The sequence below is a fragment of the Nomascus leucogenys genome, chromosome 17 (genome assembly GCF_006542625.1).
Source record: "Nomascus leucogenys isolate Asia chromosome 17, Asia_NLE_v1, whole genome shotgun sequence".
NCBI classification, from domain to species: Eukaryota; Metazoa; Chordata; class Mammalia; order Primates; family Hylobatidae; genus Nomascus; species Nomascus leucogenys.
In genome coordinates, this window is record NC_044397.1 from 30492302 (window position 1) to 30611449 (window position 119148).

Genomic DNA, 119148 nt, shown 5'->3' on the forward strand with positions numbered 1-119148 from the left:
CGGCCCCAGGGTACGCAACCCGTGTGCACAGGTGGGTCCCTCCTGTGCCCCTGCCACAGCCCTGGGCAGGTGCCTCCTGGACCCCTCCCCTTCCCCCTCTTCTTCTCCTTCAGTGGCTTCAGCTCCACCCCTAGCTGGGCCCTCAGCAGCCTCAGACCCTGCCACCTCCACCTACAGCCCCACACCCAGCCCCGGGCGCTTCCTCTCTGCCTTTCAAGAACATTCCCCTGTCCTTCCCTCTGCCAAGCCTGTCATCTTCAGGGTTGGCTCGTGCCCCTCTTCCACATCCTGTCCCCTGGGGTGCTTCTCTCCAAAGGCCTGATGCATGCAGGCCCATCCTGGTTCCACTCTCAGCCCAGGCCTGAGGCCAGCGCCAGTGCCAGCCTTCTCAGAACAGTTCCTCTGGGTGGCAGTCATCTGTGTCCCCCTATCTGAGCATGCAGCATACACTTGCCACTCAGATGCTTCCCGGGTCCCTCCAGGCCTTTGGCCTGAATGGGATGGCTGGGGTGGGGATGGGGTCAGAGGTCTGCACAGAACAGGCCTGGGGACAGGGTGAGAGGGCTGCACGGAGTGGGCGTGGGGATGGGGTCAGAGGTCTGCCCAGAGCAGGCATGGACCCAGCTCTCTGGGCAGTGTGCTGAGTTCCCAGTTCCTGGCCCTGTGTACGCTGAAGCCCTCCCTGGTGGTGGAGCTGGCGAGAGACCTGCTGGAGTTCCTGGGCAGTGTGAACGGTCTCTGCAGCAGGGCGAGCCTCGTCACCAGCGTGGTAAGGCAGGTGTTGGCCTCCCCCAGCCGCTCCTGACCCAGGAGGCCTGGGTCGGGGCTGAATCTCTGTCCCCGGGCCTAGGTGTGGGCCGTCGGCGAGTACCTGTCGGTGACCTACGATCGGAGGTGCACTGTGGAGCAGATCAACAAGTTCTTCGAAGCCCTGGAGGCCCTGCTATTCGAGATCACCCAGTGCCGCCCCTCTGCTGCCCTGCCCAGGTGTCCCCCCCAGGTGGTCACCGTGCTGATGACCACGCTGACGAAGCTGGCCTCCCGGAGCCAAGACCTGATCCCCAGGTGCCTGGTCGGGGAGGGAGAGAAGCCTTCTGGCTTTCCCAGGGAAGAGATGTGGCTTCTGAGGTCTTCCCGTCCAGATATTGTGAAATGGTCGCAGCAGCGCAGGTCCTGGGTGGGCCCAGCTGGCTGGGCTGGGGTGGGCCCTGATAAGCTAAAGCCACTCTGCTGGGCGCTTCACAGCCTGGCCCCTCCACATGGACCCTGTCCTGGGAGGGGAGCATCTGCAGCTGATGGTAGGGACCTTCTTTCCCCAGGGCCTCTCTGTTGCTGTCAAAGATGAGGACCCTGGCTCAGAGTCCAGCTACCAGCTCCATGCACAGCGAGGAGGGCGCAGAAGCCATCCGTACCCGGGCCACAGAGCTGCTGACCCTGCTGAAGATGCCCAGCGTGGCCCAGTTTGTGCTCACACCCAGCACGGAGGTGTGCAGCCCCCGCTATCACCGTGATGCCAACACGGCCCTGCCCCTGGCCCTGCGCACGGTCAGCCGGCTGGTGGAGAGGGAGGCTGGCCTCCTGCCAGGGTGAAGGGACAGTGGCCAGGGACGCCGGTGCAGATTAAGAGCCTGGGGCCGCCAGCTTGCTACTGAGGCCAGGCTGACAGCTTTAGTGATAGAGACGAACTCAGGAGGGCGCGGGAGTCCTGGGAGAGGCTTGGCACCCTCAGAGACACGCAGGGCTGGTCCCCTGCTCAACACAGCTGAGCTGAGGGGAGCCATGGAGCAGCTCTGGAGGCTAAGGCCCTGTGGCTGGCCTGGGTGGAGGCTGCTGGGTCTGTTTCCTAGTCTTTGTTTTTGGACAGTTTAGGGGCAGGAAGAGCTGCAGTAAAAATAAATCTCCTTTAATAAGCGTCTGTGTGAAGACTGCGCGATCAGTTCCATTACCTGCCCTGCACCCTGGGGAGAAGGCCAGGGTTGGGAGCCCCTGCAGCTGCTGCCAGTCCTGGAGGCTCAGCCCGGCACGCCACTGCTGCTACAGAAACCAAGTCATTTGTGCACAGCCCAGAAGGCAGCGGCACGAGTTCCCGCAGGTGGTCACTGCGCTGGGTGGTGCGCTTGGTCAGTGCCCCTTTTGATGCCCTTGAATAGCCTGAAGATGAAGGAAGGAGGGAGGAAGGAGGGAGGGAGGAAGGAAGGAGGGAGGGAGGGAGGAAGGAGGGAGGGAGGAAGGAGGGAGGAGGAGGGAGGAAGGAAGGGAGGAGGAGGGAAGGAGGGAGGAGGAGGGAAGGAGGGAGGGGAGGAGGGAGGAGGGAGGAGGAGGAGGGGAGGAGGGAGGAGGGAGGGAGGAGGAAGGAGGGAGGGGAGGGAGGGAAGGAGGGAGGGAGGAAGGAGGGGAGGGAGGAGGAGGGAGGAAGGAGGGAGGAGAGGAGGGAGGAGGAGGAGGAGGGAAGGAGGGAGGGAGGAGGGAGGGAAGGAGGGAGGGAGGGAGGGAAGGAGGGAGGGAGGAGGAGGAGGGAAGGAGGGAGGAGGGAGGGGAGGGAGGAGGAGGGAGGAGGGAGGGAGGAGGGAGGGAAGGAGGGAGGGAGGGAGGGAGGGAGGGAGGAGGGAGGGAGGGAGGAGGGAGGGAGGAAGGAGGGAGGGGAGGAGGGAGGGAGGGAGGAAGGAGGAGGGAGGGAGGAGGGAGGGAGGGAGGAGGGAGGGAGGGGGAGGGAGGGGGAGGGGAGGGGGGAAGGAGGGAGGAGTCCGGGGGAGGGCTGCAAGCGCCATTGCCTGTGCAGGCTACGGCCTCTGGCCATTCGGAGGGAGGGCCCCAGGAAGCCACCTGTGCCACCTGAGTGGAGCTCAGAGCACTGGATTCACGCGAATGGGAGGTGTCTGGGTGTGCGGCCCCAGCCCCGCCACCTTCCTGGGCCCTGTGCTCCTTCCTGCCAGGCCACCGAGGCACAGCTGTGTCCCACGTTCCGCCCGGTGCCTGGGATGGGCGCTGCCGCCCTGCGAGCCTCGCGCCCCACCCCCAGGCTCTCCCCCCTCCCCCCCTGGCTCCGCCCCCAGTCCTCTCTTTTGTTCTGGCCCCGCGCCCAATCCCCCATGGCTCCGCGGCTAAGCAACCACACGCTGAAGGCAACTGCAGGGTCCTGCCCCTCGCCCAGCCTCAGAACTACGGAGGAGGCGAGTGACGCGCAAGGAGCGGAGCAGGGGACACCGTGTGGGCTCAGGAGCTCCCCAGACGCCCGAGCCAAACCGCCAGGTCCTCACCGCCAGGTTCCAGCCCAGGAAGCGCTCACCTGCCCCACAGCCTGGGCCTGGGGTCGCGTTCCGAGCTCCAGGGCAGGTGGTGTCCCCCGCAGCCTGCGAGGACAGCCCAGGGCCGCTGAGCCGGGGCCGCAGGAAAGGCTGGTGCTGGCAGGCGCTTCCGTCGGCAGCACTGTGTTTGTGTTTCCACGTGGAAACACAGCAGCACATGTGTAGAACTGTGCACACCAAGGCGTGCATGCACACGTGCATGCATGTGCGCGGGTCTTGGGATTGCTTCCCTGTGCAATGCACGACCCCGCCTGCAGCAGGGGGTGTGGGGGCGCTGCTGGGCTCATCCTGAAGCTCAGAGAGCTTGGGGCTGCCCCTAGCCTCGGAATGAGTCTCCCACTGAGTCCCCAGCTCCCCTCCTGCCCTGGGTCGGGGCTTCCCTGACCGGAAGGTGTCAGGGGTGTCATGGCTCCCAGCTCCCAGGCACTCGTGGGGCCACCGCTCAGGCCAGCTGGTGCTAAGTCCGCAGCCCTGCAGCTGCACCTGGCTTAGGACGGGGAGTGTGACTTGAAGGGCTGTCCCGCTCATCCAAGTGACAGGAAGGAGCTCATGGCCACAGGGCCTCGGAGGGCACGACCCAGCCCAGGGAGGATCGGCCTCCAGGTGGCCTCCAGGAGGCAGCTGGGAAAAGGGCAAAGCTCACCAGCTGTCAACTTTTTTTTAAAATAAACTTTGAAATTTTAGAATAGTTTCAGATTTACAGAAAAGATGATGAACCTTAGAAACATTATATGCTAAGTGAAAGTGAGAGGTGACAGCGTGCTGGCAGTCCTCACAACCCTCGCTTGCTCTCAGCGCCTCCCCTGCCTGAGCTCCCACTTTGGCGGCACTTTGAGGAGCCCTTCAGCCCGCTGCTGCACTGTGGGAGCCCCTTTCTGGGCTGGCCAAGGCCAGAGCCGGCTCCCTCAGCTTGCAGGGAGGTGTGGAGGGAGAGGCGCGGGCGGGAACCAGGGCTGCGTGCGGTGCTTGCGGGCCAGCGCGAGTTCCGGGTGGGCTTGGGCTCTGTGAGCCGCATACTGGGAGCAGCCGGCTGGCCCCACTGCCCGGGGCAGTGAGGGGCTTAGCACCTGGGCCAGCAGCTGCTGTGCTGGATTTGTCACCGGGCCTTAGTTGCCTTCCCACGGTGCAGGGCTCAGGACCTGCAGCCCGCCATGCCTAAGCCTCCCCTCCAACCCCTCCGTGGGCTCCTGTGCAGCCCTAGCCTCCCCAACGAGCGCTGCCCCCTGCTCCATGGCGCCCAGTCCCATCAACCACCCAAGGGCTGAGGACTGTGGGCACAGGGCACAGGACTGGCAGGCAGCTCCACCTGCGGCCAGTGCAGTATCCAGTGGGTGAAGCTAGCTGGGCTCCTGAGTCTGGTGGGGACTTGGAGAACCTTTATGTCTAGCTGAGGGATTGTAAATACACTAATCGGCACTCTGTATCTAGCTCAAGGTTTGTAAACACACTAATCAGCACCCTGTGTCTAGCTCAGGGTTTGTGAATGCACCAGTCGACACTGTATGTAGCTAATCTGGTGGGGACTTGGAGAACCTTTGTGTGGACACACTGCATCTAGCTAATCTAGTGGGGAGGTAGAGAACCTTTGTATCTAGCTCAGGGATTGTAAACGCACCAATCAGCACCCTGTTGAAACAGACCACTCAGCTCTCTGTAAAATGGACCAATCAGCAGGATGTGGGTGGGGCCAGATAAGAGAATAAAAGCAGGCTGCCCGAGCCAGCAGTGGCAACCTGCTCGGGTCCCCTTCCACACTGTGGAAACTTTGTTCTTTTGCTCTTTGCAATATATCTTGCTGCTGCTCACTCTCTGGGTCCACACTGCCTTTATGAGCTGTAACACTCACCGCAAAGGTCTGCAGCTTCACTCCTAAAGCCAGCGAGACCACAAACCCACCGGGAAGAACGAACAACTCCAGATGCGCTGCCTTAAGAGCTGTAACGCTCACCGCAAAGGTCCGCAGCTTCACTCCTAAGTCACCGAGACCACGAGCCCACCAGAAGGAAGAAACTCCGAACACATCCGAACATCAGAGAGAACAAACTCCGGACACGCCGCCTTTAAGAACTGTAACACTCACCACGAGGGTCCACGGCTTCATTCTTGAAGTCAGTGAGACCAAGAACCCACCAATTCCAGACACAAAAGAATCCAGACCCAAGGCCACATACTGCATGACTCATGTCAGAGGCGTGGGAGCCAGAGCAACTGCATCTTGAATAGGGGCTGGGTAAAAACAAGGCCAAGACCTGCGGGGCTGCATTCCCAGGAGGACAGGCATTCTTAGTCACGGGATGAGACAGGAGGTGAGCACAAGGTACAGGTTCAAGATACAGGTCCCAAAGAGACTCCTGATAAAATAGGATGCTGTAGAGAAGCTGGCCAAAACCAAGACAGCAACGACAGTTATCTAGTCATCCTCACTGCTCATTAGTTGCTAATTATAATGCATTAGCATGCTAAAAGACACTCCCACCAGCGCAGTGAGTTTCCAAATGCCACGGCAACGTCAGGAAGTTACCCTATGTAGTCTAAAAAGGGGAAGGACCCTCAGTTCCAGGAACTCTTCATCCCTTTCCTAGAAAACTCATGAATAATCACCCCTTGTTTAGCATATAATCAAGAAATAACTCTAAGTATACTCAGTCTAGCAGCTCATGCTGCTGCTCTGCCTTTGGAGTGAACTTTTTTTTTTTTTTTTTTTTTTTTTGAGACAGAGTCTTGCTCTGTGTTGCCCAGGCTGGAGTGCAATGATGCCCTCTCGGCTCACTGCACCCTCCACCTCCTGGATTCAAGCGATTCTCCTGCCTCAGCCTCCTGAGTAGCTGGGATTACAGGTGTGCGCCACCACCCCCAGCTAATTTATTATTTTTTTTTTTATTTTTGAGACAGTCTTTGTCTGTTACCTGGGCTGGATGGAGTACAATGGCGCAATCTCAGCTCACTGCAACCTCCGCCTCCCAGGTTCAAGTGATTCTCCTGCCTCAGCCTCCCGAGTAGCTGGGATTACAGGCGCTTGCCACCATGCCCAGCTATTTTTTGTATTTTTAGTAGAGACAAGGTTTCACCATGTTGGCCAGGCTGGTCTCAAACTCCTGACCTCGGGTGATCCACCCGCCTTGGCCTCCCAAAGTGCTGGGATTACAGGCGTGAGCCACCGCGCCTGGCCCACCCAGTTAATTTTTGTATTTTTAGTAGAGACGGGGTTTCACCATGTTGGTCAGGCTGGTCTCGAACTCCTGACTTCACGTGATCCACCCACCTCAGTCTCCCAATATGCTGGGATTATAGGCATGAACCGTTGCGCCTGGCCTTTACTTTTTTTTTTTTTTTTGAGACAGAGTCTTGCTCTATTGCCCAGGCTGGAGTGCAGTGGCACGATCTTGGCTCACTGCAAGCTCTCCCTCGCAGGTTCATGCCATTCTCCTGCCTCAGCCTCCCGAGTAGCTGGGTCCACAGGCGCCCGCCACCACGCCCGGCTACTTTTTTGCATTTTTAGTAGAGACGGGGTTTCACTGTGTTAGCCAGGATGGTCTCGATCTCCTGACCTCGTGATCCACCCGCCTCGGCCTCCCAAAGTGCTGGGATTACAGGCATGAGCCACCGTGCCTGGCCTGTTTCTTTACTTTCTTAATAAACTCGCTTTCACTTTATGGACTTGCCCTGAATTTTTCCTTGCTCGAGGTTCAAGAACCTTCTCTTGGGGTCTGGATCAGGACCCCTTTCTGATAACACTTACATGAAATATCCACAAGAGGTGTAGCCACAGAGGCAGAAAGTGGGTTTGTGGTTGCCAGGGCCTAGGGGCAGAAGGGAATGGGGAGGGCCTGCTTAGTGTCCATGTTTTCCCCTTTGGAGGTGACAAAACTAGACAGTGGCGATAGTTGCATAACACTGTGAATGTGCTACTTGCCATTGAATTATACACTTTAAATAGTTAACTGTATGTGAATTTCATTTTAAAAAGTGGTGACAACTGAATATGTACAAAGCGTAACTGGTATATTAATAGTAACAAGTCAATGTTGGTTTTCAGGTTTTGCTGCCGTGCGGCAGTGGGAGAAGCTGGTGGAGGTACACGGGACTCTGCTATTTTTGCAGCTTCCTTTGGATCTATAATTATGTCAAAATAAAATGCTTTTAAAACACAAAAACAGGCTGGGCGCGGTGGCTCACGCCTGTCATCCCAGCACTTTGGGAGGCCAAGGCGGGCAGATCACCTGAGGTCAGGAGTTCTGAGACTAGCCTGGCCACCATGGTGAAACCTGGTCTCTACGAAAAATACAAAAATCAGCTGGGTGTGGTGGCAGGTGCCTGTAATCCCAGTCAGGAGGCTGAGGCAGGAGAATCACTTGAACCTGGGAGGCGGAGATTGCAGTGAGCCGTATTGCACCACTGCACTTCAGCCTGAGTGACAAGAGTGAAACTCCATCAAACAAACAAACAAACAAACCAAAACACCCATAAGAAGTGTTACCTTTCACAGTGTTGTGGATTGTCTGGGGCCCAGCTGAGAAGTCGTTCTGTTCCACGTGGTGTCCCTGGGATCACTGGTGGGACTGCATTCGCCTAGATGCTCGGCAAGGCCAGAACAGCCACAGTGGCGGCCCTCACAAGTCCTGTACCTCAGCTGGGTGCTTCAGCAGCCAGGGGCTGGCTGGGCCCCCCCGACTCCACGGGGCCTCCCTTCCTTGGGTTGATGCCAAGAGCTTCTTTCCATGGATGTTGAGTTCCAGGAGCATGAAAATAGAAACCAAAGGTCCTTGAGTCTGGCTTGGAAGGTCCCAGAATATCACTTATGCTGCATCCTGTTGTTCGGAACAAGTCAGAAGGCCGGAGAATATTGCAGGGAAGAAGAGATAAGCCCCCTTTGTGGGAGGAACTGTTGGTGGCCACCTTTGGAAATACCTTGCCACTGTCTTTTCTCTGGCCACTACAGTCCACACCCCTCCCACATAAAAAATGCACTCAACCCCCTTCCACCATAAGGCATCAAATCAGAGTCCAGGCTCCTGGGATCTGCACCAGGTCCAGAAATGCAGATCGTCCAGAGCTGTGAGACATTCTCAGCAGTGCTAACAGACACGTTGTGAGAATTCTAGGAAAAGAAAGAGAACAAGGCCAGGCACAGCAATCCCATGCCTGTAATCCCTGCACCTTGGGAGGTCAAGGCGGGCAGATCACTTGATGTCAGTTTGAAATCAGCCTGGCCAACATGCTGAAACCCCGTCTCTACTAAAAGTCCTAAATTGGCCAAGCGTGGTAGCGGGTGCCTGTAATCCCAGCTACTCAGGAGACTGAGTCGAGAGAATTGCTTGAACCTGGGAGGTGGAGGGTGCAGTGAGCTGAGATCATGCCACTGCACTCCAGCCTGGGTGACAGAGCGAGACTCCGGCTCATAAAAAAAATTAAATATTTATATTTTATATAATATAAAAAAATTATAAAATATATTAATATATTAAATATAAATATATTCATATTATACATATAATATATATTCATATATTCATATATTATACATATAATATCTTAAATATATACACAAACACATTATATATATATATATATATTTTATCCAGTATTTTGGGAACCTGGCAGTGGTCGCCTTTTGGAGCCAGGCGCAATGCGGAGCCGCATGCAGAACTGCGGGTCGGCAGAGGGCGCGGGGCGGACGCGCTGCACCTCACCGTAGCGCACACCAGGGGGCAGCGTGGAGCTGCACGAGGCCCAGGGCCTGGGACGGACCCAGGACACCGAGCTGCGGACCCCGCGCGGACCTCTGTCCCCGTGAGGGGCGCATCTGCAACTGACTGGCCAGGACCCTCTTCCCCAGGGTTTCTCTGTTGCTATCAAAGATGACCCTGGGCCACCAGTTCCACCACAGCGAGGAGGGCGCGGAAGCCACCCGCACCCATTCCATGGAGCTGCTGACCCTGCTGAACATGCCCAGCGACCCGCACTGTCACTGCGAGGCCAGCAGGGCTCTGCCCTGGTCCTGCACACGGTCAGCTGGCTGGTGGAGAGGGATGCCAGCCTCCTGCCCGGGTTAGGGCCGGCGGCCAGGGGGATGCTGGTGAGGGTTAAGGGCCTGGGGCCGCCAGCTGGGTATCAAGGCCAAGCTGGTGGCTTTAGTAGGGGAGAGGAACTCCGGAGGGAGCAGGAGTCCTGGGAGAGGAGGCAGGGCCCAGGGTGGGCTCGGCGCTTCAGAGACCATCAGGCCCATCCACTTTCCAACCCCTGGGTGTCTAGACCTTTCTCTGGGGCCGTGCTGAGCGGCAGGATCAGAAGTCCAGCATCCTCTGCCAGGTCTGGTCCCTGCTTCAGCTGGGAGGGGCTGCTGGAGCTGCTTCCTGCAGTGCCCTGTGTCTGGGCGGGGTGGGGGCAGGGAGAGTCAGTTCAGATGATCCCGATGACAGCTGTCACTGCATTCTCCCGTGCCAGTGACAGGCAGAGGCCATGGGGAGCCCCTGCAGCCCCTCCGAGTGGCCCATGCCTGCTGCCCGAGATGAGACCCCAGCAGGTCACCCTCTAAGAACGGGAAAAATAGTTTATTGAACCGTACTTCTCCATTAAAGTCTTTAAACATAAAAGCTCTGTCACAAACATCACAACTTCACGTCATCTGCCATATAAATAAAACCTACACTGAGATGCATGTTATCAACAGGCGTGTACCCAGGGTGAGGCTCCCCACCCGGGACCCGACTTGGTCAGTTACAAAACAGGGATGAAGGCGGGAGGAAGCCCAGTGTCACCAGGTGGGACCGGGCGCCGGGCCTGTGGGGGTGTCCTCGCAGCCCCCCTAGAGAGGGGGCGTGCGGAAATGGATCTTCTTGGCTGTTTCCACATCAGACTTGGCGACCAGGAACCGCATCTTCTTCCCACCGTGACGGATCAGGTCCACGGCTCTGAAATCCATGCCAGAGGTGGGGGTGGGCAGGAGGGCACCAGGGGAGCCCCGCAGGGTGCAGCCGGGCCTCTCCTTTACCCCAGGTCCCCTCCCCTGAGCAGGGGCCGGGCATGCATGCGGTGGGGGTACCTCAGGTAGCCGAGGCCCAGGAGGCTGCTGCCGTTCACCTCCAGGATACGGTCCCCCAGCGACAGGCGCCCGTCGGCCGCTGCGGGGCTGCCTGGGAGCAAGGTCTGGATGTAGAGCCCGGGGGCGCCCAGGCGCGTGTGCTGAGGACAAGCAGAGGCCTCAGAGCTCCGCAGGCCCGACTCTCGCTGTCCCCAGCAAGGACCACCGCAGCCCCTCCCTTGGCACCTACAGGCCCCCGCCTGGCATCCAGCCAGGCCCACTCATGGTTTCATGTGTCCCTCCAGAAAAGCAGTGGACACCACTGTCCCCACTGGCCCAGGACAGACCCCAAAAGGCTTGAGGACAGAGGCAAGAGACAGCAGGCCCAGGGGGCATGGCCGTTGGACAGGCCAGGTCCTCCGTCCCAGCTGCAGGGGCCAACCCCTCTCTCTTCCCTGGAGGCCTTCCTGTAGCCACGTGGCCACACAAGCTGCGGCCAGGCTTGCATGAACAGGAGGGGCCAGGCAGCCTGCATGGGGGTGAGGCGGGGGTCCTGGGCCACTCACCATCCCGTCGATCAGGCCCATCCCCAGCCCGGAGGGGCCTCGTTCCAGCTCCACCATGAAGACGTAGCAGAAGTCCTCGGTGCTGGAGCTGCGGCTGGATGGGGCTGGAGGGGACTCGTCCGCAGGGGCTGCAGAGTCTCCTGGGTGGGGGCCAGGAAAGGTGGGTGGGAGTGAAGTGCCAGGAATCAGGACGAGGAATGGGATGTCCTGGCCTGGCTGCCTCTGTAGGGGGTCAGGGACGGGACGGCCTCCTGTGGCTCCCAGGAGACACTGTTCAGGCAGAACGTGACCGGCAACCTAGACATTAGGGTCGGGGTTCGCCTGTGGGCGACACCCCCATGTTCCCTGAAAGAGCACCTCAGTCCCCGCCCCCGGCAGCCCTGAAGGAGCACCTCAGTCCCTGCCTCTGGCAGTCCCAGGACACTCGCCCCTCTGGGGGTGGCTGTTTTCCGGCTCCAGGGCCCCACGCAGTTCTGTGTCGCCTCCTCAGCAATCTCTGCCCTTCTTCCTCCTCCTCCTCCCTCCACACCCAAATGTGACCATGTGCACCCTGAGGGTTCCCACCGCTGACCAGACCCAGGCTCCAGGCCCCAGCCCAGCCCAGCTCAAGCACCTGCCCTGAGGGACACCAGCTGGTGCCCTCTCCATAATGGCGATCCTGCCGTGGGGACACTTGGGTCAGAGATGAGCTGTGCACCTGAGCAGGTGGCCTGCCTGGGACCCAGCTCGGCCAGGTGGCCCCAAGCCACAGGGGACACTCTGACTCTGCACACACACCCAGGACACTTCGCTCCTGCAGGGCACACCCAAGCCCCTCACACGAGGCCAGGGCCGGCTGGTGCTGCCTCACCCTCAATGCCCTCCCCAGCCTAGGCCAGCTGCGCACACATACTCACACACACATATACTCACAGCCATGCACACACGTGCAAGCATGCCCATGCACACATGCACACACACCCATGCACAGAGATGCACACACACAAGCACATCCACACACACACCCATGCACACACGCACCAGCACACCCACGCACCTGTGAGCATACCTATCCACACACACAAGCACACAGGCACACACGGGCCCTTCCCCGGAGGGGTCCAGCTCCACCTCCTCCCTGAAGACCCCTGGGTTCCCCTCAGCACACCCTCTCCACTGGCTCAGCCATCCCTTCCTCCGCCCAGTGCAGGAGTGACTCTGAGCCACTTTCTAGACTCTCTCCCTCCCAGATCACAGTGAGTATCTGCCCAAGACGTGTCAGCGACTGAGTGACCGTGTGGGCCAGCTGCTGGGGGCTGAGCTGCCCCGAGTCCTCCATCTGGCCCCGTCTCAGGATGCAGGTGTCTGTGGGGCAGGTACTGAAACCCAGGACCCCAAGGGTGGAATGATCCCAGGGGACCGGCCATCAAGGTGATGTGCGGGGTCTGGGGTGGGTTCCCGCCTGAGCACCAGGCAGGCCTCACCTTCCAGAGCTGCACCCCGGAGGCCGCTGGGTCCGTTCCTCTGCCTCTCTGGGAGCGCTTTTCCACAGGGGCCGCCGGACTTTGGCCAGTCGGGGTCCCCAGGCTCAGGGCCGAGTGGAGTGCTGGGAGGTGTGAGCAAGCAGGACGAGTCCGTGTGCGGGGGGCCAGCCTGGGAGCCCCCACGGCCGGGTTGCCTTCCAGGGGGTGCCTGTGCCCAGGGAGCCCCCCTTAAGGGAAGAGTGCGCTCCGGGGCGGCTTCCCAGGCTGCTGGGCCAGGGTCCCTGGGAGCCAGGGGGCAGCTCGGGGCCTCCGGGTGCCCGTCAGGGACCATGTGGTGCATACCCTGGGGAGAGGAAGGGTAACAGCTCAGACAGAGGAGGGGTGGCCAGGTGGGCACAGCACTCGGGCAACTGGGCAGCCTGCAGGCAGAAGGGCCGCCAGGCTGCGGGGCCAGAGCTCAGAAAAGGACTCCTGCAGCCTGTGCAGCCTGAGATGCGCAAGAGGCAAAGGGGCTTCCCTACCACCCGGAAGCACGGCCTGCGGTGGGCCATGACTCCCGGGGTTCCCGGAGCTCCCGCCTGCTGTCCCCAGCCCAGCTTCCAGCCCTTCTCCTGTCCTCCCCGGGTACCTCGGAGCACACTGGCTGGGCCCCCTCCCCGGGCACCTCGGAGCACGCTGGCTGGGCCCCCTCCCCGGGCACCTCAGGGTACGCTGGCTGAGTCCCCTCCCCGGGCACCTCGGGGCATGTTGGCTGGGACCCCTCCCCGGGTACCTCGGGGCATGCTGGCTGGGGGGCCCCACTGCCAGGGCTGCCGGGGCTGGCTCTGTTCTGCAGGCCCCATAGAAAGTGGCGGATGTAGAGCAGGTGCTGGTAGATGCTGTCGTCCAGGCAGTCAGTTTCCAAGTCCACCTGGAAGCCCTCGCTGGGCAGGACGATGGGTGGGGGGTTTTCGTAGGACTCCAGGACATCCTCTGCAGGGGAGACAGGATGTCCGTGATGGCCACAGGATAAGCTGCCTCCCTCGCCAGGCCACCCCGCCCAACGGTGTGGGAACCCAGGGGCCAGCAGATTGAGCCCTGAGTCCCCTGCCCCGTGGACACAGGAGGCTGGGATCCTGGCCACCGTAACTGGCCCCACCCTAGGATTCATCCCTTCTGAATCCCCGCTGACCACCCAGTATGACGTCCGAGCAGCTCAGGACTGAGAACAAGGCCTTGTAGCCAGGAACCCTCCAGCTCCACTGAGCCGCTCTGCACTGGGCCTGTCTCTGCCCTGCTGGTCTCTGATGGTGTCTCCAGGTAACTGGAGCTCCCCCAGCCCCGCTGAGCTGGACGCAAGCTCCTCTCAGGTGCTCCCAGGGCCGGAGCCGACTGCCTCCCTGCAGGAATCGCGGGACCCAAACAGCCTGTGTGCGGGCTGGTCTCTGTCCCCAGGAACACGAGCGCCTTTCAGGCGGTGGAAGAGTGCATGCGTACTGAGCTCCTAGCTCCCAGCACAGAATTCAGGCCACAGAAATGAATCAATGCGGAGGGAGGACTTAGAAGGTGTCAAGTGGAGCCAGGGGTCCTGTTCAGAGATGTTCTCCACGGCTGCGGAAGGGCATCCAAGGCCCCATCGCCTCTGTGCCTCCCGCCATCCCATACTGTTTTGTTGAGGTGTTATACATAATGCGAATGAAAGGAGATGTGTGTATAATCTACACATTAAAATGCACCCCTGGCCAGGGGCGGTGGCTCACGCGTGTAATCCCAGCACTTTGGGAGGCCGAGGTGGGCGAATCACCTAGGTCAGGAGTTCGAGAGCAGCCTGGCCAACATGGTGAAACCCTGTCCTTACCAAAAATACAAAAATTAGCCAAGCATGGTGGCACGCATCTGTAATCCCAGCTACTTGGAAGACTGAGGCAGGAGAATCACTTGAACCTGGGAGACGGAGGTTGCAGTGAGCCGAGATTGCACCACTGTACTCCAGCCTGGATGGCAGAGCAAGACTCTGTCTCAAAAAATAAAATTAAAAATAATAAAATAAAATAAAACACACCCCTATGCATGCATGTACACATATATATGCAAACAGACCCCTCCGTATGGATGTGTGTGCATGTGTGTGAACATACATGGCTCAGGGATGCTTCCCCACGGCCGTGTACCACCATTGCTCCCTTCCTGGGTAGCCATACAACGGGGGAGGCCCCATCCTCTGGCTCCATGAGAGAACAAGGGGGCCTTGGACCTAAGCCTGGAGTTTGGAACTTGGGCATGGACTCTCAGCTCCTTGATTCCCCCACTGAGGAGGTCCCCGGATCCCCAGGTTGGGGACGGGGCGGGGGGTCCTCCGGGTGGAGGCTTCTCCCGGAAAGTCCCCAGGAGAGAGGTCCCCCACACCCCGCTTCAGATGGGATGAGAGCGTGCTGCCTCCAGCCTCGGGGCGAGTCTCCCACCGAGTCCCCAGCCCTCTCCTGCCCTGGGGCAGGGCTTACCTGACCTGAAGGCCTCGGGGCTGTCCTGGGCCCCTGGTTCCCAGGCGCTCATGGGGCCCATGGCCGAGGCCAGCTGGTAGTGAGTCAGCAGCCGGTGCAGCTGTGCTGGGCTCAGGGCAGGGAACGCGGCCCGCAGGGCTGTCCAGCTCATCTGGGTGGCAAGAAGGAGCTCATGGTCACAGGCCTCTGGGTGCAGACCCCAGCCCAAGGAGGGACGGCCTCCACAGGTGGCCTGGGGGTAGCCAGCTGAGGGGCCCTGTGGTCCTCACTCCCACCAGGGGCCATCTGTGAGGGGGACGGTGTCACAGCAGCAGTTCACCCCTGGCACTTCCTAGGGCAGCTGCTCCAGGGAGAGGCCGGCTGGTACCATCAGGAACCCCCTGCCCAGGGAACCCACCCCCATCTCAAGCAAGGGCCTGCCTCACACGGCGGCCGCCAACCAGAGAAACCACTACTGGGAAATGAACAGCGAAATCAGATTCCTGCCTCTAACGGCGTAAAAGAAGTCAATCAAGTCGGCTAAAAACCTGATGGGAAGGCAGGGACATTCATCATTTAGGTGACAGGAAGCAGGAAAAGCATTTGTTTTTTGAGACAGAGTCTCTTGATGTCACCCAGGTTGGGGTGCAGTGGCTCAATCATAGCTCACCGCAGCCTCGACCTCCCAGGATCAAGCCATGCTCCCACCTCAGCCTCCTGAGTAGCTGGGACCACAGGCTTGCACCATTATGTCCAGCTCATTCGTTTTTTTTTTTTTTTTTTTTTTTTTTTGTAGAGATGGCGGTCTCACTGTTGGTCTCAAACTCCTGGTCTCAAACTCCAGGCTGGTCTCAAATTCCTGGCCTCAAGCAATCCTCCTGCCTCAGCCTCCAAAAGTGTTGGGATTGCAGGTATGAGCCACTGCGCTCGGCCCGGGAAAACATTTTAGGCAAGACAAAAACCCTACACGGTAAGGAAAGGGTGGATTCCTCCAATAAAATTAAACAGCCTCTGCGGCCCGCCAGGACCTCCATCATTGTCCTTCTGGGGTTCCCTTCCCCGGCTCCCAGCCGGTTCTTATTTTCTGGAATTTATTTCTTCAGCTCTCTGGTTTGTCCTGTTTCTATGGAATAGATCTAGTAGCTTCCCGAAAGGGGCGCATTGCAGGAAAACCGCTGCCCTGCGTGCTGGAACTGTCTTCATCTCCACCCTGGACTGGTCATCTGGCTGGCACAGAACTCCAGGTCGGAGAGCGTCACCCTTTGGATTCTGCAGGTGCTGTTTTGTCCTGTGACTCCCGTGCTGCTCGTCCAAAGGCAACCTGAGTGCAAATCTTCAGGATCTGCCTTGTACTGATTCTTGTCTGTGGGTTCTCTGCAATCGTCGTCCTGAAGTCCTGGGATGCCGAGTTTTGGTGCAAGCCCACTCTTGGCAGCAGCTCCTCCGCCCCGATGCGGGCTCCAGAGACTGCCTGCACCTGCCTTCCCCGCGCCCTCCGCCTCTCTGCTGGCTCTTTCTGGACTCCCACCGTTTGGATGTTGGCCTCGCTGGTGGGTCCTCTCTGTTCTCACCTTTGCTTCCTCGCTCTGTTTCTCTCTCATGTGTTTTTCTGCCCACATCCAGGGGCCTGGGCTGTGGCTACCAGATGTCCACGCTGAAGGACAATCGGTGTCTCGGGCGTCGTGCAGGAGGGGTGAGGGCACAGCACGTCCTCCTCCAACACCACCAGCCCCCACCACCCTCACCCCTCACACACACTTCAAGAAAGCCTCTGGTTTGCCTGGGGGTGGTTCTGTTTGATTGTGAGTTCCTAGAACCTTCTTTACTCTCACTTCTGTGCTTGGTCCAGGGTTGGTGTCAGAGGGGGCCAGAGGTCGGGGCCAAGAGATCAGCTTCAAGGGAACAGAACTCTCTCCTCCTTCCTCCCTCTCCTTCTCCCCCTCCCTCTGTGTCTCCCCTCCCTCCTCCCTCTCCTTCTCTCTGTCTCCCCTCCCTCCTCCCTCTCCTTCTCTCTGTCTCCCCTCCCTCCTCCCTCTCCTTCTCTGTCTCCCCTCCCTCCTCCCTCTCCTTCTCTCTCTCCGTCTCTCTCCCCACTCCCTCTCCCCTCCCTCCTCCCCCTCCCTCCACCCTCTCCCCTCCCTCCTCCCCCCTCCCTCCACCCTCTCCCCTCCTTCCTCCCTCTCCCTCCCTCTCTCCCTTCCCTCCGCCCTCTCCCCTCCCTCCTCCCCCTCCCTCCCTCTCTCCCCTCCCTCCTCCCTCTCCTTCTCTCTCTTCCTCAGTCTGTCTCCCTCCTCCTTCTATCTTCTACCCATCTCCCTCTCTTCCCTCTCCTCTCCCTCCCTGTCTCTCTCCCCTTCTTCCTCCCTGTCTCTCTCCCCTTCTTCCTCCCTCTCCTCCTCCTCCGTCTCCCCTCCCTCCCCCCTCTCCTTCTCTCTCTCCGTCTTTCCCCTCCCTCCTCCCTCTCCTCTCCCTCCCTCTCTCCCCTCCTTCCTCCCTCTCCTTCTCTCTCCCCTCTCCCTCCGTCTCTCTCCTCCTTCCCTCTCCTTCTCTCTCTCCCTCCCTCCCCCCTCCCTCCTGCCTCTCTCTCTCCCTCCTGCCTCTCTCCCCTCCCCCTCCTCCCTCTTCTTCTCCCTGTCGCTCCCTCTCCTCTCCGTCTCTCTCCCCTCCTTCTTCGCTCTCCTTCTCTCCCCTCCCTCCTCCCTCTCCTCTCCCTCTGTCTCTCTCCCCTCCTTCTTCCCTCTCCCCTCCTTCTTCCCTCTCCTTCTCTTTCCTCCCTCCTCCCTCTCCCTCTTTTCCTCCCTTTTCCTCCTCTCCTTCCCCTCTTCCTCTCTCCCCTGTCCTTCTGTCTGTCCCCCTCTCTCCCTCTTTTTCTCCCTTCTTACTCCCCTCCCTACCCTCGCATCCCTCCGTCCCCTCTCTCTCCCCACTCCTCACCCTCCTCTCTGGTGGTCTCGGGAGCTTTTCTCCCACCCTCTGCACAGCTTTTTATTTCTGCTTCCACAGTTTTATTTTCCAAGACTCCTCTTGTTCTCTCATGGATAGAATCTTACTATTATTTTATGGATACTATATCTTCTCTTATTTTTATGAGGCTATAAGGGACTTTTTCACTGAGCTTCTCCCTGAATTGTCTGTTTCAAGGGTCATCAAACTAGGGCTAGCGAAGCCTATTTTTATAGGGCCCCCAAGCTAGAAATGGTTTTCACGTTTTTAAAGGGTTTGAGAAAAACAAAACAAAGGAGATGGGACAGAGACAAAAGCGGCCGCAAAGCCCGAAGTCCTCACAGCTTGGCCCTTTACAAGAAGCAGCCCGCGGCCCTGGTCTCTCCTTCCAACGCCACCGCCCCGCCGCGTCTCCTTTAGACCGCGCTCCTCCGTTCCAACACCTGCCCGCGGCGTCTCCATTAGACGTTCTGCTCAGGATGCGGGACGCAGCGGGGGCTCTGCCCGGCCTCAGCGTGGGGTGCCCCGGCCGCTTCTGGAAGACCCCAGCTCTGTCCCCCGCCTCCCCGGGCCGTCACTGCCAACTCGGGCCTCCCCATCTCCTGCAGGGGCGCTTGGGCCTGGCTGCCAAGCTGGGCGAGAGGCCGGGGCCCCCTTTCCAGCACGAGGTTCCTGCCCTCGGCTCGGCCTAGTTTCCCCAGCCAGGAGAACTCCTGTTTTCAACGTTCTAGAAATATCCCCGCCCAGCTGAGCAGGGGGAGGCGGAGATCCTGAGTGTCGCTGCTGCCTCCTTTCCGTGCACACAGAAAACCACACATCTGACATGCACAAACCAACAAATCTCCCCCGAGGAACACGCCTGTGTGCCCAGCCCCCAAAACAAGAACCAAAATGTGGGCGGCGGCTGCTCGGGAGCCCCCAGGCCCGCCCAGGCACCACGGCAGGTCTCGCCCCACTTCCAGCCCTGCAGACACACTCCTCGAACCCGACTCCTTCAGCTCAACCTGCCCTCTTAGGAGTATTTTATATCTTAGTTTATTAATTTAATTTAATTTACCTTATTTAGAGGCGGGGTCTCGCTCTGTCGCCCAGGCTGGAGTGCAGTGGTGTGATCTCGGCTCACTGCAAGCTCCATCTCCCAGGTTCCAGTGATTCATGTGTCTCAGCCTCCTGAATAGCTGCCTAATTTTTGTATTTTTACACCATGCCTGGCTAATTTTTCTATTTGTAGTAGAGATGGGGTTTCACTGTGGTGACCAGGCTGGTCTCGAACTCCTGACCTCAGGTGATCCACCCACCTCGGCCTCCCAAACTGCTGGGATTACAGGCGTCAGCCACCACGCCCGGCCTTATTTATTTTCTTTTATTATTTAATTTTATGATAGGGTCTTACTCTGTCACCCAGGCTGGAGTGCAGTGGCACGATCACAGCTCACTGCAGACCTCCCGTGCTTAAGCAATTCTCCTGCCTCAGCCTCCCGAGTAATTGGGAACACACATCACCATGCCTGGCTAATTTTAAAAAATTTATGTTTGAAAAGACGATGTGGGGGTGGTCTTACTGTGTTACCCAGGCTGGTCTGGAACTCTGGGGCTCAAGTGATCCTCCTGCCTCCGCCTCCCAAAGTGCCCAGCCGACGGTTCAGGTGTGTCCGTGGCTCCCCCGGAACGAGTTTGCTCAGTCACGTTGCTCTGCCGTATTTCACTGTACTGAAGAGACTGCTTTATTCATCCCTCATGTTGTTGATAAATAGAATATGGGTTTTTCCCAGTCTGGGGCGGTTAAGAGTGGTGCCACTGGAAGCATCCGTAAGTGGGCCGTGGCGAGGGACCCACAGAAGCATCTCCATCGGGGAAATTGCTCAATCGGAGCACATGCACTCGGTCAGCTTCGGCCGACGCTGCCAGACGGCTTTCCAAAGTGGCGAGCCTCATTTACAAGCTCACCAGGAACACCTGAGGGTTCAAACCACTGCACCTGCTCACCAGTGCCTGGCTTTCTTCCTTTCAACCATTCTCATGTGTTTGGTGTTTAAAACGCTGAGATTAGGCCGGGCGTGGTGGCTCACACCTGTAATCCCAGCACTTTGGGAATCTAAGGTGGGCGGATCACCTGAGGTCAGGAGTTTGTAGACCAGCCTGGTCAACATGGTGAGACTCTGTCTCTACAAAAAATACAAAAATGAGCTGGGTGCGGTGGCGCATGCCTGTAATCCCAGCTACTCAAGAGGCCGAGGCAGGAGAATTGCTTGAACTCAGGAGGTGGAGGTTGCAGTGAGCTGAGATCACACCACTGCACTCCATCCAGCCTGGATGACAGAGCGAGACTCCGTCTCAACAAACAAAAAAAAACTGCTGAGGTTTTTGCTTTTGTTTTTAAAGGCTAGTCAAGTGAAGCAATGACAGTGGAGAAGAAACAACAAAATCTGTAACTGGTTGTGATGAATTAGTTCTAAACACCAATACACTCGGACCAGCCTGAAATGTGGAGAGTTTGGGCTGCGTTTCTCTGATGACGTGAAGTTGTCCATCTTTCATGCATAATTCTCTTTCCTTACAGCCCCTTTTCGGGTTTTGCCATCAAGGTATTACTGGTGTTTTAAAGTGAGATAGGGTTTCCTCTTTTTCTACTTTCTGGTAAGAATTTGGGTATTATTTCTTTCTTTTTTTTTTTTTTTTTTTTTGAGACGGAGTCTCGCTCTGTCACCCAGGCTGGAGTGCAGCGGCGCGATCTCGGCTCACTGCAAGCTCTGCCTCCCGGGTTCACGCCATTCTCCTGCCTCAGCCTCCCAAGTAGCTAGGACTACAGGCACCTGCCACTGCACCCGGCTAATTTTTTTGTATTTTTAGTAGAGATGGGGTTTCACTTTGTTAGCCAGGATGGTCTCGATCTCCTGACCTTATGATCCGCCCGACTCGGCCTCCCCAAGTGTTGGGATTACAGGCGTGAGCCACCGCGCCTGGCCTATTTCTTCTTTAATGTTTAAAATAATTCACCAATGAAACCATCTGGACCTTGAATCTTCTTCAGGGGAAAGTGTTAGTCAATTTAATTTCTTTTTTTATTTGAGACAAGGTATCATTTCTGACGTCCAGGCTGGAGTGCAGTGGCACAACCACAGCTCACTGAAACCTCAATCTCCTGGGCTGGAGGAATCCTCCTGCCTCAGCCTTCTAAGTAGCTGGGACCACAGGCATGCATCACCATGCCTGGCTACTTTTTCTGTCTGTATTTTTTGTAGAGATAGGGGTTCCACCATGTTGCCCAGGCTGGTCTTGAACTCACAGTCTCAAGGGGTCCTCCTGCCTCAGCCTCCCAAACTGCTGGGATTACAGGTGGGAGCTACCGCACCTGGCCTTTCAGTTACTCTAAAGCATGCAGGACCATTCAGATTTTTAACTTCCTGTTGAATCAGTTTCAATAAGTATTCTTTTTCTTATTTGTCCATTTCATCTAAATTGTCAAATTTATCAGCAAAAAGTTGGTTATGATCTCCTCTTACCATTAATTTTTAATTTTTAATGTAGAATCTGAATGATGGCCTCCTTTTTTCAGATACTAGCAATTGTGTTTTCTCCCTTATTCAACTTTCTATTTTTATTTTATTATTATTATTTTTGGGACAGTCTTGCTCTATCACCCACGATGGAGTAGAGTGGCGTGATCCCGGCTCACTGCAGCCCCCGCCTCCCAAGTTCAAGGGATTCTCCTGCCTCAGCCTCCCAAGTAGCTGAGATTACAAGCATGTGCTACCACATCCAGCTAATTTTTGTATTTTTAGTAGAGACAGGGTGTTGCCATATTGGCCAGGCTGGTCTCAAACTCCTGACCTCAAATGATCCACCTGCCTCAGCCTCCCAAAGTGCTGGGATTACAGGTGTCAGCCACGGCGCCCAGCCTCTTATTCAACTTTTCAAAGAACCACCTCCTGGCTTTATTGCTTATCTCAACCCCGTATGCTTCCTAGTTCATTGATTTTTAGCTCTCATCCGTCATCTCCTCTGCTTTCCTTGGGTTTGATTTGTCGTTGTCTTTCTTGCCTCATGATTATTCATTCTCGGCCTTCCTTGTTTTCTAACATATACATATAAGGCTGTAACTTTTCCTCTTAAGACTGCTTTAACTGCAGCCCACAGGTTTGGATATTTTGTGTCTTCATTGTTGCCGATGAACTTAATGCTGAGTTGGGGTTGGCAAGCTTTTGGTGAGGCTCACACGGCCTCTGCTTGATCCTTACCCCAAGGTTCTTCTTTCTTTCTCTCTTTCTCTCTCTCTCTTTCATTCCTTTCTTTCTTTCTTTCCTTCCTTCTTTCTCTTTCTTTCTTTTCTCTCCCTTTCTTTCTTTCTTTCTTTCTTTCTTTCTTTCTTTCTTTCTTTCTTTCTTTCTTTCTTTTTCATAGTTGGGGTCTTCCTCTGTTGCCAAGGCTACAGTGTAGTGGTGTGATCATAGCTCACTGAAGCCTTTAATTCCTGGACTCAAATGATCCTCCTGCCTCAGCCTCCCAAGTAGCTGGTACTACAGGCGTTTGCCCCATGCCTGCCTCTCCAGTGTTTCCATTGGGGGCCTAGTGTTTACTTCCCAAGGGGTCCTGGACTCGTCATCTCTGTCTCCTCTGCACTGTGAAGCCACCACAGATTCCACTCTCCTTTTCAATGCTTTTGGTTCCGTTTTAAAGCCTCTCTCCATTGCACTCCCTGGAGATTCAGAATGTTGGCAAGTGTCTTAGGGAAAAGCCGGCCGTGCAATTCAGGCCCCTGAAGTCTCTGAGCTTGCCTCTCTCCTGTGAGATGGCCACTGCTGTGCTGTTCCGGTTTCTGTTTCCCCACCAGTGGCCCCTGCCTGGACAGAGCCTAGATTCTCAGCCTCACACCGTCACCTGCTCCCAGGACAGCAAATGTCCCCAGGGAAAAGCAACAGGAACTTCAGGTCAGCTCTTTGTGGAGGCTCACCCTCTCCTCATCCTTCAGGAGCTTGCTCGCTCCTTTCAACAGATGACTTTGTGTTTCTTTCCGGCTGTGAGGGCTGTCCTCAGTGGAACTGCAGGCTCAGCTGCTCCATCCAAGCCTCAGTGCTTGCCACAATGTCTATCAACTGTTCTTCTGTTTTAGCCCCATCTTGACATCGGTGTCCAGAGGTACCCGGTGCCACCAATTCCTGAGCCTTTTGGTGGCTTCCTATAAACTGGGTTGCTTCTCAGGAGTCAGACTGTTTCTTTTTTGTAGAGATGGGGTCTCACTGTGTTGCCCAGGCTGGTCTCAAACCAATGGCCTCAAGCGATCCTCTCACCTCAGCCTCCCAAAGCACTGGGAGGACAGGCATGAGCCACTGTGCCTGGCCGGGTCAGCTTTCTTCAATCTGCTAAGGCAGTTGCTCTTCACCCATCTGCTTTCTGCCTTCCAAAATCGCATTGCTTTTGCCTCCTCTACGACTTTGTCCTCATGGGTTTGTGGCATTAAAAAGCATTGCTTTACTTCTGTTTAGTGATACCATAGGAGAAGCAAACTAAATTCATGTGTTCAATCTGCCACACGTAGGATCCAGACAGCCTCATTTTACGAATTTTCTATAGTCAATAAAAATGCTTCACTTTTTTGTTGTTGTTTTTTTGAGACAGCGCCTCACTTTGTCGCTCAAGCTGGAGTGCAGTGGCGTGATCTCGGCTCACTGCAACCTCTGCCTCCCGGGTTCAAGCGATTCATTCGACCTGTGGCCACTCTCACCGTCACCCTACAGCATGTTCAGCATTTTCCAGGCAGGAGAGGAAACCATCGGTCTATTTCCATTAATTACCTGTGACAACTGTGTTGGGAAGGGGGTGCTCAGCGGCCGAGTGTGTTGGGAGCGGGGTGGTGAGCGGCGAGGGAGGCGGGGAGGGGCATGTCGATTTCCCATTGCCGTTGTGACAAATGCCCACATGCCTGGCAGTCATGGCCACACAGCACACACTCTCACAGCTCCGTGGCTCCGCAGCTCAGCAGGGTCTCATGGAGCTGACAGCAAGATGAAGGCTCCAGGGGAGGATCCGTCTCCCTGCTCTTCCGGTTGCTGCCAGAATTCAGTTCCTGTGGTTGTAGGACTGGGGTCCCGTTTCCAGACTGGCTGTCAGCTGGGGCCACTCCAGCTTCTAGAGGCCACCTCACTCCTGGGCTCCTGGCCCCTCCTCAGCCTCAGAGCCACATCCCCTCTTCTTCCATTTCTCTCTGACCCACCCTTCTGGACTTGTCTGAGTGGACTGGGCCACCCAGATACCCAGGTCATCTCCGAATCTCAAGGTCCTTAATCGTAGCCACACGTACAGAGGCTTCTTTGCCATGTGGGGTAATAAGGTCACGGGGTAACATGGTCACGGGTCTCAGACATCTTTGGGCCATTATCCTGCCTACCGCAGGTGGACACAGCCATGGAATGGAAGCAACTTTGCTAATTACCTACAGAAGCTTTGAGCTTTCCAGCCCAGAAGCCCTGTCTTGGCCCCCAGGCTTGGTTTGTGAGCCAGGGACCCACAGCATGTGGCCCCACCCCTCCCTGCACTCGCCGCCTCCCATGCGCACCCCTACCTGGATGAGCTGGGCCCTGGGCGTGGCCAGCAGGTTGAGGGTGCAGGAGAGCTTCCGGAAGAAGTGCTCTCCGGCCACCCCGAAGCCGGCGCTCCGCATCCACTCCAGGAGCTGCTGCAGGCGGGCGCAGGCCTGGACGCCTCTGGGCCAGTGGAAGCAGCTCAGGGAGGGGCCTGTGGAGGGAAGGAGGGAGGGTGATGACTGGGCTGCCCTCCCGGGGGGACACAGACATGGGCCTGTCCCCAGAGCCCGTCCTTCCCGGCTCTGGGCCACTGAGGACATCACAGCTCGATGACAGGCAGGAGACTTTCCCTTAGTTTTCAAGGCAACTGACCAGCCTTGAACCCCTCTCTGGAGCGGGGGAGCAGTGGGAGGTGAACGTAGCCGGGCAGGGTGGGCTGTGACTGCCACTGACTCCACAGTGCAGCCCCTGGCTGGGACCCTCTCCCACCCCCACACACATGTGCCAGGGGCCTGCCCCCACCTGGGTCTCCCCCTGCCCCCCAGTGACACTAGCTGGGAGTGACCAGTATTCCTGAGACTCGTGCCCCACAGTGGCCCTGGCTGGGACCCTCTCCCACTCCCATACAAATGTGCTGGGGGCCTGCCCCCCCCGGGTCTCCCCATGCCCCCCAGTGGCCCTGGCTGGGAGTGACCTGTATTCCTGAGCCTCGTGCCCCACAGTGGCCCTGGCTGGGACCCTCTCCCGCTCCCATACACATGTGCTGGGGGCCTGCCCCCACCTGGGTCTCCCCATGCCCCCCAGTGGCCCTGGCTGGGAGTGGCCAGTGCTCCTGAGCCCCGCAGGTGATGGGGGAAGTCGCTCCACAAGGCAGGGTCCAAGGCCAGAGTCTGCGGCTGCACAGACCTGGGTTCCATCCTGGCTCTGACATGTCCACCGGGCAGTTCTGGGACAGTCCGGTGATGCCCCGAGCCCGTTCCCTCCCTGTCACGGAGAAGGGGCCCAGTGCAGACCTCTCGGCCGTGGCTTCTCTGAAACGCTGATGGGACCCTGGCTCCTACGGGATGCGCTGTGGTGATCTGTCCCCACTCACTCTGGCCTCTCACCCCTCAGGGACACCAGATGCTCAGGGAGCAGGAGCCCGAAAAGGGCAGAGCCACGCCCAGGAGCTGGCGAGGGAGGCGCCAGCAGCCGTCACGTCCAGGAATGTGAGCCTCCCACCCCTCAACCCCGCACGAGGCCCTCACCCCTGTCGAGGAGCTGGTTGAGGAGCAGTGTCCCGGAGAAGAAGAAGAGGTAGGCGAGCATCTGCGAGGCCACCTCGGGGTGCACCTGCAGCTGCCGCAGGAGGTCCAGGGCTGCCTGGTACACGGACACCACGCGGCGCAGCTCCTCGGGCAGTTCAGGGGCCGAGGACCAGCTCTCACGGCGCTCTGTCTGGAACGGCAGGCACTCCAGGAGTGCTGGGAGGCAGATGTACAGGGACTGGCGGGGGCGAGAGGAGAACAGCAACCAGCATTTCCAGGAGCACTGGTGGCCGAACGGCGGGGCCTGACCCAGAGAGCTCCCCACCCACGCACTGCTCGCAGGGACCCGGCCTCGGAAGCTTCCTGCTGGACAGGCCATGGCTTTGCAAACGTCCAGTGTGGGGTGTGGGGCCACAGGAGCTGCCTCCCGGGGCTGCTGGGAGCAGAGGTGGGGTGCAGGGGGGTCGGGGGATCTGCTCCTGTCAGAGGCACAGATGAACTCAGAAGGAGCACAGAGGTGGCACCTGGGGGGATGGGCTCCAACAAAGGGGCTGGAGACACCCATGGGTAATGATAGGAGAGCCACCACTCCCCCAGAAAGTGGCTCACTGCACCCCCAATGTACCCCAAGCTGGCCAGGGCCACAGGGGTACCGACGGCAGCACCTCTGGCACCCGTGGGTCCAGGGTGACAACAGGGCCACGTCCCTTGTGCCCCGTGCTGGGGCCTCCCCCACCTCATCCCTGACCTTCGAAATACTGGCAGGAAGGGGGTGTTTCAAGGCGAGGGAAAGAGGGAGCTGGGATGGTTCTAGGGTTTCTGTGCGACCTGAGGAGGAGAGGGTGTGGGGGGTGCAGCTGGGCCTGTGCAGAACCTGCAGCCACTGCTCCCTGGTGAAGTGGAGCTTGTCACGGTCCCCTCCCTCAGCCCCCCAGAAGGCTCCTAGGAGAGCCACAGGCACAAGCTTGGGCTCCACTTGGTCCCAGGAGCTGCCTGAGTGCAGAAGCAGTGCCCGTCCGTGCACCTTGGAGACGTAGTAGACGCACTGCTGGAAGGCGTACAGCACCACCTCCTCCAGCACCGCCATGGCCTCCTCGCTGGCCGTCAGCGTGCAGGAGAACAGCGACTCCTTCGAGCCTGCGGGGAGACAGCCACACCGACCGTCACAACGGGCACAGCATTCAGGAACGCAGCAACTCAGCCAGCTGCCAGCCCCTTCCCTGCCGCAGGCACCGCCCACGCGCCCATCTGGGGTCCAGATGCGATAAACCAGCCGAGGGACTCTGGGCCCTGGCTGGGACGAGCGCAGCAAACCTGCTGCCGCCCTTACCTGGGGAGGGGAACGCTGGGGAGGGGCAGGAGGGGTCCAGACACCCAATGTCTCAACGCCCAGCCCAGCCCAAGCGCTCATTCACTCCCACGTTCTGGGTAAGTTTTCTGTTACAACCAACTGCACCCAACATAGCAGGTCCTAACTGCCTCCCCACAGGTCGCCTCTCACTCGTGACACGGGTCACAGGACTCTGGCAGCAGCCCCCGAGTGGCCGCCACTCTGTGGAATCATAACAGTCTTTTGGGAAGAAAAAGCCCAAATCACCTATTTCACCCCCACTCCCGGGTGTCAGCCGGGGCACCTGGAGCTGAGGCTGGGGGGAGCTGCCCACGGAGTGGTTCCTGCCCTCTGGGTGGGGACTCTTGTGAAGGTGAGAGGCCCCCGACAGGGTGGAGCCTTCCCCGGGGGCTTCCAGAAAGTGAGGGGGTATGTGGTGGTCTCAGTGACTGGGGGTCCCATCAGCACCCGGGGAAGGGGCCAGGACCCTGGGCGTCCCGCCTTTGGGCGCCTTCATTCTCTCCCGGGACTGCGGGTGGCCGACCATGGCGGTGTTCCCAGTGCAGCCGAGTAGGTGGCCACAGCTCCCCTCCTCTCCCTCCTGTGGGGCCTTCTTCCAGGAGGGGCAGAGGGGCCGCACCGTGGGGGCTGCCTGTCCAGGCCGCCTGCCAGGGCTGCGTGGGCGGCGCCTGGTGAGCCAGGCCAACACTCACCCCGACGCAGGCCTCCCAGGAGCACAGGCCCTGGGCTGCCCCTCTGCCAGGCAGACTGCACTGGAGGCCGGCCCACTCATGGCCAGGACAGTGCTGCGCCAAGCCCGTCACTTTCGCTCTGCAGCTCCTGGTGCTCCTCCTTCAGGGGCTTGGGGCTGCCTGGCCCCCACCCACCAAGCCTGCTCCCCAAGAACCTGTGAGACCCCCCAGTGCCTGCCCCACAGGGTCACATCTGGGACCCAGGCAGGGCAGCGGGAGGGACCCCGGGGTCCGGGGCAGTGAGGGGCTCTTGGGCTCTGCCAACCTCAACACTGCGCCCAGAAGCCTCCAGGCCTGTGGAGACACACAAGGTGGCCTGACAGCGCCCACAGCGAGTGCCAGCCAAGGATATTCACAGCCACGGCAGGCAGGTCAGGAGGCTGAGCTCTGTCCTGTCCACCTGTCCTGGTGCCCTGACCCTGGCTGCCTCAGGCTGCCAGGTCTGAGAACCCAGCCCCACATCACTCCCTGGGCAAGGGCAGGACGCTGGTGGGAAGAGGGAAACGGGGCATGGGAATGACAGGAGAAGGTGGCAGGGACTGTGCTGAACGAAACCACAGAGCAGCCTCCAGCCACCCGCCACGGGCCTGAGACTCCATTTCTTCTTTTATTTAATTTTTGGTAGAGATGGGATCTCACTATGTTGCCCAGGCTGGTCTGGAACTCCTGGGCTCAGGCAATCTACCTGCCTTGGCCTCCCAAAGTGCTGGGATTACAGGCACGCACCCCTGCACCCGGCCCTGAGACTCCATTTTTTTTCTTTTTTTTTTTTTTTTTTTTTAAGACAGAGTCTCACTCTGTCGCCCAGGCTGGAGTGCACTGACACAATCCTAGCTCACTGCAGCCTCAGCTTTCCAGGTTCAAGCGATTCTCCTGACTCAGCCTCCCAAGTAGCTGGGACTACAGGAGCATGCCACCACACCCGGCTAATTTTTGTATTTTTAGTAGAGATGGGGTTTCACCATGTTGGCCAGGCTGGTCTCAAACTCCTGACCTCAAGTGATCTGCCTGCCTCGGCCTCCCGAAGTGCGGGGAGGACAGGTGTGAGCCCGGCCCTGAGACTCCATTTCTAAACCCCCCGAGACGCCTCTCCCTGTGGTACCAGGGCTGGTGGGGATTTCTGAGGATTTCTGATGCCCACAAGCCATTAAGAAGACACACCAGCCGGCTGCCCCTGCCCTGCCCCGAAACTCCAGGACCCCTGAGGAAGCTGCTCTGTCCCTAAAGAAGAAGGTGCTGAGCCTCAGCCATGAAGAGAATCCGAGACACACGCGATGGTGTGAGGCGGCGCGGGAGGGGCCTGGGTCAGAGCTTTGGACAAAACAGTGTTTGGGGAATGACAACAGCCACGTGATCCGCTCTCGGGACGTGACAGCCCTGCTCTCCGAATTCTTTCCTGAAGAGGGTCGGGAGGCTGACAGGGCTCTCCCTCTCCAGCCCCTGCTAGGGGCTGTTTCCCACTCTGTTCCCTGGCGCCTGCCTGGCCCTCGACACCCGGAGCCTGCAGGCATCCCTGGGCCCCGACTCCCATCGCCGGGCCAAACACTACTCAGGCCCCTGACCAAAAATAACTTCCTCCCAAGACCAAAGGCAGCAGCTCCATCAGCCCGGAGCAATTTTTCCCATGAAGAGCAGCCAGCACGGGGACCACATGGGACCCAGCTGCCTGCGGCCACCAAACCCAGGCAGCCATGAAGCCAGGTGGAAAGTCAGCCGGGGACTCGCCAGGAACACGGAGCCCAAAAGTCACAGGTCCCTGAGCTGGCTCTTTCTGTGGGGGCTGGAACAAAAGAGGCTCCTAAGCTGGCCCGGTCCCCCTGTCACACGGAAGGACCAAGTGCACTGCAAGGTCAGCGAGGGTCACCCTTGGCCGGCCGCAACCCCGGAGTTGCCTCCATCCCAGGGCCACCTGCCGGCTGCAACTCCAGCCCTGGAGGATGGCAGAGTCAGGTCTGCAGGGAGAGGCAATGGGCGCTGCAGTCCCGGGAGCCCAGGATCCCCGGGTGAGGGCTGCAGCCAGGCAGCTGGAGGTGGGAAACTTGCGTGGAGACTTAGGGACCCACAGTCGTTTACGTCACTTTCCAGGAAAAAGCCAGAGGAAAGGTCTACCCTAGGCCCAGGCCCCATGGACAGGCAGGGGCTGCCCCATCACGTGGGGGGCAAGGGCACAGGCCAGAGGCCCAGATGCCCACCGAGGCCAGGAGGGGTTGACACTACCCCCACATATTCAAGGCAGCCCCGATTCCCAGACTGGGGAGCCCCTGGCAGGTCCCCACATCCCCTTCCCCGTGAAGGAGGGGAGAAGGAAACAATGGGAAGGAACTGTGGCCGGCAGGAAGGAACTCGGACAGATCCCAGACGGCTCTGCCTCCCCCAGGAGCGGGGGCCCCACCCCACAACCTCATGGCCAGGGCCAGCCGGGCCTCCTCCACGCACGCTCAGTCCAGCCTGGTCTCTGCAGCCCGGCCCCCGCCCAGAGGCTGAGGACTGGGCCCCAACGCACTGTGGGAGCCTGTCCCACCACAGGGTCACTGCACAGATGCCCCGCCACCTCCCTCTCACCACCGAGAGCCCCTCCTCTCAGGAAACCTGCCCCTAAGGCATGGGGGGGGACACAGCAGGGTCCCAGCGCCCCCAACACAGCCTGGCCAGGACCTCGCCTGGCCTTGTGTCCTCCGGGCTGTCTCAGATGCAGCCACAGCCACAGCCCCCTCCCGGGGATGGGGACACAGCTGAGTACACAGAGACCCCGCAGCATCTGGTAGACTGAGCCCGTGGGAACGCCCATCCCTGCACACCGGGCCTGGGCCTCCCTCGCAGCTCAGAGACACAGCCTGGGGCAGCTCCGAACGTGCCACTCACTGACCCGGGTCCTCCAGAGGCTGGAGCACCACGCCACGGCCACTCAGGACCCTCTGGCACTGGGCCCACCTGACAGCCCACCCCACAGATGTGAAGGCAGTGGGTGGACAGCAAGGCCGTGGAGGACAGAACCAAGGCTGCCCATGAGAGGATCTGGCCCCCAGTCCCCTGGGCCTGCTCCTCACTTCCACAGCACCGTGGCGCAGTCCTGCTGCCCCACCTGGCTCCATTCCAGGCCCCACACAGTCCTTAGCAGACACACTAGCTGAAATCCTACCCCAGCTTCCGGGCCCGGCCCCATGCCACCTTCCTCACGAAGCCCCCTAGACTGCCCCGCTGGAATCCCTCTCCGTTAGTATTTTCAGAACACTTCCTACTGCATTTCAGAAATACTGAAATGTTGGCCAGGCACGGTGGCTCACGCCTGTAATCCCAGCACTTTGGGAGGCTGAGGCTGGGCAGATCAGGAGTTCGAGACCAGCCTGGCAAACATGGTGAAACCCCATGTCTACCAAAAATACAAAAACTAGCCGGGCGAGGTGGCGTGCTCCTGTAATCCCAGGTACTCAGGAGGCTGAGGCACGAGAATCGCTTGAACCTGGGAGGCGGAGCTTGCAGTGAGCCAAGGTCGCACCATTGCACTCCAGCCTGGGTGACAGAGCGAGACTCCGTCTCAAAAAAAAGAAAAAGAAATCCTGAAATGTATATTTCCACATCTTAATCTGTGAAACCGACATAATCTACAATTTCACAACGATGACTGGCAACATCTTTCCTTCTGGAATAACAGTGCGTCTCAGAATGGGTGTCGGTCTCATGGCCGACGCTCTCTCTACCTCCCCTTACATTTGGTTCACGGTGGCATCTGTGTCTCCCCTACTGAGTGACCTGTGTACCCCCCGGGCCCTCCTGCAAGCAGAAGAGTGGGGCTGCGGTCAAGGGGACGCCACCGCACTGAGCACACGGGATGATGGGGACAGACTGAGCGCCAAGGCGCTGTGGGGGGAGGTGCCAGACTGGCCCATGCCACCAGCACCAGCCTTACAGGCCGTCCCTGAGCAGCTGAAACACGGCAGCCCAGGGGCTGAGGAAGCCCCCGGCATGAATCCATCCCTGCTATCATGGCCAACTCGGTCCCGAGGACGGCGAGGAGGTGCCACACTCCCCTGCCTGGGGCGGCAGCGAGGTGGAACGGGGGGCAGTGCCAGCCGTACCTGTGACGTCCAGCTGCTCCTCCATGCTCTGCATGTAGAGTGGGCATTTCTGCTGGATAAAGTACAGGAGCTCGATGGAGTTAGACATCCAGAAAAGAATGGGCTGCAAGTCTGGAACCAGATCAGCCATGGCGCAGCTGGCCAGCGAGATGGGCTCCTGGCTACCAAGACAGAAAGACTAAGAGTTACGCGGGGACCCGACACCCAGGAGGCTGAATCTACCACTCTTTCTACGTAAGGACGTGCGTTTTCACGGGACGCTGACAACAACTGCAACCGTCAACCTGACACTGCTGGGCGGGGACATTTAACAATACGTGTACCCGCCTGGCACCTGCCCACAACACCCGACAGCCAGAGGCCCCTACAAACCTAGCAGGGAGACAGTCGGGCGCCACAGCCATTGGTAACAAACCTTGGTAAATAAATGGCTTGCATGTCTTCTCTTTTGGAATGAGATCATAAAGTGGCTGTGAATGCTGAGAGAGAATGTGTGCCAATATGTGTGTGTGCACATGTATGTGTGCATGGGGGTGGGGGCTGGTCCATGGCTTTTAGAACAAGAAATGTCAGTTCCATTATATTATGGGAGGTGCACAAAGGCAAAATGAAATGCTACTTTATTTATTTATTTTTATTTATTTATTTATTTTTTGAGACGGAGTCTCGCTCTGTCACCCAGGCTGGAGTGCAGTGGCGCGATCTCGGCTCACTGCAAGCTCCACCTCCCGAGTTCACGCCATTCTCCTGCCTCAACCTCTCCGAGTAGCTGGGACTACAGGCGCCCGCAACTATGCCCGGCTAATTTTTTGTATTTTTAGTAGAGACGGGGTTTCACCATGGTCTCGATCTCCTGACCTCGTGATCCACCCGCCTCGGCCTCCCAAAGTGCTGGGATTACAAGCATGAGCCACCGCGCCTGGCCTGAAATGCTGCTTTATTAAAGCAGGAAGTCAGAAAATCACGTGTAAAGTCCATGAATCGCGGGGCAGCAGGCAAAGCATGTGATTTGAAGACTCAGAGGCAATCGTTAGAAACCCAAACTGAGGCTAGGCGTGGTGGCTCACGCCTGTAATCTCAGCACTTTGGAAGGCCGAGGCAGGTGGATCACCTGAGGTCAGGAGTTCGAGACCAGCATGGCCAACATGGTGAAACCCCATCTCTTCTAAAAATACAAACATTAGTCAGGCATGGTGGTGGGCATCTGTAATCCCAGCTACTCAGAATGCTGAGGCAGGAGAATCGCTTGAATCCAGGAGGCCTCCCAAGTAGCTGGGACTACAGGCATGCACTGCCATCCCTGGCTAATTATTTAAAAACATTTTTTTTTTTAGAGATGGGGTCTTGCTATGTTGCCCAGACTGCTCTTGAACTCCAAGCCTTAAGCAATCCTCTTGCTTTGGCCTCCTAAAATGCTGAGATTATGGGCATGAGCCACCATGCCTGGCCCTGATTCTGTATCCATGGGGTTCGTTGTTACTCTGAGTAACAAAAGCAGAAGTAGCTCAGGCCCCTCCCTGGCCAGCCCAATGCAGGTAGGGTTGGGGAGCGCCCTTCCCTCCCAGACCTGCTGCCTTCCGGCTCAGTGCTCCCTTTTCAGGGGATGACGGCAAAATCAGGGCTGCCTCCTCCCTCAGCAGCAGCCTCCACCGTCAGGTTGGCTTCCAAGCTCAGAGCTCCCAAACCCTTTCTCCTGCATCTCTGGCACCAGCTGCAGGATGCGTCTGTCTGGTGTGACTTGACACTGCCTTCTAATGTCCTCAGCCGGCCTCTTGGAATGTCTGAGGGGTGGATACGGCAAGGCTGTGCTGAGGTGCCTGGGTAATTCCTCATTTAAAATGCCAACCACACGTCTTTCTCACAGGTTCCTCATCTGGTCCATGCACCAGCTCAGCATTAAGTCCCCAGACAGGCTGCCTGGGACGCCCAGGGGTCCTAGCAGCTCAGAGGACGCATTCATCCCTAAGCCTCCATAATCGCACCTGGCGGACACAAATAGCCGTGTGCCCCTGAGCAGTGAGCAGAAGGGATCCTTTTGCAAACAGATCAAATCACGCAGATCTGACTTGGGTCGGCCTGGGGTGTGGAGGGTGGCCCTGCTGCCTGGCCCGTGGCTGGCCCAGGTACCCCTTGTCACCTGTCTCCCTTACTGGGGGGATTCTAAGGGGTGAGCCAGGCAGCTGCCACTCTGCTGGCCGCAGGGCATGGTGCCAGCCCAGTGCCTGACCCCAGGCCCGGGGCAGAGCCAGGCTCAAGCCTGGACGGCCGTCAGAGTGACCATCGCACGCACAGTCCCAGGTGTGTGGACCCGGCCTGGGGTCCTTTGAAAGGTGCCAAGCCCACAGGAAATGCCACCAGGACCTTAAGGCAGCCGGTTTGTGAGGGCATCTGGGAAGGGCTGAGGCCCTGTTTTCCTCCCTGTTCTTTCCCCAGCTGGGCAGCCAAGTGGGGCTGGGGGAGGAAGCCCAGGCCGCGTCCCAGATTCTCCCCGGTGCTCAAAGTGTTGCCTGCTCTCTCTGACGTCACTTCACTTTTGTCCACAAACAATGTTGACCTCTCTCGCATGCACACACCCGGGGAGGGAAGAAACTAGCCTGAGACCATCTCTCCTGTTTTTGGCGGTTAAGCAGGTCTGCTGCCTGCTCGTGTATGTGGCACAGCTCAAAGTCCTGCTCCTTTTTGCCCATTCTGGACGCTGGCTTGAAGGACATGCATGTCTGCAGATGGGCAGAAGGAGCTTTTTATGCAGTTAAAGAAGGATTTGCTGGGCTCTTCGGAGACTAATTCCATCTTGTTTTCAACATTTGCTGCCCTTCTCAATTTCACCGGAAGCCGGAGGGTAGACAGGCCTCTCCCGGGAAACAAGTGACCAGGCTTTGCAACTGGAGTTTCAGGATCAGACTCAGGCCACGTTGGCGCTGAACGCCCCCACCTGCCAATCTGCGGCCACGTGAGTGGGGGCCCAGGGAATGATGAAGATCCAGCCCATCCCACCCAGGCCTGTGTGGACGGAGGAGCAGGTCTGGTGGAAAAGGAAAACGCATGTTGTTCTAGAAGAGGGCAGAGGGGAAGGGCACTCGGGCGGGGACAGCACAGCCGGACAGGAGGAACGGGCGCAGCTGGCTGGGGCAGTTCTAGAAGAGGGCAGAGGGGAAGGGCACTCGGGCGGGGACAGCACAGCCGGACAGGAGGAACGGGCGCAGCTGGCTGGGGCAGTTCTAGAAGAGGGCAGAGGGGAAGGGCACTCGGGCGGGGACAGCACAGCTGGCTGGGGGGCAGTTCTAGAAGAGGGCAGAGGGGAAGGGCACTCGGGCGGGGACAGCACAGCCGGACAGGAGGAACGGGCGCAGCTGGCTGGGGCAGTTCTAGAAGAGGGCAGAGGGGAAGGGCACTCGGGCGGGGACAGACAGCCGGACAGGAGGAACAGGTGCAGCTGGCTGGGGTAGTGCTAGAAGAGGGCAGAGGGGAAGGGCACTCAGCAGGGGCAGCACGGCCCAGCAGGAGGAACGGGCGCAGCTGGCTGGGGCAGGCTGGTCAGGGTGCGGGTATCTCCTGCGGGTGGAGGGAGGTACTGGAGTCCCACTCCTGGGAACCAAGGTGATGGAAACACTTGCAGGGCCCACATGGAGCACAGAGACCAGAGCGTGGGCCGCCGGCCACGGCCTATGCATGCCTGTCACGTCCATCAGGAGAGGACCAGGGAACAGCATGCCCCAAAATGTGGGTCAGCCACATCCACCCACCCAGAGAGGTCATGAGTGAGAAAGCAAACCACAGACAGCTCAGCCAGCGCCATCACACCCAGGAAGAAAGGAAGAAAGAAAAAAAGGAAAGAGAGAGAAAGAAAAAAACTGGGCGTGGTTGCTTACATCTGTAATCCCAGCACTTTGGGAGGCCGAGGTGGGCAGATTACAAAGGTCAGGAGTTCAAGACCAGCCTGGCCAACATGGTGAAACCCCATCTCTACTAAAAATACAAAAATTAGCTGGGCGTGGTGGCACGTTCCTGTTATTTCAGCTACTTGGGAGGCTGAGGCAGAAGAATTTCTTGAACCAGGACCCGGGAGGTGGAGGTTGCAGTGAGCCGAGATTGCACCACTGCACTCCAGCCTAGGCGACAGAGCGAGACTGTCTCAAAAAAAAAAAAAAGAAGGGAAATGAAATGGTGAATATGTTGCAGGAAACCGTTAAAGGTGCCCTTTGGGGGCCAGGTGCGGTGGCTCAAATCTGTAATCGCAGCACTTTGGGAGGCTGAAGCAAGAGGATCACTTGAGTCTTGTCTCTACAAAAAAAATCAAAAAATTAGCCAGGGCATGGTGGTAGGTGGGACATGCCTGTAGTCCCAGCTACTTGGGAGGCTGAGGCAGGAGGATCACTTGAGCCCAGGAGGTTGAGGCTGCAGTGAGCTGTGACTGCACCACTGCACTCCAGCCTGGGCAACAGAGTGAGACACTGTCTCAAAAAATAATAATTAAATTAAATGAAGTAAAAACAAAGAATGATTTGAGACACAGTAGTGTTAAAAGCAAGCTGAAGCTGGAATAATGTCAGCAATAAAATGAAAGCCCGGAAGTGAGGATGGGGGTCGAAGCATCCTAAGATCTAGTGTTCCACAAAAGGATGAAGATATTAATATTTTCAGAATTACTTTGAAACTAATAAAGAAGGAAAAGGGGAGTTTTTTAAAATCCAGTCAGAAGCCAGTTGCGATGGCTCACACCTGTAATCCCAGCACTTTGGGAGGCTGAGGCGGGTGGATCATGTGAGGTCAGGAGTTCAAGACCAGCCTGGCCAATATGGTGAACACCCGTCTCTACTAAAAATACAAAAATTAGCCGGGTGTGGTGGCACGTGCCTGTAATCCTAGCTACTATGGAGGCTGAGGCATGAGAATCACTTGAACCTGGGGGGCAGAGGTTGCAGTGAGCTGAGATCGAGCCACTATACTCCAGCCTGGGCAACAGAGCGAGACTCCATCTCAAAAAAAAAAAAATCCAATCAGATAGGAAAGTATAAAAATTAAAGGCAAAACGCACAGAAAATAGTGCGGAACAGATGGTAAAAATGTGGCCAAAGACATCAGGAATGGCAATAAACCTAAATAGATTCGACTTGCCCATTAACAAAGATAAGTCAGGTGAATAAACAATGGCTTTCAAAACATAAAAGGACACAGAAAGGGTGAATGTAAACTTTCCCTGGTCCCATGTACGGGCATGGAAAAACGGATGAGGCGAATAGTAAACCAGTGAAAGGGGATGTGGTACTCACCCCAGGGAAAGAAAGATTCTAGGGCAATAAGAATCATCAGGACAGGCCAGGAGCGTGGCTCACGCCTGTCATCCCAGCACTTTGGGAGGCCAAGGTGGCAGATTGCTTGAGGTCAGGAGTTCAAGACAAGCCTGGTCAACATGGTGAAACCCTGTCTTTACTGAAAATACAAAAATTAGCCGGGCATGATGGCAGGCGCCTGTAATCCCAGCTACTCAGGAGGCTGAGGCAGGAGAATCGCTTGAACCTGGGAGGCGGAGGCTGCAGTGAAATGCGATTGCACCACTGCACTCTAGCGTGGGCGACAGAACGAGACTGTCTCAAAAAAAAAAAAAAAAAAGGGCTGGGCACAGTGGCTCATGCCTATAATCCCAGCACTTTGGGAGGCCGAGGTGGGCAGGTCACCAGAGGTCAGGAGATCAAGACCATCCTGGCTAACACAGTGAAACCCCGTCTCTACTAAAAATACAAAAAATTAGCTGGGCATGGTGGCAAGCACCTGTAGTCCCAGCTACTCAGGAGGCTGAGGCAGGGGAATGGCGTGAACCTGGGAGGCGGAGGTTGCAGTGAGCAGAGATCGTGCCACTGCACTCCAGCCTGGGGGACAGGGCGAGTCTCCATCTCAAAAAAGAACAAAAAGAAATAAAAAAGTAAACCAATCTTCATTAAAGAAAGGGATTCAGCCAACACGGGCCTCCCTCCCCAAGGAATCTGGCCCAGATGTTCTTCCAGCAAACCTGCAGGGCCAGCCCTCACCTCATACAAACTGATCCGTAGAACTAAGAAATGCAGAAAGCTCCCCAATTCATGTTCTGTGAACCTTGTTACTAAAATCAGACAAGGACAATGCAAAAAAAAAAAAAAATGTAGACCAATTTTACCGATAAATTCAGATGCGAAAATGCTAATTAAAAGATCAACAGTCAACATCACTAATTCTCAGGGAGATGCCAATCAAAACCACAACGAGACGCCACCTCACTCCTGTTAGAATGGCCATTATCAAAACAATGACAGATCACAGGTGTTCAAAAGGACTGCACGCTGTTGGTGGGGATACAAATTAGTATAGCCTTTACAGAAAACAGTATGGAGGCTCCTCAAAATATTAAAAATATAGGCTGGGTGCAGTGGCTTACGCCTGTAATCCCAACACTTTGGGAGGCTGAGGCGGGAGGACTGCTTGAGCTCAGGAGTTCGAGACCAGCCTGGGCCAACATAGTGAAATTCCATCTCTACAAAAAACACAAAAATTAGCCGAGCGTGGTGGCATGCACCTATAGTACCAGCTGCTTGAAGGCTGAGGAGCGGGAATCGCTTCAGCCCAGGAGGTGGAGGTTGCGCCAAGCTGAGGTCGCGCCAATGCCCTCCAGCCTGGGTGACAGAATGAGACCCTGTCTCAAAAAAAAAAAGAAAACCTAGGAATGTAGCACTCCACGTTAACAGATTAGAGGGGGAATATATGATGATCACAGATGCAGAAAATGATTTAGTCAAATTCAGTGGTCATTCGCAATTTGAAACACAGAACACTAAGATTTGAGGCAAACAGGGCAAACAAGATGTTAGTCATATTAAATCCCAAATCATCATCATCATAACGTCAGTTTCAGGTGTGGGTTCACGGGTGAGTGACGGATTCTGTACTGTTCTGTGTTTTGGAAGTGATTCATTATTTTACAAAGGAAAAAGGAAAAGGCCCCCGGGCGTGCATGAGGGTTGGAAACAGGGCTGTTTTTAGGCCCTAACGAGGACGGTTCTGGAACGCACAGCACGAGCGCGCGACAATGACGGTTCCGGAATGCACAGCAGGAGCCCGCAGCTGCAGCAGGGAGGGCCCGGGCCTTCCCATCAACGAGGAAGCTGGGTCCACCCAGAGCTGCGCTTCAGACTGCAGGCTGCCCAGCAAACAGGCGCTGGGGTGGAAGGTTCCAGTCCTCCCTGCACCTCAGCACTTAGGAGGATGAGGGCTGGGTACACTCCCATCCCCTCCACACCCTGCCTCAACACTAGAACTCCAGCTGTCCTGGAGCAGAGCCCCAGAGGGAGGCCACCACACCTGTCACTGGGCCCAGTCCCAACTCCCATGCAAACTTCTCAACACTGAAAGCCCACAAGATGCCGGGTGCCACTGCAGGGGCCCGGGCCTGGACCACCTCCTCGCCGTAGGTCAGGCTGTCCATCACCCTTCGATGCTGTCCGGGGCCTGGCTTCTATGGAACCCCCTCCTGTCAGGCTGGGAGGCAGAGCCTGGGTCCCTCACGCAGTCCCAGATCTCAGAGGCCGGGACCCACCTCCAGTACATGGCATCGGGACTTGGCTCTGCGGAACGGGTGTTTGCCAGTGAAAGTGGAAGGCATTCGGAGCTCAGCTCTCCCTGGGCCGGGCAGTGGGGATGCTGGGGACTCCAGGTCAGTGGTCCCCAAACTGTCCCATGTCTGTCTCTCCTACCTTTGAAAGAAGGATGGACCCAGGGTGGACATCAGCAGGCACATATGGCAATAACGGGCTTTATGGATGGACCATTTTTGGTAGGTGAGGCACTCACAGGGTTTGGCTGTGTCCCAACCCAAATCTCATCTTAAATTGCAGCTCGGTGGGTGGTAACTGAATCATGGGGGCGGGTCTTTCCCGTGCTGTTCTCCTGATAGTGAATGAGTACTCAGGAGATCTGACGGTTTTAGAAAGGGTGGTTCCCCTGAACACACTCTCTCACCTGCCACCAACTAAGATGTGCCCTTGTTCCTCCTTTGCCTTCTGCCATGATTGTGAGGCCTCCCCAGCCATGTGGAACTGTGAGCCCATTAAACCTGTTTCCTTTATAAATTACCCAGTCTCGGATATGTCTTTATTAGCAGTGTGAGAACAGACTAATAAAGGCACGGATGGGAATCACGCAAACCTCTGTGTACCACAGCTTGACTTAAGGGGGTGCTGCCAGCCACTCAGCCTGAGCCCCCCAGACGCACCCCCCTCCCTCACTGCCTAGCGTGGCCACCACCTTCCACTCTGCCTTCATCAGTGTCATCTCACATGTGTGTCTTAAACAGAATGGCTTGGCTGTGAATATCATACGTGTGTGTGTGTGTGTGTGTGTGTGTGTGTGTGTGTGTGTATGCATTTAACTGTATCACAGACACTGTGCTGGGTGCTTTTTCCCAACATTGTCTTGGATTCAGCTGCACTGAGAGAGCAGTGGCTGAAGGTCATTCCCTGCCACCGGGAGGAGACATGTGGTGGCTTCAGCTCCAGTGCGGACACACTGCCCTCCACCAGCAGGTGTCTCTCTAGGGCCCACTCGAGAGTGGGAGTGTGGGCCGCAGGGGCCGCGCATCTGTATCAGATCCACCGAATGGTTTCCCAAGTGCCCCAGCAGTGTCTAGGGTAGAGATAGTGCTTTCCGCACAAACAGCCGTTGGAGAGTGGTGGTGCACTGCCCTACCTCTAACCCAGGAGCCGCGCCTTTAGCTGAAGGAGCAGGTTAGTTCTAACACAGAATCGGGAGAGCAAGGGAGGAGAAGGCTCAAAAGAGGGCCTCGTGCAGCCATAAAAAAGCACGAGATCAGCCCGGCACAGTGGCTAACGCTTGTAATCCCAGCACTTTGGGAGGCCGAGGCAGGGGGATCACCTGAGGTCAGGAGTTCGAGACCAGCCTGACCAACATGGAGAATCCCCGTCTCTACTAAAAATACAAAATTAGCAGCCGGGCGCAGTGGTTCACGCCTGTAATCCCAGCACTTTGGGAGGCCGAGGCGGGTGGATCACGAGGTCAGGAGATGGAGACCATCCTGGCTAACATGGTGAAACCCCATCTCTACTAAAAATACAAAAAAAAAAAAACACAAAAATTAGCCGGCCGTGGTGGCAGGCGCCTCTAGTCCCAGCTACTCAGGAGGCTGAGGCAGGAGAACAGTGTGAACCCGGGAGGTGGAGCTTGCAGTGAGCTGACATTGCGCCATAGCACTCTAGCCTGGGCGACAGAGCGAAATGCCGTTTCAAAAAAAAAAAAAAATACAAAATTAGCTGGGCGTGCTGGTGCATGTCTGTAATCCCAGCTACTCAGAAGGCTGAGGCAGGAGAATCGCTCGAACCTGAGAGGCGGAGGTTGCAGCGAGCTGAGATCGCACTATTACACTCTAGCCTGGGCAACAAGAGCGAAACTCCGTCTCAAAAAAAGAAAAAAAAAAGAAAAAGAAAAGAAAAAAAAAAAAGCACGAGATCATGGACATGGATGGAGCTAGAGGCTATTATGCTTAGCAAACTAACGCAGGAACAGAAAACCAAATACCTTCTTACTTACAAGTGGGAGCTAAATGATGAGAACACATGGACACAGAGAGGGGAGCAACAGACACTGGTGCCTTTCAGAGGGTGGAGGCTGGGAGGAGGGAGAGGATCAGGAAATACAATGAATGGGTACAAGGCTTAATACCTGGGTGATGAAATAATCTGTACAACAAACAAGCCCACGTGACATAAGTTTACCTATGTAACAAAGCTGCACTCGTACCCCTGAACTTAAAATAAAAATGGAAAATAAATTAATAAAATTGTGAAGATTCTTGAAAAAAAAAAAAAAAGCTAGACATGGTGGCTCACACCTGTAATCCTAGTACTTTGGGAGGCCAAGGCAGGTGGATCACTTGAGTTCAGGAGTTCGAGACCAGCCTGGACAACATGGTGAAACCCCGTCTCTACTACAAATACAAAAAAAAAAAAAAAAAAAAAAAATTAGCCGGGCATGGTGGTGGCACCTGTAGTCCCAGCTACTGGGGAAGCTGAGGCAAGAGAATCCCTTGAACCTGGGAGGTGGAGGTTGCAGTGAACCGAGATTGCACTACTGTACTCCAGCCTGGCGATAGAGCAAACAAAACAAAACAAAACAAAAACAAACAAAAAAAGAAGACCTCACCCATCCAGTCTTAAGGGTGCCCTGAAGCAATTTCCCAAAACTCAGAGCTTCCCAGGGTGATGACTAAAGAAGCAAAAAAGCCGCCGCTTGAATGGAAGGACAAAGCCGGGAGCTGACCCTAAGGCGTGGGGAGACCCCTTGGGACTTGGCTCCCCCGGGAAGTGTAAGCCCCCAGGACCTGCTGCCCAGAGGCGGGCACAATAACCAGGTCATACTCACAGTTGCGCCTGCTTCTCTGCTAGTTCTTTGGTTTTCTCCTACAATTACAAAGCGGGAGAAAAAGCAAGTGAGAAAAACAGGCTAACACAGGGACACGTTCAAATACACATTATACCATCGACAGGAAAACAAGCCATGCTGCCCCAGGCTTCCTGTGTGACGCTGACTATTTATTCAAGCTGTGCTGGAAAGGACATTTTCCATGTGACTTCAACATCTTCCCATTCCATTACCGACTATGACCTACAAGTTTCCTACAATAAGAGTATCTCACAACTCTCTAGCTTACATAACAACTGGCTGTTTAAAAAATAGTAAAGGCTGGGCAAGGTGGCTCACGCCTGGAATCCCAGCACTTTGGGAGGCCAAGGCGGGCAGATCACTTGAGGTCAGGAGTTCGAGACCAGCCTGGACAACATGGTGAAACCCCATCTCTACTAAAAATACAAAAATTAGCCAGGTGTGGTGGCACATGCCTATAATCCCAGCTATTTGGGAGGCTGAGCCAGGAGAATCGCTTGAACCTGGGAGGTGGAGGTTGCAGTCAGATGAGATCACGCCACCGCACTACAGCCTGGGTGACAGAGCAAGACTCCGTCTCAGGAAAAAAAAAAAAGAATTATTCTTGCCTTAGTAGTAAGTTATCCAGCTAAATGTAACTGTGATGGCTGAGTGCGCGTAGACTCTAAGCCTGTATATTTGGTAAGGAATGAGGACAGGGCAGTGGCAACAGAGTTGCACATTCTCAGGAAACAAATGAGCAAATGACATTCGCATGGGATCCGGACGGCACCCAGCGGAGGCTTCGGATTCCCACAGTGGGTGCGGGGGGAAGAGGTGGACTCAGGCTCAGTCTGATGTCTGTAAGCTCAATCCCTGGACCAGGAAATTCACATCTGGGAGCCTGTTTCAGAGCCTGTAGCATAGCGGCAGGGTGAGCCCTGGTGTGCTGCAGGGAGTGGGCCAGACACACAGTGAGCCCCAGGTGGCTGGGACACAGGCTGGGACCTGGGTCCCTCAGCAAGTGACTTACGGCCCCCTGGCTTCAGTTTCCCTGGCTGTGACATGGGATGTGGCATCTACATCATCAGGGTGGTTGTGATAAAGAAATTAAACAGCGTTTGGTTTGCAAGTAAATGCCTGGCGCAGAGGAGACTCAGGAAATGACACCGATGGTGCGAAAACCCATGACCTCTGGCCAGCAGGTAACTCTCAGTCACAGTGGCCACGATGTGGACACACACTACAGGGACATCACCTGGCCGTCTGTCAGTGACTGCACGGACGGGACACGGGCACGCTGCAGTGGCACTCCCATCAAATCCCACACCGGGAACCCGAGAGAACAAGGCACAGGCACCCAGATTACAACACCCACGGTGCATAGAGACGGCTCCCACTGACCTCTGGACAGGGCAGCCTGTGCTAGCTTTTACTTTTTAAAAGTCTCAGACATTTAAACTGTGGATTTTGATATGAGAAACTGATGAGGTTTCCACACAGTCAAGCGGTTCGCCCTTCCCACATCTGCTGGGGATAAGCAGGGCCCAGACTGGCGAGGGTCTGAGTGTCTCTGAACAAACTTGAACAACTACAAGTTGTCCTTTGGGTCCCTGGGAGCCAAGTCACTGTGGGGCAGGGCCCAGCAGGGGGCCATGACTGTGTGATGCCTGTTCCAGCACTCATGGGCTCAAGGCAGTCCTGCTCACTGGCGGCCACACTGGATTCCTGGGGACATCGGCAATGCTTGCAGCCATGGGTGTATGTGCATGTGTGTGTGGCGGGGCGGCAGGGGGTGACCAGCATCTAGGGGTGGAGGCCAGGGATGCTGCTGAATCCTCTGCAATACACAGGCCAGCCCCACAGCAAGGAGCTCTCCTGCCACAGTGCCCACAGGGCCGGGGATGAGAGAGGCTAGCCTGGAGGAAAGTTTGTCAACACACAAAAGCTGACAGGCCCTGCACCTCCAAACTCGGATCAGGGATGGCTCCAGTGGGTATGTGCTCAACCGGCCCCTGGCAGCAAGCACAGGGCACCAGCACAGACAGGGGCGTCTGGGGCTCTTGGGCAGGGGCCTGTGAGAGCTATCAATGTCGCCTCAGCCTCGTAGTGCCCAGGCTCGGGGCAGCTCACTCCTGGCACGTGACAGTGCTGGGTCCAGCTGGACCCCAGGGAGGGTACAAGCCCAGAGCTCAGGAGGTGACCTCGGACCCCACGCAAACCCCACCCTCAGAGGCAAAGGGCTGCAGCTGACACCTTGGGTTCTGGGGCTGCTTCTGGTGGCCTGTGAGGCCGGGGGGCAGCGACAGGCAGGGAAAGGCCGCCCTGCACTCAGCGGCACAGCACCGTGGGGGTCAGATAGAGGCCCTTCCGCCTCCCAGCCGGGGCTAGCTCCGGGCCTCCTCCTCCCCCAGACCGGCACAGGACCCAGACCGCCCACCCCAGCACACTGACCCAGACCGTCTCGCGGATCAGCCTAGCTATCTTGAGCAGGAGCTGCCCGAATGTGCCCGGCTCGAAGTGGGTGGCCGAGTGCTGGATGCAGAGGCACAGGAGGAAGGCGGGGGTCAGCTTGTGGTCGTCGCCCCCCGGCTCGATCAAAGTCATGATCCTCTGCAGCAGCGTGTCCTCCAGGTGGGGCTCGAACTCCAGGAGCAGCTGCTGGCGCCGGGGCAGGGCGGCCTGAGTAGGGGAGGCGGCTCCCCGGGCCCCGAGCGCGGCCCCGCACAGCCGGCAGCTCTGAGGCACAGCCCGGAGGCGCGCCAAGGCCCCCGCGGGCAGGGGCTGGGCCTGCGCAGGGTCCTTGAACAGCAGCAGGTAGTAGAGCCCCAGGGAGAGCAGGTCCCCGTGGTGCAGCACCACGGTCCTGCGCCCCACCTCGGAGAAGTTGACGGAGATGGGTGCCCCAGGGATGGGCTCCAGGACCAGCCTCTCCCCAGCCTGGCTGCTGTCCGGGAGCGGTTGCCGGCGGATGGTGCAGTGTAGAGGCAGGATGTCGGGGGCCGAGAGGCTGATGCTGGGCTTGCTGGAGGGGGTCCGCTGGCCCACCGTGTGCCGGTCCCGGTTGAGCACATACACCAGGCTGTCCTGAAACAGAGACTCCGCTCAGGGCAGGCGCAATGCGAGCAGCACACGGGAAAAGCGGCCCATCTCTAGTCCCTGGTTGCTGAAGCAGCGTGGCTGGGATGCTGTCGCCACGGGCTCTCCATGTCCCTGGCCACCCCCACAACAGAACCCCGGGCAGCTCTCAGGAACCCGCCCCTCGATGTACGGGCCCATCCTAGAGGAGGTCGGTTTCCCAGAGGAGCACACGAGACCCAGGAGAGACCCAGCTTTGAGACAGCGACAGGCCAGGTCAGGGCTGGCCCGTAAATAGGCACTGGTTCTACAGACCGGGCCAAGGACTACATAACTTCCCCCAGGTCATCCCCAAAACTGTGTGGGAGCACCGCCGCCAGTGTGGGAGCACCGCCGCCAGTGTGGGAGCACCGTCACCTGTGTGGGAGCACCGCCGCCAATGTGGGAGCACTGTCACCTGTGTGGGAGCACTGTCACCTGTGTGAGAGCACTGTCACCTGTGTGGGAGCACTGTCGCCTGTGTGAGAGCACTGTCGCCTGTGTGGGAGCACTGTCGCCTGTGTGAGAGCACTGTCACCTGTATGGGAGCACTGTCACCTGTGTGAGAGCAGTACCCCATGGGAAGATGCCCCCTAAGACCTGGGCACAGGAGCCTTATGGCTGTAAAGTGCTCATGGAAATGAGCAGCAAAGGAGCTGATTGCACAGGAGGGTGGGCAGAGCGAGCAGGGGGTGGGGAAAACAGGTGTCTGGCAGGGCAAGTGTCCAGCAAGGTGAGGCGAGGTGGCCCTGCACCTGGCATTTGCTCGGGGCGACGGCCTGCCTGCTCTGATGGAAGTGGTGAGAAACGGCTCTGGGCAGGTGGGGTGGCATGGGCCTTTTCTCGGTGCCCCCTCAGAGAACGTGGCCACCAATTGGTGACTCAGCAGCCCCCTCGCCAGGAGCAGGAAGCAGACTGGCCCTGGCCACCTGCCCATGCCCTTCCCCAGAGCCAGGTGGGAGACACAGCCTGGGAAGGCATGAGGAGTTCTCCCTGAAGGCGCCTGGTGCTGAGGGCACCCACTCTGGCATTGGGGAAGTGAGGAGCCCCCACTGCCGCCCACCGTGACCTGGACAGGGAAAATGTGGATGACTCCACATGTGCCCCCGCCACCCCCCTCCACAGCCTCGGCACAGCCAGAGGGGCTGCAGCCACAGAGCTCACGGCCGACTGGGCTAAAAGCAGGAGGAGGCCTTGACTTCTGAGTCCTGCCTGCTGTCCCCGCAGTGGCACTGGGCAGTGGGTGTCAGGAGGGGAGGCTCACGTGCTGCTGGCTGTAGCCCTGCAGAAGGAGCAGGTGCGGGGACTGGTACAGCGAGTACCGCATGGCGTCCAGGCCGGGCTCCTCAGGGCCCTGGGCGGCAGCGGGCAGGGCGTTCACTGGGCTCAGGCTGGTCTCGCTGACTGTGCGGCGCAACCGGGGTGGAGGGGAGCTCCGGGCATCCCCCAGGGCCAGGGCCGGGGTTCCCTTCGCGCGACTCCGCTGCAGCCTCCGGGCCTGGGCGTTTATCCCTGGAACAGAAGCAACGCAAAGTGAACAGTTAGAAGTCTAATAGCACCAGGGCTGGGCGCGGTGGCTCACCCCTGTAATCCCAGCACTTTGGGAGGCCGAGGTGGGGGGATCACCTGAGGTCAGGAATTCGAGACCAGCCTGGCCAACATGGTGAAACCCCATTTCTACTAAAAATACAAAAATTAGTTGGGCATGGTGGTGCGCATCTGTAATCCCAGCTACTCAGGAGGCTGAGGCACAAGAATAGCTTAAACCCAGGAGGCGGAGGTTGCAGTGAGCTGAGATTGCACCACTGCACTCCAGCCTCGGTGACAAGAGCGAAACTCCGTCCCCCGCCAAAAAAAAATAAGTAAGTCTAATAGTGCCCATGTCCCGGGTCCTCCTGAGTTCAAATCCCACTAAGCCACATCTCCTAATGCCTGTCACTGTTCTGTCAAAACAGGTCTGGCGGAGACTCAAGGACTCTGCCCTCTAGCTACACCCCTCGAAAAACCAGACAGTGCCTTGGCACCACCGTGGCACCTGCAGGACAGTCTCAGAGCCGGCAGCCTGCCTGTCAAATCCTCAGGCTGAGGGGACCATGCCTGCCCTGCAGCAGCCCAGGGTCGCACCGTGGCCTGTGCAACCAGCCAGCATCACAGCCCACAGGCCTCAAACCACAAACGTTTTCCCACGGCAGCCTGGGCCTCTGCAGGGTCACCATGCCACCTCCAGAGCCCTGCCCCATCCATCTGTGCACCAGGCGAAACTCCCCTGGGGAGGTGCTCTGATGAGATGAGACAGACTGGTCATCATCCTGCCCCCACTTTACAAGGAGGAGGTGTCACTGTGCCGCGTCACCCCAGCCCATGGGGCTGCCGATGGCCTGTTCCTGCAACAGCATGGCTGCCTCCTTCCCAAGGCTGCCTCTGATACCCCCAAGCCAAAGCAGGCACACACGCAAACACACGTGTGCATACATATGCCCACAAATACACATGCACCCACACAAAAACGCATACACACATGCACCTACACAAAAACCACACATGCACACACATACACACATGCCAACACACATGCACCCACACACATTAACACATACGTGCACACAAACATGCGCACACAGTTCAGAGATAACACACACCCTTAGAAGACTTAATATCTCATAAATACAGACACACTCTCTAAATGCATGCTCTGGGAAAGCCAGCCGGCTGCAATAGATGAAAACCGCTCACCAGTCCCCAGCTGACCCGGCGCTGTCTTTTCTGAGCCCTCTGCTGAGTTCCCTGTACGCAGCCTTTCAGGTTAAGATCCGTCCCCATCTGTGGCGGCCTTTCCTCCAGCCATTCCCAATAAAACCAAACAAAAGCCGGATGGAGGGAGGCGGCAGCTGGCCGAGGACGACCCTTACCAGCGCCAGCGGCCCCGCCGTCCTTCCCAAGGCAGCCGGCAGCCTGTGCATCTGCAGCCCGCGGGGGGCCGGGGCTTGAGGGAAGCCGCCCAGCCGCAGTGCGAGGCTGCTGGGCTGGGCTGCTCACCGCCCGTGCTCCTGCCGGCTGCAGAACCTGGCCCAGCCTGGCGGGCAGCAGGTGCCCAGCAGGTGGGGCCCAGTTCCCCTACCTCGTCCCACCCGCCACTCCCACAAGCGTTACCAGCCCCACAGCTGAGCCTCATTGCACAACTCTGGGGCCAGATCTGAAAGAAGAACAAAAACAGCTCCAAATGATGCTCCGGCCCTCAACTTTCTCCCAAATCTGGGGCCAGGTTGCAGGAGGTGACCTCAGAGTGCCCTGCTGGAAGTCCCAGGGCCATGAGGCAGGAAGGGTTGCTTCTCCTCCTAGAGTCCCAGGGGCTCCCAGAGGACCTGGCCACAAATGCAGCACAGGATGTCCCAGGTCTGTGTCCCCTGGGGCTGCAGCCCCAGGCAAGTGGCTCACAGCTAAGTGTACCCTGCTCCTCCAGGCAAGGCTCCACAGCCTCCTGAGGCCCAGGGCTGGGCTCTCTGCAGGTCGGAACCAATGCTGACACGCAGGGGCCACTCCCAGGGTCTCCTTCCTGGTGCTGGGTGGGCCCGCATGTGTGCAGAAGGGCCAGGCTGCCAGCCTTCAATGAGGGGCCAAAGGTGAGGCCTCTCCTCTCCTCTGGCGGCGGCGCTGTCCCTGCACCCAAGGCCACGAGCATGACAGAGCTTCCCTCTGAGTGCAGGTGTGGGGGAGGTGAAGCAGCAGCAGCAGCCACTGCCAATACTGGCACGGCTGTGGGCATGGCCAGTGTGGACAGCAACTGACCACGCCACTCTGCTCCTCAGTCCCCTGCTGTGGGACAGCCAGCAGGAGCCGTGCACTTGTGCACACATGCATGCACACGTGCACAGGTGCATTCAGCACTGCTTGAGTTAGCAAAACCCAAAACCCACCCAATCGCCCTCCACAGGGAGCCGCCATGCACGAGAGGAGAGCTCTGCAGAGAGAAGACCATAGCCAGCTGTGTACATGACCACAGGGTGAAAGAGCAAGCTGCAGGTAACACGTGACATGACGTAACACATGAGATGACGCATTGGTTCAGTTTTTTTAAAAGCACCTAAAACACCGCTGTACATCGCTTATGGTTTCTATATATGTGCATGCAAAGCTATTTTTTACCCCAAAGTCATTCAGGAGTAGGTTGCTTAATTTCCATGTAATTGTATGGTTTTGAGCACTCTTCTTAGTACTGATTTCTATTTTTATTGGGCTGGGGTCGGAGAGTGTGCTTGGTATAATTTCAGTTTTTTTTAATTTGCTGAGAATTCAAACAAACGTATTTTATGGCCAACCGTGTGGTCAGTGTAGAGCTATTTTATAAAACAGCAATGCACACAGTGAGTTTACCACATGGTGGCTGTCCTCAACGGGTAGCAGGGGAAGCCTAGGGGTGGTGGAAGAAATGACTTCAATCTGATAGGATTTAGTATAGTGTCCAGTATGTAACAGAATATATGTTATATATAATTTATAATAAATATATTATCATAACTTTATATCATGTTTGACTTATTTCATTTTTTTAAACTCTAAACACATACGATAAAAATCTTTACCTGTCAAATCTGGGAGGTGGGAACCCAGGTGTCAGGTAAATGTAACTGATGATACTTTATTTTTAAAAACTTTTTTGTTGGTTTGTTTTGAGACAGAGTCTCACTCTGTCGCTCAGGCTAGAGTAACAGCAGCAAAATCTCGGCTCACTGGAACCTCTGCCTCCTGGGTTCAAGTGATTTTCCTGCCTCAGCCTCCCAAGTAACTGGGATTACAGGCACGTGCCATCATGCTGGGCTAATTTTTGTATCTTTAGATTAGAGATGGGGTTTCACCATCTTGGACAGGCTGGTCTCGAACTCCTGACCTCGAGTGATCCGCCCACTTCGGCCTCCCAAAGTGCTGGAATTACAGGCGTGAGCCACCGCACCCAGCATAAACACTTTCGTTAAAAAATCACAGAAGTTTGAAAGGCCTCTTGCTAACATGTGGCTTTGTGACTTGGCCCTGTCCCAAGATGAGGCTGCGGGAGATGGGACCCCAGCACTCATGTTCCCAGGGGGTCAGCTCTCAGGCTTGTTGGGGGCCGACATGGCCTCCCAAGTTCCCATAGAGAGAGCTGCAATCACGCCCTGTTTGTGCCTGACCTGACACAGCTTCGTCACCTGAGTCACCTAAGTGTCTCAGCGCTGTGCAGACCCAGGGCGGATCTGCCTCAGCTGGGACAGAAATCACCCCCACTTAGCCTTTGGGTGGAGGAAGACAGGAGCTGAGGCACGTGGAGAGCATCTCTCGCAATGCTGACCCCAGCCACCTTCAGAAGCATCACATGGCGGCATCGCTAGACACACAGCGTGGAGTTTTCAAGGCCCTCAGACCCGGCAGCACACTGCTCAGGAAGGGGAGGCCAGGGCTTTGCAATTTTAGGGACTGCCTGATTTGGGGGTCTTATACAGGTGTGCTCTTTGCCAAGAACAAGGTCACCCCAGGGGCCCTTATGCAACCAATAGGAGATTCCACCAACATGAAGTAAGTTCACTGAGAAATACATCATCAAGAAACCACTATTTCTGGCCGGGCGCGGTGGCTCACACCTGTAATCCCAGCACTTTGGGAGGCTGAGGCAGGTGGATCATGAGGTAAAGAAATCGAGACCATCCTGGCCAACATGGTGAAACTCCATCTCTACTAAAAATACAAAAATTAGCTGGGCGTGGAGGCGGGCGCCTGTAGTCCCAGCTACTCAGGAGGCTGAGGCAGAAGAATCGCTTGAACCCAGGAGGCGGAGGTTGCAGTGACCCGAGATCGCACCACTGCACTCCAGCCTGGGCGACAGAGCGAGACTCCATCTCAAAACAAAACAAAACAACAACAACAAAAAGAAACCACTATTTCAAAACAAATGAATTCTAACAAAGCAAAATGGCAGGACGACAGCAGGTTTTCATAACAGTAATTTTAGATGGGAAGTTATTCATCTGAAATAAAGCGCCAGACCCTGCTGTGGGTGAAGGAGACACCTCCAGGCTGCAAGCCAGAATATGCCCATGTCTTTTGTTGCCTACCCCATGTGAGGGACAAGACTGGCTGCCTAGTTTTAGCCAAGGTCAGCTGTGGCCCCAACACCCTCTTCTTCTTCAAGGATCCCTGGGAATGTTCCTGCCCTGGCATGACTGAGTTCACTGGGATCAGAGGTGCTGCGTGGGTTTGAGGGATGCCCAGGAATCTGTATTGGTAAATGCCATCTGGAAGGTTCTAGAACACAGCAGCCAGGGAGAGGAGCCACTGCCAGGGCACTCCCCCTCCCTCAAAGCCATGTCCACAGCAGTTCCTTACAGGGAGCAAAGTGACACCCACAAGCGCTGGGAAAGCTTGGTGGGAGCATCCAGTTTGATTTAGTGTCGATTTCAGTCCTTCTCAGGATAAGTGTCTGTCGGTTCCTACAGAGGAAGCCGGCGGGTGTGGGTCTCCCCTGCTGCCCCTTGTTGATCCGCTCTAGTGGAGAGGCAGAAAAACAACCTGGCCCAGGAATAAGGCAGGGTCTGGGTAACTAGGACCTTGGTGGGCAGCCCTGCTTCACCCCCAGCAACCCTCAGAGACCTGCCTGGCTCCAAACATCTGCTAATACACGGGGTCCCAGCCTCAGAAGCAAAATGTACACTTTCTGACATTTTAAGAGGATAACACAAGGCCAGGCCCAGTGGCTCACGCCTGTAATCCCAGCACTTTGGGAGGCCGAGGTGGGAGGATGGCTTGAGTTCAAGCCCAGGCTGATCAGCATCGCAAAGTCTCTACAAAAAATACAAAAATTAGCTGGGCATGGTGGTGTGTGCCTGCAGTCCCAGCTACTCAGGAGGCTGAGGTGGGAGAATCACCAGAGCCCAGGAGGTCGAGGTTGCAGTGAGCTATGATCACGCCACCACACTCCAGCCTGAGCAACAGAGCAAGACCCTGTCTCCAAAAAAAAAAAAAAAAAAAAAGATGCGACAAGGCCAGAGGCTGGAATAGCAGCGCAGGCCTCATAAGGGACCATGGTTTGCAGACAGGCCTGCCTGGCCATGAAATGTCTGCCTTTGACACTGGGATGGAAGGAGTAGAAAGTGCAGGGCACCGGGGCAATGGGGAAGATGGGGATGGGATGGTCGTTGTTGACGTCCTTCTTCTACTCTCACAGCAGAGGCCGTAAGGAAAGGAGCGCTGAGCTCCGTGTCCCTGAAGCCCTGTTAGCAGCCTTCCTCCCCAGCCTGGGCCAAGCCGAGCTGCTGAGCACAGCCTCATCTCCCAGGTGAGGTACTCACTGCTGGAGGAAGCGGCGAGGGGACAGCATGCAGCCACGGCCACATGGCTTTGTCTAGGCCATCCCCCTCCCCTCCTCAAGAAGGCAGTGCCTAGTGACCCGCTGCTGGCAGAGAGGGCAGGGCTCTGCGTGCTGGGGGTGCACAGGGAACCTGGACAAGCAGCTGGTGACCGTCACCAGCTCCCACGGACTCTGAACAGCCCTGGAAAGAAAAACACAGGCTTTTCCTGAACGTCGCTCAGTTCCTCTATAAACTCAGCCGGCAGCCTTCACCTCCTGATCCTGTTTTCTCTTCCCTCCCTGGCTCTTGATGGTTTGGAATAATGATATATACAACTTGGAACCATTTCTGTCACCCATCCCCACTTACATGCCTCAGAGATGAGGTGACTAGGACTGGAGACAGAGGGGATAATGAAACATTCCCGGGCTGGGGAACTTCACCACTATTGGGGAACCGGAGACCATTTTACTTATTTGCTATGTTGCCCAGGCTGGAGTGCAGTGTGGATTCACAGGCGTGGTCACCATAATGCCCTGCAGCCTCGAACTTCTGGCCTCAGGGCCTCAGAATAGCTGGGACTATAGGCGCGCACTCCCATGCCCGGCAAGAGACAATTTTTTTTTTTTTTTTTTGAGAAGGAGTCTTGCTCTGTTACCCAGGCTGGAGTGCAGTGGTGCCATCTCGGCTCACTGCAACCTCTGCCTCCCAGGTTCAAGCGATTCTTGTGCCTCAGCCTCCTGAGTAGCTGGGATTACAGGAGCCTGCTACCCCCCACCCCCGCCAGCTAATTTTTTGTATTTTTAGTAGAGATGGGGTTTTGCCATGTTGGCCAGGATGGTCTCGATCTCTTGACCTCGTGATCCGCCCGCCTCCGCCTGCCAAAGTGCTGGGATTACAGGCGTGAGCCACCGCGCTCGGCCAAGAGATGATTTTTTTTTTTTTTTTTTTTTGAGACAGAGTCTCGCTCTGACGCCCAGGCTGGAGTGCAGTGGCGCAATCTCGGCTCACTGCAAGCTCCGCCTCCCGGGTTCACGCCATTCTCCTGCCTCAGCCTCTCCGAGTAGCTGGGACTACAGGCGCCCGCCACCACACCCGGCTAATGTTTTTGTATTTTTTAGTAGAGACGGGGTTTCACCATGGTCTCGATCTCCTGACCTCGTGATCCGCCCGCCTCGGCCTCCCAAAGTGCTGGGATTACAAGCGTGAGCCACCGCGCTCGGCCCAAGAGATGATTTTAAAGTGGCCCCTAGTAACAGCCGGGGACGCACTGCTAAATAAACTCTGCAGTTACCGCTGCAAAACACAGAGGTCAGATGGGCCTGAAACGAGTCTTCTTTTAGCTAAAGCACCCTTTTCTAAGCTAGCAAAGGACACAGAGCCGTAAGAACATCAAGCAGTCCTTGAAGGAAAATCATTTCAAATGTACAAAAAAGAACTTCTTAGGCATAATTTGGTAAGCACTTCTCTATGCCATGGCCAGCCTGACTCTTGGCATTTTGCATCGAATTCCATTTTATTCTCATTATAGAAACCCTACAAAGGCTGGGCGCGGTGGCTCATGCCTGTAATCCCAGCCCTTTGGGAGGTCGAAGCAGGTGGATCACCTGAGGTCAGGAGTTCAAGACCAGCCTGGACAACATGGGGAAACCCCGTCTCTACTAAAAATACAAAAATTAGTCAGGCATGGTGGGGGGTACCTGTAATCCCAGCTACTCGGGAGGCTGAGACAAGAGAACTGCTTGAACCCATAAGGCGGAGGTTGCAGTGAGCTGAAATCACACCACTGCACCCCAGCCTGGGTGACAGAGCGAGACTCCATTTCGAAAAAAAAAAAAAAAGCCCTACAAAGGAACTGTGGCTAGACAGGAACATGTTAGCCTCGTTTTGGGAACCAATTCTCCCATTAGGGAAACAATACTAGGGAGAATGTGTGTGTAACTTTCTCTTGCCATCAGGAACAAGACAAGGATGCCTGCTGTAACCACTTCTCTTCAACTTTGTACTAGGTCGTAGCCAGTACAACAGGCAAGGAAAAATAGAGGAAAGATACAGGATTGAAAAGAAAAAAGTTGCCAGGCGCAGTGGCCAACACCTGTAATCCCAGCACTTTGGGAGGCCGAGGCGGGCAGATCATGAAGTCAAGAGATCGAGACCATCTTCGCCAACATGGTGAAACCCTGTCTCTACTACAAATACAAAAGATTAGCTGGGTGTGGTGGCGGGCGCCTGTAGTCCCAGCTACTCAGGAGGCTGAGGCATGAGAATTGCTTGAACCTGAGAGGCAGAGGTTGCAGTGAGCCGAGATCACACCACTGCACTCCAGCCTGGCGACAGAGTGAGACTCCATCTAAAAAAAAGAAAAGAAAAGAAAAGAAAGAAGTTCAATTATCATTATTTTGCAATGTGATTGTGTATGTAGGAAATGCAAAAGAATTTATGGCAAAATTATTACAATTAACAAGTGAATTTAGCAAGGTGACTAGACATGGTTGGTGAATAAGCAAAATTCAGGCTGTTTTGTTTTGTTTTTGAGACAGGGTCTTGCTCTCTCATCCAGGCTAGAGTGCCGTGGCACGACCACAGCTCACTGCATCCTCCACCTACTGGGCTCAAGCAATCCTTCTGCCTCAGCCTCCCAAGTAGTTGGGACTACATATGCACACCACCACGCCCAGCTAATTTTGTATTTTTTGTAGAGACAGGGTCTCACTATTTTGCCCAGGCTAGTCGCAAACTCCTGTGCTCAGGCAATCCTCCCCCCTCAGTCTCCCAAAGTGCTGCGATTATAGGTATGAGCCACTGCACCTGGACAGTAATATATTTAAAGATCAGAAGCAGGCTGGGTGCGGTGGCTCACGCTTGTAATCCCAGCACCTTGGGAGGCCGAGGCGGGTGGATCACGAGGTCAGGAGATCGAGACCACGGTGAAACCCCGTCTCTACTAAAAATACAAAAAATTAGCCAGGCGCGGTGGCGGGCGCCTGTAGTCCCAGCTACTCCAGAGGCTGAGGCAGGAGAATGGCGTGAACCCGGGAGGCGGAGCTTGCAGTGAGCCGAGATCGCGCCACTGCACTCCAGCCTGGGCGACAGAGCGAGACTCTGTCTCAAAAAAAAAAAAAAAAAAAAAAAAATCAGAAGCAAATCATGTCGGATTCATGAGCCAGGAGTCAACCACATGTGGCCCCTGAGTGCTAGGATTGAGGAAAGGGACCGAATTAAGAAACAAGGGGTGTTAGAATTTGACCTATGTAAAAAAAAAAAAAAAGGAAGAAAGAATCGAGAGGTGTCCTGTATATGAAAATTATATTTACAGAATACTTTAGAAACCTAACCTGAAGAAAGCTAATGTAGGCTGGGCGTGGTGGTTCATGCCTGTAATCTCAGCACTTTGGGAGGCTGAGGCGGGAGGATCACTTGAAGCCAGGAGTTTGGGAGCAGACTAGCAGACACAGCAAGACCCCAAATCCACAAAAATAAAAAGATGAGCCAGATGTGGTGGGACACACCTTAGTTGCAGCTACTCAGGAGGTGGAAGCAGGAGTATCACTTGAACCCAGGAGATAGAGGCTGCAGTGAGCTATGATTGTGCCACTGTGCTCCAGCGTGGGTGACAGAGCAAGACCTCATCTCTAATAAATAAAGTCAGAAAATGAAGGCAGATTCTGAGAAAACGCCAGAACCCCATCTCTAATCGATCAATAAATGAAGTAAATGAATGCATACAGTAAGAAAACACCAGAATGAAAAGCACCAAAACGTTGAAAATGATTGTCTCCGGGAGGTGACCTGACAGGTGATTTCTCCTCCTTTCTTTACACTTTCACTTATTTTCCAAATTTTCGGCAAATTGAGAGGTTCCATTTTTTTAGAGGGGGGGAAGAAATTATTTTTTTTTTTACATACTCTAGGGTATTATTTCCATGATGAAACTTGGACCGCCTCACACTAATTAGAGTCTTACTCAGGGAACAACAATCGAGCTCTCTGAGAAGCAACTGAAAACCTAATTAAGATAATGGGTAACTGAGGAGATAAAATGCTTAAGCCATTTGTTAGGCAGACACAGATGGAGACAGAGCTCTCCGGGCTGTGCCGAGGAGAGAGCAGCGTGGCGTAACCGAGAACTTTCTCCGGCCGAAACCAGGGGCCGCAGCCAGTTACCCTGGGAAGCTGTGAGCCCTTTCTTAGAGAGGGTCACGGTGACCAGCGAAGCACAGTCCTGCTCACCACGTCCAGCATGGCGCTGGGCACGCCACCAACAACGACAGCCCTATGGAGGGCGCTGTTTCATCTCGGGCACCACTGCATATTTGTCTCTTTTGTCCCAGAGCTACAATCTTCTTCTTCTTCTTCTTCTTCTTCTTCTTCTTTTTTTTTTTAAAGAGACGGAGTCTTGCTCTGTCGCCAGGCTGGACCAGTGCAGTGGTGTGATCTCGGCTCACTGCAACCTCCGACTCCCTGGTTCAAGCGATTCTCCTGCCTCAGCCTCCTGAGTAGCTGGAATTACAGGCGCCCGCCACCATGCCCAGCTAATTTTTATATTTTTAGGAGAGACGGGATTTCGCCATGTTGTCCAGTGTGGTCTCGATCTCCTGACCTCGTGATCCGCCCGCCTCAGCCTCCCAAAGTGCTGGGATTACAGGAGTGAGCCACCGCGCCCAGCCCTATTGCTTTTTAAGTATCTTGAGTTTTAACTTTGGTGGAGGAGTCTTCCGTTGCCATCTAGAAAATGATTCCAACTCCCTTCTCTCCCCCTGCATCTGTCTTTTTTTCTTCTTCCTTTTTTTTTTGAGACGAAGTCTCGCTCTTGTTGCCCAGGCTGGAGTGCAGTGGCACTATCTCAGCTCACTGCAACCTCCGCCTTCCAGGTTCAAGCGATTCTCCTGCCTCAGCCTCCCAAGTAGCTAGGATTATAGGTGTGTGCCACCATGCCTGGCTAATTTTCGTATTTTTGGTAGAGATGGGGTTTCACCATGTTGGCCAGGCTGGCCTCAAAACTCCTGACCTCAGGTGATCCACCCACCTCAGCCTCCCAATGTGCTGAGATTATAGGCATGAGCCACTGTGCCCAGCCACAACCACATTTTTTAATGGGCAAGGATTTGAATAAACATTTCTTCAAAGAATAAATATACACGGCCAATAAGTACATTAAAATAGAATAAAAAATGCTCAACATCATTAGTCATTTGGGAAATGCAGAGGAAAACCACAATAAGGTACCACTTCACATCCACTACCATGGTTATAATAAAAAAGGTAAACAGGCCAGGCGCAGTGGCTCACACCTGAATCCCAGCACTTTGGGAGGCCAAGGTGGGCAGATCACTTGAGGTCAGGAGTTCAAGACCAGCCTGTCCAAGATGGTAAAACCCCATCTCTACTAAAGATACAAAAATTACCCAGGTGTGGTAGCAAGTGCCTGTAATCCCAGCTGCTCATGAGGCTGAGGCAGGAGAATCGCTTGAACCCAGGAGGCAGAGGTTGCAGTGAGCCAAGATCACGCCAATGCACTGCAACTGGGCAACAGAGCGAGACTCTGTCTCACCAAACAACAGCAACAAAAAAGGTAAACAATATCGAGTGCAGAAAGACTGGACCCCTCATACACGATTGCTGGAAAGTAAGATGGTGCAGCCATTGTGGAGAACAGCTTGTCGGTGTGTTAAAATGTTACACATGAATTTACCTGTGACTCTTAAGTTCAACTCCTAGGTATATGCCCAAGAGAAGTAAAAAATACATGTCCACGCAAATGCTTATGCACAAATGTTCACAGCAGCATTATCCAGAATAGTCAACAAGGGAGAAATAATCCAAATGTCCATCAACGGGTGAACAGATGAACAAAATCTATCCATACGATAGGCTACTGTTTAGCAATGAAAAGGAACAAAATACTGATACCTCTTACAACATGGATGAGCCTCAAAAATATTATGCTACTTGAAAAAAGCTAGATGCAAAAAAAAATAAACACACAGGTATGATTCTATGTATATGAAATATCTGGAAAAAGCAAATATATAGAGCCAGAAAACTGATCAGGGGCTGCCTGGGTCTGGGGGTGGGACCGGCTGACTGCTAATAGACACAAAGGATCTTTTGGTGATGAAAACGTGCTGGCCAGGTGTGGTGGCTCTCGCCTGTAATCCCAGCACTTAGGGAGGCCGAGGCAGGCGGATTGCTTGAGCTCAGGAGTTCGAGACCAACCTGGGTAACATGGTGAAACCCTGTCTCTACCAAAAATACAAAAATTAGTCAGGCGTGGTGGCACACATCTGTAGTCCCAGCTAACTTGGGAGGCTGAATCAGGAGGACTGCTTGAACCTAGGAGATGGTGGAGGTTGCAGTGAGCTGAGATCACACCACTGTACTCCAGCCTGGGTGACTGCCCAGACTGGGTGACTGAGTGAGACCTCATCTCAAAAAAAAAAAAAAAATTGCTAAGACTGGATTGTGATGATGATCACACAACTTTGTAAATTTACTAAAAATTCATTCAATTATATACTAAAAACAGGTAATTTTATGCTATAAAAATACCGCTTATAATAAAAGTTTTTTTTTAAAAACCCAGCAAATACATTTATTTAAGTCATAAGCCCCCAGTCCAACAGAGACAAGGAAGATAGCTCCAAGAAGCTGAAATTGATAAGATATCGAATATATATATGAACATCTTAAAAGAGGGAAGACAATTAACAGAGTGTTAAGGGAATGCGGAAATAATGAAAAGTACCAAGGAAAAGAATGGACAGGCAAGAAGGACAATAATTAACTACAAAGAAAAATAAAAGTTGGACAGGAAGGAAAAACAATATTTGTATAGACCCATCTTTAGTTGTGAAAAGCTATAAATGATCATAAAAATGTAAACCCTGATTATTAATTTAAATAAAACATGGCTCTATGGAGAAGATCGGGCAATAGGAATTGGAACTTTGGGGAGGGGGGTGGTGAAAAGACCTACGTTCTCATTTTCCATTTAAGGAAGTCACTAGAAAATGTCTGAAATTTTAAAAAATCAAGACATAGTAGGATACGTTTGTTCAAGATAGGGAATTAGGCCGGGCGTGGTGGCTCACGCCTGTAATCCCAGCACTTTGGGAGGTGGAGGCGGGCAGATCACCTGAGGTCAGGAGTTTGAGACCAGCCTGACCAACATGGAGAAACCTCATCTCTACTGAAAATACAAAATTAGCCAGGCGTGGTGGCGTATGCCTGTAATCCCAGCTACTCGGGAGACTGAAGCAGGAAAATCGTTTGAACCTGGGAGGCAGAGGTTGTAGTGAGCCGAAATCATGCCATTGCACTCCAGCCTGGGCAACAAGAGGGAAACTCTGTCTCAAAAACAAACAAACAAAAAAGAAAAAAAAAAAAGATAGGGAATTAAAAGCCAAAAAGAAACAGTTCACAGTTGAAAGTGGTTGTGGGGAGTTCAAAACTGGGAAGAAGGAAGGGCTATGGCAGAGAACTGCTGTTTTGCTTTTAATTAGTAATTAGAAAGTATTGCTTTAACTGTGCATATATATATATATAAAACTTTGGTGAAAATAAGTAATAATTTTTAAGTGTACATAGTTTTCATTCTACTGCAAGAATGAAAGAATGAATGAACGTTGATAGGATCAATTCCGTCAACTCCTAAACACACGTGTTGATCTTCTAACATCTCTGGAACTGGAAGGCATCCTGTATTCTGTGGAATGTCAGCCAAGCTGCAGCTGTGAGGCTAGAACTTGGTTGTTGTTGCCTGGGGCGAGATTCTGCAACATTTCAGTTAATTCAGGACCATCCAAAAAATGAACATACCTTCCAGCTGTTATCTGCAACAAACTTGCAGACTGAATATGCAAGTGGCTTGGAAGAACGTACTAGAGACAGCAGGGGATGCCACATCACCAATCCTCTTGAGGACGAAGAAAATGATACTGTGTAGGGAGTGTGGATAGGGATGGCTCTCATTTGAAAAGACTTAAGACTCTAAATTCATTTCACTCCTGCATACCTTTCTGGATATGCACGAAATGAATACAGATCAAAATCTGTGTTGAAATAAATCTTTAGATACAATATAGCTTAAGTACAAAAATAAAAATCCTAGGTAATAAGAAAGTATTATGTCTTAGTTTAATTGTCGTATTTTTTATGTTGATTAACACTGGTGATCTTACTACTGATAACATCTTTTCTTTGGTGAAATATCGTATACATAGGAATGTATGTTGCCAAATTGTTCCTAACAATCCCCAAATACATACAGTCTTTCATCTACACCAAGGAATATTCCATAACCATTAAGATGTACGAATTGGAGGTATAACACACAATGTAATTTCCAGAGAGGATCTGGTATGAAAAATACAGAAAACTAAGTATATGATTCCCTCATTGTTTTCTTTTTATTTTTTTCTTCATTCCTTTTACCCACACTACACAGACGATCCCTTTAAAAAAAAAAAAAAAAAACCTTTGACAAAAAGAACCCTGTATGTATGTATACACATGTGTAAGAAGTCCCCTGCAGAATAATATAAGCACAGAAAAAGCATGGAAGGTCACTACGGTGAGCAGAATTCTAAGATGGCTCCATGATCTCTGCCCCCTGGGCTCATTCTGTGATTATGCTGCATGGCAGAAGAGATTCTGCAGATATAATTAAGGTTGTCTATCAGCTGACCTTGAGATATGAAGGTTATTCGCTGGGCCGAACCAAATCACGTGTGCTCCTTCAAAGCCCAGAGTTCTCTCCAGCTGGTCATGGAAGAGAAGTCAGAGAGGTTTGAAGTGTGAGAAGTATGTGATGCCAGGGCAGTTCTCCAGGGCATCACAGGGCAACCTGAGAGCAGTCACTGGAAGCTGAGAGTGGTCCACGGCTGTGAGCCAGTGAGAGAGGAGGGAAGAGATGCAGAGACTTCAGTCCTAAAACCACAAGGAATTGAATTCTGCCAACAACCTTGTGAGTCTGAAAGAGGCCCCTGAGCTCCAGAGAGGAACGCAGCCCAGCCCATACCTTGAGTGCAGCCGTGTGAGACCTGGGCAGAGGGTCCAGCTCCCCTGTGCTCAGACTCCTGACTTGTGGAAAATGTAAGTTAAATAGTATAGTTTTAAGCTGCACTTGTAGTTGCAAGCAATAGAAAACAAGTTCAGGGCCGAGTGTGGTGGCTCACACTTGGAATCCCAGCACTTTGGGAGGCCAAGGCAGGTGGATCATCTGAGGTCAGGGGTTCAAGACCAGCCTTGCCAACATGGTGAAACCTCATCTCTACTAAAAATACAAAAAAAGGTAGCTGGGCATGGTGGCGCACACCCATAATCCCAGCTAATTAGGAGGCTGAGGCAGGAGAATCGCTTGAATGTGGGAGGTGGAAGTTGCAGTGAGCTGAGCTCGTGCCATTGCCTGGGTGACAAGACCAAAACTCCATCTCAAAAAAAAAAAAAAAAAGAAAAAAGAAAAGTTCAGATTTTAGTGCCAGGAAATGATGGGATGCTACTGTAACAAATACCTAAAACGTGAAGGTGCTTTGGTAATCAGGCAATAGGTAGAGGCTAGAAGGACTCTGAGAAGCAGGATGGAAAAAGTCTAGATTCCCTTGACCAGGCTACTATGAAATGTGCACAGTAAAGACATTGCTTCTTTCTCAGAATAAAGTGGGAACTTTCCTAAATCACCACAGAGAAAGGCAAAATTGCTGCAAACAGCAGAAACCTAGATGCTCACAAGGCTGCCAGCGAAGGCTCAGAAGGAAGCGAGGGGTATGTTACTGGAAACTGGAGGAAGGAGGGTTCTTGTGATATGAGGGCAGGGAGCTCACTGAAATTGTCATCCTGCAGGTGCCGGAAAGCAGAATTTGCAAATGCTGAACCTGAACAGATGACTGAGGGGGTTTCCAAGCAGAGCATAGAAGATGCCGCCTGGTTTCTTCTTGCTGTTTATGGTGAGAGGCAACAGGAGAGAGAGAAATTAAAGAACTGTTCAGCAAAAAAAAAAAAAGAACCAGGACTGGACAAGTTCGAAAATGTGCAGCCTTTCCAGATGACAAGAGATGCCAAAAGTCAGAAATGGCTTCTGATGGGAGGCACAGAGGAAAAACCAAGTGTGGGCCTGGACAACCCTTTGCTGAAACCCAGGAAGACCAAAAGGTCAGGGTACCTGGCCACATAAATGACTCAGTAGAGTCAGGGTGCTCCTCATATATTTTTCTTAGTCAAAACAGAGGACCTCAAGGAAGTTCAAGAGCACTGTCCCTCCACCATCTCCAGAAGCTACAAGTAGAGAAGGGATTATCTCAGAGACATTTATGGATGTGGCTTCTGTCTAATGGAGTGAATTCTCATGAAATCCTCATCCAGCCCACAGACTCTTCAGAAAATTATACCAACAGAAACACTGGCTGGCCTAGACTGAAAGGAACAGAGACACTGAAAAATGAAGGAGGTGGCTACAGACAGGAAGTGGCTGATAGACATGCTACCGTCATCCATGCAGAGGGAAAGATGATTCAGAGGATGAAGCCAAGATCCCAGAGGGTGGCACCAACGGGACAGAGGGCAGAGCTGAGAGACTATCCCCAGGCCTTGGAACGGAACAAAAGAACTTCCACTGGAATTTGCCTCACTAGAGTTCAAAAATGCTTTGGGCCAGGGCAGTGGCACCTTTTTACCTTCCATTTTCTCCTATTATTTATTTATGTATTTATTGAGACAAGGTCTAGCTCTGTTGCCCAGGCTGGAGTGCAGTGGCATGTTCAAAGCTTACTGCAACCTCAGACTCCTAGGTTCAAGCAATCCTCCCATCTAAGCCACCTAAGTAGCTGGGAACACAAGTGTGTGCCACCATGCCTAATTTTTTATTTTTTGTAGAGATGGGGTCTTGCTATTGCTATGTTGCCCAGACTGGTCTTGAACTCCTGGCCTCAAGCCATCCTCCCACCATAGCATCCCAAAATGCTGGAATTACAAGAGTGATCATTTCTCCTTTCTTCTTCTTCTTTTTTCCTCCTCCTCCTCCCCCTCCTCCTTCTCCTCCTCCTTCCTCTTCTTTTTACGACAGAGCCTCACTTTGTAGCCCAGGCTGGGGTACACTGGCACAATCTTGGCTCACTGCAACCTCCGCCTTTCAAGTGGTTCTTGTGCCTTAGCCTCCCGAGTGGCTGGGATTACAGGCATGTGCCACCACATCCTGATAATTTTTGTGTTTTTGGTAGAGATGGAGTTTCACCATGTTGGCCAGGCTGGTCTCAAACTCCTGACCTCACGTGATCCACCTGCCTCGGCCTCCCAAAGTGCTGGGATTACAGGCATGAGCCACCGCACCTGGCCCATTTCCCTCTCTTTTGAACCAGAGTGACTGTTACCCTATGCCTGTCCCACCCTTGTAAGTTGGGAGGGTTGGGGCAGATACTTGTGTCTTTAGTGTTACAGGTCCACAGATGGAAAGAAATAGTGCCCCAAGAGTGGTACTTAATGGATTATACCCAGAAGCCCCATTCACGCCTGATTTAGATTAAGATGATGAGATTTTAGACTTGAACTGATACTATAATAGGATGAGACTGGGGGACCTTGAGATGAGGTGAGTGCATTTTGCATGCGGATGTAACTATGGATCACTGGAGGCCAGAGGGCAGACTGTGGCAGCCAGAATTCTAAGATGACCCCCAGTGACCCTTGCTTTGCATAACCCGCCCTCCAACCTTGAGCGTGAGTGGGAACTGTTCGTGTCATTTTATGATTATGTTTTGTTGTATGGCAAAAGAGATTTTTGCAGATATGTAAATAAGTTTACTCATCAGTTCACTTTGGGTTCATCAAAAGGGAGATTATCCAGGTGGGCCTCACCTAAACACATGGGCCTTTTAAAAAGCAGAAAGGAAGTCAAATACTCAAAGAATGATGGAGATTCGACCTGCCACTGCTGACTTGAAGATGCTGGGGGTAGGCCGGGCGTGGTGGCTCACGCCTGTAATCCCAGCACTTCGGGAGGCCGAGGCAGGTGGATCACCTGAGGTCAGGAGTTTGAGACCAGCCTGACCAACATGGAGAAACCCCGTCTCCACTAAAAATACAAAATTAGCCAGGCATAGTGGCGGGTGCCTGTAATCCCAGCTACTTGGGAGGCTGAGGCAGGAAAATCGCTTGAACCCGGGAAGCGGAGGTTGAGGTGAGCTGAGATCACGCCACTGCACTCCAGCCTGGGCAACAACAGCGAAACTGTCTGAAAAAAAGAAAAAAAAAGATGCTGGGTGTACATGGAAAGTTATTTGGAAGTGATTTTGAACTTCTAAATATATGTGTGTTGTGAAAGAGAAGACTATCATTGCCATTTACTAGACATTCTCTCCTTCCTCTTAATAGCATAAGCCCTAAGCTATTGGTGAGGTGATGCACCCAGCTAAGAAAAGCGACATTTTCCTGTCTCCTTTGCAGGTAGGCACAGCCATGTGACTATGGTGCAGTCAGTAAAAGACGAGGGGATGCCGCTGTTGGGACTTCTCTGAAAGCTCCATAGGTGGGCAGTTTGCAGGTACACCTTTGCCCTTCCCTGTCTTCCTTCTTTTTTCCTGCCTTAAATGAAGATGTGATGGCAGGGGCTCCATAACCATCCTGCACCTTGAGGTAACCCTGAAGATAGAAGGCATGAACTAGAATGATGGGGCCAAAAGTAGAAAAAGCCTGGTCCCTGGTGACCAGGAAAGCCATGTTACCAGCTCTGAACTTACTGTTAGGTGACATAAACCTGTATTGTGCCCAAGCTACTCTAACCTGGCCAAATGCAATTCCGAACTGATGAGGAGGCATTAGGTGGGGTTTTTTGTTTGTTTGTTTTTGTTTCTGGGGAGGGTGGTGTTTGGTTTTTGTCATTGTTGATAAAGAGGTTAAGATATCACTTTGGGCCAGGCGCGGTGGCTCACGCCTGTAATCCCAGCACTTTGGGAGGCCGAGGCGGGCAGATCACCTGAGGTCAGGAGTTCGAGACCAGCCTGGCCAATATGGTGAAACCCCGTCTCTACTAAAAATACAAAAATTAGCCGAGCATGGTGGCGGGCGCCTGTAATCCCAGCTACTCAGAAGGCTGAGACAGGAGAATTACTTGAACCCGGGAGGCGGAGGTTGCAGTGAGCCGAGATGGTGCCACTGCACTCCATCCTGGGCGACAGAGCGAGACTCCGTCTCAAAACAAACAAACGAACAAAAACAAAAAGATACCACTTTGGTATTGGTTGTTTAATTATATTTCACACATATGAAAGCATTTGTAACTTAGACTAAGAACAAAATGAACACCATTTCATCCACCACCCAACCTAAAAAGAATGGACTAGTTCCAGAATCACATCAACCCTCCCAAGCACATCTTCCTGCCTGTCCCCACCTCTCACCCTACCAAAGCGAATCACTTTCCTGGATTCCGTGTTTAACATGGCCTTTTTTCATTTATAGTTACACCACACATTTTTGTGGTGGTGTAACTATAAATTATACCGCTCTACTTTGCTTATTTTGAAACCTTATATAAATGGTATCACACTCTGTGCATTTTTCTGCAATGTGCTTTTCCCCTCAACATGATGACACACAGGTAACATTGACGCAGGTAGCTACGGTTTAATTTCACAACTTTATGGTATTTATTGCACGAATATGCCACCATCCAGCCATTCCCTCATTGATGGATATGTGGATTGTTTGGAACTTTAGGCTACTACAAAACGTTGACATAAACACTCTTATACTCATTTTCAAATGCTTCCTGACTTTTCTACCACCATGAGAAATACCAGAGAAAATTCTGGTAGTTAAATGGCACACTGGAGGTAAAGTAGAAGGTGTGTAGAGTTCTGGACATGGCTGTGGTCCCACAGACTCTGGTCACCCCAAAGACTAAGGGGATCAGTAAGATGAAGTACATCAGTGTCCCACAGCACGAGGGTGAAGACCTACGAGGAGACTAATTGGAACGCAGAGTGTGGGCCCATCAACTGTGCTAGATAAGACCAAGCTGCTTCCCAAAGTGGCCAAAACAATTTGTACCATGTTCTCATTGGCACCGTGTTCGAGTTTCCATTGCTCCTCATCCTCACCATACCTAGACACTAGTTAGACTTTTTTATTTTTGTAAAAAAAGAAAAAAGAAATACCTCTCTGGTCTTATATTGTATTTTCCTTGTTACTACGGAGATTGGGCATCTTTTCATCTTTATTGGCCGTTCCTAGCTCCTCTTCCGTGAAATGCTTATGCACTTCTTTGGCCCATTTTTTAAACTGGGTTGTTGGGGATTTTATTGTTTTCATTTTTTGAGACAGAGTCTTGCTCTGTTGCTCAGGCTGGAGTGCAGTGGTGTGATCTCAGCTCACTGACACCTCCGTCTCCTGGGTTCAAGCAATTCTCACGCCTCAGCTTCCCAGGCAGCTAGGATTACAGGTGTGCATCATCGTGCCCAGCGAATTTTTGTATTTTTAGTAGAGAAAAATACAAAAAGTGGAGTTTCACATTGGCCAGGCTGGAGTCAAACTCCTGGCCTCAAGTGATCCGCTCACCTCAGCCTCCCAAAATGCTGGGCTTACAAGCATGAACCACTGAATCCAGCTTTTTTTTCTTTTATTTTTTTAGACAGACTCTCACCGTCACCCAGGCTGGAGTACAGTGGCGTGATCTCAGCTCACTGCAACCTTCACCTCCTGGGTTCAAGCAATTCTCCTGCATCAGCCTCCTGGGACTGACAGGTACATGCTGGGACTACAGGTACGTGCCACCACGCCCAGCTAATTTTTGTATTTTTAGTAGAGATGGGTTTTTGCCATGTTGCCCAGGCTGGTCTTGAACTCCTGGCCTCAAGCAATCCACCCGCCTCGACCTCCCAAAGTGCTGGGATTACAGGCATGAGCTACCACACCCGGCCTGTTGATCTTTAAAATAGACTTTTTCCTTTGTCATCCTTAATATATTCTGGATAGTAATCATTTGTCAGTTTTATCTTATCACAAAATCTTCTCCCAGCTTAGGGCCTGTTTTTCAGTTTTTCACTTTTCACTGTTCATTATCTGATGAACAAAATCTCTTAATTGTACTAATCTCTTCTTTCATGACTTGAGCTTTTTTGTGTCTTCTTTATGCTATTTGTTACTTACTTCCTAACTTACTGTTCTGTGGTCAGAGAACATGTCCTATAAATCAGATACTTTGAAGTATGTTAAATACTACTTTTGATATAGCAAGAGGTTAATTTTTGTACACGCCCAATGCTTACTTGAGAATAATATGCATTTTCCAATTGTGGGGTGGAAGGTTCTATAATAAACATTCACCAGATCATTGATGGCAAACAATGGCTGAGGGGGATGGGTGACAAATCCAGCCCCGGCCATCTGTTTACATATTGTCTATGACTGATTGCCCTCTACAAAGGCAGAGTTAAGTAGCTGTGACAGAGACCGGATGGCTTCACAAAGCTGAAAATATTTACTATCTGGTCCTTACTGCGAAAAGTCCACCAGCCACTACACTGGACTGTGTTCAAAAACTGTTTCCCTTCTATTTTTATCTGCTTGATATCAGTTAATGAAAGGCTGTTTTGAAATCTTCTATGATAATGACACATTTAGCAATTTCTGTTCATCTTTGTTATTTCATGTTGAGGCTGATTTATTAGGTGCAGACAAGTTTTAAATCATTAAATGTTCCTGATGCGGTAGGTCTTCTATCACTAATGCATGGTCCTCTTGCCCTTAAGAATTATTTTTGCTCTGACACCTATTTGAATGATACTGTTATTATACCAGCTTCTTTTCATTAGCATGCCTTTTTTCCATTCTTTTATTTTGGTTGTGTCTCTTTTAAGTAAAACAGCATACAGTTGGACTTGGTTTTCCTATGGAATCTGACCATCTCTGCCTTTTTTAATCAGGAAGTTTGGTCCATTTATTGTAGTGACAGATATATTTGGTTTCATTTCCATGACCATAGATTGTGTTTTCTTTTTACTCTATCTTTTTGTATGCTTTCCCCCTTTCTTTCCTGCCTTCTTCTGGATTCAGCTTAACTTCATTTTTTACCTTTACTGATTTGAAATTTTAACCTTTTCATGTTTCCCTAAACATTATTACATTCTAGACTTAGTAAGGTCGAAAAGTTCATCTGTGTCTCTACCCTCCTTCAGAACAATGTAAGTACATCTGAATTCGTATCTTAGATTTAAATCGTACTATTGTCCAGTATTTTAGTTTCACTTTGCTTGTTTGCCATTTATTTTTATTGCATTTTTAATGGAGAAATAAGTCATCTGTTTTCAAAACAGTGCTTGAATATACCAGGAGAATAGATACCATAAAACAAAGCAAACTCCACTCACTAGGCACATCACATGAAAAAAATGGTCTGACATTCAGGTAATAAAAATTAGAAATAAAAAGTCCCAAGGTTCCAGCTTGGCAAAACAGACACAGTTACAGGTAATGTTTAATAAACTATTTTTTTCCCAATGTGTAAACAAAATGACCAGACTAAATTTGTGCCTGGCCATTTCAACCTAACGCCATAGCCATTCAAAATACAGATATTGTGCACACTTCACCCGATTTATTATTGTGGTGAAAGGGCAAAGATGTGAGGAAAAAAATACTGTATACTAGATATCAGAAAGTAATGGTGAAAGAAAAGTCCCTACAGCCTAAAAGGACATGACTATATTCCAACTTTGGAAAATTAGTGCAGAAGGACAGGAAAAGAGTTTAAGTAACTGCAGTTTAACATGAAAAGTGCAGAGTTAGAGGAGGGCCGGGAGGGGTTAAAGCAAGGCTAATTGGAAAGCCTGTTAGATTTGCTGTCTAGATTAAGAAAGACTCAACTTTCATTCATTCACATCTGTTGCCCCTCACATTTCCTAAACATAGATGCTCTACTGCTTAATTATGAGGGATCTTTTTTTTTAACTTAAAGTATTGCTGATCTTTTGTAGACTAAAAGAGCAGAAAGTCAGCAAGATGTCAAATGCTTGCTAGAAATTACTTTTTTATGTTTCTACATGTAAAATTTAGAGATGAATTTTGATAAATCGTTTAAAAATAAAAATGTGTTTAAAATTCTTGAAGAAAATGCCTTTTTGCTTATGTGTGCAATTGGAAATTTTTCCTATAAGGAGGTATTCTGTGGAATGTACAAACCTTCTCATATGTAGCGATCAAATGGTCATCCAAGATCAGAAACATCTCATAGACATTACATTTAGTAAAGTTTTGCTAAAATGTGGTGTTCCGTTGTAACCAATATTTGGTGTTTTGTGCCATGTGGCCACAGGATTGTCAGTTTCACATCATGGTTTAGAGAATATTATTCTTTTTTTCTTGTGAAATGACACATAAGCATACTGTGTGCATACAAGCAAAGAGAAGAGAGGGAGGCAAAAAGCTTTTTTGCTTTAGGACTAATGATTGAGGACAAGAGAATATGGAGCTTTGTTAGCTCAAAGAAAATGTTTGATCGCTGATTACTCTCTAAAACAGTTCTACAGATTAAAACCAGTGTGTCCTTTCTCCATAGTGTGCCATCAAAACCAAAGACCTACTAATGGTTGTTTTGGTGTCAAATACATACCTTAAAGTTGACATTTCATTTTAAAGGGTTACAGCTACCTCACAGGGACTGAGCTAGATGTACTTTTATGCTTTCTCTGAAGTATAGTACACCACTGCACAATGGTATCGAATTTTAAGATTAATAGTGAAGAAACCTCTTCAGGGAAAAATAAAATTCACCAATTTGAAAAATCTAAAATTAGTTCTACTTTCTAATAAAAAATATAAAATGCCTCATCAGTATAAGGAATTCTGATACCAGTTTGTATTGCAAATTTTCCCAACAATGCATCAAGCATAAATCCAGTCCAGATGTCAGTCACGGGTACAAATATAGCTGAAAGGTTTTTTCATTTTAAGGGCAGTAGTCCTTTGAAATAGTTAATATAACTGTTGCTGACACATTAATAACAGTACCTCTAGCTGTCACATACTAATGTGGACTTCTGATCAAGACTGGCCCAGTAAAGGAAGTTACCAAATGAGCCTCAGTCTATTTCAAGTCATATCTAGTCCTGTACCCTTCATTCTCCTTCTTTGGTATTTGAAAACAACAGGTTGAGTTGGCAGATATTGTTCATGGACCTTTGAGGTTGTTTTTAACCATTCAACCTGTTTTACTGAATTCTTGATAACAGGAATTGGATTTGCAGGGAGAACAGGGATACCGGAAAGATCTATACTGATGTTCCCTGAGAGGCCAACAGAGAAGATGCTGTCTGAATTTTTCTAATGGAGTTGCAATTGTCTTTGTATTGAGTTTCTCCTCTTCTGTTTTGGTTTTCTTGGTCCTTTCTTCTTTATGAGGCAAGAATATCCTCTAGACTCCAACTATAGGATTAGATATGTTTGTTGCTGCGTTTCCTGAAGGTCTGGATGGCTTATGAGACATGTTGAAGAAACAACTCTGGCGACCATGGCCTTTGGTGATGGAGAAATGGCAGGTTGAGAGACAGCGTGAGGAATACTTTCGTTTAATGCAACCCCTGAACTTTCACTGGTATTCACCTGTTGCAAGGAAATTTCAGTAGCCTGTATGTTAGCCACAGATGCTGTCATTACAGCCAGGGCAGGACTGTTTCTACCCTGAGAACTGCTAATCAATGGGCCTGTCTTCACAGCGCTAGTAGATGAAGGCACAGACATGCTGTTTTCACAGCCTGCAGACAAGTCAAAGCTGGTGTCGTTCAAATCTGTCAATCTTCTACCTTCTGTTGAGTGTGCTTTCTTGTCCTGAAGCACATGATGAGGCAGCAGCTGGTGAAGTTCCTTTCTTCTTAAATGCATTGCAGTAATTTTCATACCCACCTCAAACATCTTACTATTCACTGCTTGCCTATAAACAGTATCTGTGAAAGACTGGATATCATAGGTGAGATCAATACTGAGAATTTCAGAGTTTTCTGGCTTTTTTAGCACTAACCCAATAACCCACATTGTACGAAATTTTTCCATATCAGTATTTTCTTTGGGTGCTGGAAATGACTGTGGATTCACATGTGCCAGTGTAATAAATTCATTCTTCTCCAAGCTCCCAACCAGGATTCGGATCTTTGATTCCACCAAGCCCACCCATTCTAAATGTTGTTTTTCTGTTGTTGCACTTGCCAGAAGTACAATATAATGCTTGTACTTTTGAAAGAAGCTTGGAGCTTCAAAGAGTTTGGACCACTCTGCCTTACGTAGCAAAATCTCATGTGTGATAGCAAGCCCCTGTTTAAACTCCTCAATCATGACCATCCTGGTTGAAATAGACACGTTGTATGTGGAGTTCTGCTGTGGGTATGCTGGTGTGATGATAGGCATAAGATGGTACCTATCACTGGGATTTACTCTTGGGTCCCATACAGGCAAATTAAGATTCCGTTGTTCAGGCTCTTTCAGTAACACTGGGTTTGGCCATTCCCATTCCGAAAATACCAAGAAGAATTTCCGTACAAGAGTTGACGCTACTGCATTTGGATAAAGCTGACAAGTTCTTGCTACTAGCATGGCCCAGGAAACACCTCCGAGGAAACCTAATATATTGGAATAGATATTGTGGCACTTGGCCCACAGTTTGATGGCTCTCAGAGTCAACCTGAAGTTGTCAATGTTTGGCACTAGATGTAAAATTTCATCGGTTACCCGGCAACCATTAAGGCTTCTTATGCATCTAATGTCTAGATTTTTAAGTAGACTGTCATCTCTTAGGTCCAAATCTTCTGGAATAGTCTGTAGTGCTAATCTTGCAAATAAAATATCAATCTCTATCCCATCAAAACACAGTTTGATAACTGGCACAAATGCCTCCTCAACAGCCCTTAAATCTTTTACTTCCTCCTGTAGTTTCAGTTTAGCATAGAATGAGGTGAAAAAGTCGCTTCGATCCACATGCCTTGGTGCAACGCACAAGGCGTCAATATCTGCGCCTTTCGTATGTACTCCTAATCTGTAAGAGCCAAACGTAAAAATCTTTCCTCCAACGTTGTCAATTACAGACTGGGGAAGACTCTTGCTTTCACTAATTTCACGTATCCATTCCTTTACCAGATTATTTAATTTTTCCAAAACTAAAATCCTGCGCTGCAGTTCCTCTTCCTCTTCAAAGACCCCGAAGGGCCTGAGGGTTTCTATTAGCCTCTGGGTGAGGAGGCAGTCCGTCTCCTTGGGAACCGCTAGGCTGATAGGCGAGGAGATGCCCAAGCGCTTCGGGGGCGGCGGCGGCTGCGGTGGTCCCTGGGTTGTCACCGGAAACGGCATCATCTTTCAGTGCCCGCCCCGCCAGGGCATGTCCCCCACCACCGCGACCTTCGCGGCCGCCACCCGGGTCATGATCCACTGAGGCGGGAAGGGCAGGGCTTCTAGCTGCCCTGGTCCGACCCCACTCCCACTCCCGCTGCGCGCCGGCCGCTTCAGGAGCTTCTCCTCCTTCCCTTCAGCCCCAACATGGCGCCAGACCCCTCAGCGGCCGCGTTCCAGAACCTACCGTACACGCGCGGGTGCCTGTGCATCGGCTGCCAGCGCGAGGGCTCACGGGAGCCACGGCCTTCTGGGCTGGGGCTCCTACCGCTGCGCGGGGTTGCGGGGGGGCTCTAGATGGGGATGGGCAGGGTTCACGTTGTTGATAACCGGCCAAACTTAACCCTTTGTTACCACTATTTTACATATTTGCCCAACTTTACCCATCTAATTCTTTGCTCTCCTAGTCCCCTGACATCTCAGATGTGCATCCTTTCTGGGGGCACCCTCAGCCCTCTTCACCCTAGCGTGCACCCTTTGGAAGTCCAAAAACCCCTTCGTAGTGGGAACCCGCGGTGGAAAGCAGCTTCTGTCTTGTTTCTTGGGCCGTTGCTGGACGTTGGTTTAGGTGGGGCAGCATTTCGAGGTCCACATTTGTGTTCTGGCCATGCTTTAAAGGTGCGATTCTGCTGTCCTCTGGTTCCCGTTGAGAATTCCGCAGCTGGGTAAACTGCTGCTCGTCTGTCTTTTCTTATGGCAGCTATAAAAGTCTCTGTCCCTAATGCCCTGTGATCCCACCACTATGTGTCCAGGCATAGATTTCTCTTTAATAATCTTACCCAGGCTGGGCCCGGTGGCTCACGCCTGTAATCCCAGCACTTTGGGAGGCCAAGGCGGGCAGATCACCTGAGGTCAGGAGTTGGAGACCAGCCTCAACATGGAGAAACCCCGTCTCTACTAAAAATACAAAATTAGCCGGGCGTGGTGGTGCATGCCTGTAATCCCAGTTACTCAGGAGGCTGAGGCAGGAGAATTGCTTGAACCTGAGAGGCAGAGGTTGTGGTGAGCCAAGATCACACCATTGCACTCCAGCCTGGGCAACAAGAGTGAAACTCCGTCTCAAAAAAAAAAATAAAAAATAAAAATAAAAAATATAATCTTACTCAGGATACACTATGATTCCCGAATCAGAAGTCATGCTTTTTATGATCTCCAGAAGCTTCTTGGGCACTTCCTCGGAATATGTTCTCCCACCTATCTCCTGATTCTCTTCATCTAGACACGTTGTCAACCTTCTCACTCTGTCCTCCATGTCTCTTAAGCCATGTGTCTTTCTGGGTGATGCCAGATTACCTCCAAGTCCTCTCTTCAGTTGTATTTAGTCTGCTGTTTAAGCATCATTGAAATATCCACTTAAATACTTATATTTCACTATTTTGTTCTTTTCCAAGCTTCTCTGCCTTTTAGATGGCATTCCGTTCTTTCATGTTTTTCCCCCTACCTTTTATTTCTTTAAACGTGTTAAACATACTTATTTAGTACTCTATAACTAATGATTCTAATTCCGAATGCTCTTGAGAAACTGTATAGTTTGTTGTTGTCCCAGAACTCAGAGCGGTATTACCTCTTGTGTCTTGTAATTTTGGATTGTGAGCTCATTTCTGGTGAGGCTTGGAATGCCTGTGTAGAGGCTGTGTCCTTCCCAAAGGGGATTTGCTTTGTTTCCAGTAGATGTTCTTGTACACTATAGAATTGCATACAGTGTAATTTCTTATCCAGGGATTATCCACAACATCTAGGTTGTGCAACTTTGAACCCCAAATACATGTGAGAGGACATGTGGTTTTCAATTTTAAGGAATAGTCTTTAGTTTTTCCCACCCAGGTCAAGAGAGAGAACTTCCTATGCCATCTCCTTTCACCAGGTAGCAGATTCTTCTTACTCCATTTTTTCACTCAATGTGTCACCCTTTGAGGATTCCAATTGTATTTGGAGGGTCTCAATTCTAACTCCCTACCTTTTAAGGTCCCAAGAGCTTTCTGTCTCTTCTTGGACAGCTGCTAAACTTAAGTTTCTCAGTTTCCACGACTGGCAAATGCCTTTAGGGCGGCTCTAGTTTCAGAATCAGCTAAAATTCTGAGATTTCAAGGTATCTTTTTTTTTTTCCACCCCTAAAGATTTCCTTTATTTTCCTGGGTACTCAGCTATGCATTCAAAAAAATGATTTCTTATATTTATCCAACATTTCCAGGCACTTTACATAGAAAGATTTTCCAGGATAATTAATCCCATATATTGCCAGAAATATAAATACCTTCTTTTTAATCCATTTCAACATTGGCTTACATGCTCAAAAACACCTATGAGAAAGGTCTTTGGTGACCTCCATGTTGCCCAATCCATGACCCCAGTGATTTCCATCTTCTTCGGCCTATGGTAGCTTCATCTTGGCCTCTGCGACACCATACTCTTTATGTTGTCTTCCACATGTCTGGCCACTCCCCAGTCGAATTTGCTGATTCCTCCTCCTTTACTTGACCTCTAAATGTTAGGAGTTCCTGCAGTTTCCATTCTAAGCCCTCATTTCTCCTCACCACATGTACATTCACTGCCTGGTTAATCTGCTGATTTCCACAGCTTTAAATACCACTTACTTACAGATTAATTCATATTTTAATCGGACTCTCTTCTGAATTCCAGATCCATATTATCTGACTGCCCATGGTTGCCACCTATATTTGGATGTCTTTAACTTAACATAGTTTAAAGAGAACTCGAACTCATCCTCCCATAGTTTGCTTCTCTCTCAGTAGTCTCCATTTTAGGAAATGGCATCTCTTTCTACCCAACTCTTGATACGAGAAACCTGGGAGTCATTCTGGACACCTCCCTGTTTTGCATCCTCAACATCCAATTCATTTACAAGTTCTGTTGATTTCACCTCCAGAATATACTTAAAATCCCTCTACTGCTTTCTACCTGTTCCCTTATAGCTCTAGTCCAAGCCACCATCAACTCTCATTTCAACTTCTACAACAACTGAATTAATCTCCTATTACTGACCTTTTCAAAGTATTCTCTACCTAGGAGCCAGAGTCATCTTTTAATCCCTCCAATGACCTCCCATTATACGCAGTGTAAAATCCAAAATACATAACAAGCCAGGTTGATCTTTCCCCCAACTATCTGTCTAGCCACACCTTCTGCAACTTTCCCCTTTGCACCAGCTGCAATGGCCTTCTTGCAGTGCCTGCCTTTGCTTCATTCTCTCTCATCCCTGGATCTTCGCACAATGCTGTTCTCTCTGACCAGAATGCTCTTCCTGCCCCACCGACTGCCCACTGCTCTCTATCTGGTTGGTGTGTTGTCATCTTTGAGACTGGCTTACATTTCACCTCTTCAGAGTGAATTTCCCTCACCCCCAGTCCAAATGAGCACCTGTGCTTCTTTTTCATAGCACATGAAACAACTTGTAGTTGCAGTCATGTACATTATGACATTTTGGACAACAGACCATATATACAATGATGGCCCTACAAGAATACAATATTGTATTTTTACTGTTTCTTTTCTTTGTGGTTTTTTTTTTTTTTTTTGGTTCCCAAGTTTTATTCAAGAACTCATACAAAATATTCCAGATAAATGAAATTTAACCCTTGTCTTCCTCCTCTTCTTCGTCCTGGTTAATCTGGAAGTAATGTAATTCGTAACTCTCTTTGCTGTTAGCAACTATGCACAGCCAATATTCTTCAAATATTTTTTGTTGAGATATTTCAAATACCTTTTTGAGAAAGGGACCTCGGATGTCACAGTGATATTGCTCTTGCTCCTTTCGATGGTCACCACCCTCCACCAAGGTTCCCAGCTTTTCCGTTCACTTTGATCCTTTCTTGCAAAAACTGCTCAAAATTGGCAGCATCTGTGATTCCATCTTCTACCGGGTGGGTGCAATCAAGAGTGAACTTCAGAACCTGCTTCTTTTTTTTGCCCCCCTTCACCAAAGGTTTTTCACAGGAGCCATGGCAGCAGCGGAGGCAGAAAGGGAGGTGAGTGAACTCCTTTTCTGTGTTTCGGTATGTTTAGACACACAAATACTTACCGTTATGTTCTAATTACCTTTAGCATTCAGTATACAGAAATATACTGTACAGGTGTGTAACCTAGGAGCAATAAGCTATGCCATATAACCTAGGTGTGTAGTAAACTATACCATCTAGGTTTGTGTAAGTCACTCTAGGATGTTCCAACAATGATAAATTGCCTAATGATGGATTTCTCAAAACATATCACCATCATTAAGCAGTGCATGACTGTACATGTTTTTTGAGTGAATTATATCTGTGTGTGTGTGCGTGTGCATGTGCGTGTGCGTGTGTGTTTTAAGAGACAAGGTCTTCTCTGTTACCCAGGCTGGAGTGCAGTAGTGTGATCATAGCTCACTGCAGCCTTGAACTTCTGGCCTGTCTTGCCTCCCAAAGTGCTTGGATTACAGGTATGAACCACTGCACCCAGCCACATCTTTGTTTTGATTGCACGCTAGACTCTTGACTCCATGAAATTATTTATTTATAAATCCATGAAATGGATTTATTTGTTTTGTCTACTGCAACACATCCAGCGCCTAGTCAAATGCCTAACACACAGTAGCCAAATTTTACTTATGAATAAATGAGAACAAAAAATTATTTCTCATTCAAGTCTCTGGCAAATCAATATCTAGAAAACCTGTTTCTTGAGTTCTGATTAGATAGAGGGGCAATTTCAAATCTATACGTTGTGACTTTGGGGAAATCATTTAATTATTCATTTCACAGCTTCTCACAAAAGACAGCTGCAGACTTTCTATGGCTGCATTCCTATAACACTCCACTCCACTGCAATGCCCTTTGATTTGAAAGTGTCTCCAGGGGAGACTTATCCTGGGTCAGTGAGGGGTGAGGAGAGCAGCACAGTCAGTGCTATGGTTTGTTTGTCCCCACTAAAACTCATGTTGGAATTTGATCCCCAAAGGGGCAGTGCTTGAGGTAGGCCTAGTAGGAGGTGTTTGGGTCATGGGGACAGGTCCCTCATGAATGGCTGGTACTGTGCTCACCGTAGTAAATGAGTTCTCGTTGTGGCAAAACCAGATCGAGAATGGATTGGTTTCCAAGAACAGTAGGCTGCTATAAAGCCAGGGCACCCCTCAGGTTTCCCTCTTTGCACCTGTCTGCTTCCCCTTTGACCTTTTCTGCCATGTGATGATGCAGCACAGAAGCCCTCACCAGAAGCCAGGGCCATGCCCTGGAACTTCCCAGCCTGTGGAACCGTGAGATAAATAAACCTCTTCTCCTTATATATTACCAGCCACAGGTATTCTGTTGTGGCAACAAGAAATGGACTAAAGCAGCACCTAAAGGTATGGAGGGTCACACAGGCACATGAGGCTTCTGAGGAAGCTGCTGTCCAGCCGTGCTCACCAGGAAATGACATGCACATATTCTCTGTAATCCAGCAGCTCCATTCCTGGAAGAATGCCTCCAAGAACTCTGCAAAGGCCCTCAACAGGTTCATTGTGTCACCATTTTAGTAGGAAGAAGCTGTACCCAATTTGAGTGTCTGTGCTTAAGGAAATGAATATGTAGTATAGGCATATAATGGAAAACTATGCATCAGTCAAAAGCAATGAGCTGACTAGAGCACCATGGGTAGGTGTCAAAAACATAATGTGAGGCCAGGTGTGGTGGCTCATGGCTGTAATCCCAGCACTTTGGGAGGCTGTGGTGGGAGGATCACTTGAGCCCAGGAGTTTGAGACCAGTCTGGCAACATAATGAGGCCCTGTATCTATTTTTAAAATAAATAAATAAATAAATAATGTAATGTGAGTTACCAAAGGAACAATGAGCTTTATAGCTCAGTCCCACTTAGGTAAATTAAACATATACAAAATATTATTTATGTCTTAAGGATATATATGAATCCAAATATATGAAAGGTAAGTTGGAATGGTATTCATTACTATACTAGAGTGGGTTCCCAATGACTGAATGACAATGAAAAAAGAAAATGATCCTATCCATCCACCAGAGCATCTGCCAAAAGATTGGAAACCCACGGCCACACAAAGCAGAGAGAAGCTTGGCCTTTTCTCTGTACTTGTTCCCCATATTGGTGAGATAGTTGTTCTGCATTAGGCATTCAGTCATGGCTGCAGGCCAGAGTAAACTAACTTTCATAACCTTGACTTTGGCATCATTGGTTTCTTATCCTGGGGAAATGAACTGTTTTTTTTTTTTTTTTTTTTTTTTTTTTTTTTTTAGATGGAGTCTCGCTCTGTCACCCAGGCTGGAGTGTAGTGGCACAATCTTGGCTCACTACAAGCTCTGCCTCCCAGGTTCACGCCATTCTCCTGCCTCAGCCTCCCGAGTAGCTGGGACTACAGGAGCCCGCCACCATGCCTGGCTAATTTTCTGTATTTTTAGTAGAGACAGGGTTTCACCATGTTAGCCAGGATGGTCTCAATCTCCTGACCTCATGATCTGCCCGCCTCGGCCTCCCAAAGTGCTGGGATTACAGGCGTGAGCCACCGCGCCCGGCCATGAACCGTTGTTTTTTAAATAACATATATGTATACGTGTGGCAGCCTGTGAATTAGCTATCAGCAACCCTCACAACTTCTTTGCCTTATCCTAGAGGATGCAGAGCCAAAATCTTTGTCCAGCTTCCTCTGCAGCCAGAGCCAGCTGTGGGAGGCAACAGCATTAGTGAAGCTAGCCTCCCCTATCGTGTGTGTTAGCCACACTTGCTTCACCTTCTTCCAGCTGCAAACTTGTACCAGCTTCATGTTTTCTAGTGAATGTTTTGCCGTTTTGTTGCTGATCTTTAGACATGCATTACTTTATTCTAGTTATTCATCACATCAGTTTTAGATATTGCAAACCTTTTCTTCTAGTATATCACCTATCTTTTATCTATACAGTGTCCTTGGTCAAACAGAAATTTTGAATTTTGATATAGTCAAATCTATCTACTTTTTTTTCTTAGAGATTGCACTTTAAAAACAAAACAAAAAAACAGGCTGGGCACAGTGGCTTATGCCTGTAATCCCAGCACTTTGGGAGGCCAAGGCAGGCAGATCAATTGAGGTCAGGAGTTCGAGACCAGCCTGACTAACATGGTGAAACCCTGTCTGTGATCCCAGCTATTCAGGAAGCTGAGGCAGGAGAATGGGCTGAACTCGGGAAGTGGAGGTTGCAGTGAGCTGAGATTGTGCCACTGCACTCCAGCCTGGGTGACAGAGCAAGACTCCATCTCAAAAGACAAACAAACAAAAACAGATGAGGTCTTGCCCTCTTGCCCAGGCTAGAGTGCAGTGGCATGATCACAGCTCACTGCAGCCTTGACCTTCTGGGCTCAAGTGATCCTGCCACCTTAGCCTCCTGAGTAGCTGGGACTACAGGCCTGTGGCACCACACACAGCTAATTTTCATATCCTTTTGTAGAGACAGAGTCTCATTATGTTGCCCAGGCTGGGCTCCAACTCCTGGCCCAACTGATCCTCTCACTTCAGCCTCCCAAAGTGCTAGGATTACAGGCGTGAGCCACCATGCCCAACCAGTTTGCACTTTTTAAACCCTCTTTATGAAATCTTTCATTTGGCTATATAATTTTACCTTTGACATGTAGGTCTCCGATGCATTTAGAGGAAGGACCCAATTTCCTTTTTTTTTCCATATAGCTGAAGCCAGTTATCCCAACATAATTTACAAAATTCTTTCCCCAGGATTTATGATGCATGCTATAGCCCACCCAATTCCCACAGGGTATTTGGTCTGCGTCTGCACTGTCTCTTCTGTTCCATTGCTTTATTTGTCTCTCCCTGCCCCTAAAACCACATAGTTTCAATCACCATGGCTTTAAGGTATGTCTCAGGACTAATAAGGTCAATCCCTCCCACCCTTGCTTGTCTTGTTCAAACCTATGACAGGCATTCGAGAATCTGACTCTTTCGCAAAGATGGACACTCAGGCCAGGTGCAGTGGCTCACAACTGAAATCCCAGCGCTTTGGGAGGCCAAGGCAGGAGGACCACCTGAACTCAGGAGTTCAAGACCATCCTGGGCAACACAGTGAGACCTCATCTCTACCAAAGAAATAAAGAAATAAGTCGAGTGTGATGGCATGTGCCTGTGTTCTCAGCTACTCAGAGGGGCTGAGGTGGGAGGATCGCTTGTGCCCAGGAGATCGAGGCTGCAGTGAGCCATGAATGCGGCACTGCACTCCAGCCTGGGCAACAGAGTAAGTCCCTGTCTCAAACAACAACAACAACAACAACAACAACAAAAACAAAGACGGACACCAAGTCTTGCAAGGACAGCACGGCAGGGAAGGGGGCGCAGGGCGAGCTGACCTCTCAGTCTGTATATATCTGAAACCTCTGAAAATACTTCTGCCACTTAAACCTTCAAAACAAAAGAAAGATACATTCTCTATGTCAGTAGATTCTCTATTTTTTTTTTTTTTTTTTTTTTTTTGGACACAGAGTCTCGCTGTAGCCCAGGCTGGAGTGCAGTGGTACGATCTCGGCTCACTGCAAGCTCCGCCTCCTGGGTTCACACCATTCTCCTGCCTCAGCCTCCTGAGTAGCTGGGACTACAGGCGCCCGCCACCTTGCCCGGCTAATTTTTTTTTGTATTTTTAGTAGAGACGGGGTTTCACTGTGTTAGCCAGGATGGTCTCGATCTCCTGACCTCCTGATCCACCCACCTCGGCCTCCCAAAGTGCTGGGATTACAGGCATGAGCCACTGTGCCCGGCCAGTATATTCTCTAAAACCATGAGAGACGCTACTCAATATGATTTAAACAGATCCCCAAACATCTTTCAACCAACATTATGGGTCACTGTTGGGAACCAACAGATATTAACACGGTTTTTTGTTTTGTTTTGTTTTTTTGAGATGGAGTCTCGCTCTGTTGCCCAGGCTGGAGTGCAGTGGCACAATCTCAGCTCATTGCAAGCTCCCCCTCCCAGGTTCAAGCAATTCTCCTGCCTCAGCCTCCCAAGTAGCTGAGATTACAGGTGCCCACCACCACGCCTGGCTAATTTTTTTGTATTTTTAGTAGAGACGGGGTTTCACCATGTTAGCCAGGCTGGTCTGGAACTCCTGACCTCGAGATCCATCCAGTGCTGGGATTACAGGCGTGAGCCACCATGCCCGACTATTTTATGTCTTTCAAACATTTCACACCAGTGACAACATCCCTCTTTGTTTTTGGTGTTAATGCTAAACTCTGTCAGTGGCCCCTTACTCTGGCCCTCCACTCTGTCAGTGGAACGTAGCTGGACGTCACCCGAGTCCCCAGGGCAGGAGGGGGTGCTGCTCCTCCGGGACTCACTCAGCTCAGGGGACAACAGGGCTGTTAATGGTGCCTCTATGATCAAACTGAAGGTTACTGATTTTTTAAGTCTAAGCAGTAAACTGAAAGATGAAACTGGCTGTGAGCAACTAACCATTCGACTTTATTTTCTCTTTGAACTGGAAATGCTCAAACATGTCTTTAAAGTTCAATAACTTTTCTAGTTTTAGGCTGGTAAAAAAAGGTTTGGGGTTGTTTTGTTTTTAGCCAGACCACATACAATGAACGTTTCCCACGGTAACTCTGTCATTGGGAATCCACTGGAAGGGAAGTCCCAGTCAAGTGGCAGTGAGTTATTCCCACGTAAAAAGAGGAAAAGCAATCCTTTCACCTCCACTGTGCTAAGATAAGAGTTATTTTCAAGTCAGAGTCATAGCGGAAGAAAAATATTTCAAATGAAAACAACCACAAAGAGGTTTGCGGACAAGGGAGGACAGAACTCACGGCACCCCGTCGGCAGAGGAAGGCAGCGGTGCTTCCCGCGTGCACACAACAGTCCCTGTGGCCCGAACACCCCTGGCTGTCACTGGGGAGGCCGAGTCCTGCTACCTGTCCTGAGTGACAAGGTGGGACGACAAATGCAAACTCAGGGCTGGCACTCAGCGACAACACAGACCTGCCACCCGGCTGCCAGCTCCATCGCAGCACTGGGGGCAGGAGGGCAGCCCACCACGCCGCCGGGTGGCCAGGGCTACAGGTTCCTCCGTCGCTCAAGCCACATCCACACGCCTGGACGGCCACACCATCCCCACACCACCCTCCCACACACACACAAAGAAAACGGACCCCACTCTGGAGTCTTGCAGACGCACAGGAGCTGAGACCCACAGAGGGGCCTCCTCTCCTCAGGGCACCAACCCTTCCACAGGTATTTAATAAGCACCTACTGTATACCACACATTGGATGGGCTGTTTTTCAGTCAAAAGCCCAGTGAGTGCGGGGTGGTATCCCCAGGCTTTGTTTAGCCTGAACCTTCCTGGCTAAACCTTGGCGGCTTTACAAACTCTCTAGGGTGCCTCTTTACAAAGGGGGTATCCAAAGCCACGATGATGTCCCTGTCTCCAGGAACGCAAGACTTTGCACGTCACCATCCCTGAGACCCTGGGCTTGCCAGGCACCCCACCCCTCCGAGAGTGGCCCAGGAGAGACAAATGTTGCCACTGTGGATCAGGCCTGAGGGCCTGGGGCGGGCACTCAGCCACATGGTCCCAGTGGGCAGGGGCTGGGGTGGCCGAGTCCAGGCAGCCAGGTCCAATACTGCAGTTCTCAATCGAGGGCAGGTCTGCCTCCAGGGAACAGCTGGCCATGTCTGCAGACATCTTTGGTTGTTACAACTTGGGGGTGGGGGCACAGGAGCCAGGGACACTGCTCATCGCCCTGCAACCACGGACGCCTCCCTCAGCAAAGATGCCCCAACCTAAAATGTAACGGGAGGAAGGCAGAAAGCAAGGAAGGCCAGCCTTCCCGGGGCTCTGCGCAGGTTTAACACTCACCCCTCCTGCAAAGGCAAACTAACCCTCCCCTCACCGTTCCCCAGCCCCCGACAAAAACCACATGGCCCTGCCATCGCCCCTCCCCAGTGCACCTAAGTGACTGCTGTCTTATCTCGGTGACAGGACCCAGGCCCTCTCCGTGGGGCACCAGCCCTAAATACCAGCCTTCTGGGAAAGGGGAGTGAGAGCCACTTCAAGCCCAGCCACACCTCCAGCACCAGCCTCCTCCTGGAAGAGACCCTCTAGGTTTTGTGACTCTGGAAATCAGGGGGAACCTGGTGGCTATGAGAATGCGATGTTTATGGAAAACAAAAACCCAAAGTGCCTGCGTGCATTTCTACAGGTGGGTAGCAGTGAACTAAGTGATGAGTGAAGCGGCAGGAAGCACCTGGCTGACACCTTCCCCACCTGACTCCGCAGGGGAGTCCAAGGTGAGGGGCAGGGGAGAGGCCTGAGAGGCTCTGGCAAAATGCTTCCCCTGAAATGGTGCAACCCGTTAGCCCAACCCAGAACCAACGTGACTCTTGTTTTTCTTTTGAGTCAGAGTCTCCCTCTGTCACCCAGGCTAGAGTGCAGTGGTGCGATCTCAGCTCACTACAACCTCCGCCTCCCGGGTTCAAGCGATTCTCCACCTCCCAAGTAGCTGGGATTACAGGCATGCACCATCATGCCCGGCTAATTCTTTTGTATTTTCAGTAGAGACGGGGTTTCACCATGTTGGTCAGACTGGTCTCGAATTCCTGACTTCAAATGATCTGCCTGCCTCGGCCTCCCAAAGTGCTAGGATTACACGCGTGAGCCACCGCGCCTGACCAAGTGTGACTCTTACTGTAAGAGCAATAACTGGAAATTATTGAAAAACAGTTTCTTTCTTTCTTTCTTTTCCTTCCTTCCTTCCTTCCTTCCTTCCTTCCTCCCTCCCTCCCTCCCTTCCTTCTTCTTCCTTCTTGCTTTCTTCTTTCTTTTCTTCCCTCTGTGGCCCAGGCTGCAGTACACTCGGCTCGCTGCAGACTCCCTGCGTCCACCTCCCGTGATTCTCCTGCCCTGACCTGCGGCCTGCCTCAGATTGCCGGTGCGCGCCACCACCCCTCCCTCGTTTTTCTCCTTTGGCTGGAGGCGCGGTTTCGCCATGTCGGCCAGGCTGGTCTCCGGCTCCTGACCTCCAGTGGTCTGCCCGCCTCGGCCTCCCGAGGTGCTGGGACTGCAGACGGAGGCTCGCTCACTCGGTGCTCGGTGTTGCCCGGGCTGGAGTGCGGTGGCGTGGTCTTGGCTCGCTGCAGCCTCCGCCTCCCACTTGGCCTCCCACGGTGCTGGGATTGCAGCCTCTGCCCAGCCGCCTCCCACTCTGGGAGGTGGGGAGTGTCTCTGCCTGGCCGCCCATCGTCTGGGTTATGAGGAGCTCCTCTGACCGGCCGCCCCGTCTGGGAGGTGAGGAGCGCCTCTGCCCAGCTGCCACCCCGTCTAGGAAGTGAGAAACGTCTCTGCCTGGCCGCCCATCGTCTGGGATGTGAGGAGCGACTCTGCCCGGCCGCCACCCTGTCTGGGAAGAAGTGAGGGGCGCCTCTGCCCGGCCACCCATCGTCTGGGAAGTGAGGAGCACCTCTGCCCGGCCGCCCCGTCTGGGAAGTGAGGAGCGCCTCTGCCCGGCCGCCCCGTCTGGGAAGTGAGGAGCACCTCTGCGCGGCCGCCCCCGTCTGGGAAGTGAGGAGCGCCTCTGCCTGGCTGCCCCTTCTGGGAAGTGAGGAGCGCCTCTGCCCGGCCACTCATCATCTGGGAAGTGAGGAGTGCCTCTGCCCGGCCACCCATTGTCCGGGAAGTGAGGAGCCCCTCTGCCTGGCCGCCACCCCGTCTAGGAAGTGAGGAGCGCCTCTGCCCGGCCGCCCCGTCTGGGAAGTGAGGAGCGCCTCTGCGCGGCTGCCCCCATCTGGGAAGTGAGGAGCGCCTCTGCCCGGCCGCCCCTTCTGGGAAGTGAGGAGCGCCTCTGCCCGGCCGCCCCTTCTGGGAAGTGAGGAGGTCTCTGCCCGGCCGCCCCCGTCTGGGAAGTGAGGAGCGCCTCTGCCTGGCCACCCATCGTCCGGGAAGTGAGGAGCGCCTCTGCCCGGCTGCCCCTTCTGGGAAGTGAGGAGCGCCTCTGCCCGGCCGCCCCCGTCTGGGAAGTGAGGAGCGCCTCTGCCTGGCTGCCCCTTCTGGGAAGTGAGGAGTGTCTCTGCCCGGCTGCCCCTTCTGGGAAGTGAGGAGCGCCTCTGCCCGGCCGCCCCCGTCTGGGAAGTGAGGAGCGCCTCTGCCTGGCTGCCCCTTCTGGGAAGTGAGGAGTGTCTCTGCCCGGCCGCCCCGTCTGGGAAGTGAGGAGCGCCTCTGCCCGGCCGCCCCGTCTGGGAAGTGAGGAGCGCCTCTGCCCGGCCGCCCCGTCTGGGAAGTGAGGAGTGCCTCTGCCCGGCCACCCATCGTCCGGGAAGTGAGGAGCGCCTCTGCCCGGCTGCCCCTTCTGGGAAGTGAGGAGCGCCTCTGCCCGGCCACCCATCGTCCGGGAAGTGAGGAGCCCCTCTGCCTGGCCGCCACCCCGTCTAGGAAGTGAGGAGCGTCTCTGCCCGGCCGCCCCGTCTGGGAAGTGAGGAGCGCCTCTGCCCGGCCGCCCTGTCTGGGAAGTGAGGAGCGCCTCTGCCCGGCCGCCCCGTCTGGGAAGTGAGGAGCGCCTCTGCCCGGCCGCCACCCCGTCTAGGAAGTGAGGAGCGTCTCCGCCCGGCCGACCCGTCTGGGAAGTGAGGAGCACCTCTGCCTGGCCGCCCCGTCTGGGATGTGAGGAGCGCCTCTGTCCAGCCACCCTGTCTGGGAGGTCTACCACAGAGGCCAGAAGCAATGTGGGGTCTGGACGTGGTGGCTCACGCCTGTAGTCCCAGTACTCCGGGAGGCCGAGGCGGGTTGATCACTTGAGGCTAGGAGTTCGAGACCAGCCTGGCCAACATGGCGAAACATATGAAAAATACAACTGACAAACCAACCAACCAACCAAGCGACAACAAAACAGGTCTACCCTGGAGTCATACTCTAATTTTTTCTATTTTCCTCCCTTTCTGATCCTTTATCCCACTTTCTTTTTCTTCCTCTTCCTTCTCCTTCTTCTTTGTCAAATACAGGATTGAGTTATTATCATTGATCCATACAAAGTCCCTCTCTCATTTATTTTCTTTAATTCCCACCCCCCATTTCTATTCCCCGTCTTCCCATGTGCAACCTTCCTAATATGTTTGATATGCATCTTTTTGTTTGTATGTACTTTTAGAAAATGTTTATTGTTTTGTGTGCAAAAAAAAAAATTAAAAAAAAAAAAAGAAAAACAGTGTTACAGTGTTGAGTAACCTGGGGCTGGACTCGTTAACACAAACATACACGGTCACACATGCATGCACACACATGCACACCACACGACCACACAGACACACACATATGGACACACGTGTACACCACATCACCACATGCACAGGCCAGGGGTCCCTTCCCTTTCTCGCCACTTTTTCCAGGTGAGATTGGACTGTTCTCTCACCAGGGAGCAGGGACAGCCCCACGCTGGGTCCTCTGGGGAGAGAATGCAGGAGCTGAAGGGGCCCTGGCGTGCGCTGGACCTCACTGGGCCTGCCCTGCAGGGGCAGATGCGATCCTGCCATCCCGCCGTACTTCTGAAACTACACCACCCACTTCAGTAGGATTTGTTTCACTGCAGCCCCCACCTTCCCCCACAGCAACACCGTGACGCATGCCCCACACTGAGGGCAGCTCTCAGGACAAACAGGAACCACAGCAGCCCCATCGGTGCCCAGGGAGGTGCAGGACAGGCAGGCTGCTGGAAGGCACAGAGCTCCCCATCACTGGGGGTATGTAAGGGAGAGGACACAGTGGGTGTTAGGAAAGCCTCCCCACCACGATTCTTCCACGTCACTCCCACCTGAGGCAGGCTGGCGCCCACGGCTGCTGGAGAAGCTGCTACAGTGAACAAGCCCTCGGCTTCCCACCTCCTCCCCTTCTCTGGCTCTCAGTCGTTCCCCTTGGAGGGGCGAGGGAGGAATCGCCTAGTGCCGGCTGCAAACTCACTCAGGGGGATGCGGGACACAACAAAGGCTCAGTGCCCTCCTCGTTCCGTGCCTCCAAGCCAGCAGGAGAGACCTCTCAGAGGCAGGTTCCAGGGATGCGCACAGAGGCCACCTCCAACCCACGGAAAGGCCGTGCAGGTGTCTCACGCAGGGAAGTTCCAAGAGGGAGACTCTGCGTGTGTGCGCACCTGTGTGGACATTTCTGTGTCCAGGTACCCATGTGTCACCACAACAACCAAACACACTCTAGCGCAAAGCTTCTGGGCGTGGGCCCGTTTGAGGCAGGGCTGTCCGGCAACAGTGGGGTCTGTGCGGGGTCATCCCCAGTGGAGCCTGGCTTATCCACATGGGGACCCCCCGGGTCTAGCCTTCCCCCAGCTCCATGCAGAGGCTCAATAACCGTTCTGTAATGAGCAGAAGCATGTGTACATGCCTCTACCAGCCGCTCAATCTCGAACCACCCGGCCGCCTCGGTGAACCTTCTTGGCATGGCCGAGGGTCACAGGAGTCCCTGGGCCACAGCCAGAGAAGGTCAGCAAGGAAGGATGAGTCCCCGAGGCCCAGGGGGCTGGCTCTGGGTAGGTAACACAACCCGCTCCAGCCCAGATGAGTGTGTCAGTAAGGATAGGCAGCCTGATGGACTCTCTTTGGCAGGTTTTGAAAACCACCACCAGCTTAGACAGGCTGTGAGCAGAGGCACTTTCGCTTGCCCTGAATAATTTAACAGGAATGATTTCCAAAAGAAGTGCGAGAGCTTGGCCGGGTGTGGTGGCTCACACCTGTAATCCCAGCAATTTAGGAGGCCAAGGCGGGCAGATCACCTGAGGTCCGGAGTTCAAGACCATCCTAGCTAACATGGTGAAACCCCGTCTCTACTAAAAATACAAAAAATTAGCCAGGCGTGGTGGCGGGCGCCTGTAGTCCCAGCTACTCGGGAGGCTGAGGCAGGAGAATGGTGTGAACCTGGGAGGCGGAGCTTGCAGTGAGCCAAGATTGCGCCACTGCACTCCAGCCTGGGCCACAGAGTGAGACTCTGTCTCAAAACAACAACAACAATAACAACAAAAAAAAATTAGCCAGGCGTGGTGGTGCATGCCGTAATCCCAGCTATTCAGGAGGCTGAGGCAGGAGAATCATTTGAACCTGGGAGGCAGAGGTTGCAGTGAGCCGAGATCATGCCATTGCACTCCAGCCTGGGCAATAGAGAGAAACTCGATCTCCAAAAAAAAAAAAAAAAGAAGCCTGTGAGCCTCAGACAAGCTCCGGTCTCCTGCAACATGCACTCTGGCCCCACCGTCCTACACTGGCAGTCACCTATCACCTGTGAAGGAGGCGGGCCTTCCCACGGCTCCTCCTTGCCCAGTGACACGGAATGCAATGGCCTCAGGACAGGCCAGGCTGACCCCCGGCCACACAGCAGCAACCCTGGCCCGTGCTCTGCAGCCCCACAGTGGCCCTGTCCCACTCACTTTTTGCCCTCCGCTTGGCAGAGGCAACGCACGGTGGAAGAATGACCAAAATTCTGTGTCTGACATTGAAGACCCTTTGTTCCTGTGCAGAAAACATCCCACCACACGCCTCTTCCCTTTCGGGTTTCCTGGCCTCACAGGAGGTCTTTTGGAATCAGGAGGGGAGGGACCCCATCTCTGCCACTGGATCACCGGTCCTTCCAAGGGACCACTGGATTGTGACACGGTAGGGTCAGGATGAAAACCAAATCCCAGAAGTGGCGACCTTTGGGTGGAGGAAGGATCCCCAGGTGCAGGCAATTGGGGGTGCTTGTCTGAGCAGACTTTAAGAGCCATAATTAAAGCAACCACAAGTTACTCTTTTTATTGTTATTTTTTTGAGACAGGGTCTCACTCTGTTGCCTGGGCTGGAGTGCAGTGGTACAATCCTAGCTGCAGCATCTGCGGCTCAAGCCATCTTCTCACCTCAGCCTCCTGAGGAGCTGGGACTACAGGTATGCACCACCATGCCTGGCTAATTTTTTTATTTTTTGTAGAGATGGGGTCTCACTATGTTCCCCAGGCTGCTCTCAAACTGCTAGGCTCAAGCGATCCTCCTACCTTGGCCTCTCAAAGTGTTGGGATTATAGGTGTGAGCCACCACACCTGGCCAAATTTATTTATTTATTATTATTTTTTTTTTGAGACCAAGTTTTGTTCTTATCGCCCAGGCTGGAGTGCAATGGTGTGATCTCGGCTCACTGCAGCCCCTGCCTCCCAGGTTCAAGCGATTCTCCTGCCTGAGCCTCCCGAGTAGCTGGGATTACAGGCGCACACCACCACGCCCGGCTAATTTTTGTGTTTTTAGTAGAGACGGGGTTTCACCATGTTGGCCAGGCTGGTCTCGAACTCCTTACCTTAGGTGATCCACCTGCATTGGCCTCCCAAAGTGCTGGGATTACAGGTGTGGGCCACCGTGCCTGGCCAAAATTATTTTTTATGACACATACCGATTAAGATATTCAACTTCTTTCCACCAATTGAATAAATCACCAGACACAGTGGGCCCCAGGCCCTGGGGCTCTCAAGCCCAGCGGCAGGCACTCAACGCTGCCCACGCTCTCGGCACTCCTCGGATGGACAATGATTGGCTGCCCGTGGCCGGGCCCTCCTCAGAAAGGCCTCCCACTGCCCAGGTACCCACAGACCCGCGGTATGCCGAGTGTACCGTGGTCACCTCTGGAGACCTTGCCACCCGGCAATGCCACATAGGTTTTGGCCTGGGACGGATTCCTTGATTGTCTTTTCACTTCATTGCCCCAAAAACTCCCCAACAAGGTTGCAGGTGCTAAGGGACTTGCCAGGACCCTGTATTTAACAAGGTGTGCGTGGTTGCTGTGGTCAATGAGATGACTGCTGGAGAACTGGACAATAATCTGATCAGACAAAAGAACAAATGTGGCCTCAAATATTGCAAGAATATTTGAGGTTCCTCAGGAGCCTCTGAGGAACACCAGCCAGCCTCCTGCCGCATAGACAAACTACGACTTCCCAGACAGCTGAGGTGAAAACGGTAAGTTAAAGAGGAAACCTTCTTTGGGAGGCCAAAGTAGGAGGATCACTTGAGGGCGGGAGGTCAAGACTAGCCTGGGTATCACAGTGAGACTCCTGTCTCTATAAAAAGTAAAAAATTAGCTGGGTGTGGTGGTGCACCTATAGTCCTAGCTACTCAGGAGGCTGAGGTGGGAGGATCGCTTGAGCCCAGGAGGCTGCAGTGAGCTGTGGTTGCACCGCTGCACTCCAGCCTAGGTGACAGAGCAAGACCTTGTCTCAGAAAACAAGAGGAAGCCTTCAAACATCCAGGACACGGGCTCCAACTGCCTCCCACAGAGTGAGCCCGCCCCACGTGTGTCCCCTGCACCACTCCTTCTCCCCGTTCCCCGGCTGGCCTTCTCAGAGCTCAGACCCACGGCTCTTCCTGAACCTGTGGCCCTCCTCACCTGCCGTGATGGTGTCCACCTCCTTGGCTGCCAGCTCCTCCACATCCGACCTCTTCCTCAGCTCAAACCTCCGGGATAAACCTTCTCGGGGTTTCCATAATTCCTGGATCAAGAGGGGCTTCTCACTGTCCCCAAACACCCGAAAGCACTGGGCCTGCCACCGCTGCCCGGCGTCGCCGGCTTGGCCCACCACGTCACACAGCACGTACTGGCCGGCCTGCCCAGGGTCCAGGGCGTACCGCTCCAGCGCCTCCTTCACCAGCTCACGGGCGCTGGACGTGCCGGTGGCCAGGACGCTCTTGTAGTGGGTTCCTGTGCAGACACTGTCCCCAAACACCTTCAGGACACCAGGGGCCGAGAGCTGGGTGGAGAGCTCGGCGGGGTCATCGCTGGCGCCCAGGCTGGAGAAGGTGGAGTCCAGGTCCCGGTACTTGTAGCTCAGCGTCCGGGACAGCATGCTGGATAACAGCTGGCTCTGCCGCTTCAGTTTGCTCTTGGTGGGTGGGGACATGATGAAGTGCGTCCCATAAAACATGGTGGGCGAGGCTTCATGGATGAGGACCGGGGGCTTCAGCCAAAGGATGTGGGGAGGCCGTGACCTGTGAGAAAAAGTGAGAGGTTAGCGTCAACCATCGTGAGCACCAAGAGCAAATGAGGCCACAGGCGGTGGCTCCTGCCCGTCATCCCAGCGCTTTAGAAGGCCAAGGTGGGAGGATGGCTTGAGCCCGGGAGTTCCAGACCAGCCTGGGAAACATAGTAAGACCCGACTCTACAAAAAATTTAAAAATTAGCCAGGCATGGTGGCGTGCACTGTACCCACTGCTCTGCAGGCTGAGGCTGGAGGATGGCTTGAGCCCAGGAGTTCAAGATTGCAGTGAGCTATGATCGTGCCACGGCCCTCCAGCCCGGGCAACAGAGCAAGACCCCATCTCAAAATCTAATGGACATAACAGGCCATAGGCATCATGGCCCCGCAGACCTGCCACCACAGCACCTGAGCAGAGGATGTGGCTGGAGCCTGCAGGGCCACCAGAGACAGAGAGGACTAAATGGGCTGGAGCACCCTTCAAGGAAAGCCATTACTGGAAAACGCAATGAGGTCGCCACAGTAAGACACGCTCCGCTGCAGGGCTTGGATTTCTGGAGAGTGCTGGGCGCGGTGCCCGTGTGTGGTGAGCATCAAGGAGCGCCCCCCCCCGCCCGCTGCCCGGAGCCGCCCCCAGCACCGTCACAGCCACAGAAGAGCAGCGGGCAGCCCGAGGGCAAAGCTTCGCCTCTCCGTAAACCCTGTGTCTCCTACCCCACAGGCTGCAACGTGGGAAATGGGTCACAAACACAGTGGAACTAGGAAAACAGGCGAATCGCAGCCACGTTAACAGAATCGACCATCAGACATTCCAGACACAAACCCCCAGAATCTACCCCTCCGGGCAAGAGACTTGTCCTGGCTTGAAGGAGATGCTCCCTGGGATGGCAGCATTGAGTGGCCTCGCAAGCACAGCGGGCACAAAAGGCCCCTCTCAAGCTGGTGCAGGCATGGCCGGAATGCATGTGTCCCGCCTACCATAGGCTGCGCGTGCCCAGCGCTCCAGGCCACAGAGATGCAGTCTCCTGGGGAAACTGGAAAACAGCCTGGGACGCGTTGGTGTGTCATACAATCACACTTCTGATGTCCTTAGCGTGCCCAGGGCCAGGAGTTCCAGATGGTTTCTCAGTCTCCCTCCAGAACCTCTGTGGGGGCAGGAGGGCAGAGAAAAAGGAAGGCAGGTCTCCGATTTGTAAAAGGTGAGGCTGGACCGCAAGGCAGGAAAATACTGGAAAACTGCGCACACATCTCCCCATTACTGTACCCCACTTCCATGCTCACGTTCTCACCAAGGACAAAGGCGGCAGACGAGTGAGCCAGGAGGAAGGTCTATTTTCTGGAAAGCTCTGGAAAGAGTGGTCCGGGGCCCAGTGAACACAGCATGGGTCGCCTGCCACTGCGACCGGGGTCAGTACTAAACTCCGCAGCAGTCAACTGACACTGTCCAGGCTGGACTCACTCGTCGTGCTGCGGGCACTGCAGAAGGCTTCTGGAAAGGACGGTGGCTGCCTAGGGCCACAGAAAGCAACCAGGGAAGCCCTCCAAAGAAAAGGGGCCACACTATCCCTTAGGAAACTAAACGGTGGAACCGTCCTGGCCTCCAAAGCTGACACTGCAAACTGGCCTCTTTCTAATATCACCGGGGCGTCGGTCATCTTCTCTGGAGCCTCTCACTGCCAGCCAGAGCTGTCATGGATGAGTCCTGAAATCAGACCACTACTCGCTTCCTCCAGAACCAGCCCAGGTCAGCCAGCAGCTGCGCTTTCTCCGAGGACCTTGAACTCTTCAGAAATACTTCCGACAGCTTCGCACACCAAAGACTGGGTTCCCAACGTGGACGTCTGCCCTGCGGGGTGGGTGGCTGGCCCTTCTCCTGTTCCTATAGCCCACTGCTGACAGTTCACCACGGCAAAGGCTTTCACTGTGCCTGGCTTTCTGAAGACGTGAATTTGCTGTAACAGGTGTCACGGAGATCCTAGTACAGGTCATAAGCAGATGGAGCCTTGAGGTTCCATCGAGCCAGGCCATAAAGGAGTAAAGGAGCAAAGCCTTTGTTTCTCTTCCTCTGAGGAAGGTGCAACGAGTGTCCTTGTCAAATCCTAAGAAGCTCAGAGCCGGCCGCAGCTTCCCCCACGGACTCATCAAAGGCCTCCGTTTCATTTACAACAAAAGCATTTTCAGACAGTGCTCACATCACAAACATGTGGCGTGGCCTGTGCACACCACACCAGCGGCTTCAAATCGCCCTCGAGTCTGACCTCAGCCTCCTGTGGTCAGTTTTCAAAGTGACTACTTGGAATCACAGAACAAAACCCCTCAAAGAGCCTCTCCAGCCAGCACTTATTAACCATCCATGAGAGCTGCACAACCCCGCTCGCAAGCACCTCTCCAGACGCCCCTGGCTTAGAAGCCTCCAGGCAGCACACATTGGCAGAGGATCAGCCACCACCTTTTCATAGTGGTCATTTCCAATGGGTTCCCCAGGATGCAAAGCCAAACTGCAGGTGGTGGATGGTACAGCCTCTGCCACCAGGCAGCTGTGGCTCAGGAAACCTCTGCCTCTGGAGATGAAGTCTGAATGCCGATATAAATATGATACCAAAAACTGGGGAAGCCCCCTCCAGGCAGGAGAAAGCCCACATCCCAGAAAAGTCATGAAGCAGAGGCAAGTATTTAAAAGGCCAAGGCGGGGGAATGGCTTAAGGCCAGGAGTTCGAGACTAGCCTGGGCAACATAACAAGATCCCAATCGCTATAGAAAATAAAAATAAAAAATTAGCTGGGCATGGTGTGCACCTGTAGTCCCAGCTACTCGGAAGGCTGAGGCAGGAGGATCACTGGAGCCCAGGAGTTCCAGGCTACAGTGAGCTATAATTGCGCCACTGCACTCCAGCCTGGGCAATGGAGTGAGACCCTCTCTGTTAAAAAAAAAAAAAAAAAAAAAAAGATGGCTGGGCACGGTGGCTCACGCTTGTAATCCCAGCATTTTGGGAGGCTGAGGCAGGCGGATCACGAGGTCAGGAGATCGAGACCATCCTGGCTAACACTGTGAAACCCTGTTTCTACTAAAAATACAAAAAATTAGCCAGGCATGGTGGCGGGCACCTGTAGTCCCAGCTACTCAGGAGGCTGAGGCAGGAGAATGGCATGAACTCGGGAGGCGGAGCTTGTAGTGAGCCAGGATCGTGCCACTGCACTCCAGCCTGGGCAACAGAGCGAGACTCCCTCTAAAAAAAAAGAAAAAAAGAAAAAAAAAGAAAGACAAAAATTGGCTGGGCGTGGTGGGTCATGCCTGTAATCCCAGCACTTTGGGAGGCCGAGGCTGGCAGATCACTTGAGGTCAGGAGTTCAAGACCAACCTAGCCAACATGGTGAAACCCTGTCTTCGCTAAAAATACAAAAATTAGCCAGGCGTGGTGGCGGGTGCCTGTAACCTCAGCTACTTGGCAGGCTGAGGCAGGAGAATCGCTTGAACCCCAGAGGCAAAAGCTGCAGTGAGCTGAGATCGCGCCACTCCACTCCAGCCTGGGTAACAGAGTGAGACTCATCTCAAAAAAAAAAAAAAAGACAAAAATTATAAAAAGGCCCCCAAATACAATGGAAAAGTGAGTTGATATTTGGGGCCCAGGGGTGGATATATGTTTTGTAAGGTCTGACATTTACATAATTCTTCTTTAATAAAAAACAAATAGAAAATTACAAACACACAACTGATAGGTCCCCTCCCAGGGCCTTGGAAGCTTGAATTTCAGAAGTGTTGTTCCCCCCCATTCCCCCCACCCCTGCTTTTCCCACAGTTTCTGGAGCCGGATTCGAAGGCAGAGGCAGAGTTAGCAGTATCATGAAACAGGAGAAAATGTAAGCAGAGAGAATGTGATTGACTCCTTTCCAATAACTCCTTCTTAAGCCCCCAGAAGTCCCTGTTCACACAAACCTTATCTGTTTTGGGATTTTCAGAAAGCATTTCTCTCCGTTTGGTCATCCTCCCTTGGCCAGACCAGAGGGTGCCCACTTGTTCACACGCTGCCCGCTTTCGAATCCCAGAAGGCGGAGCCTGGCCTGTTTGTGAGAATGGGATGGACTCGTTTTTTAAAAGGCCAAGGGTATTGCAGGAAAATCCGACCGGGCGGAGCACGCCCTGGGTAACCAGATCTGTTTTTCTGGAAGTGCGACGGGCCTCTTCTGCCCCATTCGCTCCTCTGTGACACAAATACTTGGGGAAAGCGCAGGGCTGGGACAGCGAGGGTGTGGGGCGCTGGCTGGTGCTGCTCTTAGAGAATGTTTTCTCTTGTTCTCAAGAAAGGTCCAGTTTCTGATGAAAAACAAGCTCAAGTCCCAGCGGCGAGCACAGGGAGTGAGGTCAGTGCTGCGCTGACGACATGGGTGGAGCGACCTCTCTGCTCCAACAGGACAAGGTGGAACCCATTATCATTTCCAGCAGGAGGGAAAACGAAACGCAGACTTCACACACTCAGCTCTCTCCCCTCTTTCCATGAATCCTATCTTTACAGCCCCAGCCCGAGCCACGCTTTCAAATGCAAACATAATTCAATCAGATTTAATTCTGACCTGCTAGCTGCTGGAAAGGGGACTGACTTGCCCCCCAGCAAAAGGGACTTTCAAGACCAGTTCCTGTCTGGAATGCACAAGAGGTGGCCCATGTTAACCGCGGGACACGTGCAATCAGATTCTTCTGTGTAATTCAGATTAGCCAAACACTTGACAGGCGACAGGGCAGGGCAGGCTGGTCCGCAGCCCCGCCAGGGCCCTGCCAACCCCACCAACAGGCTCCTCCTGCGGGGCCCCAGGAGCTCGGCTCAGCATCTGTTATCTTGGATGCAGTATCTGTCGAGGGGCTGGAAATGGTACATAAATAGCTGGGAAACAATGCTTTGAGCTGGCGCACGAGTGGGGATCGGGCTGCAACCGGGACGGGGTACGTGCAGGTGACGTCTCGCCGGCCCGAGTGGGAGAGCGCGCGGAACCCTGCGTCCCGCTCCCCCGCTGCGCTCCCCGGACGAAAGTCCCCCTCCAGGGCACAGCCGGGGAAACTGAGGGCCGAGAGTCCCCTGGAGTTGCGGGTCCGGGGCCCACGCGGACAGCCAGGCTCAGGGGCTCGCGGGGGGCGGCAGCGTGGACCCCCGGATCCCCGCAGGCTGGGCCGCCCTTGCCCGCGCTCGCCGCCCTCCGGGTACCGCCCCCCGGTCCAGGCCGGGGCCCGAGAGCCGGTCGGTTTCCATGGCAACAGGGCAAGCCTGCCCTCCCCGCCCCGACCCGCGGCCGGGAGTGTTCCCGAGCGCGCCCCGCGGCCTCCGCGCCCCGGGCCCCCGGCAGCGGCCGAGCAGCGCCCCTTACGAGCCACCCCCGGTTCCGCAGTCACTCCTCGCGCACCCCACACTCACCTCCTGCACAACCCGCCGCGCCGCCACGTTCCCGCGCTGCTCCCACCCGCCGTTGGCCGGGGCCGGCGCCCAGACCCGCGCGTGCCGCGGCGCCTCCTGCCGGCCGCGCAGTGGGCGGGGCGGGGCCTCGAGGGGACTGGGCCACGAAGGGAGGGGCGGGGGAGAAGAGGTGGGCTGGAGCTGGGCCTCGAAGCCCAATAGGCAGAAAGCAAGCCTCGAGGAGGCGGGTTCTCGAGGAGAGGGGCGGGGCCAACCGCTTAGAAAAGGCGGGGTGTGCTCTGGCGCCTCCTGCCGGCCGCCCAATGGACGGGGATGCAGCCTCGAGGTGGCGGGGCCTCACAGGAGAGGCGGAGTTTTAAAGAAAGGGGTGGGGCTGGTTGTGGAGAGGCGGGGCTTGCAACCCACCCCACAGCCTGCGGCTTAAGGGGGGGGTCCCCGGAGGAAGGGTGGGACCAGTTCTAAGTCCCTGAGCTGCTTGTGGGCTCTGGGCTCCTGCGGTTGGGTGGGCTATTTCGAGACAGCACCTTCTAGTAGCCCAGTGAGTGGGTGTAGGGGAGGGTAGAGCTGTGCCCCCAATTAATGAACATCTTCTAAGACATCGAAAAGGAACAAGAGAGGAATTTCCTTTCCCCTACCATCTGTCTCCCACCCAGAGTTGTAAAAGACAAATCAGGTCATGGCATCCCTGCTTACAATTATGCATAAAAAAGGCCAGGTCAGCTCTGGGGCTCTGGCCCCAACTGCCCTCCCTGGGGACTTGTTTAAAAGGCAGCTCGTGTCCTCGGCACTTTGGCTGGAGTTTTCCCTTTGAGGAATGTGGGCTCGACCTGGGAGATTCAGGTGGCTTGGCATAACAATATGCAGAATCTGGGCCTCGGGAGTGAATCTTTTTGTGGACAGCTATCGTGGTATGATTTCCGTAGTCATGACCCCATATTCGCGATGGAGGTCGGAGCAGACATTGATGAGTGTGGGAACAGACATTTATTGACCACCTGTGTGCCAGGCCCTAGGCAACTTTACCTAGGTCACCTCACTTAATGCTCACATCAACTCTTGTGAGACAGAGATATCTGAGACATTCCAGGCCTCCCCTTTCCTCCACCTATCACCTGCTAATCCTAAAATCCACCTCCTAAACCTTTTCTAATAAAAAATACTGCCTTAAAGCCAACAGAGAGACAGATTTGAGCCAGGCTCCTGTGTCCTTATTGATCAACTCACAATACGGACAAAAAAAGCTTTTGTCTCAAAAACTTAATGCAGTAAGATTGGCTTTTTTTTTTTTGAGACAGCGTCTCATTCTATTGCCCTAGCTGGAGTGCAATGGTGTGATCTCGGCTCACTGCAACCTCCACCTCCCAGGTTCAAGCGATTCTCCTGCCTCAGCCTCCCCAGTAGCTGAGGTTACAGGCGTCTACCACCACACTCACCTAATTTTAGTAGAGATGGGGTTTTGCCATGTTGACCAGGCTGGTTTTGAACTCCTGACATCAGGTGATCCACCCACCTCAGTCTCCCAAAGTGCTGGAATTACAGGTGTAAACCACCGCACCTGACCAAGATTGGCTTCTAGCACAGCAAGCGTGGAACCCTTTTGTTGAGTAATACTCCCATTTTTCAGATGAGAAAATAGAGGCACAGAGAGGTCAGGCTGCTGGAGGTAGAGACAAGAACTGAGCCAGGAATGCAGGACCCTCCGTATACACACCAACCTCCTCGCCTACCCCGGGATGGGATGCTTGAAAGGAAAGACGTGATTGAGTATTTCATTCAGGTGCGCATGAAGAGACAATGGTCAGAGCTGAAGGAAAGCCTGGGTTCAGGCTTGGGTTTTCCTCCTGAGATATTCCTAACCCTGCGCCTGGCGCATCTCCCACGCTCCCCACACCCTTCTTCCACAGGGGTTGGATAACTACAACCCATGGGCCAGATCTGGGCTGCCTTCTGTTTTTGTAAATAAAGTTTTATTCAAGCACAGCTACCTTCATTTGTTTAGATATTATCTACGACTGCTTTCCCGCAACCAGGATTTTACAGCGCCAAATGTCTAAAAAATTATCTGGCCCTTTATAGAGAAATTTTTCAGATTGCTTCTTAATCTAGTAATGCTGATTTTTTGGTATGAATACGCTGTTTCACGCCTCGAGATCTTCCTTCAGGCCGGTCCCTTGGCCTTGAAACACCTTTCCCAACTGTATTAGATTACCTGAGCTGCTATTAAAAAATGCCAGATCAGGTGGCTTGAAAAACGGAAATGTTTTGTCTGGCAGCTCTGGAGGCTGGAAGTCCAAGGTGAAGTTGTCAGCAGGTTTGGCTTCTTTGAGGACCTCTCTCCTTGGTTTGCAGAGGGCCACCTTCTGGCTGTGCCCACACATGGCCTTTCCTCTGGGTGTGCACCTCTCGGCTGTCTCTTTGTGTGTTCAATCTCCTCTTTTTATAAGGACACTAGTCAGATCAGACTAGGGCCCATCCTAACAGCCTCATTTTATCTTAATCACCTCTTTAAAGGCCCTGTCTCCAAATATAGTCACATTCTGAGGTGTGAGGGGTCGGGGATTCAACAAACGCATGAGTTTTAGGGGGACAAAATTCAGACCATAACAACAAACTTCATTACCTGGCTAACTTCTTTTTTTATAATGTGTATACATATATATATACAAAATATATATGTGTATATATATACAAAATATATATGTGTATATATATATATATATATATATTTTTTTTTTTTTTTTTTTTTTGAGACGGAACCTTGCTCTGTCGCCCAGGCTGGAGTGCGGTGGGGCAATCTCGGCTCACTGCAAGCTCTGCCTCCCAGGTTCAAGCGATTCTCCTGCTTCAGCCTCCTAAGTAGCTGGGATTATAGGTGCCCACCACCACGCCTGGCTAATTTTTGTAATTTTAGTAGAGACGGGGCTTCACCACGTTGACCAAGCTGGTCTCGAACTCCTGACCTTGCGATCCACCCCCCTCAGCCTCCCAAAGTGCTAGGATTACAGGCGTGAGCCACCGCACCCGGCCGCTAATTTCTACTCATCCTTTGAGACTCAGACAAGGCGTTTCTTTGGTAGTAGCCAACCTCCAAGATGGCCCTGGTGATTCCCACCTCTTGGTTTTCATACTCCTGTATAGGCCCATGTTGAATAGGGCTGACTTGTGTAACCAGTAAGATATTGCCAAAATGACATTGTGACTTCCGGAACACAATAATAAAAGACGTGGCTTCTGCCCTTGCTCTCTCTTAGATCAGTAGTTCTGAGGTCAACCAGCTGCCATGTTGGGAGGACACTCAAGCAGCTCTACAGGGGTCCATATGGTGAGAAACTAAGGCGTCCACCAACAGCCAGGCCAACTCGCCACCCATGTCAGTGAGCCATGGTGGATGTGAGTCCTTCAGCCCCAGGAGACTTTAGGTGACCGACATCCCAACTGGAGTCCATTGAAGGACCCTGAGCCAAAAAAGCTCCCTCCTCCCTGCAGCACAGCTACTCCCAAATTCCCAACCGTCAAAGACTATGAGATGATAATTTTTGTTTTTTTTTAGATGGAGGCTCCCTCTGTCACCGAGGTTGGGGTGCAGTGGTGCAATTTCAGCTCACTGCAACCTCCGCCTCCTGGGTTCAAATGATTCTCCTGCCTCAGCCTCTCGAGTAGCTGGGATTACAGGCACCTGCCACTACCCCCACCTAATTTTGTATTTTTAGTAGAGATGGGGTTTCACCATGTTGGCTGAGCTGGTCTCAAACTCCTGACCTCAAGTGATCCACCCACCTCAGCCTCCCAAAATGCTGGGATTACAGGCATGAGCCACCACATCCAGCTGATAAATGTTTATTATTGACCTCAGCTACTAAGTTTTGGCAGCAGTTTGTTATGCAGCAATGGATAACTAATACCCCTTATCCACAAAGATCTTCCTGTCTCCTAGACCTGGTTACATGTCCTCTTCTGTGTGCCCACAGTCTTTTATGTTTGTTACCTTTTTATGAAGCAAGTCCACATCAATCACACTATGTTCCTTAAACCTAAGCCAGATGTTATTACTCCTCCACCTATAACCCTCTCATAACTTTTCCTTTTGCACTTAGAATAAAGTAGGTTTGCAAAACCCAGCTCCAACTGCTCTCTTCCTTGGCCTTGGATCTCCAGCCCTCAGAACTTCTTTCCTCACGCACTCTGAGGTCCTCTCCCTTCTCCGAGACCTTTCCTCTTTCCGTCTCCTTGACCCCACAGCCTTCCCTCTGTGTTTTCACGCTGGGCCCCTTCCCAGCTCAGAAACTCATCTCCCTTCCTGTCTTCTGACCACCTCTTGACCATCACCCCCGAGTCATTCTCAATTTTATTATTTGTTTAATTTATACATATATATATATAATATAGAGAGATTTAATTTATATATATTTATATTTATAAATATATACTTCATATATATATAAAGTTTAATTTATATATCTATAGAGATAAAGAGAGTGTGTGAGAGAGAGATAGGGTCTTGCTCTGTTGCCCAGGCTGTAGTGCAATAGTGCGATCATAGCTCACTGAAGCCTTGACTTTCCAGGCTCAAGTGATCCTCCCATGTCAGCCTCCTGAGTAGCTGGGACTACGTGCCTGGCTAATTTTTTTACTTTTACTTTTTGTAGAGATGGGGTCTTCCTATGTTGCCCAGACTGGTCCTGAACTCCTGGCCTCAAGCGATCCTCCTATCTCGCTCCTGAAGTACTGGGATTACAGGTGTGAGCCACCACATCCGACCACCTGTTTTATTTAATTCATAGACTTTATCACCATGTCAATGTATTTGCTTATGTATTTAACACACACTAGAATTTGTGTTTTTGGAAAGCAAGGGCTTCATGTGTCTTGTTTACTGTTATACTTGGCACCTAGCAGGTGCTCAATAAATATCTGTTAAATGAGTAGATGAAGGAATAGATTTCCATCCACTCTCAGCCCCTCCCTCCAGGGAAAATCCAAAGCTGTATTCTTCTCTGTATCCCGGCATCTGGCTCCCGGACAGTTTTTGAACTGTCGGGTTAAGTATCTTTGGAAATCCACTGGGCAAAAATAGAGTGTTGAGCTGTCCCGCTTGGCCACCAGAGAGTGACGGAATCCGGGAACTGACTCCAGGGAAGGACCTGAGCCCAGAGGAAATGGATCTGGTTAAGGTCCAACGTTCCAGTGCCCAAGGGATGGCCGTCCAGGGGCAGAGACTGGGCTTTTTCAGGGACCAGAGGAGAGAGGAGGCAGGCTTTAGGAGGTGCACGAGGAGCATTAGATCCCAACCTTTCCTTCCCAGACTGTTACATCTGGTATCCCTAGAGGGGTGTGGCAGAACAAGTGATTTAATCCTTGGATTCCATTCTTCAGGCCCTCCACACCTATAAATAGCCGTGCTTGTGGCTCATGCCTGTAATCCCAGCACTTTGGGAGGCCAAGGCAGGAGGACCACTTGAGATCAGGAGTTCGAGACCAGCCTGGCTAACACAGTGAAACCCCGTCTCTACTAAAAATTTTAAAATTAGCCGGATGTGATGGCACACACCTGTAGTCCCAGCTACTCAGGAGGCTGAGGCACAAGAATCGCTTGAACCCAGATGGCAGAGGTTGTAGTGAGCCAAGATCATGCCACTGCACCCCAGCCTGGGTGACAGAGCAAGACTCAGTCTCAAAAAAAAAAAAAATTGTTATCACCTTCAAAGGAGAGACCATGCCAGCTAGGCAGGCACGCCCCGTTCTCTCCTGCCCCCAGGTCTCGGCAACCACCAATCCACTTTCTGCCTCTGTGGCCACACCTCTTGTGGATATTTCATATAAGTGGAGTCATACAATATTTGACCTTTTGTGTCTGGATTCTTTCCCTTGGCATAGTTTTTGAGGTTCATCTTCTTTCCTCTAAATCTGAAACTATTCTAAAATTTTTAAGTTTATTTCAAAACATTGAGAGCGGGTGAGCCCTGCGGGTTGCCTGTGGCTCTAGAAAGCTGGGTTTGAATTGGCGAAGTTTGGGCTCAGATCTGCTCTACGTGCTTCCATATTCTGGGAACAGCACTTACCAGGGGCATGGTCTTCTCATGATAGATGGCAAAGATGCAAGAGGCCAAGCCAAACCACACGAGTTTATCTAAAAGCATCTGCTAATGTTAGATCCACCGACATTTCATTGACCAAAACAAATCACATGGCCAGGTGCAGTGGTTCATGCCTATAATCCCAGCACTTTGGGAGGCCAAGGAAGACGGATTATTTGAGTTCAGGTAGTACAGGCCACATGGTGAAACCCTGTCTCTCCAAAAATACAAAAATTAGCCGGATGTGGTGGTGCATACCTGTAGTCCCAGCTACTTGGGATGCTGAGGTAGGAGGATCAGTTGAGCCTGGGAGATGGAGGCTGCAGTGAGCTATGATTGTATCACTCCACTCCAGCCCAGGTGACAGAGCAAGACTTTGTCTCAAAAAACGAAACAAAACAAAAAAGCAACCAATCACATGGCTAATCAACGTCCAGGGGTCAGGATAGCATGCTCTTCTTAAGCTGATAAGTGGCCATATCTGGGATAAGGAGGAAGAAAGATGTGTGAACAAATCATCCAATCTGCCAGAGAGAACTAAACACTCCACCTCCACTGTGTATGGTGGACATCATTATGTGTGCCCACTTTATTTGTTTTTTTCAGAGATAGGATCTCACTCTGTCACCCAGGCTGGAGTGCAGTGGTGCAATCATAGCTCACTGGGCTCAAGCAATCCTCCTGCCTCAGTTCCTGAGTAGCTGGGACCACAGACATGCGCCACTACACCCAGCTAATTTTTTTTTATTGTTTGTAGAGATGGGGTCTAGCTATGTTGCCCAGACTGGTCTCAAACTCCTGGGTTCAGGTGATCCTCCTGCCTTGGCCTCTCAAAGTGCTGGAATGACAGATGTAAGCTACTGCACCTGGCTAAGTTGTTTTTAAAAGATGTGCAATCTCACCACTGTGAAAGGGAAATAAATCTTGGACCCCAAAATCACTAAACCAAAGGGAAAATTCATGCTGGGAACTGTTTCAGGTAAACCTGCTTCCCATTTTATTCCTAAATGATAGCTACAAAGATTTAAAAAAAAATAAAAAGCTGTATACCTCCCCCACAATTTATCCCCAAGGAAATTCCTTGTGGGCCTCAAGATCTTTACCCTAAAACAATTCTGTTGAATTTCCCCCGGCAACGTAAATTGACAGCTGGTCTTCACAGGTGTGGGACAAAAGTCATCTCTCTGCCCACTGAAGACAAATGCGTATCTGATTGCTTCCTCTGCCCTAGTATGTATTAATAAATATGCAGATTCTCACCGTGCACGGTGACTCATGCCTGTAATCCCAGCACTTTGGGAGGCTGAAGCAGGCAGATCACGAGGTCAGGAGATCGAGACCATCTTGGCTAACACGGTAAAATCCTGTCTCTACTAAAAAGACAAAAAATTAGCAGGGCGTGGTGGCGGGCGCCTATAGTCCCAGCTACTTGGGAGGCTGAGGCAGGAGAATGGTGTGAACCCAGGAGGCGGAGCCTGCAGTGAGCTGAGATTGTGCCACTGCACTCCAGCCTAGGTGACAGAGTGAGACTCCATCTCAAAAAAAAAAAAAAAAAAAAAAGGCAGATTCACTAAGCCCATCTAAGGCATAAATGACTATTCCTCTACCCAACTCTCACATGTAAATTGCGCATTCAGTGAAAAACTGATCAAAGACTGATCATTCAAAAGAATGTAACTGAGGCTGGACGCAGTGGCTCATGCCTGTAATCCCAGCACTTTGGGAGGCCGAGGCGGGTGGATCGCTTGAGGACTGGAATTCGAGACCAGCCTGGCCAATACGGTGAAACCCCATCTCTACTAAAAATACAAAAAATTAGCTGGGTGTGGTGGTGCATGCCTGAAATCCCAGCTACTCGAGAGGCTGAGGCAGGAGAATCTCTTGAACCGGGAGGCAGAGGTTGCAGTGAGTGAAGATTGCGCCACTGCACTCCAGCCTGGGGAACAAGAACGAAACTCCATCTCAAAAAAAAAAAGAAAAAAGAATGCAACGGTTTGTCTCCTATCTATCTATTATCTATCTATCTATCTATCATCTATCTATCTATCATCTACCTATCTATCTATCTATCATCTATGTTCTGGAAGCGCCCCCTGCTTCAAGTTGTCCCACCTTTCTAGATTGAACCCCTGTCCATTTTACACATACTGATTGATATCTCATGTCTCCCTAAAACATATAAATCCAAGCTGTACCCCAACCACCTTGGGCACATGTCGTCAGGACCTCCTGAGGCTGTGTCACAGGCACATCCTTAACCTTGGCAAAATAAGCTTTCTAAATTGATTGCGACCTGTCTCAGATACTTTTGGTTCACACCATGAAAAATGATAAGTGAGATAATGCAAATGTTCATTAGCTCTACTGGGCCATTCAACCATGTGTATATATATTTCAAAACATCACGCTACACACGATAAATACAAACAATTTTTATTTGTGAACTAAAAGAACAAAATAAAAAATAAATCAAGGCCGGGTGCAGTGACTCACGCCTGTAATCCCAGCACTTTGGGAGGCTAAGGCAGGCAGATCACCTGAGGTCAGGAGTACAAGACCAGCCTCGCTTACATGGTGAAACCCCGTCTCTACTAAAAATACAAAAATTAGCTGGGTGTGGTGGTGGGTGCCTGTAGTCCCAGCTACTCGGGAGGCTGAACCTGGGAGACAGAGGTTGCAGTGAGCCGAGATCGCACCGTTGTACTCCAGCCTGGGTGACAAAGCGAGACTCTGCTCTAAATAAATAAATAAACAAATCAGAAAAAAATTAATTAATTAAAAGATGTGCAACCAGGACAGGTAGAACATACTAACAGTGTTGATTTCTAGGTGATAGAGTTTATGACTAATTGCAATTTCTCTTTTTTTTTTTTGAGACGAAGTCTAGCTCTGTCGTCCAGGCTGGAGTGCAGTGGTGTGATCTTGGCTCACTGCAACCTCTGCCTCCTGGATTCAAGCAATTCTTCTGCCTCAGCCTCCTGTGTAGCTGGAACTACAGGCACATGCCACCATGCCCAGCTAATTTTTTGCATTTTTAGTAGAGATGAGGTTTCACCATGTTGACCAGGCTGGTCTTGAATTCCTGACCTCATGACCCTCAGGCCTCAGCCTCCCAAATTACTGGGATTACAGGCATGAGCCACTGCACCCGGCTGACTAATTGTGGTTTCTAAGATAGCCACCTCAATACATAGATCCCATCCTATGCACTCATCTTGCTGTAAGAGGAGTGGATGTACCTCTATCAAGTGTGGGGGAATGGAGTCTACACTCCCTCCCCTTGAACCTGGGAGGACCTTTTTAGCTGCCTTGAGCAAAAGTGTTACCAGAAAGGTCTGATCCAGATCCCAAGAGAGGGTTCTTGGACCCTGTGCAAGAAAGAATTCAGGGAGAGCCCACAGAGTAAAGTGAAAGTTTATTAAGAAAGTCAAGAAATAAAAGAATGGCTACTCCATAGGCAGAGCATCACCAAAGGCTGCTGGTTGGCTATTTTTATGGTTATTTATTTATTTATTTTTGAGACAAAGTCTAGCACTGTCACTCAGGCTGGAGTGCAGTGGCTCAATCTCAGCTCACTGCAACCTCCACTTCTCAGGTTCAAGCAATTCTCATGCCTCAGCATCCCAAGACATGCACCACCACACCTGGCCAATTTTTGTATTTTTATTATAGACAGGGTTTCGCCACATTGGTCAGGCTGCTCTTGAACTCCTGACTTCAGGTGATGCACCCGCCTCGAACTCCTGACCTCAGGTGATGTGGCTGCCTCAGCCTCCCAAAGCACTAGGACTACCCGTGAGCCACCGCACCCGGCCCAGTTATTTCTTGATTATATACTGAACAAGGGGTGGATTATTCATGAGTTTTCCAGGAAAGGGATGGGCAAGTCCCAGAACTAAGGGCTCCTCCCCTTTATAGACTATGTAGGGTAATGTCTTGACATTGCCATGGCATTTGTAAACTGTCATGATGCCAGTGGGAGTGTCTTTTAGCATGCTAATGTATTATAATTAGTGTAAGCAGTGAGGACAACCAGAGGTCACTTTCCTCACCATCTTGGTTATGGTAGGTTTTGGTCGGCTTCTTTACCACATGCTGTTTTATCAGCAAGGTCTTTGTGACCTGTATCTTGTGCTGACCTCCTATCTCATCCTGTGACTTAGAATGCCTTAACCTCCTAGGAATGCAGCCCAGTAGATCTCAGCCTTATTTTACTCAGCCCCTATTCAAGATGGAGTCACTCTGGTTCAAACGCCTCTGACCAAAGATTATGGCAGGAATGATGATGCAGGACCTCCGAGGCCAGATCATAAAAGGCAGCAGTCTCCCAGCTGGCTCTTTCTGTCTCTTGAGACACTTGCCTTAGGACCTAGCCGCCATGTTGTAAGGAAGTCCAGGCTACATGGGGAAGTCCAGGCCACATGCAGAAGTCACATGTGAATGTATATTAAACATGTCCTTTTAGTTATTTCTGATAGAATAAAAGTCTATTTGGATACCTGGGGCCTTTCTGATCCTGGAGGGACTATCCCTCCCAGGAGTAACCAATTCCTAGAGATAGTAACAGAGTGGCTTTTTAAGCGTGCTTTTCATATGCAAACCAAGCAATCACAGCTCACCCCCTCCGCCTCCTCTATTGGGCTATCAGATTCCAGGCCAATCTTCCCCTATCCTAATCACCCCAGGGCCAGGTACCGGACATCTCAATGAGATGGGATAGTTCCCTTGACCTTGACTCCCTTCGTGGGTGGGAACTGGAATGGATTGTTTCACTCAGCCCGCCCCTGGGCACTCCTTGAGAGACAGCGTGCAAGCTAGCAAGTGCAGGAACCAGAGGGAACGCACGCTGGAACCGGCCAGTCGTTTGTCTCTGGTGGGAAGCAGGCTCTGTGTGGGCCCTGCAGCAGCATCTATGCCCCTGCCCTCTTGGCACCCAGGTTCTTGTTCCACGTCCAGGAAGAATCAGGTCACCCAAATGAGTTGAAGGGTAGGTAGTGTATGCAGAGGATTTTATTGGGTGATGGATGTGGCTCTCAGCGGAATGGGGAATTGGAAAGGGGATTGTGCGGGAAGAAAATGATCTTTCCCGGAAGCTGCACTGTCTGAAGTTAGCCTCATTTAAACGTAGTCTCTGACTCTCAGCCACTTGTATCCCCAATGCTCAGCCGCTTGCATCCCCGACTGCTTGCATCAGCTAGCTGAAGCCTTCTTTTTTTCTTTTTTTTTTTGTGAGACAGAGTCTTGCTCTGTCGCCAGGCTGGAGTGCAGTGGCCCAATCTTGGCTCACTGCAACCTCTGCTCCCAGGTTCAAGCGATTCTCCTGCCTCCGCCTCTGGAGTAACTGGGATTACAGGCTCCTGCCACCATGCCTGGCTAATTTTTGTATTTTTAGTAAAGACAGGTTTTGCCATGTTGGCGATGCTAGTTTCAAACTCCTGACTCAGGTGATCCGCCCGCCTCAGCCTCCCAAAGTACTGGGATTACAGGCGTGAGCCACCAAGCCCAGCCAGCTGAAGTCTTTTTATGGACGCAGGATAGGAGTGGGGTGGGCCAAAATGGCAATTATTTGGGGGGTGGCAGGGGGGGGGGTGGGGGGGGGGGTGGAGAAATGGGGTCAGCTGTTTTGACTTAGGGCTGAGGTTCCAGGCTTGAGGGTGGAGTTTAACCAGGAGCCCAGCCATTCTTTTTTTTTTTCTTCTTTTTGAGACGGAGTCTCGCTTTGTCGACCGGGCTGGAATGCAGTGGCGAGATCTCAGCTCACTGCAACCTCCGTCTCCCGGATTCAAACAATTCTCCTGACTCAGCCTCCGGAGTAGCTGGGATAATAAGCACACACCACCATGTCCGGATAATGTTTGTATTTTTAGTAGAGACAGGTTTCATCACGTTGGTCAGGATGGTCTTGAACTCCTGACCTCGTGATCCGCCCATCTTGGCCTCCTAAAGTGCTGGGATTATAGGCATGAACCACCGTGCCCCGCTGAGCCCAGGCATTCTGTATCATCAGGGCAACCAGTACACCCCAGAACCTGCTTCAATTACTCAACTATGAAATCCTAAGCCTGTTTAGCATGCCCTGCCCACTCCGTCCTGGGAAATCATGACAAAGTCTCCTGCCCATGTTTTCCCATCACTCCTTCCTGACCAAGCCTTGTGCTTCCCCACATGGCCCTGCATGGTGTGATGTGCCCTCTCCTTTTGGGATCTGTGGGTAACAAACGATATTTTTGGCAGCAGTTGTCACCTGTGATCTGTTGGTCTCACCATACCTGAATAATGGTAAATCCTACATTTTTATTATTGATTTTTGAGACAGGGTCTTGCTCTCCTGTCTCAAAAATAAATAATAGGCCAAGTGGTGGCTCACACCTGTAATCCTAGCACTTTGGGAGTCCGAGGTGGGTGGACTGCCTGAGCTCAGGAGTTCGAGACCAGCCTGGGCAACACGGTGAAACTCCATCTCTACTAAAATACAAAAAATTAGCTGGGCATGGCAGCGTGTGCCTGTAGTCCCAGTTACTTGGGAGGCTGAGACAGGAGAATTGCTTGAACCTGGGAGGCAGAAGTTGCAGTGAGCCCAGACTATGCCACTGCACTCCAGCCTGGGTGACAGAGTGAGACTGTCTCAAAATAAATAAATAAAATAAAACAGGGTGTTTGGCCAACTTTCCCAGCTGGGTCCCTAGCCAGCCACCAGCATCAACCAACAGATGTGTGCATGAACATGCCTTCAACTGATTCCAGACTCCACTTCCACCTCCTCTAGCTGAGCCCCAGACTCTAATTCCTGGCCGGTGAAAACCACAAAAGACGTAGATGACTATTGTTTGAAGCCACTATTTTAGGATAATTTGTGATATGCAGTAACAGAGAGATAATACAAGAGTTTTCATTTTCTTTGTCTTTTCTAAATACCCCATTTTGTTTTTTTCTTTAGTGTTACTCCACCCCCATTTATATCAGCAATAATTATCCCATTTTCTTTCTTTCTTTTTCTTTTTTCTTTTCTTTTTTTTTTTTTTTGAGACAGAGTCTCGCTCTGTCGCCCAGGCTGGAGTGCAGTGGCCCGATCTTAGCTCACTGCAACCTCTGCCTCCCAGGTTCACGCCATTCTCCTGCCTCAGCTTCCCAAGTAGCTGGGACTACAGGCGCCCGCCACTGCGCCCGGCTAATTTTTAGTATTTTTAGTACAGATGGGGTTTCACCATGTTAGCCAGGATGGTCTCGATCTCATGACCACGTGATCCGCCCGCCTCAGCCTCCCAAAGTGCTGGGATTACAGGAGTGAGCCACTGCGCCCGGCAATTATCCCATTTTCTACAGTGAACAGAGATCACTTTTATACAAAGAACTGGCAAGTGTTATATTAAAAAAAAAAAAGAAGAAGACAATTAGGCCAGAGCGAGTCATCTTGATTTTTTTTTTTTAATTTAAGTTCTTTCTACTCCACTGGAAACAATAATATTCAGCAAAGGGATTATTCTTCTTAATATAAATGTTTATCAAATACTGTGTTAATATAAAATAGCAATTTCACAAACACAGAAAGGGTCCAATACCAGCAGGACATTTTTTTTAAAAGTCATGCCGCAAACACCACTCTCAGACATTGTAGACATTATAGGTCTATAAAAGTGAATATGAAAGACAATCATATAGTTTCTGTTTCCCCCCACCCCAGAGAAAGGCCTTAAGAAGCAGTGAGGCCTGCACCTGCAGAGGTGGGAAAGCTAGCGGAACCTGGCAGTGTAAACAGGACTGGTGGGCAGTGCATTCGGTGAGAGGCCAGAGCCTGAAATTTGAAAATGCTTATGGAGGCAGAGTAGCCCTTCCAACATTGGGTGCCCTCCTTCCTTTGTCTAGTGTATTTAATCTCGTTTTCTTTTTCTTTTGAGACAGAATCTCACTGTATCACCCAGGCTGGAGTGGAATGGTGAGATCTCGGCTCACTGAAACCTCTGCCTCCCGGGTTCAAGCGATTCTCCTGCCTCAGCTTCCCGAGTAGCTGGGATTACAGGTGCTCACCACCATGCCCGGCTAATTTTTGTATTTTTAGTAGAGATGGGGTTTCACCATGGTGGCCAGGCTGGTCTCAAACTCCTGGCCTCAAGTGATCCACCTGCCTTGGCCTCCCAAAGTGCTGGGATTACAGGCATGAGCCATCACACCGGTCTATTTAATCTCTTTCTCTTGCCTTCTAAACCCTCCTGACCTAATGCTGGCTTAAGTTCAGGGCCACGCTGCTCACTGGGTCTCTAGGACCACCTAGCCTCAAGGTCCCCCACAAACATGGGCCATCACGAAGACAAGAGGCCATAAAATGTGATCCTGAATTCCTCCCAGTGGGGTCAGGATTCTGGGTAACCAGATTCTTGGAAGCTCCTAATTTCTTTCTCCTTACCTGTCCCCACATGGCCTGGGGGCACTCTGGCTCCCAAGGTATGACACCATGCTGAGCCCTGCCAATTGCAGCAAATAGACACTAAGCACCGATTACCAACAACTATGGCTTTCCGGAACAGCTTTCAGAACTTAGGATTTAGACCCACTCATGGGTCGTAACATGAATTTGGTGGGTTGCAACCAGCAACTTGAAACAATGACATAAGATGGGATGGGATAGCATAGGGTAGGGAAGGATAGGATAGGATAAGATTGGATGGTGTTGGGATTTGTGTCCCTCCAAATTCTACGTTGAAAACCTAACTCCAAGGTGATGGTATTAAGAAATGAGGCGTTTGGGCAGGGCGCAGTGGCTCCCGCCTATAATTGCAGCACTTCAGGAGGTGGCCAAGGTGGGCAGATCACTTGAGGTCAGGAGTTCAAGACCAGCCTGGCCAACATGGCGAAACCCCATCTCTATTAAAAATACAAAAATTAGATGGGCGCCGTGGTACGCATCTGTAATCCCAGCTATTTGGGAGGCTGAGGCAGGAGAATCACTTGAACCTGGGAGGCAGAGGTTGCAGTGAGCCAAGATCACACCATCGCACTCCAGCCTGGGCAACAGAGTGAGACTCTGTCTCAGAAAAAAGAAAGAGAGACTGAGGAAGGAAGAAAGGAAGCTAGGAAGGAAGGAAGCAAGCTAGGAAGGAAGGAAGCTAGGAAGGAAGGAAGCAAGCTAGGAAGGAAGGAAGGAAGGAAGGGAGGGTTTGGAAGGTGATTAGGTCAGGGAGGCTGCACCTTCATGAATGGGATTAGCACCCTTACACAAGAGGCCTGAGAGACCTGCTTTGCCCATGTGTTGGCCATGGGAGGACACAATGAGAAAACACCACCTACGAACCAGGAAACAGCCCTCACCAGACACTGAACTTGCCAGTTCCTTGTTCTTGGACTTCTCAGCCTCCAGAACCATGAGAAATAAATTCCTGTTGTTTATAATCCACCCAGTCTATGGTATTTTGTTATAGCAGCCAAAATAGACAAAGGCTAGGACAGGATAGGATAGGATAGCAAATATCAGAGCATATCACCAAAGTCAGTCCCATTTCAGTAAACTGGAATCACTGTGTAAAATGTATTTTTCTTTTTTTGAAACAAAGTCTTGCTTTGTCGCCCAGGCTGGAGTGCAGTAGCATGATCTCAGCTCACTGCAGCCTCCGCTTCCTGGGTTAAGCAATTCTCCTGCCTCAGCCTCCCGAGTAGCTGGGATTACAGGCATAAGCTGCTGTGCCTGGATAATTTTTGTAGAGACGGTGGGAGGGAGTTTCACCATGTTGGCCAGGCTGGTCTCGAACGCCTGACCTCAGGTGATCCACCCACCTCTGTCTCCCAAAGTGCTGGGATTACAGGCATGAGCCACCGCGCCCAGCCTGGAAAATGTATTTCTTAGTATGGGTCTTCATCAAAAAGCCTTGAAAAACACAGCCCTATGGGAGTAAACAGAAGACAGCTGACCTCTGCCACCTGGACCCCAGGTGATGAAATGGGCGGGTCACATGATACACAGGTAAACCCAACACCTAACCCGTAAGGGCTGCCAGCCCCAGCCAGGATGTAGCACCCTCCCCTTTTAACACTGCAACAGGGGCAAAAATACGTTTGAAAGTCCATCAGGAAGCCAGATGTGCAAAGAGAAAGCTGTCAGGACAAGCTGAAGGTATGTGAGCAGACAGATCTCCGCTCAGACCTGTGATAACCAGTCATGGCTGCACCGAGTCCAGTAGATCCCAAATCCTCATCTCAAAATGCCAGATGGATAAAAACAGTCACCTACGTACACACTCATAATGCTTTAAATAAAATATTGCCTAGTTAAGGTATCTAAATGCCTGTTTATCCTGTGGGTGCTGGTGGAGAAAGCTCTGCACAGAGATGGACGCTATAGGAGACAGGCCCACAGCCCACAGCCCACAGCCTCCTTTCTGCCTAATCAAGCCCCCAAAACAAAGGGCTTTCCCAGAGCTGAGGTTGCAAAGGCTGCCAGGCCACACAGAAGGCTTTGACCAAAAGTGTCCTTGCCCACCAGAGAGACTTCCAGCCTTTGCCAGTTCCCTGCAGTGGCCTGATGGGAGGCAGAGGCAGAGAACATCAGTGTTTGTATCTTCTGACCTCTCAAAGCTCAGGAAGAACTGACAAAATCAGGGATCCAGCAGCTAGGACACGGGGTTGCTAGGAGGACTTAGGGAAACGGCCTTTACCTGCCTGGCCTCTCAGGGAGCAAAACAGCCGGGTGTTGTGGAAAGAAGCATGTGACCTCCAAGGACCATAAGCTGAATACCAGGCCCCGCCTGCACCAGCTAGATGACCTTGGACAAGTCACTTAACCTGTCTGAGCAACGTCAGTGTCCTCATGTAGCATGAAAACAGTAATTTGGGCGGAGCACGGTGGCTCATGCCTGTAATTCTTGCACTTTGGTAGGCCTAGGTGGGCGTATCACTTGAGGTCAGGAGTTCGAGACCAGCCTGGCCAATGTGGTAAAACCCTGTCTCTACTAAAAATACAAAAATTATCCGGGCATGGCGGCAGGTGCCTGTAATCCCAGCTACTCAGGAGGCTGAGGCAGGAGAATTGCTTGAACCTGGGAGGCAGACATTGCAGTAAGCCGAGATTGCACCACTGCACTCCAGCCTGGGAGACACAGCCAGACTGTGTCTCAAAAAAAAAAAAGAAAGAAAAAAGCAGTAATTTCATCTTGCGAGGTTTTGGAAGAGCAAAATACAAGAAGAGGGATGTGAATGTGTGCATGTTCATAAGTGTGCATGTTATGTGTTATACTGGTAAGAAGGGGGATGGTGTGCAGAGATGTGTGCATGGGGTGCAGGTCGTGGTGTGCCTGTAAATTAGCTCTCCAAAAACACGAAGCTCTGATCTGTAGCACTCGGCCATCACCATGGTGTAAACACTCACACCTTGGTTAATTTCACCCTACCAGTCTTCTAATAACTTGCAAAAGCCTGAATATGTAACAGTTGGTCTCCAGGGTGCCCTAAGGATGTAAGAACACTGATACCTTCAATGACTCCTCACCTCCCGTCCCAGCAGTGGAGCAGCATGAGACGGGATGGTATACCCTCCTCATGTAAAGTGCTCATGGCTCTCCCTCCAGCAGCATCCCCCCTACAACCCATATCCCCTCTTCTGCCGCCCACCAGATCAGCAGCAGAACAAGTGTGAGGCTCCTTCTGCCTCCTCCTCTGCACACCTTGCTCTTTTTGCTAGGGTTGACTGTTCTATATCTTCCATATAAACCAGCTCTCTGGGCCAGGCGCGGTGGCTCACACCTGTAATCCCAGCACTTTGGGAGGCAGAGGTGGGTGGATCACCTGAGGTCAGGAGTTCGAGACCAGCCTGGCCAACATGGTGAAACCCCATCTCTACTAAAAATACAAAAATTAGCCAGGCATGGTGGTGCTTGCCTGTAATCCCAGCTACTTGGGAGGTTGGGCCAGGAAAATTGCTTGAACCCGGGAGGTGGATGTTGCAGTGAGCCAAGATCACACCACTGCACTCTAGCCTGGGTGACAAGAGCAAAACTCCATCTCAAAACAAAACAAAACACCCCAGCTATCTTGCAGTAGGTCCCTGGATGCCCAGACTCCCCAGGGATGGGGACAGGTGTTAACTGTGGAGAATCGTCAGTCCAGTGACAGCAGGCAGAACGGCAGCCCTGGCTGGGGGCACAGACAGCAGAAGGCAAGTTATACCTAATTTCTTAGTGTGTCCTAGGAAAAATGCCTTAGATATGGAGGAGTTGGCTTTATGTCAAAAGATGATCATTACAGAGTATGTATATAGATACAAATACATCCTGAATTATAATAGTGGCTAAATAAATTCTGGCACATCCATTCAATGTAGACTTTTAAAATAATCTTTACAAAGAGCTTGAAATAGGCCGGGCATGGTGGCTCACGCCTGTAATCTCAGCACTTTGGGAGGCCAAGACAGGCAGATCACAAGGTCAAGAGATCAAGACCATCCTGGCCAACATGGTGAAACCCTGTCTCTACTAAAAATACAAAAATTAGCTGGCCGTGGTTGTGCGTGCCTGTAGTCCCAGCTACTCGGGAAGCTGAGGCAGGAGAATCGCTTGAACCACAGAGGCAGAGGTTGCAGTGAGCCAAGATCATGCCACTGCATTCGAGCCTGATGACAGAAGACTCTAAAAAAAAATAAAAAGCTTGAAATAACATGAAAAAATACTTTAAAAGTGGAGGCTGGGTGCGGTGGCTCACGCCTATAATCCCAACACTTTGGGAGCCTAAGGTGGGTGGATCACCTGAGGTCAGGAGTTTGAGACCAGCCTGGTCAACATGGTGAAACCCTGTCTCTACTAAAAATACAAAAATTAGCTGGGCGTGGTGGCGGGTGCCTGTAATCCCAGCTACTAAGGAGGCTGAGGCACCAGAATCGCTTGAAACCAGAAGGCGGAGGTTGCAGTGAGCCAAGATTGCACGACTGCACTCCAGCCTGGGCAACAAGAGTGAAACACCACCTCAAAAAAAAAAAAAAAAAAAAAGTGGGATATAGGCCAGGTGTGGTGGCTCACACCTGTAATCTCAGCACTTTGGGAGGCTGAGGTGGGAGGATCACACGAGGTCAGGAGTTTGAGACCAGCCTGGCCAACATGGTGAAATCACGTCTCTACTAAAAATACAAAAATTAACTGGGGGTAGTGGTATACGCCTATAATCCCAGCTACTTGGGAGGCTGAGGCAGGAGAATCTCTTGAACCCGGGAGGCAGAGTTTCCAGTGAACCAAGATCGCCCAGCCTGGGTGACAGAAAACCTATCTCAAAAAATACATAAATAAATAAAATTTAAAAACCAAACAGAAAAAACTCAAACCCTGATGTGTGTATAGCACTTGTGGATCATAATCTCCATTTTATAAATCAGGAAACTGAGGCACAGAGAGGATAAGGGACAGGCCCAAGGGTCTTGCACACTGGTCTGTGGAGAGCTGGATTTGGGTCAGGTTCGACTGGCACCAGACTCTGGACTCCTACCTTACCATTTCTGAGCGTCTCCGTGACAGAACTGGCCCTGCACAGGGACCCTTTGGGGCTGAGTTTGTTGTAACCAACTTCACATCCCTGGCTTCCCTGGCCGGGCTTCACAAGAGGTACAGCTGGGAAGTGGCGGAGTGGGAGGAGCCTGCCCCTGGCTTGTAGCATTTGCGACGACCAATTACATACATTGCTTTTCATCCTCTTTTTTATTCTCTTTTTTCTTTTTTTGACATGGAATCTCACTCTGTCACCCAGGCTGGAGTGCAGTGGTGCAATCTCGGCTCATTGCGACCTCTGCCTCCCAAGTTCAAGCATTCTCCTGCCTCAGCCTCCCAAGTAGCTGGGATTACAGGCATGCGACACCACACCCAGCTAATTTTTTATATTTTTGGTAGAGACGGGGTTTCACCATGTTGACCAGGCTGGTCTCGAACTCCTGGCCTCAAGTGATCCGCCCGCCTTGGCCTCCCAAAGTGCTGGGATTACAGGTGAGAGCCACTGCGCCCCACCAAAAAAAATATTCTTTAATTTTTTTTAAGGTCAGCTTTCCTCCCTGGGCAAAAGATTTGAAGGCAGTGCATTTCCTTGCAAGCAGCCAGGTCTGGCCAAGGGCAGGAGGCTTGGGTATTAGATAGTCCTGGCTTCAACTCTTTGCTCTGCTGGTTAGAAGCTGGGTGCCCTTGGGAAAATCACCAAGCCTCTCTGGGATTTGGCTTCGCACTTTGTAATATCAGCAAATTATCCTTACCCCACGGGGGGAGTCTGTGTGAATCAGTGAAGAGAGCATCTATAAAACCACCAAGGGAGACTGGCACCCTGGAGGAGACCCAGACAGGTGAGCCTCTGCCTGCCCCAGCTTCCAGCTCTTTCTTGTCACACCTGCCGAATACCACATCTGTGACATCAGCATGCTCACTGGAGGTGGGTGCTGGAATTGTCACTGGCTCTTTCTGAATCCCACAGATGCTGTCCCCAGAGCCCGCATTTCGGCATCTGATTACACTGTACATGGTGGCAAATTTGACAGGTGCCCATCTCCCAACCCTTTGACCTCTACCTGCCCCCTCTCAGCACCCGTGGTGCATGAAGCCAGCATGGGCACCCTTAGCACCCCAAGCTGCTCCCACTTCCCACTTCCTGAGCCCAGTAGCAGGGGCTCAGGCATCGGTGGAGGGAATGCTCTGCAGCTTTTGCAAACTGATATGGAAAAGAGAGTTTGGGATATGGTGGCTCATGCCTGTAATCCCAGCACTTTGTGTGGCCGAGGCTGGCAGATCACTTGAGGTCAGGAGTTCGAGACCAGCCTGGCCAACATGGTGAAACCCCGTCTCTAAGAAAAAAACACAAATTAGCTGGGCGTGGTGATGGACACCTGTAGTCCCACCTACTCGAGAGGCTGAGGCAGGAGAATCGCTTGAACCCAAGAGGCAGAGGTTGCAGTGAGCCGAGATTGCGCCACTGCACTCCAGCCTGGGTGACAGAGCAAGACTCCGTGTCAAAACAAAACCAAAAACAAACGAGAGTTTGGGAGGCTGAAAATTGGGGACTGTCAAAGTGTTCTGTAAGCCTTCAGTGCTATCATCCCCCTGTGCAAGCCCCCCGCCCATGACCAAGGTGGCTTTAGATCTCCAGTTCTGGGCCCAGCTGCACCCCCCTCCCCACCCTCAAGCGCTATCCTAGGATTCTCCCTCGCGGAGCCTGAAGCTGATGGAAAGGAGAAGGCTCAGCGCCGCTCACACCACACCTTCAGCTTCCACTCTAGTGGGAAAGGCAGCTCTGGTCTGTGACGCTGACTCAAATCCTTCCCTGGCCGGGAGGCTGTCGACCCTGGGGACAGCCCCAGCCAAGCTCTGTCTGGGCCTTACAGGGAAGTCCTCCCAGCTGGCCACACAGCCGGGGTGTAGGAGGTGTGTTGCTGTGGCCACTGATTCAGCTGCCCTCCCAAATGTGAGTCTGCTGAGCAAGACACTGCCTCACTCCCACCTGCCCTCACAGTGCCCACTGAGCACAGGTGCAGATGCCAGCGAATCCAGAATGCCACACAGGCCAGCCTGCTGCCGACTGCTCTCCTGACTCCCTGAGGCATGACAACAGCTCTGCTGGATCACCGGGAACATCACGGCCCCAGGGATGGAAAGGAAGAGAGTGTTGCTGTCTGAATTTCCGGTGCATGCCCTCCCCACCCTTTTTTTTTTGGGACAGAGTTTCGCTCTTGTTGCCCAGGCTGGAGTGCAGTGGCGCAATCTTGGCTCACTGCAACCTCCGCCTCCCAGGTTCAAGCAATTCTCCTGCCTCAGCCTCCCGAGTAGCTGAGATTACAGGCATACGCCACCATGTCTGGCTACTTTTTGTATTTTTAGTAGGTACGGGGTTTCACCACGTTGGCCAG

General features: G+C 52.4%; 3 protein-coding genes and 1 pseudogene across 7 annotated transcripts in view; 1 reads left to right on the forward strand and 3 right to left on the reverse strand.

Annotated features, from left to right (window-relative positions):
* AP5Z1 (adaptor related protein complex 5 subunit zeta 1) overlaps positions 1-1912 on the forward strand; it is a 15775-nt gene extending 13863 nt beyond the window's left edge. The window contains exons 14-17 of one of the 2 annotated variants that reach the window (XM_003277932.4): positions 1-31; positions 637-769; positions 851-1065; positions 1320-1912. The exon at positions 1-31 is cut by the window's left edge and continues 67 nt beyond it. In XM_003277932.4, the coding sequence (XP_003277980.1) occupies positions 1-31; positions 637-769; positions 851-1065; positions 1320-1590 (650 nt within the window). In that variant the 3' untranslated portion in view covers positions 1591-1912. Of the gene's footprint in view, positions 32-316; positions 770-850; positions 1066-1319 lie in introns of those variants that run through there. The other variant, XM_030796694.1, reaches the window with a different exon arrangement.
* Positions 1913-9837: 7925 nt separating this feature from the next.
* Positions 9838-97331, reverse strand: RADIL (Rap associating with DIL domain). 4 transcript variants are annotated; one of them, XM_030795944.1, is made up of 15 exons: positions 97228-97331; positions 91241-91839; positions 46466-46713; positions 44539-45171; positions 42085-42122; positions 31684-31844; positions 26550-26662; positions 25526-25763; positions 24317-24489; positions 14836-14986; positions 13128-13327; positions 12356-12698; positions 10893-11032; positions 10348-10487; positions 9838-10216 (listed from the first exon to the last, which is right to left on the reverse strand). In XM_030795944.1, the coding sequence occupies exons 2-15, from the start codon at positions 91773-91775 to the stop codon at positions 10111-10113; spliced, it is 3219 nt and encodes a 1072-aa protein (XP_030651804.1). In that variant the 5' UTR covers positions 91776-91839; positions 97228-97331; the 3' UTR covers positions 9838-10110. The 4 variants fall into 4 exon arrangements, with proteins under 4 accessions (XP_030651804.1, XP_030651805.1, XP_030651806.1 ...); XM_030795945.1 differs by lacking the exon at positions 97228-97331 and adding an exon at positions 95760-95858; XM_030795946.1 differs by lacking the exons at positions 91241-91839; positions 97228-97331 and adding exons at positions 47935-47985; positions 48111-48229.
* On the reverse strand, positions 68759-73057 carry PAPOLB (poly(A) polymerase beta). The gene has a single exon (XM_003277934.3). It carries the CDS (start codon positions 72840-72842, stop codon positions 70929-70931), a length of 1914 nt encoding a protein of 637 aa, XP_003277982.3. The 5' UTR covers positions 72843-73057; the 3' UTR covers positions 68759-70928.
* LOC105737660 lies at positions 76398-87512 on the reverse strand (annotated as a pseudogene).
* Positions 97332-119148: the final 21817 nt, after the last annotated feature.

Bases quoted from the DNA above. Each gene is read 5' to 3' on its own strand.
- PAPOLB (XM_003277934.3), bottom strand. From the start codon at position 72,842: ATGATGCCGTTTCCGGTGACAACCCAGGGACCACCGCAGCCGCCGCCG.
- RADIL (XM_030795944.1), bottom strand. From the start codon at position 91,775: ATGTTTTATGGGACGCACTTCATCATGTCCCCACCCACCAAGAGCAAA. The intron at 11,033-12,355 runs GTGAGGCCTGCC...GCCCCCACCCAG, and splicing joins CCGGGGTGCAGCTCTGGAAG to GAGACTCTGCAGCCCCTGCG. The intron at 10,488-10,892 runs GTGAGTGGCCCA...GCTTGTCCTCAG, and splicing joins TGGGCCTGATCGACGGGATG to CACACGCGCCTGGGCGCCCC.